The sequence below is a fragment of the Alosa pseudoharengus genome, unplaced genomic scaffold (genome assembly GCF_046254945.1).
Source record: "Alosa pseudoharengus isolate Yale_2024_CS ecotype anadromous, Long Island Sound unplaced genomic scaffold, YU_APseudo_1.1 YU_APseudo_1.1_scf_17, whole genome shotgun sequence".
NCBI classification, from domain to species: Eukaryota; Metazoa; Chordata; class Actinopteri; order Clupeiformes; family Clupeidae; genus Alosa; species Alosa pseudoharengus.
This window is the reverse complement of record NW_027468640.1, coordinates 21,643,496-21,758,907: the sequence shown is the minus strand read 5'-3', so window position 1 is coordinate 21,758,907 and position 115,412 is coordinate 21,643,496. Positions and strand designations below refer to the sequence as shown.

At 40.7% G+C, this 115,412-nt stretch overlaps 4 protein-coding genes across 5 annotated transcripts in view; 2 read left to right on the top strand and 2 right to left on the bottom strand.

Annotated features, from left to right (window-relative positions):
* Positions 1-7,642: 7,642 nt before the first annotated feature.
* On the top strand, positions 7,643-70,453 carry LOC143127422 (uncharacterized). The gene is made up of 13 exons (XM_076288918.1): positions 7,643-7,697; positions 8,723-8,845; positions 36,452-36,532; positions 36,782-36,832; positions 36,958-37,134; positions 37,303-37,329; positions 37,764-37,847; positions 38,185-38,268; positions 38,416-38,499; positions 41,644-41,727; positions 41,972-42,111; positions 68,076-68,176; positions 68,376-70,453. Exons 3-13 carry the CDS (start codon positions 36,454-36,456, stop codon positions 68,527-68,529), a joined length of 1,065 nt encoding a protein of 354 aa, XP_076145033.1. The 5' UTR covers positions 7,643-7,697; positions 8,723-8,845; positions 36,452-36,453; the 3' UTR covers positions 68,530-70,453.
* A 12,537-nt stretch (positions 70,454-82,990) lies between these two features.
* On the top strand, positions 82,991-96,686 carry LOC143127424 (CD209 antigen-like protein C). Its single transcript, XM_076288923.1, has 9 exons — positions 82,991-83,360; positions 89,631-89,681; positions 89,985-90,125; positions 90,419-90,445; positions 90,938-91,021; positions 91,321-91,404; positions 94,554-94,708; positions 94,792-94,910; positions 95,031-96,686. The coding sequence occupies exons 1-9, from the start codon at positions 83,297-83,299 to the stop codon at positions 95,209-95,211; spliced, it is 906 nt and encodes a 301-aa protein (XP_076145038.1). The 5' UTR covers positions 82,991-83,296; the 3' UTR covers positions 95,212-96,686.
* Positions 96,687-97,109: 423 nt separating this feature from the next.
* On the bottom strand, positions 97,110-110,515 carry LOC143127421 (uncharacterized). Of its 2 annotated transcripts, XM_076288916.1 has the most exons (11): positions 110,372-110,515; positions 109,511-109,591; positions 109,135-109,179; positions 108,648-108,806; positions 108,265-108,324; positions 107,548-107,589; positions 107,282-107,365; positions 107,109-107,192; positions 106,772-106,932; positions 106,563-106,660; positions 97,110-98,226 (listed from the first exon to the last, which is right to left on the bottom strand). In XM_076288916.1, the coding sequence occupies exons 1-11, from the start codon at positions 110,439-110,441 to the stop codon at positions 98,097-98,099; spliced, it is 1,014 nt and encodes a 337-aa protein (XP_076145031.1). In that variant the 5' UTR covers positions 110,442-110,515; the 3' UTR covers positions 97,110-98,096. The 2 variants fall into 2 exon arrangements, with proteins under 2 accessions (XP_076145031.1, XP_076145032.1); XM_076288917.1 differs by lacking the exon at positions 108,648-108,806.
* A 1,997-nt stretch (positions 110,516-112,512) lies between these two features.
* The window catches only part of LOC143128025 (perlucin-like protein), a 2,922-nt gene continuing 22 nt past the window's right edge, over positions 112,513-115,412 (bottom strand). Inside the window, exons 1-6 of the mRNA XM_076289705.1 lie at positions 115,330-115,412; positions 114,438-114,521; positions 113,927-114,010; positions 113,583-113,743; positions 113,331-113,434; positions 112,513-112,889 (exon numbers count right to left, since the gene is read on the bottom strand). The exon at positions 115,330-115,412 is cut by the window's right edge and continues 22 nt beyond it. Coding sequence (XP_076145820.1) covers positions 112,730-112,889; positions 113,331-113,434; positions 113,583-113,743; positions 113,927-114,010; positions 114,438-114,521; positions 115,330-115,405 — 669 coding nt within the window. The 5' untranslated portion in view covers positions 115,406-115,412 and the 3' untranslated portion in view covers positions 112,513-112,729. The remainder of the gene's footprint in view (positions 112,890-113,330; positions 113,435-113,582; positions 113,744-113,926; positions 114,011-114,437; positions 114,522-115,329) is intronic.

The following is a 115,412-nucleotide window of genomic DNA, read 5'->3' as shown; positions in this document are numbered from 1 at the left end:
GATCACTATATGTAGCCTGTGATGTGGATAGGATATCCCTCATCTTTTTGAACCTAAAACCATGACTTCTGTTTTATCTGAGTTCACAAGCAGGAAATTATTCATCATCCATGTCTTTATAGCTCTTATGCATGTGTCAAGTTTGGCTAACGGGGTTAATTCATTAGGTTTTATGGAGAGGTATAGTTATGTATCATCTGCTAAACAACAAGGGGCCCCAGTACTGAGCCTTGAGGCACTCCATATTTTACCATAATCTGGGTAGATGGTTTATTATGGACCTGTACAAATTGTTGACGGTTAGGAAGGTATGATCTAAACCAAGCGAGTGCTGAGTCTTTGATGACTATCAAATTTTCAAGCCTAAGTAGTATGTCATGGTCTATGCTGTCAAAGGCAGCGCTGAGGTCCAGGAGGACCAGTATAGATACAAGGCTAGGTTTTTTGAGGGAGAGCTTAATAACAGATGTCTTAAACGACTGTGGTACATGCCCTGACAGAATTATTTATAATCTAGAGCAAAACATTATCCAGGAAGGGGAGACCAGTCTTAAGAAGGTGAGTACAAATAGGGTTTAGTTGTAGATTTTGATGAGGACATTGTGGAGGTGAGATCTAATATGTTGTGTATATGTAAATGAATTAAATGTTGTTTGAGGTCTCATCTGTGATTCAGTGATTTTGCTATCTTTCAGCAATGGAGTATGTGTATTTGGTGAAACTGATTGGTTATTGATCTTATCTCTAATTGTTTGACATACAATCATAATACTGACATACAATCATTCTGTTGAAAATAATAAAATAACTGTTTTGTGAACTTTATTCAACATAGCCAGTGATCAATATTTATGGTGTTAATTATAGTGAAATATACAATTTCACAAAAATAGGGTTAAAACAGGTAAAAAAAATGGAGACATCATTTTTCTCCATGTTCAATGACCTCTAAAGACAGTCCAACCACTCTCCAAAAATTAACATTTCAATCCCACAGAAACCACATAGGCCCCCTGACTAATTGGGACGTGTTGTGTAACACGTTTCCTTGTATAACAACCTTGGATAACAGTTTTCAGCCAAACCTTTTGACCTTTTGAAAAATATCAAAGAAGCAATTCTCGTGCCTGAAATCTAGTTCAACACCTTGCCCAAAGTCTTAATTCATGATGAATCAGATGAAACATGCAACCCATGTTTCATCTGATTCATCATGAATTAAGACTTTGGGCAAGGTGTTGAACTAGATTTCAGGCACGAGAATTGCTTCTTTGATATTTTTCAAAAGGTCAAAAGGTTTGGCTGAAATCTGTTATCCAAGAATTCATATTCTTCACTGTTTATACTATTATACTACCCTGGAAATCCAGAGTTCTCGCGAGAGCACAATTTGAATTGTGCCCGCAAGATACTCTGGCCACGAGCAATGATCCAAATTTCTTCTACCTCTCGAGCGAGAGGGACCAATCAAATCGGTGTAGGCGGGACAAAGGCGAGCTGCACTGATGACGACGGTGCTGCGACGTCCGGAATCATCTAGAAAACATTGCAAGATAGCTACCGATGAATACCAGTTGTTTGAAACGGCTTTGGCCGCTACAATAAAGGATTTAGATTTGGCTTTTCAACTAAAAGAGGAGCAGAAAATCGCCCTCAAATCGTTCCTTTGCAAGAACTGGATACGTCACACCGTGAATTGTTGTGATTGGTCGTAGCGTTATCCAACTGCGTGCAGTGAGAGTTTCAAATGCATGCTTGGTGCCGCCCCTCGAATTGGGCCATTTTCATTACTCGTGGCCAGACCCTTAACCTGAAAGATTCCAGGGTCTGGTTTACCAGGCTACTATTTCACTCATGCCATCTTAGAATGTGTGTCATTTCCAGAACACTTTCTGTTAATGTACTTGTCATGTTTGGATTTTAAATATTTTTATTCACAGCCTTACAAATGTAAATGAAACTGGAATTAACCTTGCAGGGTTTTTTGCAAAGATAGTTCTTGACTTGCTGCCTATAAGAACTTGTCCTGCTGTTCTTTACTGTTTTAAATTTCATCTGTTACTATATTGTCAAGGCACTGTCTAGATAATACACAAATTGATGTTAAAATCTCTGTCAGTTGTACCCTTTTGCTTGCCCATAGAATATGCATAATGTATGGGACAATATATGAATACAGCGGATTTGATTTAATAATTTGTTTGTTTGTTTGTTTATGCTCACAAATAACCAAAGTCTCAGCTTTGGTGGGGACACATCCCCAACTCCTGTTGACACGATACCACCAATTATTGTTTCAATACCAATAGCAAGTGAAGAATCTCAATTTTGATACTTTTGCGATTTTTAAAAATTTGATTTGGTTTGTGTGATTTGTGTGATCATTAACATGGCAATCATATAATTTGATTGACCCTCCACACACACACACACATAGAAAGTGATGGTTATTGATGGTTTGTTGTTGGATACGTTTCTAGCCTACTGTATTTCATATTTTGGAATTCATATAAACTTTATATTGCCAATTATTAGGGCCCGAGCACCGAAGGGCGCAAGGCCCTATTGTTTTTGTAAGGATTATTATTATTATTATTATTATTATTTTAACTTTGTCTCAGAGCATTTTCCTTTTTTGAGGTGGTTAACATGGTCGAAAACGCTTGAAATTTGGCACACATATCAGGTGTCACGCAAAGCAGTTAGGTACAAGAGCTTGGCCCTGGGCGTGGCCAAGGGACTCAGTAGCGCCCCCTTAGGTGATTGAGGCAGTGGTTGGCACATACTTTCAGCTAGACGCATCAAATTCGGTAGGTATGTGTATCTCCCCAAGATGAACAACTTTCGTATGTACAATGCATTAGCCACGCCCAACAGGAAGTGAGGTATTTGGGATTTTGTGCGGACTAAAATGTGATGAATTGTGATGCCAGAAGACGTTCTTCCCATAGGTGAAAACTCATGAAATTTGGCACACACGTCAAGAGGTACCATGAATACACAGGGGAAAAGCCTTGGCACTGGGCTTGGCCCAGGAACTCCATAGCGCCCCCTTATGTCACTTTGACTTGTGGTTGGAATATAGTTTTAGATACACACACCAAATTTGGTGGGTGTGTGTAACTCCCAAAAACAATCAACTTTTGTATTAACATGCCATTAGCCACGCCCACAGGAAGTGAGGTAATTGGGATTTTGTGCATTGTGGACATGATCAATTTTAATGTACTCCTCCTAGACGATTGATCCGATTCATGTGAAAGTTGGTATACATGATGCCAATATGCTTCTGATTCTAAATTGTGAAGCTTTTTTTGATATGTTGTAATTTGACGAAATGGCGAAACTATGAATTTTAATACCCTTCCACGTTAACAATAAATGTGTCTTAATTCACCATGCATGGCTTGAAATGTTTTAAATTTCACAGGTCTTTGAATACCATGGTAGTGATGATATTCACATGCCCATAATGTATATTTGGCATAGCGCCACCACCTGGCAACAGAAAGAATGGCAATTACATTGATGTTACATGATCAATTTTAACATACTCCTCCTAGACGGTTTGCCGGATTCATGTGAAATTTGGCTAACATTATGCCAAGATGTTGCTGATGTTAAATTGCGAAGGGATTTTTGATATGTTGTAATATGTCATGATTTTAATATCTCACCATATAAACTGGAAATGTGTCATATAATCACAGTGCATTGAATGAATGGTCTGAAACTTCTCAGGTTAATAGATATTATGATTATGCTGATATCCAGACACCCAATGGGCCTGCCTGACATAGCGCCACCACCTGGCCAAGTAGGAAATGTGCCAGAAATGGACAATGCCTTAAGTGATTGATCTGAAACTTTATAAAATATTGGATATCATTATTGTGATGATATTCACACATATAATTCACATGCCTAGCATAGCGCCACCATCTGGCCAAACAGGAAATATGCCAGAAATGCTCTATGCTTTCAGTGAATGGTCTGAAACTTCTCAGGTTAATAGATATTATAATTATGATGATATCCAGACACCCTATGGGCCTGCCTGGCATAGCGCCACCACCTGGCCAAGCAGGAAAATGTGCCAGAAATTGGTAATGCCTTTATTGGTTGATCTGAAACTTTATAAAATATTGGATATCATTATTGTGATGATATTCACATGTGTAATTCACATGCCTAATATAGCGCCACCATCTGGCCAAAAAGTGTATAAAAAATGTTCTTTGCTTAAAATGAATAATCTGAAATTTCTCAGGTTAATATATATTATGATTATGATGACACACAATGGGCCTGCCTTGCATATTGCCCCACCTGGCCAAGCAAGTAAATGTGCCAGAAAATAACATGCAAAAACAAATAACACACATATCAAATATGTACATTTTACAAATGCACCACGTCGGTGCTTTGTTGGATTCTGAAATGTCATGGGTTGCGGCCCGCAGGTGCTCGGGCCCGCCATTGCCGCTTGCGGCTATATTTTATAGTATTTTTATGATCTGCATAATTACTAACAGCTAAACATATTTAGTAATTTGAATACATCATATTGATATTTAAATTATTAGGCCACACTTGTCTTTAATATCATCACATTTGTGGTGTGTAGGCCTAAATCTAATTAAGTGCCTGTCACTTAAGGACAATTTCGGTATTTTACACTTAAAGCCCTGTTTTCAGATTGTTTCTGATGAAATAGAACGGTTAAGATTGAAATTTGGACATATGCTGCTGGTCTGAGAGTTTTCGGTTTCTGTGGTAGCGCCCCCCGCCCACCTCCACAATGGCTGCATAGGTGCACTGGAACAATCCTTCCTAAAACACTTTAAACTTTCGTTTACAAAGACGTAAAACTCACCGAGTGGTCAGGGGTGTTCACTGATATGCTCACACAAAAATTGCTGCAAAAGATGCTTTCCAACAGGTGTTTTACCATTCGTTGTAAAACTGTGGAGCTGTTTTTCCAAATGCCTCACACCCGTACATTCTTCTGTTGAGAGCTTGAATAATAGACACTCCCGCCCAGTTGGTGGCGATGATGCACCTTTGCATACACTTGCCAATTACAAGCAAACCACTGGCAGAAGATCACTGTCTTAATTATAAGCATTTGAAGTATTTTGCAACAGACAGCCAATAAAGGGGCGATTTTGTGCAGTTCCGAATTGCGGGAAAATTCGTGGCAAAAAAAGTTGTCACAGACTTCCTTTCAACGATCCAGAAAGGCTAAAGTTGTGGCTGGAATTTCTGGTGTTGGATGTGAGCACATCTGTTGAGGATCTGCAGAAAGCGGATCACAGTGTCTGTGGTCTGCATTTTACTAATGAGGACTTTGCTGGAGGTCGAAAGAAATCGCCCAAAAAGCTCTTTCGCCTGAGAAATACAGCGATTCCCACATTACGTCCTGGGATGACAGAGTTGGAAGAACTTGGGGTAAGCTTGACATTTTGTAACGTAATGTTTGTAACAGGGGGAAAATTAACTTATTTGTTATGTCCATAACCTGTCATGTTCATAACATTATAAGCCTAACACCCTAGCCTACATGAATAATTTGGCTTGATTTTGTGCGTTTACTATTTGTTTGGCTGTGGAACTTTCATGATGAAAACTCATATACATTGTGGCGCTAACTTTGATCTTTTAAACATATATGGATAGCGTGTAGCCTATGATACCACGACTGCATAAGACTACAGAAAGAATACAAACAACCCCATATCCGTTTCCGGCGTAACTCACAGCACATCCAATACAAGTCAATGGAGTTGCACATAAACTACGAAAAAACCTGTTGGAAATCATCTTTTGCAGCGATTTTTCTGTTAGCATATCAGTGAACACCCCTGACCACTCGGTGAGTTTCACGTCTTTGTAAACAAAAGTTTAATGGATTTTAGGAAGGATTGTTCCAGTGCACCTATGCAGCCATAGTGGAGGTAGGGGGGCGCCACAGAAACCGAAAACTCTCAGACCAGCAGCATATGTCCAAATTTCAATCTTAACCATTCTATTTCATCAGAAACAATCTGAAAACAGGGTTTGTCCTTTAATCAACCTTAATCTATGCACAGGTCAAACGTATGGCATTTATAAGGGGGGGAAGTAAAGGGTTTTTTCTTGTAGTGAACACCACTTGCAGTGGTGAAAGGTTACATACATGCTAACTTGTGTCTTTGCTCATTTCATTGCAATGTTATTCTGTCAAAGCTGAATAGTAGGTGTCTTTATCTCTCTTTCACCTGATTATATATCGATTCTTTATGAATCTGAAGATGTTACCAATTGAAGAAAAGAAAATTGTAGATTTCTAATCAGTATTTTTTTTCTTTTATCAATAGGCCTAAGTTCTATAAATCACCCATTGAGTCAGCCAACTTACTAGCCAGCCTACTGCTGACGTGTTTTTGAAATATATTTGTCAAAAATGATCAAATGGAACAAACCATGCCCTTTTGTTGGACCTTCAGTGGATGTAATTACTGACACATTTATATAGAGGGTAGCAGATAGAGTTGACAATAGGAGATGATGGACAAAATGGTAACAAAGAAATGGAAATTATTAATAACAGCAAAACAGAACATGAGTGTTCAGCATGTGTGTTACTCTCACTGCACCATTTTGCTGTACATGTGACACACAGCTGCCAGTCTGAAAATGAAGTCCTCTGTGGTCATGTGTTAACATTGTTTTTCTTTTTTTTTAAGGGAACACACATTGGTTACTTCCTTAACACCTTCACAAACATCCTCTTCTGCTAATCTTGCTGTTTATTGATGCTATTAGGCATGGGAACTAACTAAACTAAACTAACTAACTAAACTAACTAATTGATGTTTTTACTAGTCAAGTTTATTTATATAGCGCATTTCATACACAGGTCACTCAATGTGCTTTACATAAACAAAAGCAAACAGTAATAGCAAATAAAAGCATAATTTAAAAGGTAAAGATCATAATAAAAAAAGAAAACATAAAACGCACAAGGTAAAATTATTTAAAAATAAAGAATGATTAAAAACACAAAATGAAAACAGACACAAGGTAGAATAATTTACAGGCAGATTCAGAATTTGTAACTCAGTGCAGCAGATAGCCTGGTCCTACCAGACTCGTACATTTCCATTGCCAAGCATTAACTTACTTGAAGGTGAGTACTCTGTTGAAGTTTAAAACTATTGGATCTGCCCAGAGCCACTCTGGATCTGCCATAACCAATCTCTATTTCAATTCAATTCAATTAAAAAAACTTTATTTATCCCCGAGGGGCAATTTTCTCTATGCAGGCATAGTGACATATAAGACATAACACAACATATAAGACAGGACAGACAAAGAAAGAATAGGACAGACAGGAGTGTGGGGGGGGGTTAGTCCCAGGAGATGGGGGAGGGGGGGGGGGGCTTGGATTCAAGTTCAAAAGGCGAATAGCCTCAAAAGTAAAGGTGGCCTTCCTCCTGTTAGTCCTAGCCAGAGGACAGCCATTCAAAAACCCTGTGTAGGACATGGGTAGAGTCTTCTAGGATGCAGTTGGGTTTCCTTAATGTTGCCTTGTCGTGCAGTGATGTCAGAGACTGAAGAGGGTGGCCAATGATTTTAGAACATGGTTCACAATGCTCTGGAGGTGTTTCTTATTTTTGATTGAGAGGGAGTGAAACCAGCACATGGATGAAAAGGTCAGTATACTTTCAATAAAGGAGGTGTAAAACATGCTAAGAATCTTCCTGTTCACTCCAAAAGAAGTAAAGCTTCCTCAAGAAATACTGCCTCTGTTGACATTTTTTCATAATCACCTCTGTATTAGAGTCAAAACGCAGTTTGTCATCAATGATAATGCCCAGGTATTTATATTCATGTACAACTTCCACTGGTTCCCCATGGATTGTAGTTGCAGTCCTGCTTCCTCCACGCTTAGTGAAGTCAATGAACATCTCCTTGGTCTTTGTAACATTTAGCTCCAAAAATGAGCTATCACACCATTCCAACTACTGCCATATTGGCATTACGAACTAACCCCATGCATTTCTATGGAGGATTCTTTGAGTGCTCTCTCTTCATTAGAGAGTCTCTGTATTAATTTCTTTGATCATGCTTCATCTATACCCTGAACTCAGAATACCTACACACACACTAACAACAATGGGCATAAGGTGGATGTAAAATATGGCAAACCTACTGTACATCTTGTCCTTTCTCATTTTGAATGACCGTTCACATATTTATTCAGAGGCAGTTACAAGGTTGAAAATTACAGATATAGGGAAAGGTTTCAGTGCATACATTTGTAATAATGCACAAAACCAACTTGATATTGATCAACATGATATTTGAGGTTTAGAAAGAAGAAACATTATTGTAAGAGTACAGATGGACACAACATTCTGTCTATAAAAGCCACACACATACAAATAGTCTACTGTGTACCTTGTAAAGATTTTCTGGAGGTTTTGGGTAGACTAACATATCAGATAAAACCCCTGGTAGTGTTCTCATAGAATGTAGAAATAGTGGTTTAACAACTTTCAGACACAGTTAGGCCCATATGCAATATCTACAGGAAATGTCTAAAGAGAAGTGGCTGAGCCATTTACTGCTCTAAAAAAAATTTAGTTCCATTTGAGGAACTTCCATCACTTCTGCTGGCATGTGAGCATATGAGAGAGGCAACTCTCACACATATGCAAATCATTTTCTTTGACAGCTGAACTTCCTATGTTAAAGAGGCCGGAGAAAACAACAGCTTACAGTTACCTCTAGAAAGAAGACAAAACCGTCTCAAATTCAGTCCATTGAAGTAGACCCTCCACAGGTAACTTAAAACCAGGTGAGCTATATCTGTATTTGAATTCAGTCTTTCAAACATTTGTATTAGATAGTGTGAGAAATAGATTTTTATAGATTATGCATTACGGTTTGTAAGCAGGCACTAACCATATTTAACATCTTGTTTCTTTATCTGCTTATTTTTTTGTAGTTGTTTTGTTTAGTTGTGTTTTCATTTAATCTTTATACCTATCTGTTATTTTACTTGAGCACGACCATTAGCTTCTGCTTCTGAAAAAAATGTATTGCCTTTGAAGTGTATATACCGTAAAACTCCTAATAATAGCCCGGGCTTTTATTTTCCCAAATCGCCAAACTGCACCAGCTAGTATTAGAGACAGGCGTCTATATGAGACAGGCCTTTAATTCCCTTTACACAAAACTTTTCCTCTGCAAAGATGGAAAATATTATCGAATTCATTATTTCAAACACACTGAATGTCTACCTATATGACTAGGCTATCTGATGACAATTACGGATCATCATTCATTTAGTGTTGAGATGTTGTTCATTGAGTGAGATACAGTAAGATCCAAATGGGATAGCCAGAACAGATGAAACACGTTTTAATTACGTAATTTACAAAGAGATCGTATCATACTGAAAGCTCATATTTTGTCACTAGCAAATAGCCTATATCGGTCTTTTGTCAAATACAGTTGCATTATCAGCCCTGACCAAAACCGTTCAGGAATTATTTATGCAAAAGTGGAACGTGCTTAATGTTTAATTCTCCCTCCTTTTCGGCACGAATGAAACAGCATGAGAGAGCATGAACCATATTGTTTCTCCCGTTTTGTATTTGCCAAATTTGATAACAGTCTACATTCAAATCATAGCCTACTTCCAGGCGCGCGGGAACATATTTTTGACCAGGGGTGCTGAATAACAAAATAATCATGGATGTCCGACGATTTCTCCCCCAGCATATGATTCGAATTTAGACAGCTAAATACGCCATTTCACCGCCATGTAAGAGTAGGTCTAAGAGTGAGAAGTTTTATAATGCCCTGGGCAGCCACATTCCACAGCAACTATGCGCAGCACTTGCCACTCCGACTCATCAATAAAAACTGTGCGTGCACACACCAGTCCCATAGAAGCGCACTTGACTTTACATCAGCGGCGCCGGAACGAGTTTGAAAGTGGGGGTGCAAAAAAAAAAAAAAAAGCTGGTTTCGGGCTGGGTTCCCCGAGACAATTTAGAAAATTCCAGACAACTATTCACGCAGGTTTTCACGTGGGATATTACGATATAAGATAGTCTAATAATAATTTTAAAAAAGTCTAACAAAAAAACTGTCATTATGTTAGGTGTGTGGTGCTGTGTAGTGATTTCGGGTGGTTTCATTCAAGCTGATTGGACTGCAAGTAGCGTCTTTTTACGCACAGAGTGATTTAGTCTAGGCTACAAGTTCTAAATGAATAATCTGTTAAAATAAACTGCGCCTGATATTGACACACAGACACACCAGCATAACCTGAATGTCCATTCAAGGAATAAAGGAGGTAGTCTATAGCCAATAACAATGATCACAATCTCCATTTTCTGTCCTGTGCACGCAGCCAAGTTCATTCCCATTCTCCACGCAGTGCCAAGATGCACATAATTTGGCCTGTGAATCACTGACATATTTTACAAGAGCCCTATAACATCGAAACGATCAAAAACATTGAAACAATCTCTGTAGTCCTCCACACAAGTTCCAAGAACAAATACAACTGAAGGTAGCGTAGAGCAGTAATGCACAGCGATTTGTAAGTGTGCTGGTGACGATAACTGAACTGAGCTTCAGTATCATCGTAGCCTCGCTGGTCGCATTGATACGGTTGGTGCATATTAGTGTTGCGTGGGTCAACCCGTTACCGTGGGTGCGGGTAAGCTTGATCGGAAAATATCGCGGGTGCGTCGAAATAGGTTAAATCCTGGAACGGTGGATTCCATTCTTTTTTTACACAGTGCAGCCAAACAGCTAACCTAAATCAAACAGGATCGTACAAATGCATTTTTGTTAAGTTCGTGGATGCATGTTATAGGCCTAATGATAATTTCAACTTTCTTTCATTAGACAGATGCAGTTTTGTTAAGTTCGTGGATGCATGCTATAATGATAATTTTCAGGTTCAGTTCATAAAAATGTAAAGTTTAGGCAACAGACAGATATCAAGGGTTTAAACCGATTGAACACATCTGTGTCAATGTGTGTGTGTTTGTGCTCGCGCCAGTGGCGTAACAAGCCAATGGTGGGCCCAGGTGCGAGAGCGCTACATGGGCCCCATATCAACGAATTTCGGCCCAAGATGAATTAGCTCTGATACATGCAATACACATTAAGGGTGACTTCAATTGTTTATGCAAAGGGCCTGAGGCACCGAAGTAGTTTAGTAGTTACAGATTACAATTTCAAATAAAAAACACACGACTACATATCCATTACATGTCAAAACATTAAAAAAAATATTTTATTAACAGCCTGCAGGCCAGGGTAATCTAATATTACTGCATTAACATCAACTCGCATGGAATTATGGGAACACTCAATGCGCCTCTTCAACCCTCTGCTGAAACTGCAAGCGTAGATTGCTTGCTTATAAACTCGCACTGCGCAGAAACAAAACTTAATGTAGCCTAACTTATTTAACCGTCCAGAAACCAAATAAAATTATTCATATGCATACAATCCCCAATATGCGTGAATTAGGCCATTAGAAGAAGGCCATCTTACGAGCCTTTCGTTGTGCAAAATCGTCAACGATGTTCCCAATATTTAATGCTCTGGCTCTCGTATTTTCAATGGACAGGATAGCTAACCCACGGAGCCTCTCCTGCCCCATGCTGCTCCTTAGGTATAGATCTTAATAAATTTGAGTTTGGAAAAAGATCGCTTAGCTGTTGCCACAGTCACAGGCAATGTCAGAAACAACATGAGTAGGCTACACACTTCCCCGAATGTGGATGTTACACTGTCATAATCTACCACCAGCATTTTGGCAAGTTGAAAAATAGATGACATCTGTGAAATCTCTGCTTTAAAGCAAGACCTGAATGAGAGGAGTTGTGTTGGGAATGTCGGTGCAATGCCCCTGCTATAATGGTCTGACAAACGTCTTGCCTTTTCAAGCAGTTCATCATCACCTGCCAGTTGAAGGGTCGTACGTAAAGACTCAAACACATGACAAGTTTCCCGCATACTTGCAAATCTTTGGGAGAGCTGACTGATTATGATGTCCAGAGTTGCATAAAATACCTGCACTTTGACTCTCTGCATCGGTTAAGCGCTCATCTTCCGATAGATCGTCAAAGTGACGCTTCACTCTCCGTGCTCTAAAGTTCTAAAAAAAAAAAAAAAAAGGAGGCAGGGCGGGGGTAGCGACGGGCCCCGGGAGGTCACGGGCCCTGGTGCGACTGCACTTGCTGCACCTACTATAGTTACGCCACTGGCTCGCGCGCCCGCCCGCGGAGAGAGAGAGAGAGTTCATGTTAGGCTACATGATGTAGCCTATTACTTGTGTTTTACCTTTAAATGCATCAATAAAGAATTAAGGATCTTTCAGTTTGTTTATTTATTTAGTAGGCCTAGCCTATGTCCCTGAAGCTAGATTCAGATTCAATTAATCCAACATGATAGCGAGCCAAGCCTAGAGCAACAACTCTTTGTTGAAGCATATACTGTAGCCTACAGTGCAAATTCTTCTTGTTTCAGTGTTTAGTTAATAAGAAAGCATTGTCTCTACCTCAATATGAACTACGAAGGATATAGCCTAGGCTATAGGCACATTGTTTTTTTTTTGTCAGGTCGGGTCGGGTTCGGGTCGTTAATCAGCGCATATTTTTGAGGGTCGGGTGGGTGCGGATGTTAAAAAACCTTATCCCCGCAACACTAGTGCAGGGTTGCTCGTAGGATAACCCTTTTCCTGGACCAGTCACCTGGTTTGGAGGCCAGACTAGAGCAGAAGTAATTAAAGCTACAGCGCTGTAAATAGATCTACAGTGTAGATCAGCTTTTTTTTTTTACCCCCGAAAAGTGGGGGTGCGTTCGCACCCCCTGCACCGGTGCTTCCGGCGCGCTTGGAGGCCAGACTAGAGCAGAAGTAATTAAAGCTACAGTGCTGTAAATAGATCTACAGTGTAGATCAGGTTTTTTTTTTTACCCCCGAAAAGTGGGGGTGCGTTCGCACCCCCTGCACCGGTGCTTCCGGCGCGCTTGCTTTACATAATTAACCTATTTCAGTATATAGCCAGAGAATGTCCGTAGACGGGCTCTGATATAGCCTAGTCTAAGGTAAATTCCTTCTCTGTATCGCCATGGCATTTAGAATAAAGAATAACGTTCGCGAACCGTTCTGGTTTTGTTGCCAGCATGAAAACACGTTTACCATCGGCCTATCCGCAAATTTTAAACACAAGGGATGAATTGAACGATGACAAAGTCGGACATATAGGCATAGTTCATATTGAAAAAAAAAGCTATACAATTTGGAACTCTAGCTTTTCACCGCAGTCTTTTAATGCCATAATCATAACGTGTGCAGTCTGCGGCATACTCAAATCACACCCAAGATTCGCGACGAGATGAGCAGCAACTTGATGCAACATTCTAAAACCTTGCAACTGTGACCAGACAAGGTGAATGCTTTGCGACGGCTTGCAACGACGTGCAACATCTAATTCACACTGCTGTAACCTCCTTTCTGTTTCGTGTCATTGCGAATCTTTAAACAGACGATCTGACGGGTTTTAGAAGATTAAATACAACCCGAAACTAAAAAACAGACCAGGCCTCTACTGGAGACCGGCCTTTAACCCAAACCTGTAGCCACGCCAGGCGTTTAAAAGAGACAGGCGTCTCTTAAGGACTCGGCGATTATTTGAAGTTTTACGGTAACCCAATTATCTACCATGCTACCGTAACGGTTCTTACTTCCCCTTGATATCGATAGTGTTTTGTCAACTACAGTTCTGCTCATTTGGATTGTCTCATCATAGGCGGATTATGAACTTTCGGGCCCCTGGGCCCAAATGTATTAAGGGCCCCCCACTAATTGTTGTATATGTGGGAGGGGGGGTTTGGGGGTCCTCCCCCAGAACATTTTTGATTTGTTTGATGTGATTTCCTGTATTCTGGTGCATTTTGGGGATGGCCAATACTAAATTCAATCAGATTCATAGCCTACATCCTGATTTGCTGATATTGAGGCAGTGATTCCATGCAAAGGCTTGGGCTTCAGGGCCCCCTGACCCCTTGGGCCCCTGGGCCTGGGCCCGGTAGGCCTGTGCAGTAATCCATCCCTGATCATAGTAAGTTGAAACTTGTATACATCTCTAAAAAGATGACATGTTTGACCTTTGACAATCCTACACCACTCATGATATCACAATAAAGAGAAAGAAACTCATGGCCAGGGGCCTATTGCACAAAACTAGGATAAGGGATTAAGCCGGGATATCTTGGTTATCCTGGCTCAATTTATCCATGATCCAGTTGCACAAAAACGGGATAGGGGACAGCAGGATATGTTATGGTATAAATCACCATGGCGATTTATTCTGTGGAGCTAGCCTGCTCCAGACCAGGCTAAGTTCCAGGATCTATTTAATCTCATCCTTTATCTCAGTCAGCAGTCACCACAAACGGAAACCAATAGTTATTCCACTGCCCACTACACATTGTTATCACATATAACTAGACCCACTGTCATTATTTAAACGTTTGTGATCATTAATTAACTTTTACATATCGCCATTCCTGACCTGTCATGTGACAATATGACGTCACGGGAGTGCCTAACCATTTCGCGTGTGGTGGCACTAGTTGCAATATTGTCCTGAACAGAGGTGTTGCTGTTTGTTGCTGTTGTGAAAAGGCTATCGCTACCTACTTCACACCGTAGAAGAAGCAATGAAGCCGCTCTAGTTATGTCTAGTTGCCATGGTGAATCAGTGAATCTGTGATTGGTAGCGGGGTCTATTTGAGGGAGCCGTGAGCGCGCACTTATCCAGGATAGGTTTCACCTGGCTTGATGAATCCGTGTCTGCTCATCCTGGCTTGCTCGTTGTGCAACCAACTAAGCCTGTACGCTCTTGTTTTGGATTCATTGAGCGCAGCTCAGTAACTTATCCCGGATTTCTTAATTCTGCTTTTGTGCAACAGGCCCCAGGTGGTTTTATATTATGTCTGTGTGTTGTGAAGATCCGGGACATAGAGTAAATTATATTGCTTAATAGCGCCTCCTAAAGGCCTAGCGGGGTATAGCAACAGAATGTTCAAAGATTCAAAGCTCCAATGACACGGAGAGAAGTTAGTAACTGGTGGTGTTAGTTGAGAAGTGTTTGTCAGTTGCTGCAGTGTTTGAAAGTACTGTGTGCGTCCATGTAAATGTAAGTACCACAGTTAATGTTAATGTAAGGAAATACTGATGCTGAGTGTTGTTGTCTTTCAGTTATAATTTTAAGTTGTAGTTTGAATGTGAGTTGAATCAGAGACTTTCTAATAAGGAGACATAGAAATGCATGGGGCTAGTCCCACCCCTTCCTTGGCAAAACGTCGACATGTGAATACATTGAGCCAATCATGTGGTGTGATGTGAATACATTGAGCAAATCATATGGTGTGTTGTGAAGACATCGTGCCAATCATGTGTTGTGATCTCGCCGCTGGAGCAAGATTGGTGTCGTGAAGCCTTGCGCACGCGCAGTTCGACCCAAAGACTGTGCCCGATGAGTGCCCATAAAACGTTGGCATATGGCCGCCGAGTGGAGGGACTTGCCTAAAAGGACTTTGGTTGAATGGATATCCTGTGGGAAATATCTGTCATCAAGGAAGCTCTGTGCTAAAGACGCTAAGCTAAGCCAATGTTAGTTTGACCTTGATAGCATGCTAAGGCTACTCCAATGTATCAATGTGGCTGCTAGCAGCTTAGCTCAAATTATGCATAGCTTAGCCTTAAAGGTTAGGAGTAATATTGGACACATGCGGATGATGATGTTTATTATTTGGTAAGAAATAGTTACTGATACTGTTACATTCTCACTTGTCATATTGTCTTGTTAGTCCACATTAGTCTTGCTACTGCTTTGCTGGTAACTAGTGTTAGCTGTTATTGATAGTGAGCTGTTAAATGCTAAGTGCTTATAGCCACAGTGTTGTAATGTAAGAATAACTGGTTATGTACAGTGGGCATCGCTTTCAAATGGCCACTTCAGTCGCGCATTACGAGGCGTGAAGCTGCATGAAGCTTTAGTACCACTTTCAGCCACTGTGCGTCGCTCTGCCACTGTACATCACTCTGCCTGCCGCCCCTTCTGAAAAAGCTCGCTTTACCTCGATTTAGGCTACTTGGGTATGGCTTAAAGCCTGTGTTGCAGGTTAACCACCACTGTTGATTAATGGGTACATAAAGCACTCAATATATGTATATCATTTTTAAAAATGTCTCCAAATGGTGTTAAATGCCAGTTTTTGTTGTTTTTAGCATTAGCGGGTTTTTTGTACGCAATTCGGTGATGACGTCACTTTGGGGACTACTTGATCTGCGCTTCATTCATTTCAATGCATTTCAATGGACATCGCGGTTACACTTTCAACATAAAGTTTGTATATTTACACTTTGAATTTCGTCACAGCATTTATATCACAGCTACCCTATGATCTACCAATGGTAATAACGGTGCCTGATATCAATTTAGTAATTTCTCTGAATTTCGGGAGGTCTCGTTTTGGAGGGTATGTTTTACATTCATTCCTATGGGAAACGGTCGCGGTTACACTTTCAACATAAAGTTTGTATATTTACACTTCGAATTTCGTCACAGCATTTATATCACAGCTACCCTATGATCTACCAATGGTAATAACGGTGCCTGATATCAATTTAGTAATATTTCTGAATTTCGGGAGGTCTCGTTTTGGAGGGTATGTTTTACATTCATTCCTATGGGAAACGGTCGCGGTTACACTTTCAACATAAAGTTTGTATATTTACACTTCGAATTTCGTCACAGCATTTATATCACAGCTACCCTATGATCTACCAATGGTAATAACGGTGCCTGATATCAATTTAGTAATTTCTCTGAATTTCGGGAGGTCTCGTTTTGGAGGGTATGTTTTACATTAATTCCTATGGGAAACGGTCGCGGTTACACTTTCAACATAAAGTTTGTATATTTACACTTCGAATTTCGTCACAGCATTTATATCACAGCTACCCTATGATCTACCAATGGTAATAACGGTGCCTGATATCAATTTAGTAATATTTCTGAATTTCGGGAGGTCTCGTTTTGGAGGGTATGTTTTACATTCATTCCTATGGGAAACGGTCGCGGTTACACTTTCAACATAAAGTTTGTATATTTACACTTCGAATTTCGTCACAGCATTTATATCACAGCTACCCTATGATCTACCAATGGTAATAACGGTGCCTGATATCAATTTAGTAATTTTTCTGAATTTCGGGAGGTTGTTTGTAAATTTACACTTCGAATTTCGTTACAGCATTTATATGACAACGACCCTACCCAGACAGCATTTACATCTGTGCCAGATCCGTTTTTGAATCGGCAGATTCGCGCAGCAGTCGCACTCACTATGCAGATCTGCACCAACTTTGCGCCAGACTTGTCTGTAGCTTCTGACTGTGACAGTCCATCCAGCGGGTGCGGCGCCTATCCGGGGCAGCTTCGCAGACCAGACGCGCCACAACTGAATTGAGTCCGCCCGGCGGGTGTGGGCCAGATCCTCAGGAGCTGCGCAGACCTGACGCGCCACAACTAACGGACCACTTTTCCCCCACATAAACCTGCAACTGCAACTACGTTATGTGATTATGCAGTGGAAGACAGGCTGCGCCGTCTTTGTGATTATTGGTAAGTACATTATACAAGTATCATTTTAAATGTAAACTGGTGTTGATGTCATTTTAGTCTGCTAAATATTTAGGCCTGTTCTGTATTAAACATGAAAGTTTACAAACTTAGTTTACTCTGAAATTCTGACAACCTGAAACGTGCCAGACAAGCTGGGTAGTAGCTACGGTTATAGCTTGTAGTCTAGGTTCTTTTAAACATGCATCCACAACTATGTGAACATGAGCTTTAAGGCTAAATTGGTGAGCTTTGCTTATTATTCACCAAAATCGCTTAATATCGTGTCCTTGTGTGTTAGCTGCAAATTCGTAGCCATTTGTCTGTAGCTAGCCTTGCTGCTAGTAGCACTGCAGGTAGCTTTAGACGGCCAGCGTTTTTTAAGCCTGTTTAAAATGGATTTAGAGTGGAAAAACTGGGCTATAAAGCCTTTTATCGAAGGTCCACAAGAATTGTCGCTGTCCTCCAGTTTATCCGGTTTGGGATGCAATGCGTTGTTGGCATACTATAACGTTACTGTTATAAAATAAATAATCTTTGGATGTTGAATCTAATATTTACTCTTTGTTTCTTTGCTTTGTGTGCTTTTTGTACGTCTCACAGGAGCAGTGAGGAAGAATCGCAGGTTGATGCCTAACTTTAACGTTAGTCCATTGGGCTAGTTTTTGCCCTGGTCCTCTGACATCCATCCGTGAACAGCGCTGCTATTCACCGTCTGCTCGAAAATATTTCTCAGGACAGCTAGCCTCTGCGAGAGATCTGCCGCTGCCGCGACCAAGGAACTGCTGCTGACCTGCGAGCTGCCATGATGGCAGCCTGCCCTGCAGTCTGGATTGAGTAGCCTAGCTAACGTCGAAGAACTCTCACGAAACAACAAACTGTCGCTGTCAAAGTCCACCGACCTGCTGATCTGCAGGATCGCCCAACTGTTCTGTGCTTTCAGAGCTCCCCAGACGGCCAGTAATCTTCCTCCGACACAGCTGAGCGCCGTCGTCATCATCATCGGGACATCAGCCGGTTAGATGCAACGGACTATGTTAACATGACATTTTTTTTCAGTGCGTTTAGCGGAGTTTGTTTATCAACATAAGCCTTATATTTCACATATTGGTTTTTGTTATGTTGTAGGCTTAGGCTAGCGGACACAGTGTTCTCTTTTGCCTTTTTAAAATAAAAAACTATTTTGAAAATTACAAATTGTGTGGGTCTTAATTGTCTGATAGCTTAAATATGAATCACAGACCAGGGCCAGATGAGCCCCAGATGTAGAATATGAGTCTGGGCCAGATCCGCACCAAATGCCATGGCAATTAACTGTACTGGGCCAGTTCTGGCCCAGATCTGTCTCTGATCCGTAATTCCAACCTGTTCCGGTATTGGCCCGTTGAAAGAAATGACCCCGGGGCAGGTCCGTTTAGAGGATCTGCGCCAAATGCTAATGAAGATCTGGACCAAATCTGGCCCAAATATATTTTGCTGTCTGGGTATGGTCTAACAAAGATAACAATGTCTTCCGATTTTAGTTTAATGCAATTTTCTGAATTTGAGAGGCCTCATTATGAGGCTACATAATGCACCTATTCAGTTCAATATGCATTACGACACTTTTTTTGTTACTGTCAGTGGACAGCACCGAATGAAAGTCAACATTTTCTTTATATCTAGTGATAGTGATCATGTCGTTAGTTCAGATAAGTAGGCTACCGGGCAAACTTAGTCAGAAGATAGCTAGCTGGGCTAACTTTTTAGTCCCACCTGTGAGCCACCCCAGTTACTTAGCTTCTAGCCGCCGCCGATTAGACTGGTCGTGTCTTCAGCATGAATATTTTCGATAACTACTGCTCGTGATTGATTGCCATTGACATCGTCAGGGTACGGCTTACCAAAGAGGGAGATAATATGGGCAAGTCGCAGTTTTGCAGGTGCTTGTGTGGGCTGTGCCGTCCCGATGGACACTGTGGTGGAGAGCTGCAGTAAGGGAAGCAAGTGCATTTTGGCCGCTGGTCGAGGAGCTCTCCTGTGACCAGCATATGACATGATCTATCTAGCAATCTATCTACCTGTCTATATACATATCTAGGCTATCTATAGCCTATCTATTTATCTATAATCTGTGCTATCTACTGCTGAACAATCCCTTACTCGTCTCTCTTTACTCCTCTCTGGTTACTCTCAAGGGTCTCAAGGTGGGCTTTGGTCTGTAGTCTCCCCAAGGTGACGTAATGCAATGCATTGTGGGGGAAAGGAAAATCACTTCAAACGCTGTGAAATAGTACCTGCTTTTTCGTATTATATTCCGTTTTGTGATACCCAACAACATCAAATACAATGGATAACAGTTTAAATGTTTATTATCAACAAGCAAATTGTGCAAATTCGTTGGAAAATGAACCCTGCAACACGGCCTTTAAGGCTTGACTACACGAAAATCGAAATCGAAATTTGCTGTCTACATTATTGTCAGTGTTGGGGTAACGCAATTACGCAAATCAAAGCAGTGGTGTGATGTTGGATAATTGAGCCAGTAGAGAAATAACTGTTCAGAATTAATCTGTAGCCTTTGGTAGGCTTCTGCGACGTTTTTAACAGGCTACATTTTGGCTTGTGACCCCATTTTGACCTCACAATTTTTTGGCGACCCGATTGACATTATAATTTATATATATTTTTTAAATTAATGTTTGATGTTTTTATATGGTATACTGTGTTGGAAATACAGCGTAACCACAATTTAGTGCACAATTTTATTTTATTTAGTTCACATTTTATTTTCAATCAAATAGCCTATTAGGCAACATTTCAACAACAACAAAAATGACTTGACAAAGTGTCTCTCCACTCACCACATCTAATGAGATATCTGAGCCCTCACACTTCTCTGCAGCCTTTGACAGTCCGGTTCTGTGGTAGAGAAAGCGCATCTCATCTCTGACGTAACATCCAAGCGTGAACGGTACTTAGATTTCATACAGACAAGAGCACTAAATCCAGCTTCACAGAGGTAAGTGCTCTCGAAGGGAACCAATAGTTTCAAAGCAAGTGCGATCACAGTGCGATCTCGGGGTACTCCTCTCTGGCTCCAAACCAGAATTCCTCCACTGTCATGCGTGAATGTGCTTGCTGCTGCATTTTGTCACGAGACATGTCAATCAGCTGTTCAATCGCGGTGGCAGGAATATCCACTGCACGCACATCACAGTGAAACGGATTCCTCACCCAGTCGAACTTTGACATATCCACATCTGGGAAGTATGTGGCGAAGTGCTCCTCAAGACGTTCCAGGTGGCTGCACATCTCCTTTGTGGAACACTTGTCGATGCTGTTGGATCACTCATATGCATGACATTCGTATTTTTCCCCAGCATGCTTGTATTCAGTTCATTGAGTTTTCTGAAAGTGTCCGTGGCAGGGACGGATCATGGCTTGTGCCAAGTGTGCACGTGCACAGGGGCCCTCAGCCAATGGGGGCCTTTGGATTTAAAAAAAATTGCCATGAATTTAGGCTAGATTATGCCCGGTGCTTCTGTCTGTTAATTTGCGGCACAACTGAATGGTGTTATGGAACCGCGGACTGAAAAAAAAAAAAATGTTTTCCTGATCAATAAATACTTCTTAATTCATAAAATATAGAGGCATAACATTAGGTGGAAGTGGTAGGCTATGAGTGCTCATTCAATGTGTATGCGTGTTTGCGAAAGTGAAACTGACCCACTCGTGGGTAGGTGAATGAAGTGGATTCCTGCAATGTTCATGAAAACAGCATAGCGATTGGATAGCCTAATAAATCGCGACTTGTTGTAGGCTTAACAGTAGCTTATATCGTAGCAAATAGCCTATGGCGATGCCGATGACAGACACTTATTTCACTCGTCTCGCTGGAGTGAGCGCATAATGTGGGCTGTTGCGCAAATAAATTAATTAGGGAGATCTGCATCTCCATTTACCAAACGCTATAGTTTTGCTAGCATCTCCACTGTTAACGTGAAATATGTCTCCATGCAAGGTAGTGTCAAGCAGCAGTGAAGTGAAAACCTTATCATGCAGGTAGCCAATGTTCATGTCACCTGAGTCAGACAGAAAACGGGCCCTGCTTGCTCTGTTAAAGTTTGTATGCCCCTTCCAAACTGCGTTAAAAGGGTATATTTAACAGCCAGAATTTCAAAATTTCCCCCCAAAATACTATCAACGTCCCTGCTACCGCCCCGTCAGAAATATGACAACTGTTGTCCGGTCCGTTAAGTGAAAAATGTTGCTGTAGACTGTTTGGACAGCAAAGAGAGATTACAGCCTAATAATAAAAAACAGCTGCTGGAATTCATTTCTGTGTGGGCCTGAGTTATAATATATGACATAATGTACTACATTTTCATTGTGTGAGATTGTGCACCAGCCTGCACAGCGACAGCAAAGAGAGAAGCGCTGGCTGCACGCGGACGTCACTTGCACGCGCATGCGCAAACGCGCCCGTCGCGGTCAGGGGGAGGGAGGGCCTTTTTTGATATTGTGCACAGGGGCCCATATTTGTTTAATCCGTCCCAGGTCCGTGGCATATGCAAGGAGGCACATTTTCTGCTGGTCACACAGAAAGTCCACGAAATCAGTTTTTTTCGCGTCCTTTGAAAACGCCAGCAGTACGTTTCTCAGCTTGAAAAAACGCTCCAAAGTGTTGCCTCTCGACAACCAACGAGCATCTGTGTGAAAAACTAAATCTTCATATTCAGCGCCCATGTCAGCACATAACTGTGCGAACAGACGTGCTCGCAGGGGATGTGGCTTGATGTAGTTCACCATGGCTACAACTTTCTGCAGTATGTCTGCGATGGGCGCGCTCAGTTCTTTAGATGCCAGTTGTTCACGATGAATCATGCAATGATTCCAAAGCGCAGATGGTGCAAAATCCCACCATATTCTCCCATGGAATTCTGTGTGTGTCCATGTACTCCCCAAGAACATCGTACATTGCCTTAGCAGTCTCATGCTCAGGAAGAGGCAGGCAGTATAAAATGTCCTCCTGAATGGCAGTCTGTGCTAAGAAGCGAACAAATGTCAAAGCATGGGCATTCTTGCCTTCAGCGCTAACATCCATTTGAAGAGCATAGGCTGGGGAACTGCAAAGTTTCTCTGCTAGCGTGCTCTCCTGATCAGCGTCAATAGCATCGATTCTTCTCTTAACTGTATTATCAGACAGAGGTATCACATTTAATTTTTTGGCCTCTTCTTCCCCATACATCGCTTTTGCCATTTTCATAGCAGCGGGCATAATTAGTATCTCTCCAATTGTATGCGGGGTCTTGGTTTTAGCAATGAGGTAACTAACTTCAAAAGAAGCATTCAGTGCCGCATCACTCACTGTCGCAGCCTTTTTGAAGTACACTCGCTGCTTATTCAGCTCAGCACATTTCTTTTCAAAAAAACTTTTGGGTTTATCGACATGATCTTTATGTACTGTCTCAAAGTGCCTTTTGAGCTTGTTCGGTTTGAGACCCTTGGCAGACAGCACGTTCCCACACAGCAGACACTTTGGCTTTTCCTCGTTTCTTTCCATGACGCTTGTAAATCCATACTGAAGGAAACTATTGTCGTATCTCCGCTGTCTTTTTGGTGTCTGTTCATCGGGTATGGCTTGTCTGTTCTTTGAGGTGTCAGGCGGGCGAAGAAATCTTTCCATTTTGTGTCGTTTTCAGTTGTTACTGCACTCGCAAGGTAGATGTGATGTCAGCGGCCCTGTGTGTTGGTAGTGCAAGCTACCGTTCCATTTTGGTGCTAGACAAGCGCGTTATCCTTGTGGCATCATCGGTTTTATAAAACAAATTTATAAAAATCCTATCGATAATGTATGTTACTTATGGGTGTATGTGGTGCTTTAGTCATAATAATACTTTTGATAGCATTATAATTCTTTTTTTTCAAAACTATTTTTTCCTTCCACTTGGATATTTCAAGCGACCCCATTAAAATTTCAGGCAACCCAGGTGTTGAAAACTCCTGCTATAAAGGCTTAGACAACTACAGTATGACCCACGTTTTGGTTTCGTAAATTAATTTGCCCTACTTCTTGACTGCAATGTAGTCAATTGACTGTTTGACATGTCATTTTTATTTTTCTGTACAATAAACAAATACATCTGCTTTATGCCGCAGAATTACATTCATATTTGGAACTTACATAGTCCAATGCATCGTTACACTACGTTAGTGTTTTTAGTGTAGCAGAATTACGCACTTGGCCAGCCTATAGAACGGGCACATTTTGGAGAGAATAGAGAATGTACGCACGCAAGAATCTGGTGGCTGGTTACCAGCAAACAATGTTTAATGCATTAACTCAAGACGTCAAACATTTTCTAAACAATACAAACAGAAAGGATGCAGCAGGCAGCAAATGTAGAAGAGTCATTTCCAGTGGAAGAACAAAATGTAGTGATGGGCAAATGAAGCTTTGGTGAACCACTAAACCACAGCAGTGTGAAGCTAGCAACATTAATGAAAAAATCCAATATGGCTGCCACATGTAGATTTTTCAACATAAAAGTCCTTACCCAAACCAGTATATGTAACCAAAAATATTGGTTTGCTAAGGACTTTTATGTTGAAAAATGTATGTGTGGCGGCCATCTTTTTGCTTTTCAGCTAGTGTCGCTAGGTTCACACTGCTGTGGTTCAGTGGTTCACCAAAGCTTCATTTGCCCATCACTAACAAAATGCTGAATGAAGCCCAAAGATATGAAGGCATATCTGGCAAGTTGTTATTTTTTGAAGACGTAAATGGTTGGGCTATAGGCCTATTTTGCAAGAAGGAGACATAAAGCGTGAGCATGCCACACTATCCACAGCTGTGGTAGCGGGGTAGGAGGATTACTGTTAGCGCAGGATTTATATAAAATTCTTCAACAGAAGGCCTGCCTCGATTGCAGGCTTGCCCAAAAAAAAGGCCTGTGGTTTGCGCAGCCTACAGTAAGTAGGTCTTAGTGAGTTAGGAGTCCTCTAGACTTCTTTTAAGCTGTCTCAGAGGTGGAAAGTTGCGTTCGTTGGGGGCAGGACCGGATTAACAATTCATAGACCCTTGGGAACAAATGTCTGATGGCACCCCCTGCCCCCCAGCCAACGTGAATCGGGCGGTCAGTTAATAGGCCCATTCAAGGCACGAGTGCATCTGTGAGGCCAAGCCTCACCAAGTAGCCCGTTTGTTTACAACTAACATTACATTTAATTAAACTGCTTATAGGCTATGCCGAAATAGTTTCAACATTTTGAATATCAGTGTCGGGTGAATTAGGAAATGCCTTATGGCTGAAAGCTGCTTGGGATCCCCCCTGTCAAGCAATAACCATACAAAAAGTTAAAAACAGATGACATGATGCGCGTCACTGACATAATGCGCAAATAATATAGCCTAGATATTCCAATATATTCGAATACATGTGTTTATTTTAGAGGGGATATTCGAACGTCATTTTTGAGCAATTTTGACAGCCCTAGTCCACTGTAGGCTACGCCAATCGTCTATTAACACCTTCCACCTAACCCCGGTGAGTGGGGGTCGCTATAATGCGTGTGAAATAGCACCATTGAGTAGCCTATGCGAAATAGCCTTAAAATCGTTCCGGTGTTGTGTGTTTTCTGGTTTCTCCACCTACTGGTTTCCTTGCGCGTGCATGCGCTGCAGCAGTTGTCAGACATTCACAAACAAGTTGTTTTAGGCGGTTTGAAGTCGCTTTTCATACGCCATGAGCGCTCGGCTACATTACAGCCACTGAAAACTAGCATTAAACTGGATTCGATCCCGCAAAAGCAACACACGCGTGACTCTCTCCATCCTGATTCCCTACTCTTTGAGCCCACTAATATGTTACGCGAATCAATTAACTATTGTAGGCTACCATTAATTAATAACGTAGGCAACACCCAGGTAACATGTTGTCCAGGCTATGTGAAACAAGGGGTTGCCTCTCATCTACAACAACTGGTTACTTTGGGCTGCTACAGTCGTCAGTGCACTGTGCACAGTAGGCCTATGCTACTCTTTGTGGTTGATCAACTAAAAAAGATGTATTTGGTGATGACGTTATTGTAGGCCTAGTAGACCTAAATTCTGAGAAATGGTACGAGAAACGATCTACATAGCGCACCAGACCGCGATGTCTTCAAGGGTTGAATGAAGGGAGTTTGCAAAAATTAGTGTATTTTTCAAGTCAATAAACATTCTTAATTTTCGAATGTCTTTGTCAGGGAACATCTGACTTTTAAAAACCATAGGCCTGGTAGTCGCTCAGACAAGGAGTTATAAGATAAAGGCAATACCATTTGTGTCACCTAATGCAGCTCAGTGAATTAGCAAGATACCATCAGTAGCCTACAATCATAAAGCACCTGTGCGCGCGTGCTCTCTCTCCGCTGCGCATGAAGCTGTCTGCGTGTTGTAGGCTAGATTTGCGTGAGTTCTTTCTATCTGCTTTACTTTTGTGAGTTGCGACCACCTAGACTATGTTATAGACGTTCTATGAGGTACCAGTGTTTCGCTGTGTCACAAAACGATAAGCTTTGTCAGACTACTTTCAAAATGATATTCAGGGCTATATACATTTTAAACATTCGGGGCTGAAGACCCGACAAAGCCTTGCGTTAATTCTTCAGGTGGGAAGTGTCAGGAATTTTCATACGAGAGACGCTCTCATTGGTGGTTAGTGAGTAGGGAATTGACAGCAACATATCCAATCACATTATTAGAGATGCTAAATTTAACATAAACTGCGATTAAAACTGCTAAATTAATGTAAATTTAGCCGGGACTGTAAGCTGGCACACGTGGGTGCCCGATGTTTTCAGTGGGTGCCCACGGTATCGGCGCCTATGACAAGCGTATCTCGCGGTTGCATCCATTACAAACAAACATGCAATGTGAATGTCTGGGATTGGGGAGAGCACTCAATGCTCTTCTGAAGTCTGAAGTCAAGCCTTTAAATGAAAAACACTCTTTAATAATCAAAAAAATAAACACTAATGAAGTAAACTTGTGACCATCAAAAATCGTTTATCGCCTATAACTCCGTGATAACAGGACGGCTGAGCAACGGAGGTTAATATGCTCTATATTTTGTCCAAATGATGTCTGTCTATCATCGTTGCACTCAGAGAAAACCAAAATGTTTCATTTGTCCTGCGTTTCTTCTAGGGATCGACCGATATATCGGCCGGCCGATATTTGCGTTTTTTACGTGTATCGGCATCGGCAGACAAGTCGCTGCATTCGCCGATAGTTTTTTCCCCGCATTATTTACATACAGGCGTCCACAGGCAACTCTATGTTGCTGGAGACGCTGCAATTCACGTGCAGGCTGCCCCTCCCCCACGACCAGAGTGCTGAAAGCCTGCTCTTCAAGACAACAGTAAACTTTAAATTTTCAAAGCATCTTTTAACTGTTTGACTTAGCTGAAATATTGCCATACACTTTGAAGATGGAAGCAAGTTTGTGGGTCCAAATGGAAAACACGAATGATAGATAGGTAGGCTACTTTTTTTAATGCTTAATGATCATTTATAAAACTGCTTGCCATTGTATTTAGGGAGCTGCAAATAGCTAAGTTGTAGGCTATCCATATTCATGCGGTAGCTGTTACAAACACTGGTCATATGATTAAGTAGCCTAATGCCAACGTTGTTCCGTGGTATTTGTGGGAGTTTTATTCAGCGACCACCTGGCTGAGTGTTGGACGCATGTGGTGTGTGTGTGTGTGTGTCTCCCTCCCTGAATGCCTGTTCTATAAAACATGCTTGCCATTGTATTTAGGGAGCTGCAAATAGCTAAGTTGTAGGCTATCCGTATGCATGCGTTATCGGTAGCTGTTACGAACACTGGTCAATCATATGATTAAGTAATGCCGACGTTGTTCCGAGATATTTGTGGGAGTTTTATTCAGCGACCACCTGGTTGAGTTATGGACGCATGTGGTGTGTGCGTTTCCCTCCCCCTCTCCCTTCGAGCGGGGTGGAGTTGCCATCGCAGTCATATCAGAGCTTTAATAATGAGAGACGTGTAGTTTTTATTAATTAAATATTAATTCGTGTTAACGTTTATCATGTACCAGACATACCGTGTATGCCTTACTTGTTTAGAGCCGTTTGCTAACGTTATCATTATCAATCCAGTTCAATGGTGGTTCGTCAGCTACCAAACAGAAGTTTGTGTGTGCGTCTGGTCTGTCTCACTCAGTGGGACACACGCATCACAGCGATATAAGAGTGCTGCGCTACCTGAAGGAGAGATTTTAAAACTTTGAGAGATACGTTTTTATACCTTTTGACGTTGATGCTGTTTAGAACAGAAACATCTGACACCACGTTATTTCCACGTTATTTTCCTCTGCTGATTTTTGTTCTGTGGTTGACAAATCAGCTTTTTTTTAGAAAAATATAGACATAGAAAAATTGAAACCATGCAGTCTAAAATGACAAATCAAGCACTTTATTTCAATAGCTACTTTTCAGGCTTATTGTTTTCTTAAATTATTTAAATGTGTTGACAAAGGACATTTTGTGATGACTTGAATTATGCCTTATAATATGTCAGCAAGCAATGCATCATCAAGGCTGTGTTGTAAGATGTTGATGAAAGCATTTTGCACAGTTAACCATATCCAGTGCACCCATCCAAGTTCAATAAATGTTCATTTTTTAAATTGAGACTTATAACATTTGTTATCATCATTTGTAATTATGTGTCATTTGTATGATGTAAATTGAGGGAGCAAAATAAAAGCAGTATCGGCTCCAAATATCGGCTCAAGAAAATCGGCAGCCAGTATCGGTCATCGGCTAAGGCTGATGGAAAAATTGCCTATGAGTGAAGATTGCCTATGCTCCGTCAGAAGATGTGCGCCCACGCAGAGCTGTGCGCCCACCCACGCATTTTGAAGATTATGAGACTGACCTTCCACAATTAGCTCCACGCTCTCCTGATGCTAGGGAGAGAGCTGTCCAAAGCCGAGAGGGATTTGCTGAGATGACAACCCTCCAACCCCGCTTATTCACAGATTATCATCAGACTTCTTTGAGTACCTTCAGAATGGTAGTTTATCTTGGGTGCCTGCCAATGAGAATGAAGATGATGATTGGCCACCTCCACCACTAATTCCTGACTCTATGCCCGGCCACCCTCCTTTGTCACTAGGGCAACGGACTCGAAACCCAGCATTGGTGGAGGAGGTCAGAGAATTTCTCGAGAGACTGGAAGCCCGCCAGTCACCATGCCCATCCATGCATTCCCTTTATGAATCCTGTGGTGGTGATGATAAGTCCTACAATACTATTACCATTCCCGACCGGCAAGGCAGGCCTTACCCAGATCCATGGCCACCATGTCCCTCTCCACCCTCCTATTATGGTTCCTGTGATGAAGATGAAGAGCCTGCTGGTCCCATTCCTGACCAGCCAGGCAGGCCCAACATCAATCCCTGGTCGTCTGCCCCACAGAGACCAGGGGCCACCAATCCATTGCCAGGCAGGCCTAACCTCAATCCTTGGTTACCTGCCCCACAGAGACCAGGGGCCTCCAATCCATTGCCAAGCAGGCCCAACCTCAATCCCTGGGCACCTACTCCAGATAGACCAGTGGTCAATAACCAATTGCCAAGCAGGCCAGTCTTCAATCCTTGGTCACCCGCCCCACAGAGACCTGTAGCCACCAGCCATATACCAATCAGTCAAGAGAAGACCTACCGGGGTCCCAAGCCTTCGATCCCCAAGTTCACACGGGATGATCCACGGGAATTTGCAAGGCTCAAGATCGCACTGGAGAATATCCTCCCTGCTTATGCGACAGAAAGGTTCAAGTACGCTGACTCGTACGTCAATTCTTGGTGCCCCTACTCTGACACCATGGCATCACTTATCAAGCAGTACGGCCAGCCGCATCAGTTGGCCTTACGATGAATATCGACTATCTTAGATGATGGCTCTGAGAGGACAATATTGCTCCAGGACGCCGCTCAAAGGCTGAAGCTTCAAGGCCAGCCGGAGAACCTGACCCTACGGACAGTAAGGCATGATGTGAGAACATTGCAGGGCTCATCGGTGACGTTCTCGATCTCCCCTGTAAATCAGCCAGCAAGATCGTTTACCATAGAGAAGGCGTTCACCGTGGCAAAGCTGGGACTGGCTGAACATACTTATCCAGTGGAGAGCCTGAAGAGGAGGTTCAAGCACCTCAAGTCACTTCCTCTGGAGCCCTTCTCCAATGCCAAGCCACTCCTCCTGATTGGGTCGGATTTCCCTCACTTAATCACACCCATCAAGTCCCCCCGTGGCTGTGAAAACACGCCTGGGCTGGACCATGCGATCACGGAGAGACCAAGAGGCCATTAGCTGGAAACAAAGACCCAATGCATTGAGGGTTAATGGGGTTCATCGATACGCCACACCCCTGCTGCGGGTCAGGGATATGCCTACACTGAGAGCCCATCCAGAGGCTGTACTACCCCTCCTGAGGGCAACGGAGAGGCCTGCAAAGCAGAGCTCAAAAAGCTGGAAGACTCAGGCTATGCTGTCAAAGTTGACACTGAGACGGTGAAGAACAGCAAAGAGTCATGGTTCATTCCCCATCACTTAGTGACACACAGTGGGAAGAACCGAGTGGTGTTCAATTGTTCCTTTGGCTATAAGGATCAGAATGTGAATTAGCTCCTGTTTCCAGGCCCAACCTGGGATCATCTCTGCTTGGTGTCCTCCTAAGATTTAGGGAACACTCTACAGCAATCAGCAGTGACATAAAGGGAATGTTTCACCAGGTGCGATTGCTGCCTGAGGATCGTCCCCTTATGCGCTTCCTCTGGCGATATTGCGGAGCAATTCGCAGCACGACATCTTCGAGTGGCAAGTCCTTCCCTTTGGGACAACATGTTCACCCTGTTGTGCAATCTATGCCCTCCAGCGGCATGTCCGAGACCACAGCCATGAGGGGGAAGATGTCCGACAGTCAGTGGAAGGACATTTCTACGTTGACAACTGGCTTCAAAGTTTTCCCACAATGAAAGGGGCCAAAAGCATTGCCGATAAGACCAGGGGCCTCATGTACAAAGACTTGCGTGGATTTCATACTAAAACATTGCGTACGTGCAAACCTGAAAAGTAGCGTACGCACAAAAAAATCCTGATTTATGAAACTGTGCGTATGCAGCATTCCACGCAGCCTTTCTTTGTACATCCCAATTAACGTGAAATTAAGCGTACATGCACAAGCATTACACTCCACCCTCTCTCCTCCCAATCACACTCATTTTAATATGCTAACTAGAAGGCCTCTCGAGAGCGCAGACCTCCGCGAAGACAAAATAGCCTATCCTGCAATATTAATAACAATGAAAACTCATTGTGGATCCATTCATACTCGAACCTGCTCCAAAGTTTAATAATTGAAATCATCAAATTAATAAAAAAAAGTTTATGTCCAGCGAATGCGAGGTAGAAGTGTTTATCCGACGAGATGGCAAGAATCTTACGTCTTTATCATCTGTAATTAATAACAAAAAAAAAACAGTAGTGGCAGAGCGTAGCAGTGGCTAGCTATAGGGTCAGAGACCGTGGTAGAATTATTGGTCAGTCTGCAAGTAGGTGACAGGGTTCGCATAACTGGTTTGATGCATTGAACCATTACAACACAATTGCATTAATTAAAAAAAAACATTACATCAATCGTGTCCAAGTAGGCTACCACACATCGCGCACTCGAGGTGGAATAAACAAAGTTGACCCATGCCACATCGCCACAACATTACGATTTCTTGATCATATCTATATTTGCACACAAGTGTGACAACAATAATGCGAATGCTTAGTTGAGGAAAGTCAAAGTATCCTATGCAGTCAATCACACTAAGGGAAATAGCTTATATCCGCGCTTATTAGTCAGCCTATCTATTCTATCTATAGGCTATAGGTTTCACATTCCCTTTTAATTCGTATCCTCTAATAAGTCTACAGTTGTCATCACAGATAGGTTGTTGCATAACTTAGTAGAATTTGAGTATGTTGCATGTCCATTTATATAGAAACATAGGCCTACTTTCGAAGTGTTATGATTTTTAATAATCCACGTTTCACAATATACTGTGCAAATAAAGGCCTAGACTCGCGATCAACTAATGTTGTTGCGCTGCATTGCCTCTAAGTGTCGCCAACTGATGATACACATTGGAAATGTGCGTACGCCAGACATGAAGTTTGTGTGGAGGACCGCACATTCTCACGTTCAAGTCAGTCTACGTACATCCGGACGTGAGCGTGAGAAGTGGCGTACGCAGCATTTTTGTGCGTACGCAAGCTTTGTACATGAGGCCCCTGGGCACTGCTGAGTGAGGGCGGATTTGAATTGCGTCAATGGGAATGCAACCAGCCAGATGTTTTAAGTCACCTGCCCAAGGAGATCCGAACCACAGCAAAGTGGATCCCCAAGAGCCTGCGCTTGGGCTACGCTGGATGTGTCACACTGACATACTGCGATACAAGTCCCGATTGCTGAAGTCATCTCTCACCACGATGAGGAACATCTACAAGGTCTTGGCTAGCCAGTACGATCCCCTTGGATTCCTCACACCATTCACCACAAGGGCCAAGATTATCGTCCAACAGTTATGGAACAAGAAGAGGGAGTGGGATGACCCGAAGTTGCCTGAGGACCTACTGGCTGCCTGGCAAACCTGGGAGGATGAACTCCAGCACCTAGACTGTATCTGCTTACCCCGCTGCTATGTTAGCCTTGACTTAGATCATGAACACAGTAGGCGAGATGTGCACATATTCAGCGATGCCTCAGAACGAGCCTACGGCAGTGTGGCCTATCTTCGACCCGAGGACCCTCACGGACAAGTGGAGGTGGCCTTCATAGCTCGATCCAGAGTGGCCCCAAGACGCCAGCTCTCCATGCCACGCTTGGAGTTGTGTGCTGCCCTCACAGGTGCCCAGTTGGCAAAGCTGCTTCAACGAGAACTTATAGTGTCAGTGGGTAAAGTTATCATGTGGACAGATTCCACAACTGTGCTATCATGGATCAAGTCAGACTCCTGTCCCTTTAAGGTTTTCATGGGAACACATATAGCGGAGATACAGGAGTGGACAGACAACCAAGCCTGGCGATACGTACCTTCTGGGGACAATCCCGCAGATGACCTGACACGGGGGAAGAGTCTGCAGGATATATCAGGCAAGAGTCGGTGGGCATGTGGACTTAAAAATTGGTAAAATATGTCTTGTCTCCACCGTGGGATAGTGAGAAACGTAATTTCGATCTCTTTGTATGTCTGGAACATGTGAAGAAATTGACAATAAAGCTGACTTTGACTTTGACTTTGACTTTGATGTGGTCCCCTGTTCTTGGGCTTACCACCGGACAAATGGCCATCTGATGTCACCCTTCCCACTAATGACAACCCAGATGAGCTTAGGCGAGGTGCAGTCTGCCTGCTCACCAGTGTCACATCTGGTCTGGACTTACCTGATGCACAGCAGTTCAGCAGCTTCGGAGACTTGATTGCTGAGACAGCTCGACGCCTTCAGGGGGCAGCTGCAGTGTCAGGAGAAAGCCCAACTGTGGAACACTTCAAAGAAGCAGAGGTCAGCCTGCTGAGATCAGCCCAGCTAGCCAGCTTTCCAGAAGAATTTGAGTGCCTTTCAGCTGGGAAAGCCTTGCCTTCTACTAGTCGCCTGTTGACTCTGGCACCAGAGTTTGACCAGTCCCTGCAGCTGATCCATGTGGGTGGACGTCTGCGCAGATGCAATGAGCTTGAGAAAGACATCCATCCTGTGGTGTTGGACCCAAAGAATCCCGTAACCAAACTTATCATTCAGCAGACAGACCGGGAGTTAAAACATCCTGGGACAGAACGCCTTTTTGCCGAGCTGAGAAGGAAATACTGGATACTACGGGCTAGGGAGGCTATCAAAGGGCAGCAATGCCTCTGTGCTGAGTGCCAGAAGTGGAGGGCTCAGCCCATCATACCGAAGATGTCTGATTTGCCGCCTTCTCGCCTCAGACTGCATCAGCCAGCATTCTCCACTGGCATTGATTGTTTTGGCCCTCTCCAGGTGAAGACTGGCTGCCGTATGGAAAAATGCTGGGGTCTGCTGTTTAAGTGTTTAACAACTAGAGCAGTCCACATTGAAGTGCTCTCAAGTATAAACTCCGACTTTCCTCATGGCCCTAAGATTCATCTCCTGGAGGGGAAAGCCGATGGATCAGGGGACCAATTTCAAGGGAGGAGAAAGGGAGTTACAAGAAGCCTTTACTGCTCTGCATCCCTCACTGCAGGCTCAGCTTGCTGCACAGCAGATCAAGTTTTCCTTCAACCCGCCCTATGCCTCTCACTTCGGTGGGGCGTGGGAGCGAGAGATATGGTCGATCAAGGCCGCTCTTTATGCCAGCACAGGATCACAGTCAGTCACCTCTGAGGTCCTAAGCACCACCCTTTTAGAGATTGAGGGAATCTTAAACTCTAAGCCACTAGGATACGTGTCTTCGGACGTCGCTGACGTGGACCCAGTCACTCCAAACCTCCTGCTGATGGGGCGGCTGGATCCTTCGCTCCCTCAAGTTATGTACCATGACTCAGAGGCACTGAGTCGTAGGCCCTGGAGAGTGTGTCAAGTATTGGCGGATCGCTTCTGGACACAGTTCCTCCGACACTACCTACATACGCTGCAGATCCGGTCCAAATGGCAAGCCGACACGTCACCACTCCAGCCTGGTACAGTGGTCGACCCCCAGCTGCCCAGAGCATCTTGGCCTGTGGGTGAAATCACCAGAGTCCTCCCAGGAGCTGATGGACTGATACGCACCGCGGAGGTCCGTGTCAAGGACCGCACTTACATCAAACCCGTTAGTCGACTCATCAGGCTGCCGGCCATTCCCAAGGATGACGGTCAGGTGTGAAGAACTGCAAATCCGCCAGCGGATTTGGGGGCGGCTGTTGTGAAGATCGGGGACATGGAGTAAATTATATTGCTTAAAGGCACGCTATGCAGGTTTTTTAGCTTAATATGCAAGTTTTTTTGCGTAATTTACCTTCATTTAACAGCTTCAGAGTCATTGGAATGGTTATATGACTTTTTTTCGGGTTGAATGGTGGCCGTCTCGCTTCCCCATAGCGCCTGTGAGCGGAAAAACCACCCTTGCTGGCTGGCCGACGGCCTCAGTGTCAGGAAGTATAACGAGTGTAACAAATTGCTTTACTGCATTCAAATACACATACACGCCAGGCACCGGCAAGAAAAAAGTAGCGATGGAGTTTCTCAGACATTCGTCATGACAAAGCCAGCAAAAAAGAGGCAAAACCCGAGAAAACAGTAACGAAATTGCCAATACTGCATAGTTTACCTTTAATAGCGCCTCCTAAAGGCCTAGCGGGGTATAACAACAGAATGTTCAAAGATTCAAAGCTCCAACCACACAGAGAGAAGTTAATAACTGGTGGTGTTAGTTGAGAAGTGTTGTCAGTTGCTGCTGTGTTTGAAAGTACTGTGTGCGTCCATGTAAATGTAAGTACCACAGTTAATGTTTAAGGAAATACTAATGCAGAGTATTGTTGTCTTTCAGTTATAATTTTAAGTTGTAGTTTGAATGTGAGTTGAATGGATATCCTGTGGGAAATATCTGTCATCAAGGAAGCTCTGTTCTAAAGACACTAAGCTAAGCCAATGTTAGTTTGACCTTGATAGCATGCTAAGGCTACTCCAATGTGTCAATGTGGCTGCTAGCAGCTTAGCTCAAATTATGCATAGCTTAGCCTTAAAGGTTAGGAGTAATATTGGACACATGCTGATGATGATGTTTATTATTTGGTAAGAAATAGTTACTGATACTGTTACATTCTCACTTGTCATATTGTCTTGTTAGTCCACATTAGCCTTGCTACTGCTTTGCTGGTAGCTAGTGTTAGCTGTTATTGATAGTGAGCTGCTAAATGCTAAGTGCTTAAAGCCACAGTGTTGTAATGTAAGAATAACTGGTTATGGGCCCTGGCCGTGGCACAACTGGCTGGGGCACCTGCACCGTACGCCGGCGACCCGGGTTCGATTCCCGCCCCGTGGTCCTTTCCGGATCCCACCCCGACTCTCTCTCCCATTCACTTCCTGTCATTCTACACTATCCTATCCGCAATAAAGGCATAAAAAAGCCCAAAAAATATACTTAAAAAAAAAAAAAAAAAAAAGAATAACTGGTTATGTATGTGTAACTGATTTAAGCATTTCTGCTTGTTCGCAGAACCACACACACACACTCACACAAGCACGCACAGACACACACAGATGCCAATTGTGTTCCACGCACATCTTTGACTGAAAGAATAGTCAAATAGTCAGAAGTGATTTGAAGATATATGGCCTGCATTCTGACCGGTGCTCACTCAGTTTTAATATAGTAAAGCCAGCACTAATAGCCCACTCCAATACACTGTGTCATACTTAAAATGTCTTTAGATTAAATGTCAGTATGATGACCACGGGGCCTACTGTTTCTCCTTGATTCAGTCCATTGTCACAAGTTCCCAGACAGTTTGATCATGAACATATATGGTTTGATCTTATCACCAGTGCTGGTAGTAATTCACACTCAGCCTAACTCTGAGCTTGTGTCTGAGTACTTAATTACCCCACCTTGCTAGTAAGAACTGTGGCCATAAGCAATAGAAGAGATAGGCAATACAAAGTTGATTTGAAACTTCCCATTTGCATTTTTGGTTGATATCAGCCATGGAGACAGATGAGGTGACATACTCTGACATTACCATCATCAAAACAGAAAATGCCAACCAGAAGGGGAACAACAGTGGTGAGCAATCATCTGTATTAAAGGCAGTAGTTTGAGTAATGGAAACAGGGGTCTTATAAAGTTTACTATTCTTAATATGTTTAAGTATTACAGAATTTCTGAGAGGAAACATACCCTGTATGACCTATTTGTGTGAGCTTTATTTTGCTACAGTACATCAAGATATGTAGAACAAAAAATTGCTTTACTAAACCTAATTGCCAGTGATGGTATTCTCAACTCTCTGTTGACATGCATTCTGAACTGAAGATGAAGAGGGAGCAAATGTCATCTACTCGCAAGTCAATGTGCTGAAAGATGGTATGTATTAGACATAACACATACCCTGACACACATGCATTCAACCTACAACACATGCTGTATGAGAATTAACACCAAACCTGGATTTGAAAAAGAATGAAAATGTCTGTGTCTGTCATTTTGAGTCCCAGCAAATGATCTGGACCCTGCATCTGACTCCAAACATGACCTGACTGCTAACTCCTCCACAAAGTCATATTCAGAGAAAGAGAGCACTGCATGCACATCTCCTAGAAGCACAGTACTCTTACTGTCTATTTGTGTTCTCCTGCTGGCCGTTGCTGTTACGATGGGAGGGCTCTGTGAGTATGACAATCAAATCTTAGCTTTAACTTTTTAGCCTTAGCATTGAAATATGAACTATTTAACAAATCAAATGTAACAATTGAAACAAAAAAAATCAATGAGTTTATAAGTTTTTGAGGATAATATTTCCAATTAGTATGGTGCTGATCCTGTTCTTTTTGTAGATATTATGAAAGAGGAGAAGTACTCAGGTGAGTGAGCGTGAGAATGAGACACAGTATGTGAGTATGTGGGCAAGTGGAGGAGAGAGAATAGAGTGAATGTGGAATGGTGGACATCCCGGTTCCAGAAAGTAAAAGTCCTGCCATATTCTTTCTACCTGTGCACTTAACTTGAAACGTCTGCTCCTGCTCCCAAAATTAAATGGACAAACTCTTTCTGTAGACTTTGTATAAGTCTTTTTTTTTTAATTCAATTATTTCAGTGTGTGAACTACTCCTCTCTCTCTGGATCAAATACTTGGCAGGACTTTTACTTTCTGAACCCAGAATGTCCACCTCTTGTATCAACACAGGATCACATAATAGATACACTTGATATTAAATGATATTAAGCTACAAATACAATGTTTTCATGTAAAAACTGAGCAGATATTAACAACCATCTGGTCTGACTTCTGCAACAGGTATGAAACAAAATTTGGAAACACTAAATGTGCAATATAAAAATATTAGCAATGAGAAAAAGGATGTGGAGACACGACTTTCAGGTAAGAAACATGAACATTCATTAGACACTAATGGCGCAGAGTGCAAATCTAGAATTGTCTAGAAAACAGTATTTTGCCCTTTCCAACTTTCACATAACAATATTGGATAGACACTGTCTTTTGCCCTAGAAACTTTGAAAGAATAGGGGTGAGGCAGAGGTGTTTAGTTGGTTGCAGTATGAAATATCACCACTAGATGGCACTAAATCCTAACTAACCTTGACTAACCCCCAATAACATTTTCTAACATATTTCCCTTTAGTGATACAAGTAGAAAAGACAATTTGACACATCCCTTGTACTTTAACATATTTGACACATCCATTTACATTAACAGGTGTTAAAGAGCAGTTAGACACACTGAGGATGGAGCACACTAATGTAACTTTGGCTTTGAATGCTACTCAGGCAAACATGTCAGGTGGGGGAGAATACACATGCACTGCATTTCTATAGAAATGTTTATCATCGATTCTTTGCTTAAAAGATCATCTGAAAATTAAATTAGATAACCATAAATTAGATAATTTACCATCACTAAAAGATTTATTTTTGTATTTGCTTAAAGAAATTACAGAGATAATGGAAATGCTGCAGGTGCAGTATGTTAATGCCACTAGTATGACAAGCTCTTTGCAGGCTAACCTTACAGGTAGAGTCACACAATCTACAAAAAGTCAGTCACATACAGTAGCTGTATCAAACACTAATGATCAACCACCTATCATATTTACTGATCCTGACTAATGTTAAACTAACCAAGACTTACAGTATAAATCATAAACCAGTACTAAGCATAATCTCTCTCTCTCTCTCTCTCTCTCTCTGTGAATTGTCATTTAGTCCAGCGGTCCCCAACCACCGGTACCGGGCCGCAGGACATTCCTAACCGGGCCGTAGCCTACGATATGATTTTTAAAAAAATGCATGGAACTAAACTAAATTTAATTCGCAATAATGTCACGTTTTTACATGGCATAGGTCTATATGCAGTTGTTTGATTGCACGCATTTTTGCATTTTGCAAGGTCTATTTTCTCATGTCTGTCTGTCCCGCCTTCAACACTTTTACATATTGCCTTCAGCGCTGCGCAGCCTCAGGTCAGCTCACTTCACTTGATCAGTTCTTGGCGAACGGTAGTGTCACACGAAGTTAGCTAAACTGCTAGAATGAGCAACAAAAAACAAGCATCTTTAGCAGGTCACTGGCCAGAGTGTTTGAGTTGCGAGACCCGCTGCAGAGATTTCTTACAGAAAAAAAGTCACCGTTAGCTGCACATTTTAGTGATGAGGACTGGGTGTCAAAACTCGCTTACCTGTGTGACATATTCGGGTTGCTTAATGACCTCAACCTGTCACTCCAGGGGAGAATGACGACTGTCTTTAAACTGGCAGATAAAGTCACTGCATTTAAAGCAAGCTTGATTTGTGGGGACGACGAGTGGACTGGGGTGTATTTGATATGTTCTAAACAGTAGTGGGGGTTTTGGGAGAGACTGAGGCAGGGCCCTTTCTCTCGCAGCTGGTGCACGATCACCTTGTTGCGCTTTCAAATGAGTTTGAGCGTTACTTCCCATCCTCCAAAGATCCACGGCAAACCAATGAGTGGGTCCGCAACCCATTTGTCAATATCCCGAATAGTCCTAACTTGTCAGCGCAGGAGGAAGAGCAGTTGATCGAAATTGCAAATGACGGTGGTCTTAAGAGTGTGTATAAGGAAACCTCTCTGGCGGGTTTTTGGATCAAAACCAAAGCAGAATATCCCGAGATAGCCGTAAAAGCGCTGAAACCACGTATCTATGCGAGGCAGGGTTTTCGGCAATGACTGCAACTAAGACCAAATTGCGCAATCGACTGGACATTTCAAACACACTGATGGTGTCACTGTCTTCCATCACCCCCAGATGGAAGCTTCTTGTTGCAGGGAAACAAGCAGGGCTCACACTGATTATATTCGTAATGCACGTTTAGTTCCCATGCAGTGATGCCAGTAACGCGTTACTTAGTAACGCGTTAGTCTATTTTTACCACTTTTTTCAGTAACGAGTAATCTAACGCGCTACTATTTACAAACCAGTAATCAGATTAAAGTTACTTATCTAAGTTACTGTGCGTTACTATTTTTGTCATTTTCCTTAATAAAAAGATATATTCTTTGCTTTCTTCTTGTCTTGGGGATTAATGTCATGTAGGCTATGCTCACGTTTTCAGCATGAGGACAATTCACGTGCAGCGACACAAACGAAAACAACAATGGAGGGAGAGAGAGAGATGCACATTTCATCAGTCATTACTTTGAGTTTGTGTCAGCTAAACATGACAACATTAAGGTACATTGTACATTCTGTGCTGGCGACAAAGTGCTGTCTAGCTAGACATCCCAAGTCTCCCGAACTTTTGGGAGTCTCCCACATATTGATAGCGGCTTCCTGACGCTCGCAAATTACATAAAATCTCCCGGAACCTAGAGCGAACAAGAGCACGCAAGCCAGACCGGACTTCAAATCAAAGATAGAATCTTTGCTTCAAATCGCGTGTGCATAGCTTAATGCGCACACAAAGGAGAGGGGGAGAGAGAGGAGTGGTGCGTTTCTGACTGAAGCGCATCCAAGACAGAGAGCATCCTGGTCTGTTTTGCTAAATCAACCAATCCGTTTTCAGTGTAAGTGCTTATATCTCTTTTCTCCCAAACATAATTAATCAGTTCAGTCAGTGTATCTAGGAACAGAAGCGTCATGGCAGCGTCAGTGCCCCTCAAAAAGGAAGATTTAAGACCCATTTCACATCAGACTACACAAAAGTGCACCCAATTGTCTCAAAAGATTAAAACATAATGATAATCTTGCACACTGCACTGTTTGTAACAGCAACTTTAGCATTGCTCACGGCGGGTTAAATGATTGCAAAAGACTTGTTGAGGTGAGTTTAACAAGTGTAATTTCATTTGCATATTACTCAGGCCTATAGGCTACAAGATGGCTAGTTGCCAAGGCTACATGAAAAAAAATCTACATATTTTACTATAACAATTTCTATCAATAGGCCTTCCTTATTTGGTGTACTTAGACATTATTGAACAAACATCTGAATTTCAGTATGGTTAGGTTGGGATGTCTGCTATACATTGCTGTTAAAATGCACTTCCAGTATAGTGAGTATTGGCAAAACCGGTTATCATTTTTATGTTGAGGCGTTGGGGGTGTTGTCGGCAGCTGCTGAAAGTAACTAATAAGGTAACTTGTAATCTAACATAGTTACTTTTAAAATCAAGTAATCAGTAAAGTAACTAAGTTACTTTTTAAAGGAGTAATCAGTAATCAGTAATCAGATTACTTTTTCAAGGTAACTGTGGCAACACTGTTCCCATGTTTTGTTCCCATATTTTGTTAAGCATGTTCACACTTTAGCTTCAAGTTGTTCAATATTCATAGTTCATATTGTGCAATTTTCACTTCTTCAAGTTCACGTTTTTCACAAGAGATCGTTACCTTCACTGTTCATACATAACTGGAGCTAGTTCTTTTCAAGTAATGCATGCACAACACATATGGAACATGGAACCCCCGACCCCCCCCCGGTCCGTGAAAAAAAATAGGAATCAAACCGGTCCATGGTACATAAAAGGTTGGGGACCCCTGATTTAGTCATTTATGTTTTGGTTTGTATAAAGTAAGGACAAACCTCTCCCTTGACTGGAAAGTTCTGTTATTAGAATATTGAATATTTCTCATGCACATGGATTCATTCATCCTGGCCATCTTGTCAATGCAACACTGTTGATTTATTTTTCTCAACAGAAACTAAAAGGATCTTAGCTGATCAGAAAAACAAAAATGATAATCTCACCAAGGAAATCACAAAACTAATGGCTGAGCTTCAAGGTGAGATTTATTTGTGAGAAATATGTTTAATTTCAAGCTTTCTGTTTCTGATGCATAGTAAATGAATGAGCATTAGGTCTTTCTCTATTAGGATTTGACAATGCACCAAGAGGATACTTAATAAAACTACATTTCTTTCTGTCAAAATGACAAGATATAAAATAATTAAGACAAACAATATATGCGTTTTGATGGTCATTACTGAGTGGATAATGAACAAATATTTAAATTATTTCAAAACGAGTGAGGTGTGCAGATGCCTGGGAGTACCACAATGGATCATGTTACTACTTCTCCTCTGATATGAAGAACTGGGAAGACAGTAGAGATGCCTGTGTGACCATGGGGGGACACCTGGTCATCATAAACAGTGCAACAGAAATGGTATGAAAAATCACTTCCTCGAAAATGTTTTATGTCTCACTATACGACTTTGATAACCATTACATTAAAATGAATTATCTTCATTTAGCCGTAGAAATCAGTTGAGAAATTTGTAGCAATTTACAAAAAGCAATTTACAAAAGATGCACTGAACAAAAATGCTGATGTGGTACATGAAAATTTAGCTAAAAATGTGGAGAATGCAATGCAATCAAGCATTTTGGACGATATATTGTCACAAGCTGGCAGAATAGGCAACAGTCCGATGTGCCTTTTATTTGGAGACTGTTTTGCGAGACAGAGACTGAGTTTGCTGCTGATATTCTGGGGATAGGCTACAACATAGCCAATGTACGACTTTAGCCTTTTAATATATTTGCTGCATTGGATCAGTCTTTCTAGAACAGGCAAGGGCTTTCTAGCCTCACGTCAGCAGCGCTGCATCACCCATATAGGCCTACATTAAAACAACCAGCGGATGGTGGGCGGGTGCGGTTTTGAAAATTGGTCAAAAAACTTTGGTGCTGATGGATGATAAGTTTTGCCATGCAGTTATGGTTGAAATAATAGCCCATCAGCGCATCTCTAGTGTGTGTGCCTCTCTCGCTCAGAGGGGAGGGTGAGGCTGAGGGGTCGATCAAACATGGATTCTAAACTCTGTGGTGGATAGGATCTACAATTAGGTGTTAATTAATATTACTAAGCTAGGTCGAAGTACTCCCAGTGCTATTGCGCCACACATTGTAGTTCTCCTGTTTATTAGCTTGGAAAATCGCCACGTTTCATGTTGTGTGACCGTAGACATTTTTATCAACTACTCGTGCAACTGTAAGTCGGGAAAACGTGGATGTTTTTGATTACTTCTACGTCTGACTACGTCTGAGCCCGCTAGCATAGCAACATGCTAACACAGTCGCGCCACGCACCAGAGCGTTTGAGTGCACGTACCGACACGGGAGAGGTATGACTCAACTCGTGAAAGTTAAGGTAAGAACATATATTACTACTGACATTGGGTGGCGTGTTCCTTTAAAGGGACACCAGGCAAGCCTGATGCTTTTTCTCTACGAAACTCCCCCTCGCTCGGTCTGAAGCTCTTTTCCTTTTCTTTGCGTCTTCAGTCAAGGGTTTTCGCTGCTTCTTCGCCGGCTCTGCCATTATACACACGTTTGCAACAATCTCTAGCGTCTTGTTAGCCTGCCTCTGTGCTGTAAACTGATCCTGCTTCGGTCGGCGGGTAGGATACACCGAACTTGCAAGTGGGATATTCTTTCTACAGGCAGTAGGGGCGGGCGAGGGAGCCTTCATTCGCCCCGTAATGAGTCATTTAACCATATACCGACTTACGAAGATGATTAATTAACACGAAAACGTTGCCTGGTGTCCCTTTAAATTAGCCAGTTCATTAAAATACCTTTTGTTTGTGCAGATCAGTATTAATGCTTTTGCAGTGCACAGATAGCCAGCATATCATCTGTTTGTGATAAACAGAAGCAGCAACATTGAAAAAATGCAGAAATTTATAGCAAAGGTAGACCTACATAGATTGTTTCCTGACTGTTGATGCTGTTTATTGTCAGTTTGTAACATCTAGGCGAAGTAGGAAGTTACATTAGGAATCTCTGATCAGTGTAATTGGTAGGGCTGGACTAGTGATTTCAAAGTTAGTGCCCTTCACAATTAAAGTGTTGGAAACGTTTCCCAATTGAGAATCACCAGACTCTATTCACTTCGTGAATGAGTTAGGATTTTTCGGTAACACTTTACAGCTGGGATGGGCAACTTTGATGATAGGGAGGGCCACAAATAGTTCTCGTCGCTGTCAAATGGCCAAATGTGCACATCCACTACTGGCATAAGTAGGACGTCAGGAATCAGGAGAATGAAATATATATTATGTCTGTAAATTTATTTAACCAACATCCATTCATTTCATGTTTTCTATACTCAAATGCCGTTTTAATATTGCTTCTATTCATTAATGAACTTTTAACATAAACAAAAAATATCACACATTCATAACAAACCTTTTTTTCCACTGTAATGGGTAAAAGTGTCTCTGGTAAAAAGTCTTTGTTGTTGGTGTAGTTCCCACTCAAAGTCAAATGTAGGCTAAAATTCCATGACTTTTACCTCACCAAAATCCTGAATTTCCTTGACCATTTGGGAAATGAAAAGAAATGACCAAAAACAGGTAGGGCTAACCACAACCACTCAAGCATGTAGTGATGCAAAAAGATAATAACCCAATAAACACCAATGCTGCATGTAAATAAATACTAATGTATTTTGCAGATATCCCAAGTCTTCCGGAAATTCCGGGAGTCTCCCGCATATTGATAATAGCTCCCTGATACTCGCAAATTGAATTGACACAATTTCATAATGTACAGAGAGTCTGGCCACTTTCCATTGCCAAGCGTTAACTTCTTTGAAGGCTATTCAAGTTTAAAACTATTGGATCTGCCCAGAGCCACTCTGGATCTGCCATAACCAATCGCTAACGGTTATGACGTATGTCTGGCTCAAACTAGCGCACAACCTCAATGTCATCGTTCTCAGTAGGGTTGGGTATCGTTTGGGTTTTATTCGATACCGGTGCTAAATCGATACTGTCGAAAACGGTGCCTGTGCCGAAACGGTGCCTGAACCGGTACTTTGTTTTTAAATTAAAATGGTCTAAAGCATGAATTGCTTTTTTTTTTATTGATAAGACAAATTTGAACATGAAATTGAACTGTTATATTCAATTTACTATCAATATCTCATTGCTCCTACGCATAATACATTTAAATGTTAAAACAGCTTGCCATGGATGCACACACAATGGTCAGGCATGAAAACGGGTCAGGGGTGAAAAAGGTGAGAAGGGCGCGCAAAGAGGGAAATGGCCGTTTCATAGCAAAACAAGCGTGAGTGACATTGTTGCCAATAGTGCATAGTAGGGGTGTAACCGTTCATGTATTCGTATTGAACCGAAACGGTACGGGCGTCACGGTTCGGTGCATGAATTTACACGGAGAATACACGGTATAAAAAAACATAAAACTCGTGTGCGGATTAATTAATGTCATGCGCAATTACTGTTAAGTAGCGAGAGTTACGGGAGTTCTGAAGCTCTGATTGGCTCCTATGTTTTTTTTGTCAGGTCGTTGGTCGAGTCAGTCAGTCAGAGATGGTAGCACTAAGGTGGCGACACACATTAGAGGATCCGCTGGTCTCTTCGCAAGTTTGAGAACTTCAGTTACAGTAGTACAGGCGAGAGAGTGGTGGATAAGAAACTGTGTGTCGGCGTTATTCAGCAGTTGTTCGGTATGTGAGTGGAAATATATGCTACACATATTCGAAGCAATCACCCAGATGATGTAGGCTACCAATCACTGAAATGAGGGGGAAAAAACTTCCCCTGCGCTTCACCAGCCTTTGGATACACATACAAATAGAGCCAAAACCTATGGCTTAAATTAAATGATTTCGTAATGACAGAAAGCTATGTAAATTGCGTGGTAATTACCTTTATGTTGGGGTAACTTGTAACTTCTCACATGAGGAGCTGGTAGTGTTAAGTGCATAGACGGTAAGTGTCAACGCTAACCAGGCTAATTAACAAACCATGCTACGGTGAGTTAACGTCGAAGGGCAAAGTCATGTGACTTCTAGTTGTAGTCTGTTTATGAAATGAAAGGAGCAATTTCGTTTTTTAAAAGAAGGCAAAATAGTGTGATATTTTCACAGTTAGTAGGCTAGATTATTACTGTACACACACTGAAAAATATTGAGGCAAATTGTAGACCCTTCCATATACAACTAAACACAGATGTTGAAGGTCTTGCTTAAGTGGATTTTTAAAAATCATTATTCTATATAATTTGCACTTTCAGAAATAAGAGATGCTGTAGGCCTATTTTAAGTTTTATAGCTGATTGTCTTATTTTGTTTACAACTTACAGATGGAGTCTGGGTACTTATTGTACTGTTTAGCCTACATCTTACACACTTCAGGCTGTTGCAGATAGCTCAGGGAAGAGACTGTATGACACTAGGTGGTACACTGCAAAAACTGCTTATCTAACAAAATCTAACCAAGTGTTATTAATCTTATATCAAGATAAAAAAAACTAATTGGTATTGTTTTCAGTATAAAGAGACTTACCTAGTGCTTTCTTGTGAAATCATTTGACTTAATTAAAAAAAAAAAAGACTTATTTTAAGACATCTCATCTTGAAAACAAGCAAATTTGTCTGCCAGTGCGTTAAGCAAATTTGTCCTAAAAACAAGCAAATTTGTCTGCCAGTGCGTTGAGCAAATTTGTCTTGATAAGACTCCTTAAAATAAGTTAAAGTCTTCTTAAATTAAGTCAAAATTATCTTTTGAGAGGGCGCTAGGTAAGTCTTTTCATACTAAAAACAATACCAAATAGATTTTTTAATCTTAATATAAGATCAATAACACTTGGTTAGAATTCATTTTTTGCAGTGTACAGCCTGATACATGCACAATAAAAAAAAAATAGCTTTCTGCATTTTTGGTTTTGCTTTTCCCTCCATTGTACCGAACTCGTACCGAACCGTGATGTCCGAACCGAGGTATGAACCGAACCGTGACTTCTGTGTACCGTTACACCCCTAGTGCATAGCTTCCATGGAGTATGAAGTTACCTAAAACCAGAGATTTATAAGGAAAACAAACTACAAAATGACTAATTTTTACAAAAAAATACCTTTATTTCTTCTTTTTGGCTTGGGCCATTATTCACATTAGTCTTTGCTATACTGATAAAGTATGCCAATTTGCTTCACCTTTTGTCGACTAGATCAGTGTTTCTCAAAGTGTGGTCCGGGGACCACTGGTGGTCCGCAAGCTATCCCAAGTGGTCCGTGAGCAGACGTGGTAAAAAACAATATAGATGAGTTGTTTGCAATATTGAACCAACTTCCAAACAGTTCTGCAACACTGCCTATGTAAGCTATGCCAATTTAAATCATATGAATCCTCTAAAACAATAAGCAAGGTGCAAAGACAATTAGCAAGGTGGTTCAGTGAGTAGGCCTATTGTGTCTATTAGCTAGGTGGTCCATGAGTTTTGTTTTTACTGGTTAAGTGGTCCTTGGTCTGAAAAAGTTTGAGAAACACTGGACTAGATGGCTCAAACTGCACGTATTCTTCATCAAATGAACTCGCTATGTCTATATTTCTGTCCAATATTGCTAACTTTCACAGCCTATGCTACGTTGCTACACCAATCTCAACGTCTTTTTCTGACAAAAGTTGATAGTTTCAACTAGCCCACCTGTGACATCAATAAGCATCTCTCCTCGCCGGGCTCACATTCCAGCTGACATTTCAGATATCTGTAGTCACACAGAGAGGGAGGCTATTCCAGCGCAAGCGTTCTGTTCGCGTTTCATCCGTGGCAAAAAATTAGCTTCCAGAATGAATTTCATCAAGCCAGTACCTTTACAGAAATGTTGCCATCTTTGCCGCCACCTTGAGGGGAAAGTCCGTAGGAGTCTTATTGCTGAGTGTGTTGTAACACGCTCTGGAAATTCACAATTGCCGTCGCCGTTTTTAAAAAAAAAAAAAACATAGTCCAGTATTTCTTTCGAAATTGAAATGAAGTTGTATGGACTGGACTATGTTTTTTTTTTTTTAAACGGCGACGAAATTCTGAATTTCCAGAGCGTGTTACACAGCAATAAGACTCCTACGGACTTTCCCCTCAAGGTGGCGGCAAAGATGGCAACATTTCCGGAAAGGTACTGGCTTGATGAAATTCATTCTGGACTCTCTATTCGACCACATAAAGACCTCGGGATACATCGGTTTGGCTTTAGGGACCCTCTACTCACTACCACGTAAGTGTTATGTTGTTTGGAACTGTAGAAGAGGTATAAAAATAGCGTTTTGTAGCGGCGCAATTGAAATGCCCCGCTCACTTCCAGGCTACGAGTTGTGACTGAAAACGGTACAATCGAACTTTCTCAAAACACATCCGAATGACATAATTTTGATGTCAACTCAACGTATGTACCCCCAATCATCCGGAAATCGATCTAAAGTGCATTTTACTCCGGATAATTCCTTTAAGCCAACACTTGTTAAGTTCTAACGTTGCATAAATATTAACTGCAAACACACAGTGGAGAGTTGATTTGGTTTATACCAGACAATTTAAGTAGGCCTAACTAGGCTATTTGATCATGTACTGTAGTCTATGTTTGGATCATAGGCATGATGATTCATTCATGGCTTCATAAAATATCTAGCCTGGCTAGCACCACCACTTCTCAATGAGGCGTGGTCTGGAAACCAAACGTTAATTTTCTCGTATTTGAAAAAAATGCCCAGATCCGTTTATTGGGTGCCACGGATGTCTATCAAATGCGTCTGTGCATAGCTCATCATTGTCTTGCTTTCCCCCTTGTTCTGTGATTGGTCTCCTATCTCAGCCGAAAATTTGCTCCATGGTCTCCAGGCTTCCTTAGCAGCGTGAATCAAATTGCGCGCAAGGCAGCATGGGAACACCCAGGCTATAAAATATCAACATCCCATGTTGCTTTTTTCTACCATTGGCCAAAGTAGTGACCAGTATTCTACCATTGGCCCAAGTAGTGTGAAATAAATCTAAAAATAAAAAATAAAAGTAGAATTGCACATAGCAAGAAGCTGGTCTGAGGGCAGATCTGGCGTTGTGCTTATCTCACAGTTTTCACCATTTTTATCAAAAAATATTTTGAAAACAATCAATGGTATTAGCTTAATATTCTGGCAAGTTTAAAATATGATGGTCGAAAGTGGGCAGGAGGTGGCGATCCGATATCTGGAAATCTGATCTCTGATCTGATCTCACTATGGGTTTGTGTTCACAATTTGGTCCCCCTCACAAAATATCTCCTGCGCCCCTGCTTCTTCCTCTTCCCCCTCCTCATCCTCCTCTTGCTCCTCCTTGTCCTCTTCCTCTAACTTCACCTCCTTGTCCTTGTCGTCCTCTCCCTCTCGCTTCTTCACCTCTGCATCCTCTTCCTCCTACTTCTTCACCTCCACGTCCTCTTCCTAGGCCTCCTCTAATTCTCACTCTTACTCTTCCTGCTCCCTCCATTGTACTCCACACGGACAGCTTACCTGTGGCTTATTTACAGTGTGCCAGACAGTTGGCAAAATATTGTAAATTAGATGTACCGCATAGCGGTACAAAATATGACCGCCGCTCAGTCCTGTACATCCATTCCGCGAAAATAAATCATATTAATGAATTTGTCTCCATCTTCTACTCCATCCCCCACTCTTGAAACTTTTGTGTATGCTTGTTTGGAATGTGTGTTTGCACACATTCCACACACAAAGTAGCCTAATGGCGCTGCAAAGGTGAATAGATTTGTTTCTGGGCCAAAAAATTTGTAGCATTGTTATAAAACCTTTAAAATCTCTAAACAATCACAAGTAGGGCAGTTCATCACAGTCCATCCATTGCAACTGGACTGATGAAAGGTACACCTGTAGGCTACATTGTATTTGGGAAAAGCAGAAGGTAGCAGCATGATGTATTTATTTATTTATTATTAAACAAAACAATCCCTGTCAGTTCCATGCAGTTTTCAACAGCTATCAAGAAGAGAGGTCATGTCATGGATGTTTCTTCTACTACATATGCATAAGTTTAGTCATCTAGTTCAAATGATATTCAGCTTTATTGTCAATGCACAAATTAAATACCAGTAGTCTAAAACAAAATGCCGTTTTACCCAGTGGTGCAAATAACTGTCCAAATGTCCAAAAGGGCCTTCATGAAATGCGTTGCGAGACTGTTCATACACATTTTAACGGGCAAAGTTGAAGAGCTACTGTCCATTATTGTTTGTGCAAATAATATGCTGATTCATGTTCCCTTGCATTTTGCAACTATGAGGTCCATGGTTAAACTCAATCTTTTGACGCAATCTTTTGATTTTCACCCAGCCTAGTCCAATGTAGGCGCCCGATAGAAATATTGTTTAATGTTGCGATTGAGATATCCACGCACTGGCGCCCCCCCCCCCCTGCGACGTGTTCGCCCCCGGGTTTTAGAGCTATTCTAAATGCAAAAATGCATAGAGGGAGTTATGACAAAACCGTGACTGTTAACAAACTATAAGCTATATAAGGTAGGCCCTATGCTAGGCCTATTACACAACACAAATTGTCACTAGGCTATGCTGGCGACCCAAATAAAATCTCCTTTGGAACCAATGGCTTACACCTTACAGTATCAAGCTGCCACCTCTTGGCGAAAAGTTAATAGTTTTGCATATCAGTAGTAATACATTTTACGTAGCTGTGTGAATCACGGAAAGGGCGAATGAAGTGGACACTTCTAAATGGAACCCAACCCACTGTACAGTAGCTCAAGGTCTGTGGCTAAAGCAGCCATAATGAAAGCGTTATCATTGTTTGGATACTTCACACACATGTGTTTTTTAATCGCATAGACTACAACTACCAAGCTGGAATCAAAGCACATCGACTCCCCTCTCACACCCTAAACATGCACTTCGAACAAACAAAAAGCGCCTCAGTCTCACGGAATAGCCATAGGCAAAACTGTATCTGACCGGTGTAACGTTGGTACTAAATCATCCATCGCAAAGAATGATTTTTGTAGCACGTGCAACAAATATGTGTAGGTACAGCCCTGCCCTGAATACATCTCAACGTGCGCTCTAAAACATCTGGTTTAAATGGAGATGTAGATCATCACGGGTGCGTTAATAAATCTACATTGCGGCGAGTTGACACAAATTATTCACTTTGAAGAATTTATGTAGTTTCAGTTACTTTACTTTGAGCCATGCTCTTCCTTACTTGAATCACCTTTGAAAATAGAGGATTGAAGTAGCCTATATGGGTGTTTGGGAATGAACGTTGACTCAGATGCTTTTTGAGACCTTGAGCAGAAATGTCCCAGCCCGGTGTTTAGGATGCATCATAGACAGGTTATCTTTCAGGTAGCCTATATATTTTCCATTAAAAAAACATCACGTAGCGAACGTGTTGTGGCTAACTCACTTAGCTCCTGTTAGTAGCCTAGGTTATGGTCATAAGCAAATGAGATGACAGTCGAAAGATACAATTAGTGCTGTTATCGATTTGCTTGGTAGCCTAGAAACGCATTTATGGTTTTCTACAAATACATCAATAATCAAATTGGCCTCCATCACTCAAGCATGCTAACGGTAACATTATTTTACCTACGTTCTGCTATTGATAGGATTAACGTAGCCTACCTGCAGTAAAAAACAAGCATGTCCGATAAACATTCCCAGATTTATTTCGGCTTCAAGAGGAAATGGGAATTACATGTCATGCAGAAATCATCCTACTCTTAGACGTTCTCTGCGGTAAACTACTGTAGCCTACAGTCTTGTCCTTGTAGGAAGCGTAGTGTCTTTCCAACCCACTTTAGATTAACTTCCAACAAAATTACGTCTCACTGCAACGATGCGCCATCTAGTGGACAAACGACTACTTATCGCCAATACTGGAAATGCAGCCATGATGATGATGATGAATATTTATTTTGGCTTTCTTTTAATCCTACTGAATTTGTAATTATGTATCGGCCGTTCTAATACCGATAGTATGTGGGTGCCTGTGTGTGTGTGTGCATGTGTATATGTGTGCACCACCATCTACAGGGCAATGAGTGTACAGTCACTAAATGTACACATAACTTAATTTTTTAGACCCCCCATGGATGAAATTCTACGAAACTTGGCATACCCCCAGAGAATTTCAGGTTAATCATACACATAAAATGTGGTGCAGTTCTGAACGTCTTTACTGAAGAGAGGGGCGATTAAAGCAGAATGATATTGCATTTTCATTTTTTACCGGGGGGGTGCAAATCACAAATGAGTGATTATGGGCTAGGTTGATGTGGGCCCTTGAGACCAACATACCATAAAAATGTCTTCATCCTCGGTGCCACGGTTCAGGTAGTTATTTAGGAAAAACTGCATTTTTTGGGTTTCGGGGGGCCCAGCGCGGAGGGGGAGTGGCCCCCTGGGACCAAACTAAATTTTAGTCTAGTGGGGCTACATACCCACCAAATTTCATGTGCCCCGGTGTTTCGGTGCCCCGGGTATCGTTGACCAAAATTTCAGGAAGTAGATGACGGGAAAAAAAAAAAAAAAGAAGTTTGACAATCCCTATATGACCGCTTCGCGTTCATAATAATAGGCATACATGTGTATAGTTTTGTTAGGAGTGTGTTGATCATTTGGAAATTGAGTGTAAAGCATTGAGTTGTGTTCACAGTTCTGCAAAAATATTGCTGTGCAGTGGATTGTAACCTACCTACAGTTTTGCAAGGTATGTGTTACAAAATTGCAAACTGAGTGCAAAGCAGTGTTTGTGCTTTTAGTTTGGTGAGTGGTTTTGCTATACAAATTAATAGTTTTAGAAATTATGCTAGAAGAATCACGGTTAGGGTTTAAGCATTCAGAAAAAACTGTAAGACAATGTGGTGCCCCTGGGCACTATACCTCAAAGTGCACTATATTCAGATGTCTCAATTCAAAATGTTGAATTCGAAAAGCTACATAATATAGGCTTAAATGTCACTCGGACAGACCGACAGAATATTTCTTTATTTTATAAAAGTCATTGAAGATTAGAAGCTACATTAAAGCTACATAGCCTAAACGAATGCTATAGTTGTTTTTTCTAACTTGTAGCCTAGCCTAAGCTCGATTTTGAACTGCTTTGCTTGTGAATTAAGTTGTAGCCTACTTTCCTTTGTTCAATATGCTTGTTGAACGATGCTGGTAAGCATGTCCCTGAGATCATGTCATTGCTCTCCTCTCCTTTCACTAGTCGCTAGATGAACATTTTCTGTCGCTAGGGATTATCAAAAGTAAATCTAGAAAAATACAAAAAATCTGTCCATTTTGGATTCATTTTCTGTAGCCGTTAAACAAGTGATACATTTGTATACACACTATCATAATCTCACATACATCACTATATTCACACAATAATTAAGTGTGCTTGCAAGCACACTTATTGTTCTTCTTAAGTTTTATTATTAAGTGTGCTTGCAAGCACACTTATTGTTCTTCTTAAGTTTTATTATTAAGTGTGCTTGCTGCAAAGCAGCACACTTATTGTTCTTCTTAAGTTTTATTATTATTAAGTGTGCTTGCAAAGCAGCACACTTATTGTTCTTCTTAAGTTTTCTTATTAATATTATTAGTGGGTTTGATCCAGCAAGCCCACTATTGTTCTTCTTAAGTTTACTTATTATTATTAGTGGGTTTGATCCAGCAAGCCCACTATTGTTCTTCTTAAGTTTTCTTATTAGTGGGTTTGATCCAGCAAGCCCACTATTGTTCTTCTTAAGTTTTCTTATTAGTGGGTTTGATCCAGCAAGCCCACTATTGTTCTTCTTAAGTTTTCTTATCAGTGGGTTTGATCCAGCAAGACCACTATTGTTCTTCTTAAGTTTTCTTATTATTAGTGGGTTTGATCCAGCAAGACCACTATTGTTCTTCTTAAGTTTTCTTCTTATTATTAGTGGGTTTGATCCAGCAAGACCACAGCATGGGCTTGCGGAGCAAGCCCACTATTGTTCTTCTTAAGTTTACTTTATTTATTAGTGGGTTTGATCCAGCAAGACCACAGCATGGCACCACAGTGGGTTTGATCCAGCAAGACCACAGCAAGCCCACTATTGTTCTTCTTAAGTTTTCTTTATTTCTTTATTTCTTTATTTATTATTCCCGTTCACCCACTTTTTGGCCGAACTACTGCTCCTAGACCGTTTGAGCTATCGACGCGGTTCGAACTCCAAAAATTCAGGCCCGAACCGGTGTAACTTGCTTGTTGCTTTCGTGTCGCTGGCCCTTGTCGTTTTTGCGGTATTCCCGTTTTTCGGCGTTTTTGGGCCCCATTGAAATCAATGGCGGAATGCTGGGGCTTTATGACATCACAGCACCTCATTACTTGCACCTGGTAGAGCTCTGCTGCTAGAGTTGATTACTTGCACCTGGCAGAGTTCTAAGCCATCTGGCAGTGTCTAATGGGCTGGGCTGGGCTGTCTGTGTATATGAAGGTGTGTGCATGTAACTTTTGACCAGTATGTCCGATTTTCATGAATGAGGTACCGTTGGAATCCTTGAATGAAGCCCAGTTCAATGCCTTGCCAGCACTAAGTGTAAAGGTAATGTAAAAAAAGATGAGACAGCGCGAAGCGCTGTCTCATCTTTTTTTTAAAGCCAAACCATGTTGATACAGGTCATTAAAAAAAAATATATATATTTTCCAAATCCATTCAGCCCAGTTCAATGCCTTGCCAGCACTAAGTGTAAAGGTCATGTAAAAAAAGAGGAGACAGCGCTTCTTTTTTTTAAAGCCAAACCATGTTCATATAGGTCATTAAAAAAATAAATAAATAAAGTATTTCACCAATCCATTCAGCCCAGTCCTTTACCCAGCTAGCTCCATTTGAACTTAGTCATGTGTACAGTTGTATAGATTATTACATTGAGAAACACACTTTCATACAGATATCATGCATATCCACGCAGCATTACTAATCAAGTTACTCATCGTTGCCCAGCAAGAAGTCCACAATCAATTCAATTGTCTTGCCACGATCTGTGGAGCTTAAAGACAACGTTATATCACTATAGGTTCTGTATGCTATTTAAAGCCGACCTAACGCTGAGTCCCTTCTAGACGGTGTGTTGCAATGCATTCTGGGTGCTGTGCTGTGATTCGACGGCTCGTCACCTGACCCACCAAACAACAACTCTCTGGGATGTGGCAAATATCGCGTAAAAACCTTGTTGCCGGAACAACAGGGAAAAGGCAACAGGATAGCAGCACGAAAGATACACAGGATACACACGGAATTTTGATGGACGTCCTTATCAGTCTATGGTCTAACTTATAAACGTGTCGGGTCAACGTCAACGATAAGTAAGTTAGGCTAACGTAAACGTTAGCTATTTGCTGTTGTCATATGCTAGTGCTATATGCTTTAGGCTACGTGATGGCCATTTATCACACTCATTTTAGGTACTACTTTTACGAGGTCTGTAGTTCTGTCAAAATGTATCATATCGTTGAACAGACTACAAGGTTATCTTCCTTAGACTTCGTAGATGTAGTTACTACAATTTGGAAGCGAATTTCGAAGTGTAAATATGGTTTTAGTGTGTAAACAGACCAACCGCGATTTTGCAATGAAGTTAATGGAACCTTTTATGTAGGGCTTCTAGGCTACTTTCACGAAGTCTGTAGTTCTGTCAAAATGTATCTTATCTATGAACAGACTACATGATTATCTTCCTTAGACTTCGTAGATGTAGTTACTACAATTTGGAAGCGAATTTCGAAGTGTAAATATGGTTTTAGTGTGTAAACAGACCAACCGCGATTTTGCAATGAAGTGAATATGGAGCCTTTTATGTAGGACTACTAGGCTACTTTCACGAAGTCTGTAGTTCTGTCAAAATGTATCTTAACCATGTAGTATGTTTATAGATATCTTCCTTAGACTTCGTAGATGTAGTTACTACAATTTGGAAGCGAATTTCGAAGTGCAAATATGGTTTAAATGTGTAAACAAGACGCCTGATGTTTAATGTTAATGAATGTGTACAATGTATTATTGTGTACAGTAATGGGCTATCAGTAGTATGTAAACAGTTCATGTGTTATGTGATTTACATAAACTAGTAAACAACATAAATGTTAAAAGCTGGTATTGTGTTTCCTGAATTCTTACATTCAGGCATTCAAATGAAATGTAATTAAATAGCATATCAATCATGCAACAATGCAAAAACAATGAAACTAGTGTAGGCCTAATTATATTTTACATTAGTAAAGCAGTACTCTGATGTGCATGCTTTCACAAACTTTTGTGAACAATCTTAGCACTTTAAACATTGACTGTTTTGAAGTGCATGTATAGCAATATAGTATAAAAAAAATAATAATTGTGATGATATTACAATTTGATGGGGGGTGGGAGGAGGGGGTGGGTTCATGTAGGTGGGCCCTATGACCCCAAAGTATGCCTTGACTGGGCCTCAGGTCAAAGAAGTTTGAGAAAGGCTGATGTAGACGACAAAGCAGCAAGGAGGCGTCGTGTGATCATTTAAACAAGTTTTATGACAAGGTCGATGAGGGTGGGAAAAATCGTACATTTCTGTGCAAACTTTGCCCGCACTTCAGTCACATTGTCTTTTAAGAAAATGCAGTCCATTTTTCGGTTTCAGCAGTCAACAACCTCAGAACTGACCCTTCAGGCCTCTCAGGAGGCACTGGCCTTCTAACCTAGCGACCACCTGAGCAACCAGCATGATTGCCCTAGCAACCAGCATAGCAACCACGTTATTTATGCGTTTTAGCTTATTGGATGTTGCGTTGATGCAGATAACTTTTGATCCGTGTGCCCGATTTTCATAAATGAGGTACCGTTGGAATCCTTGGATGAGGCCGAGTTCCGTGCCCCAGCAAGCCCATTATCCAGCAAGCCCACTATTGTTCTTCTTAAGTTTTCTTATTATTATTATTAGTGGGTTTGATCCAGCAAGACCACAGCATGGCTGAACAGCATGGCCCACTATTGTTCTTCTTAAGTTTACTTTATTAGTGGGTTTGATCCAGCAAGACCACAGCATGGCGAAGCCATGCTGTGGGCTTGCGGAGCAAGCCCACTATTGTTCTTCTTAAGTTTACTTTATTTATTAGTGGGTTTGATCCAGCAAGACCACAGCATGGCTGAAAGCCATGCTGTGGGCTTGCGGAGCAAGCCCACTATTGTTCTTCTTAAGTTTTCTTATTAGTGGGTTTGATCCAGCAAGACCACAGCATGGCTTTGCCATGCTGTGGGCTTGCGGAGCAAGCCCACTATTGTTCTTCTTAAGTTTTCTTATTATTATTATTATATCTTCCTATTCACCCACTTTTTGGCCGAACTACTGCTCCTAGACCGTTTGAGCTATCGACGCGGTTCGAACTCCAAAAATTCAGGCCCGAACCGGTGTAACTTGCTTGTTGATTTCATGTCGCTGGCCCTTGTCGTTTTCGCGGTATTCCCGTTTTTCTGCGTTTTTTGGGCCCATTGAAATGAATGGCGGAATGTTCAGAATTCAAATTTCGATTGTGACATCACAGCTCTAATTGCTTAAGCTTGCACCTGGAAGAGTTCTAAGCCACCTGGCAGAGCTCTAATGGGCTGGGCTGGGCTGTCTGTGTATATGAAGGTGTGTGCATGTAACTTTTGACCCGTATGTCCGATTTTCATAAATGAGGTACCGTTGGAATCCTTGGATGAGGCCGAGTTCCATGCCCCTGATCAAACCCACTCTTGCAGTTCCTCGGAACCGCAATTCTAGTTATTATATCTTCCTATAAGCCCACTTTTTGGCCGAACTACTGCTCCTAGACCGTTTGAGCTATCGACGCGGTTCGAACTCCAAAAATTCAGGCCCGAACCGGTGTAACTTGCTTGTTGATTTCGTGTCGCTGGCCCTTGTCGTTTTCGCGGTATTCCCGTTTTTCTGCGTTTTTTGGGCCCATTGAAATGAATGGCGGAATGTTCAGAATTCAAATTTCGATTGTGACATCACAGCTCTAATTGCTTAAGCTTGCACCTGGAAGAGTTCTAAGCCACCTGGCAGAGCTATAATGGGCTGGGCTGGGCTGTCTGTGTATATGAAGGTGTGTGCATGTAACTTTTGACCCGTATGTCCGATTTTCATAAATGAGGTACCGTTGGAATCCTTGGATAAGGCCGAGTTCCATGCCCCTGATCAAACCCACTCTTGCAGTTCCTCGGAACCGCAATTCTAGTTTATTTATTATTCCTTTTCACCCACTTTTTGGCCGAACTACTGCTCCTAGACCGTTTGAGCTATCAACGCGGTTCGAACTCCAAAAATTCAGGCCCGAACCGGTGTAACTTGCTTGTTAATTTCGTGTCGCTGGCCCTTGTTGTTTTCGCGGTATTCCCGTTTTTCTGCGTTTTTTGGGCCCATTGAAATGAATGGCGGAATGTTTAGAATTCAAATTTCGATTGTGACATCACAGCTCTAATTGCTTAAGCTTGCACCTGGAAGAGTTCTAAGCCACCTGGCAGAGCTCTAATGGGCTGGGCTGGGCTGTCTGTGTATATGAAGGTGTGTGCATGTAACTTTTGACCCGTATGTCCGATTTTCATAAATGAGGTACCGTTGGAATCCTTGGATGAGGCCGAGTTCCATGCCCCTGATCAAACCCACTCTTGCAGTTCCTCGGAACCGCAATTCTAGTTATTAGTGGGTTTGATCCAGCAAGCCCACTATTGTTCTTCTTAAGTTTACTTATTATTATATCTTCCTATTCACCCACTTTTTGGCCGAACTACTGCTCCTAGACCGTTTGAGCTATCGACGCGGTTCGAACTCCAAAAATTCAGGCCCGAACCGGTGTAACTTGCTTGTTGATTTCGTGTCGCTGGCCCTTGTCGTTTTCGCGGTATTCCCGTTTTTCTGCGTTTTTTGGGCCCATTGAAATGAATGGCGGAATGTTCAGAATTCAAATTTCGATTGTGACATCACAGCTCTAATTGCTTAAGCTTGCACCTGGAAGAGTTCTAAGCCACCTGGCAGAGCTCTAATGGGCTGGGCTGGGCTGTCTGTGTATATGAAGGTGTGTGCATGTAACTTTTGACCGGTATGTCCGATTTTCATAAATGAGGTACCGTTGGAATCCTTGGATGAGGCCGAGTTCCATGCCCCTGATCAAACCCACTCTTGCAGTTCCTCGGAACCGCAATTCTAGTTATTATTATTATTATTATATCTTCCTATAAGCCCACTTTTTGGCCGAACTACTGCTCCTAGACCGTTTGAGCTATCGACGCGGTTCGAACTCCAAAAATTCAGGCCCGAACCGGTGTAACTTGCTTGTTGATTTCGTGTCGCTGGCCCTTGTCGTTTTCGTGGTATTCCCGTTTTTCTGCGTTTTTTGGGCCCATTGAAATGAATGGCGGAATGTTCAGAATTCAAATTTCGATTGTGACATCACAGCTCTAATTGCTTAAGCTTGCACCTGGAAGAGTTCTAAGCCACCTGGCAGAGCTATAATGGGCTGGGCTGGGCTGTCTGTGTATATGAAGGTGTGTGCATGTAACTTTTGACCCGTATGTCCGATTTTCATAAATGAGGTACCGTTGGAATCCTTGGATAAGGCCGAGTTCCATGCCCCTGATCAAACCCACTCTTGCAGTTCCTCGGAACCGCAATTCTAGTTAATATTTATTATTCCTGTTCACCCACTTTTTGGCCGAACTACTGCTCCTAGACCGTTTGAGCTATCGACGCGGTTCGAACTCCCAAAATTCAGGCCCGAACCGGTGTAACTTGCTTGTTGATTTCGTGTCGCTGGCCCTTGTCGTTTTCGCGGTATTCCCGTTTTTTTGCGTTTTTTGGGCCCATTGAAATGAATGGCGGAATGTTCAGAATTCAAATTTCGATTGTGACATCACAGCTCTAATTGCTTAAGCTTGCACCTGGAAGAGTTCTAAGCCATCTGGCAGAGCTATAATGGGCTGGGCTGGGCTGTCTGTATATGAAGGTGTGTGCATGTAACTTTTGACCCGTATGTCCGATTTTCATAAATGAGGTACCGTTGGAATCCTTGGATAAGGCCGAGTTCCATGCCCCTGATCAAACCCACTCTTGCAGTTCCTCGGAACCGCAATTCTAGTTATTATATCTTCCTATTCACCCACTTTTTGGCCGAACTACTGCTCCTAGACCGTTTGAGCTATCGACGCGGTTCGAACTCCAAAAATTCAGGCCCGAACCGGTGTAACTTGCTTGTTGATTTCGTGTCGCTGGCCCTTGTCGTTTTCGCGGTATTCACGTTTTTCTGCGTTTTTTGGTCCCATTGAAATGAATGGTGGAATGTTCAGAATTAAAATTTCGATTGTGACATCACAGCTCTAATTGCTTAAGCTTGCACCTGGAAGAGTTCTAAGCCACCTGGCAGAGCTCTAATGGGCTGGGCTGGGCTGTCTGTGTATATGAAGGTGTGTGCATGTAACTTTTGACCAGTATGTCCGATTTTCATGAATGAGGTACCGTTGGAATCCTTGAATGAAGCCCAGTTTAATGCCTTGCCAGCACTAAGTGTAAAGGTAATGTAAAAAAAGATGAGACAGCGCGAAGCGCTGTCTCATCTTTTTTTTAAAGCCAAACCATGTTGATACAGGTCATTAAAAAAAAAAAATATATATATTTTCCAAATCCATTCAGCCCAGTTCAATGCCTTGCCAGCACCAGTTTTTCGCGCTGTCTCATCTTTTTTTTAAAGCCAAACCATGTTCATATAGGTCATTAAAAAAAAAAATAAATAAATAAAGTATTTTACCAATCCATTCAGCCCAATCCTATGCCCAGCTAGCTCCATTCAAACTTAGTCATGTATGTGTACAGTTGTATAGATTATTACATTGAGAAACACACTTTCATACAGATATTATGCACATCCACACATTACACATTCATGTTAAGTTACTCATCATTGCCCGGCAAGAAGTCCACAATCAATTCAATTGTCTTGCCACGATCTGTGGAGCTTACAGACAACGTTATATTGCTATAGGTTCTGTATGCCATTTAAAGCCGACCTAACGATGAGTCCCTTTAAGACGGTGTGTTGCAATGCATTCTGGGTGCTGTGCTGTGATCCGACGGCTCGTCACCTGACCCACCAAACACAACGATGCTTGAACCAGAGCACTTGAACTAAACGTAGTAAAAATAAATAGCTACCAAGGCTCCAAATAGCAACACACTTACACCGTAGCATAATGAGGGTATCTACATGTAAACCGAAGCATTCAGAACTGTGTAAGTCTACAGGCAGTTTATTAAAAAGAACGTCAACGTCAACGGGTCAACGTCAACGATAAGTAAGTTAGGCTAACGTAAACGTTAGCTATTTGCTGTTGTCATATGCTAGTGCTATATGCTTTAGGCTACGTGATGGCCATTTATCACACTCATTTTAGGTACTACTTTTACGAGGTCTGTAGTTCTGTCAAAATGTATCTTATCGTTGAACAGACTACAAGGTTATCTTCCTTAGACTTCGTAGATGTAGTTACTACAATTTGGAAGCGAATTTCAAAGTGTAAATATGGTTTTACTGTGTAAACAGACCAACCGCGATTTTGCAATGAAGTGAATATGGAGCCTTTTATGTAGGGCTACTAGGCTACTTTCACGAAGTCTGTAGTTCAGTCAAAATTTATCTTATCTATGAACAGGCTACATGATTATCTTCCTTAGACTTCGTAGATGTAGTTACTACAATTTGGAAGCGAATTTCGAAGTGTAAATATGGTTTTAGTGTGTAAACAGACCAACCGCGATTTTGCAATGAAGTGAATATGGAGCCTTTTATGTAGGGCTACTAGGCTACTTTCACGAAGTCTGTAGTTCTGTCAAAATTTATCTTAACCATTTAGTCTGTTAATAGATATCTTCCTTAGACTTCGTAGATATAGTTACTACAATTTGGAAGCGAATTTCGAAGTGTAAATATGGTTTTAATGTGTAAACAGACCAACCGCGATTTTGCAATGAAGTGAATAGAGCCTTTTATGTAGGGCTACTAGGCTACTTTCACGAAGTCTGTAGTTCTGTCAAAATGTATCTTATCTATGAACAGACTACATGGTTATCTTCTTTAGACTTCGTAGATGTAGTTACTACAGTTTGGAAGCGAAATTCGAAGTGCAAATATGGTTTAAATGTGTAAACAAGACGCCTGATGTTTAATATATGTTAATGAATGGGCACAGTATTATTGTGTACAGTAATGGGCTATCAGTAGTATGTAAACAGTTCATGTGTTATGTGATTTACATAAACTAGTAAACAACAGAAATGTTAAAAGCTGGTATTGTGTTTCCTGAATTCTTACATTCAGGCATTCAAATGAAATGTAATTAAATAGCATATCAATCATGCAACAATGCAAAAACAATGAAACTAGTGTAGGCCTAATTATATTTTACATTAGTAAAGCAGTACTCTGATGTGCATGCTTTCACAAACTTTTGTGAACAATCTTAGCACTTTAAACATTGACTGTTTTGAAGTGCATGTATAGCAATATAGTATTAAAAAAAAAATAATTGTGATGATATTACAATTTGATGGGGGGTGGGAGGAGGGGCTAGGTTCATGTAGGTGGGCCCTATGACCCCAAAGTATGCCTTGACTGGGCCTCAGGTCAAAGAAGTTTGAGAAAGGCTGATGTAGACGACAAAGCAGCAAGGAGGCGTCGTGTGATCATTTAAACAAGTTTTATGACAAGGTCGATGAGGGTGGGAAAAATCGTACATTTCTGTGCAAACTTTGCCCGCACTTCAGTCACATTGTCTTTTAAGAAAATGCAGTCCATTTTTCGGTTTCAGCAGTCAACAACCTCAGAACTGACCCTTCAGGCCTCTCAGGAGGCACTGGCCTTCTAACCTAGCGACCACCTGAGCAACCAGCATGATTGCCCTAGCAACCAGCATAGCAACCACGTTATTTATGCGTTTTAGCTTATTGGATGTTGCGTTGATGCAGATAACTTTTGATCCGTGTGCCCGATTTTCATAAATGAGGTACCGTTGGAATCCTTGGATGAGGCCGAGTTCCGTGCCCCAGATCAAACCCACTCTTGCAGTTCCTCGGAACCGCAATTCTAGTTATTATTATTCCCGTCTCCCTAATTTTTTTCCAGCTCCTGTGCCTAGGCCCTTTGAGACAGAGACACCGTTCCAACTTTAAAACGTCCGGGCAGTACCGGTGTAACTTGCTCGAGAAGATGACGTCAAGTGGGCGTGTCGTTCGTCCGCCATATTGGATTGAATAGAAAGCGAAACAAAATTTTCACAGGTCACAAATTTGGTCCGAACGCCACGAAACTTGACGTACATTATCATTGGACCAAGCCTCACAAAAGTTACTAGAAGGATTTTTGATTTTCGAAAGCGTTTGCCCGTCACAGCCAAACGAAATCGGCGGCGAAGCTCCGAAACAGGAAGTCGTCCATATCTCAGGAACACTGTCACATATCGATACCAAATTTTGTATATGAACTGGAGACTCCAGTGTGAGAGTGCATAAGCTAAAAAAAAAAAAAATATTCCAAAAGTTTCCATGATTTGGCAAACCACCCACAGGTATTTGGTAACTCTCACCATTCACCTTTGCACCATTCACCTTCCATCACAACGCCTTCCAAGTATGCTCAATGTCTCTGGGTAGCCACAATGTCTCCGGGCAACCTTGCCCAATCATGAAATCCTTGCTCTGCCATGGGATAGCATACTATGGACTTACGAACTGAAATAGCAAGGAGAACAGTAGCTATATATAGCTTACATAATAGAGTTGTTTTCACATTGACGGTATTCAAATTAAATTTTTCATTATTGTTAAATATCATGATGGGAGAGTATTATTAAACATGTTACAAGTATGCAAATGCATATGTTTACGGGCATTTAGGTTTTACTGTGTTGTTTTGTTGTAAAGACATGCAAGGCATTCTGGGCCGTAATGAACAGTGGTCGGCAGCACTCCATAGGCTACGTATTAATATGAATAGGTGTTTCTGTAAACCTAGGGACAATAAACAGCTATCTCTGTTACAAAAACGAGCTGGTAATCGCTCATTGAAGAGGGAACTATGATAAAAAGATTGTTTTTCTAAAAGCATGGAGTTGACGAAAGAATAAGCAAGCAATGTCACTTTAATGTTAAATAGCCTAACGCTAGGTTGGCAACATTGTATTACATTTCACTGAATACGTGTGAGCTTCACAAGTAAGGAAGGTGCAAATATTAAGTAATTTATCATGGGAAACCTCCCAGGGCCCGTCGCTACCCCCGCAATGCAATTGCTGGAAAATTCTATACAGGTCCTTTCTGACTACCGGCGTGCCTTTGACCAGGCCAAGGCTACAGCGCAGACGCTCACAAATTAATTGGGGGTTCAGAGTACATTTGAAAATGTTAGAGCACGGAGAGTGAAGCGAACTATCGGAAGATGAGCGCTTAACCGATGCAGATAAATTCTTCAAAGTGCAGGTATTTAATGCAACTCTGGACATCATAATCAGTCAGCTCTCCCAACGATTTGCAAGTATGCGGGAAACTTGTCATGTGTTTACGTCCTATGACCCTTCAACTCGCAGGTGATAATGAACTGCTTGAAAAGGCAAGACGTTTGTCAGACCATTATAGCAGGGACATTGCACCGACATTCCCAACACAACTCCTCTCATTCAGGTCTTGCTTTAAAGCAGAGATTTCACAGAAGTCATCTATTTTTCAACTTGCCAAAATGCTGGTGGTAGATTATGACAGTGTAACATCCACATTCGGGTAAGTGTGTACTGCTCTCATGTTGTTTCTGACATTGCCTGTGTGTGGCAACAGCTGAGCGATCTTTTTCCAAACTCAAACTTATTAAGGAGCAGCATGGGGCAGGTGAGGCTCAGTGGGTTAGCTATCCTGTCCATTGAAAATACGAGAGCAAGAGCATTAAATATTGGGAACATCGTTAACGATTCAACGAAAGGCTCGTAAGATGGCCTTCTTCTAATGGCCTAATTCACGCATATTGGGGATTGTATGCATATGAATGATTTTATTTGGTTTCTGCACGGTTAAATAAGTTAGGCTACATTAAGTTTTGTTTCTGAGCAGTGTGAGTTTTTAAGCAAGCAACGCTTGCAGTTTCAGCAGAGGGTTGAAGAAGCGCATTGAGCGCATTGAGTGTTCCCATAATTCCATGCGAGTTGATGTTAATGCAGTAATATTAGATTACCATGGCCTGCAGGCTGTTAATAAAATTATTTTTAATGTTTTCACATGTAATGCATCCTATGTAGTCGTGTGTTTTTATTTGAAATTTGTAATTACTAAACTACTTCGGTGCCTCAGGCCCTTTGCATAAACAATTGAAGTCACCCTTAATGTGTATTGCATGTATCAGAGCTAATTCATCCTGGGCCAAATTATGTCGATATGGGCCCGTACAGTGCACTCGCACCTGGGCCCACCGTTGGTTTGTTACGCCACTGCGTAATGCCATGGTGATTTGATATGACATGCTTACACTCGTAACTTCGTCACATGTAAATTTTAGGACTGTTATTATTTATTACTAACAGTAATTCACAAAGCACTTTAGCCCTAAAAGTAGTACCTACTTCTGTTACAGTTTAAGGAAACTTGCATTGTAGGCATAACTAAGGGATGCAATAACACCACCAACAATTTTCAAATTAAAATGTTTTCTTTGCAAACGTAGGCATAGGCGTATGGTGACAGATTAATTTAATAATGCTGCTGTGTGAATCACGGTAAGCGTGAATGAAGTGGCCACTTCTTAATGGGACCCACTGTATGGAAGTGGGCTAAGTAAAATAGAGATGTTTTAAATAAGATAAAGTTAATCAGAATTCTACGATATGCCCGCTTGACAACGGCAGAGATAGAACTGGCCTTTGGCCATAGCAACCATCTATTTAGAACGACTGGCCTTCATAGCAACCAAAGATCTGAGCTGTGTTGCAATGTGAGGCAAAGTATAGAAAGGTGATGAAACATACAGAGACAGGTCAAGAAATATAGTGCAGTGTAGACAGTAGTATACAGTTGATTTACAGAACGTGGTTTAGAGTAATATGAATTAAATATAAATATGTACAGTGTATTAGCAGTTATCTCATACAATAAGTAGAATAATGTAGGCTATGTAGATGTAGCAGTAACATTATAATAGTAGAAATAATAATATAGATATATGCAGTGTATTAACAGAATATAATAAAACAGAATAAATATGGATATTCAATATGACAAATATATAACAGATATGTACATAACATACAGCTATGTACCATGTGGAAACAGTGTCATTGTAGTGCAGAAACAACATTATAAGAGTAGTAAGAATAAGTTAATGTGCAGGATGAATAGTATAAAGATCAGTAGAATAACTGTATAAATGTAATTACAGTAGGCCTATGTACATTTGTAAATAAATAGAAAACTATGGGTGAGAGGGATAAATTAATTTTATTTAATCGTAAAAGTAAATTGCATTCAATTAAATTGCCATTAAAAATCTTTCCAGTAGGCTTTAATGTCACACAAAAAGTACAACCAAAGCTGAGCTTGATCAACTAGAACGTCTAAAGAACCAGAACTTGAGTGTAGTTTTTTGCTGGGTCCCAGGCCATGTTGGTCTGAGGGGAAATGAGAAAGCGGACAGTGCTGCTAAGCAAGCCCTCAATGAAGAAGTCATAGAATGTCAAATCCCTGCCCCAGACCTTAAACCTATACTGAAGCAAGGAATGTGAATTTTGGCACATTTTCATGATCCACTGGGTCGTTATGGGCCACACAAAATACGGTGTTGCTAAAATTACTCCTATTGTGGCTATTAGAGACATGCGTTCATGAGTATCCAGCTACATTCAATGAGTTAAGTAAAATACATTCACACACAAAAAAAAACCCATCACTAATGTTGTGGACATTCCTTTATTCTGAGATACATCAATAGGCTCTCAAAACAATCCCAAACAGACATAAGGTCTTTATAGAGCAAATCCATATAGATTATTTGTCAAATAAACCAGTAAAACAGAATTAGGGGATGGAATATATAACATTCACACTCATAGCTCATATTTCTAAAATAAATCAGTGAAAAAGTATCCTGACAAACAAGCAGCATTTTAATGCCTTAGTCATATTTCATAATTTAAATTTTTTCTCTAGGTTACCTGATAGCCCAGTTTGAGAGGTGCAAGACGCGTGACATTATTTTTTTTTTGCAGCCAATCACTGCTGTTGTTTTATTTTATTGATTTGATTTTAGTCATAGAAGCTAAATTCGAAGGCAGGCCACAGGTAAAAGCCAACGAACCGCATTCACCCCGCAAGGCAATAGTTGAATAGAGCTTTTGAGGTATTGCCACTGCTCCAACACTGAAAGGCACTGTTAGAATGCTTGGATCAAGCCAGGTTCAGCATAGCGTATGTCACTGTCTGCTCACGTTGGTGACCGGACCAGGGCAAGCACACTTCCGCAGTTCCCGCCGGAAATGCAGTCTAGTTACTACTATACTCTGTTTACATGTGTGTGTGAGAGAGTATAGTAGTGTGTGTAAGAGATAATAGTTGTGTATGTAAGAGAGTTTAGTAGTGTGTGTGTGAGGGCATAGCTGGGTATGTGAGAGAGAAATAATACTAGTCTGTGTGTAAAAGTTGCTTGAAAGGGAAGATAGTTTACATTCTCAGTTCCTGATTGGTTGATGAAGAAGAAGCAGACATGTCAATGTCACTCTCTTGCTAGCCAAATAAAATCAAGGAAGAGGCAGAACCTACACTGTCAACAAGGTTAGTAGTGGCAGAGGAAAACTCAGATTCAGTCAGATTGTAAGACAGAAGATAAGACAGAATATGCACTTTTTGGGACCATTCGATGGCAACAGCTTCAGACTTTGTGGTCCCAGCTTTTGAAATATCTGCAGCAGGGCTTCACCGGCAGGGCAGGCTTGTCGCTGGTCAATGGACCGTTTGGGGTGAGGAAGGAAATTTGAAGAATGAAAGAGATTTGAGCAAGGAGCAGGGCATTTTTCTTATGTTTCTCACATTTATTTTGAAAATAAATGAGCAAATGTACACAGACAATTTACAAAATAAATATTGATATGTCATACACTATGCTGTTTTTTTATTATTATTTTTTATGATGTGTGTATTTCATGTATTGCCATTTTACCTCAGCATTTCGAGAGTTTTTTTTCTTAAATCCATATTGCCCTGATCAGATCATGATGGAATAGCCACTGTGTTTCCTCATTAAGTGTGAAGATAACTAATTAGACTGATATTTTTCACATCAGGATATCCTAAAGAATAAGGGAGATTATTGGATTGGTCTAAGTCAGGCTCAGCCAGGGGGGAGCTGGTATTGGGTGGACAACACAACCCTCATAACCCCAAGGTTGGTACAGTCAAAATGTTTACCCTTGTCTTTTGACTATTCATTGAAAGTGTAATTTAATTGGTTAGATTCTTACAGATGTATAAACAAAGTAACACACTTAATATCTGACATGATGACTCTTGTTTTGATATAGTAATATTACAGGCTATGATTTATCATGTTTATTAGCTCTCTGGACTGTTTTCTCTTCATCCAGATTTTGGTATAGAAACCAGCCAGATAACGGTGGAAAAGATCCTGGAGTTTATGGAGAAGAATGTGCCATGTTTTTTTCGTCAGGGGGATGGAATGATAACAGCTGTAGTACAACTTTGAAAAGAATTTGTGAAAGTAAAAGCTGTAGGGGCTGAATTGAAATTATTACAACCACATCCATTCATTCACTACATCAATACCGGTTTTAAAGGAAAATTCTGGCAATTTTTCACATAGATCTGTGTTTCGCGAGGTCATGAGTACTGTTGAGCTGAAACTCAGTTTTACCCCTGTACCGACAGTACTTGGTGACCTCGCGAAACAGATATCTGTGTGAAAAATTGCTGGAATTCTCCTTTAATTGTGTGGCGTGTAAAGTTAAAGATACCGGTATAAAGACATGTTAAAGATACGGTATGTGGATTATGTTAATGTTTTTTTTTTTTGGGGGGGGGGTGAGATGTATTTGCAGCTCTTTTGAGAAATAAGCAGAGAAATTAGGCCAATTGCAAAAGCTCTTCAGATTGACATGGAATTGATGAGCTCATTACTATTCATGAGCTCGCCCAGTTGAGACGTGCCCACAAAATTCGTTTAGCTCTGAACAATGCCACAGGCTTTGAAAAAAGGTTGCTGTTGAAGCCTGGATCAGTAGGCTACCATCACAGTCTACGACCAGTGCCTGTAAGTAAACCGTAATTCTCAACTCAAGGAAGTGCTATGTTATGCACATTTGGATAATGCTAGCACTCGCTAGCCAAGCTAAGTTCATGCCATGAAGATAAAATTAGTTGATAATGGCTGTCATGTCATGGACGAAACCTACTAGCTGTTAGCCAATCAGAGTCAAAGCAGCTTAGCTCGTTGAATATTAATGAGAATTGGCGCAAATCGAGCCAAGTCTTCATGCAGGCTTTCAATACCACGCTAGAATGGCTTGAAACAAAGTAACCAAGGCATGTTTTCCACAAAAAAAATGTTACATGGTAGAACTTCTGACATTACCACAAAGTAATGAAATACGTGTGGCAGGGCATCTTTAAAAGAATCTGTGACAATCTAAGATGAAGGGTCAGAGTATAATATCAGATGAGGTTGAAATGGTGGTAGGAGAGTCTACTGTACATGGGCTTGGGGATTCAGTGGCATTGACCTGATGTCTGGACACAAAAGGAATAATGACAGACATGAATTAAGACTTTGGGCAAGGTGGTGAACTAGACTTCCGGCACAAGAATTGCTTCTTTGATATCTTGTCTGTAGCGTAACTTTACAATGTGAAGATGTGATAATAATTAATAATCAAACTCATGATTTACTATTAAAAGATTTTTAGTCATATGACTGCTTAAATCCAGCTTGCTCTAAAACAAATAAAAATGTGCAAATGCTGCAAGATAATGATAGACAACCAGTGTGAAACAAGTTAGACTTATAATGTCTAACGTGTCAACTCTATTCTAAGTTTCTAAAGTCAACTTAGAAACTTAGAATTGAAGTGTGTTTTCTTAATTAAAAGCATAAATTGTTTTTTCTAGAATAACCTGTTATAATTTTGCAAAAAAATTAGAGAGTGTTTTTCTTAAACATAAAAGAAAGTTTGCTTATAAAACTTAAAGTGGTTTACTCAGACTTAAGGAATATTTACTTGAAACATAAAATGTGTTTGCTTAGATATAAAAAGGTTGTGTTAGATTTTTGTGTTAAGCTAAATGAAATGTGCTTTGAACAAAATGTAAAGACAGAATGTACAGTAAGAACATAATGCATTAGCTGTAAGAAAATGTTTGTCAGCAAAACAGAAAGCTGACTGGCAACTAAACAAACAAACAAACCAACAAAAAAAAGCAGAACCAATATTTCATGGCAAGACACAATACCAAATTTGGACATGTTCGGCCTGACCGAGAGGGGTATAAAAAGAGAACGGCCCCTTGTTCAGGGCTCTTTTTTCTTCTTTTTCATTTTTCTTCGGGTCGAGCCACAGAGACTTGAACGCATTTTTCTTTCTTTGTATTTTTTATTTCTATTTAATAAAAGTCAAAATCCTAACCTTTGGTTAGAGGTTTGTAAAAAGACCGTCTAGCGTTTTCTCATATTTTTCTGCCTCTCCTGTGTTGCTGAGAACCCCGGACGCCTTGCAACAGGGGCTCTGCCCCAAAAACCTTTGCTCCGGGTGAGTAAGCGTCTGTTTGAGGGCTACTTTCTAAGACACTGTATATGGGCAAAAAATATACTGCGCACGCACTGACATACACAGTAGTGAACTCAGCCAGGCATTTGGGAAGGAAAGTCCTATGCTCCAGGGCAGACAAAAAAAACAAAAAGGCTTTGTTAGCAAATTTATTTGGCGCGACAAATTGTTTCTGAAGCTAAAGTCTAGGACACGTTGTGGTCTAATTGCACATCACACACCCAAGCGAGGATACGGAAATCTGCCTGATAAATACAAGTGTATTTATAGATAGAATCTAAATTGTTATAGATCCGTTGTGGTCAATTGAAGTTCTTATATGTTACAAGAACTGTCATTTAAAAAGGAGCTTTAATTTAATTTTGACAAGAATCCCCAAATAATAGGGTAGTTGATTTTCTCTCAAATCTGGACGGCCACACGAACGTCCGTAGTGAGTTTCTAACCTCTCTCAGATTTTGATGACAAACAACTCTTGCAAATACAGCTCTGAATTTCTTCCTCTTTTAGTGAAGTTAACCATATTTTGAAGTACAAGTCGAAGAGAACAGGGAATAGCGATTAAGAGATAGAGAGAGACTCTGAAGTGATCTATTTTCCTTAGCCCCTAAACCCCAAATTAGGGATTTTGATTCAGATAGGGAGAGCCTCTCCATCAAGTCAATCCTCTTGTACAGCCTAAACCTGTCGAAAAGGGGCCCCCGCACCAGACACACACACTGAAAGATACTTCCTCTTTTACCCTGTGAAATCCTCACAGTCCGAAGACGAATGCACCCACACCTACAGGAGTAAGCGATCTCTACTGTGTTACGGGAGCCCCGTAGACACCAGAGTGGACACAAAACGCAACATGTCCCTTAAAGGTCCCATGATATGCTACTTTTTGGATGTTTTTATATAGGCCTTAGTGGTCCCCTAATACTGTATCTGAAGTCTCTTTCCCAAAATTCAGCCTTGGTGCAGAATTACAGCCACTATGAGCCAGTCCCACAATGAGCTTTCCTTAGGATGTGCCGTTTCTGTGTCTGTAGCTTTAAATGCAATGTCTAATGAGGAGGAGAGAGGCGGGGCAAGGTGGGGCGTGGGTGTGGGCAGGCCAAATTCTCTGGGTGGGCAAAGCAGAGAAAGGGGTGGTAACCTTTCCCCTTATGACGACATACGGGGAAAATTCCAGATTGGGCCATCTGGGCTTTCATCTTCTCAAAGGCGGAGCAGGATACCCAGGGCTTGGTTTTACATCGTCATTTCTAGCCACTGGGGGACCATAGGCAGGTTAGGGGAACTCATATTATTAATGTAAAAAAAAAACTCATAAAGTGAACATTTCATGCCATGGGACCTTTAAATGTGAAGTCAAAGCTTTGGCTGAAAACTGTCAAGAACTCATGCCAGCTTAGGTTTTGTGCCATTCCTAGGACATTTTCTCTCAATGCACTTCTCATATTTGGATTTGTTTTTATTTTTATTGACAGCCTTACAAATGTAAATAAAACTGGAATTATCTTTGCAGGGTTTTGCAAAGATAGCTATTGCCTTGCTGCCTATAATAACTTAAACCACTGTTATTTTATGTCCATCTAACTGCCTCTGTTCTTGTATTGTCCAAGGCATTGTCAAGATAATACACAAATTGATATTACAGTCTCTTTCAGTTGTATGGTTATGCTTGTCCATTTAATATGATGCAATAATGTATTGAGAAATATTTTGAATAAAGCTGTTTTGATTTAATTCCAAAATGCCCAAACTCCATATTTCAGTGGTGAATTAGCAGTATAAAGCTATATCTACATGCCCCCTCACATACATACATCTAATTAAATGAATGGAATCAATCTATTGCATCAGGGATACATACCAAATTGGCTCAGACAAATCCAATAGGCCTACATCTGAACTACCTACATTAAATACACTGGCAGGACAAATACTTATAGTCATATAGTTCACATTAAATTCTGAACTGAAACATAAACTTCACAAAGATGTCAGAAAACATAATCTATTCAAATTTAGTGTCAATGAACATATTGACAGAGACTACTACAGGTAACATGGTTTTGAATATAACCTCAGTTCTCTGAAGGAGAACACGTAAGGGATAACGGCCGCCGAGGTGTCCTGTTATACAGAATTAATGGACGAGGGCGAGAGGCACCTTGCCTTCGCCCAAGTCCATTAATTCCGTATTACAGGATATCTCGAAGGCCGTTATCCCGCTTATCACCCGGTTGCCACTATAGGCAATAGTCATGCCTTTAACACGCAAAGGAAACAAGCAGTTCCATTTAAAAAGAAGCAGACTTGTAGAACTTTCATGGACAGTTAGCTTGTTTACATTTGATTCTAGTTGTTGCTAAGCCTGCTTTTAGGCTCAACCGTCGTCCTAGTTACCATTCATAAGCATTGATATGGAACGGTGATTAAACTGTTTTACCAGATCTACTTCATAGGTGTTCTATTATTTATGACCGCCGCGCAGCGAAGCGGCGGTCATATAGGTTTAGTCAAATTTTTTTCTTTTTTTTTCTTTTTCGCATGCCCAAATTTCCGTCAAGGATTCCCGGGACACTGAAAGACCGGGGTACACGAAACTTGGTGGGCAAGTTTCTCCTAGGGTTTAGGAGGACCATTTTTTTTTTGTATGTTGATCTCAAGGGGCCATGTCAACCCATTCCATAACCACTCATTTCATGTATAGCGCCACCTAGTTAAACACAAAAAAGTAAAAATGAGGTGTTGTAATAACAGGTATCTGTGACCTAACATAGTCAAAACTGCAAGAAATTGGCAGTGTAGGATCATTATGACACCCTCTGTATGCACGCCAAGTTTTGTGGAATTCCGTTCATGGGAGGCCACACAATAAATTAATTTATGTTACACCAACTGGCCTGTAGGTGGCCGGAGACAGTTGTCTGAATATCTCGAGAACCGTAGGGCCTAGGAGGTCCACCTTTTTTATGTATGTTGGTCTTAAGGGGGCATGTCAACCCATCCCATTACCACTTATTTCATGTATAGCGCCACCTAGTTAAAAATTAAAAAGCAAAAAATTAGGTGTTTTCATCACAATATCTCTGGCTGAACGAACTGCACTGTAAGAAAACGCCTTATAAAATGATATATATATATATATATATATATATATATATATATATATATATATATATAACCTATAGCCTCAGAAACAGAGACGTCGAGCTATATCCTCACTTGAAGGAGCTTGTGTGGACAAGTAGGGTGAAGAGTTAAATGGCAATGATGTTATTACATACTCGTTGATCTGACTCCATTTGATTAATAATTTGTATCACCAATCAATTACCAAGTAACTAGTTTATCAGCTATGGAGGAGAATGGCATGGCACACTACGAGAATTGAAGTTATCCGATTGGTAGGCAAATTAACAATTTAATAGGCATTAAGTCTTAAAGGTAAATGTAACCAATATCACTTCAGTTGAATGTACAAGTAAACTCACATGGTCTACTGTAACAAAGTAGCAAATGGTAATAAAGGAAATTTAACCAATTCACAGAGGTAAACTTGACAAGTTAGAGATAACTGATACACCAGATAAAACAATACAAACCCAGAGATAGGAAAGGGGGAGAGAGAAAGAGGGAGAGAGAGAAAGGGGGAAAAGAGAGAGACCCAGAGAAGAGGTCCAAAATGAAAAGAGGAGAAGATGGGAAAAGAAGCCCCAAGATGGGAAAGAAGACAGAAGCAGAGAAGAGAAGAGAAGAGAAGACCCCTGGAGGACCAGAGCCTCCACTTTTATCATTCACTTGGGCCACCCCCGACTCATCAGAGCCTTTGTTGTCTGAGGTTGGGTGGGTGTGGCCCAGGTGGATATCATAACTTTATGCTACAGTTTAATTCTTAATCTAGAACTATGCACAGATACATTCAATTGTACCAAAACCATAATCAGACTGTTGCCCACATTACAAGTATTAATTCAAGACCAAACATGAATGTACTGTATTATTCACAACACATATTTACAGAGCAATACTGTATGATAATGAGGTTGGCCTATCTCACCAAAGGACATCAAGTAGGTCCAGGACTGAGTTATCTCTTATCACTTTATGCATGAGCGGGTGTTGGGGATCTTTGGCCATGGCCAGCTAAGACAATACAGATCAAACGCAGGCATCCACACATGTAAATTGACTGCAAAAGGAATTCTTTAGAAATGCATAAGTTTGGGCAAAAGACGGTCCTTACAGCACGAAATTAAAAGTGTAGGATCATTATGACACCCTCCGAATGCATGCCAAGTTTTGTGTACTTTTCTTCATGGGGGGCCTTACAATAAAATAATGTATGTGTACATTTAGTGACGTACACCAACAAGGATTCTCGGGACACTGAAAGACCGGGGTACACAAAACTTGGTGGGCCTGTAACCCCACATGGATAGCATGGAACCGTCGTTTTTCATTTTGATCAGTAGCCCCCCCGCTGGACTGGACCCCCCGAAAGGAGGGTAGGGCAGACACAGTTCTCTGTGAATATCTTGAGAACTGTAGGGATTAGGATGACCATTTTTTTCCGTATGTTTGCCTCCAGGGGTCATGTTAACCCATTTCATGTGCACACATGTGCACAAACAGATACACACACACACACACACACACACATACATTCACAGTAATCATACGTATGACACATACTCACACAGTAGACATATGTACGCTTCCATGCACAGGCACATACGCAGGCACACACACACACACACACATAACATAAACATGTACATGCACACATGCACACAATTCAAGTATTTCTCAGAATTATGAACAGGGGGGGGGCGCTAGTGAGCACTGAATGGAATAGACGTGTTTCTCAGGAGCTCCTCTCTAATATCTGAAATAATTCGGTCTTTACGTTAAAAATTGTCAGTTTTCTCGATCATTTGTGACTGTTGCCACTTATTGAAGGATTGAGGATGGGGAAAACACAGAAACCCAATGCTACAGCAAAGCCAGATCGTGGGGGACAGCCAGAAAAAGGTCCTGAAGCCGCAGTAGCTAACTCGGAGCTAGCTGCGCACGAGGCCTCACTGGATAAGGCTGATCCTTCAGACCCAGCAAAAATCCTTGTGGCCATTCAAAATATCAGCAAGACAATGACGGATCGCTTTGACGTGTTGGAGGCAACTTTAATGTCTACCCAGGCGTCCCTGCAAAGTCTCGGGAATCGTGTGACAGAAGTGGAAGATGCTACCTCTAACTTGGACGCCCGCCTCTCTCGTCTTGAGCAGATAGGCACTGAACTGAAAGCAGAGAATGAAAAACTCCGCATTAAAGTGGTAGATCTGGAAGCACGCTCAAGGCGCCAGAACATTAAAATCGTTGGTCTGCCCGAGAGGATTGAGACGACGTCCGTGTGAATTTTTGAGTTTTTGCCTAACCTGCTAGGGGCTAGCAATTTCCCTAAGCCAATCGTAGTGGACCGAGCTCACCGTCTTGGGAGCCTGCCCACTGATGAGAGCGAGAGGGCTGCAGCTCGATCCCGTGTGATGATTGCCCGGATTCACCACTATCAAACAAAAGAAAAGATTTTGCAGCTTGCACGTCAACAGTTTCCACTGAGCTACAAGGACAACGCGATTCACATCTTCCCCGACTTGCCAGTGGAGGTAATGAAGAAAAGGCAAGCATTCGACGATATCCGGGAGAAGCTCAAGGATGCTGGTGCGAGGGTTGGTTTTCTCTACCCAGCTCGGCTGCGGGTGGTGACGGTGAATGGAAAGGAGACGATATGCGCGACTCCACAAGAAGCAAGGGCGCTTGCAGGGACTATATCTTCCAATTAACTTCCACTGGGGATAATCAATGCTTGGTATGTGATCTTAACCGTTTGTTTGGGTTTGGACATTTTCATGACCGAAATGTTTGATTTTGAACTGTTGGAGAGGGACTTGGCGTAGCCTAGTTACCTTAGGTTTAGAACTTTCTTTGGTTCGGCTCCCTCTTTGTATGCTTGTAGGGATGAGACTCTCACTTTGTTTGGGAAAGTGGGAAGGGGGGTAGAGGGTTTTCTTAATGTTCCATCTTAAATGTTTTGTGTATTGTTTTCTTTTAGTTTTGCTGGGTGAGTCGTGTGCACAATTTATTATTCCGATTAGTGATGCATCATAATACTTTTCCACGAGGTGGCGGCATAACATTTGTCAGCTGGAATGTCCGTGGATTGGGTCATGTTCTTAAACGTGCCAAAGTTTTTTCACATTTAAAATCTTTAGCTGCAGATATCTTATTCTTACAGGAAACACACATTAGGCCCTCTGGAGCAAAATTGCTGAGGTGCAGTTGGGTTAACCAGATATTTCAGTCAACTTTTTCTAGTAATGCCAGGGGAGTGGCAATTTTGATCCGTAAAACAATACCATTCAGACATATTTCCACTTTATGTGACCCAAATGGCAGATATATACTGGTAACCGGCCATATATACTCATTTCATGTAACACTTTTGAATATATATGGTCCAAATTTTGATGACCCTGATTTTTTTTCTAAATTATTTAATTTGATCCCCAGTGTTTCTGATACACATCTAATTATAGGCGGTGATTTCAACTGTGTGCTTGATTATTTTTTGGATAGGTCGGCCCAGACAATTCAGCCTTCTTCAGCTGCATCTAAGGTCTTGCAGAGTCTAGCAACCTCCACAAACTTAGTAGATATATGGAGGCTGCAACACCCCACAGACAGGGACTATTCATGTTTTTCTCAGAGACATGCATCGTTCTCAAGAATTTATTATTTCTTATTAGATTCCAACCTAATAGCGAACGTGCTCTCCTCCAAATATCATAATATTCTCATTTCTGACCACGCTCCTGTTTCACTGGTTCTTAATCTCAATCATAAACAACAACACTGCAGATGGCGCTTTCACCCCTCACTGCTCTCTGATCCTTCATTTGAGGTGTTCACTCTTTCTAAAATTTCTGAATTCATGGACACCAATGATAATGCAGAAGTAACAGACTCTACTTTATGGGAGACGTTTAAGGTCGTACTCAGGGGACATATCATTTCTTGTGAATCCGCAACGAGAAGAGAAAAGCAAAAACGGCTTAAGGACATTGAAAGGGACGTAACACAACTGGAAGCCATCTATAAATCTGCCACTACTGACTCTTCCATTCTGCAAAAGATTCTTAAGCTTAAGTATGAATATAATAACATTTTATCTGATCAAGTTAAGGGCCAGTTGCTGAAACTGAAACAAAGATATTTTGAATTAGGAGATAAACCCCAAAGGCTTCTCGCCAGACAACTGAGGAGTTTACAGGCTGATAGGGCCATATATCAAATCAGATCAAAAACTGGGGAGACAATAACCGACCCTAAGAGCATAAATGAGTCCTTTATGGAATATTACAGAGAACTTTATGAATCAAAAGCCAAGGGGAACATCGCTGACTGGATGGCACGTTTAGACATTCCTAAATTGAACGATGAAGCAAGGTTGGCGATGGATGCTGACATTACCATTCAGGAGATTTTAGATGCTATAAAGTCATTCCCCAATGGTAAAAGTGCAGGCCCAGACGGGTATGGCATCAAATTGTATAAGAAATATCCAGGACAGTTTGCCCCCCTCTTGCTAAGAATGTTTAATCATTCATTTGAAGCTTAGAAATTCCCAAATTCTCTATATGAGGCCAATATCTCATTGTTATTAAAAGAAGGGAGCATTATTCAAAGAATAATTCGCATTATTAAACACAGACGTGAAGATTTTTACAAAAATCTTAGCAAGTAGGTTAAATAACTACATTACCACTATCATTCATGCGGATCAGACTGGATTTATCCCAGGTAGGTTTTCCTTTTTTAATGTAAGAAGGCTAATGAACATACTGTATCATAAATATGAGAAGGGCCAGGAAGTAGCTGTACTCTGTTTGGACGCACAACGTGCGTTCGACCAGGTGGAATATAAATATATGTGGAAAGTGCTGGAGCATTTTGGATTTGGCGACAAGTTATCTCATGGATTGAAATACTGTACGCCGCCCACCCTTCTTCATGTATCCTAACTAATCAAGATAAGTCCACTCCTTTCTTACTACATAGAGGGACACGACAGGGCTGTCCTCTGAGTCCCTTACTCTTTGCAATTGCAATTGAACCACTTGCTATTAGTATCAGGCAACACCCAGCTCTCAAACCAATACGCCTTGGGAATGTGGATCATCATCTTTCACTGTATGCAGATGATGTGGCCATTTTTATGTCCCAGCCTGTGCAGACCGTCCCTATTCTATTGGATCTTATTAAGTCCTTTGGTGAGGTTTCTGGCTATACAATTAATTGGCAGAAAAGTGAATTCATGCCATTGAATGAGGACCTGGATAGTAACTTTCTGCACAATTTACCATTTAAAATCACAGATAAATGTAAGTATCTTGGAGATGTTTTACCAAAAGACCCTAAATTAATCTTTAAATTAAATGTTCTTGTCAAGTTAGAAAAGATGAAGGAAGACATAGATAGGTGGCGCAATCTCCCCATCTCCATGATAGGTTGTGTAAATGCAATTAAAATGGTCTCCCTGCCGCGATTTTTATATCTTTTTCAATGTCTTCCTGTTTTTCTCACCAAGTCTTTTTTTAAAACCATAGATTCTATAATCATTCCTTTTATTTGGAATTTCAAATCCCACAGAATATCAAAAACTCATTTACATAAATAGAGAGAAGGGTGGGCTAGGTCTACCATGTTTTCTGCACTACTATTGGGCAGCTAATCTAAGAGCCTTGGTCTATTGGCAGTTTGATTATTCAGTGGAGGTCTCAGAGGATACTCCTGCTTGGGTTGCAATTGAAAAAAGTAGTGTTACAAATAGCTCTCTTCCAGCACTCCTCTGTTCTGCTCCCGGTCTCCCTAAAAGCACAAAGCTACACAACAGAATGTTGCTTAACAGTGTGAAAATTTGGCAGCAAATCAGGAAGAACTGTAAACTGCCCAATACCATCATATACACTCCAGTTCATATTACTTGGGATGAGGGCCTCAACAGGATCCAGGCATGTTCTGTTAATGCAAGACATCAGTTAATTCAATTTAAGGTAATACATAGGCTTCATTACTCAAAAACCAAGTTGCATAGAATTTATCCCACTATCTCTCCCTTATGTGATCGATGTCTGCTGAGGGCTCTCTTGCCCATCTGTTTTGGTCATGCCCTAACCTGTATAACTTCTGGTGTGAAATTTTCAAATGGCTCTCTGAAATATACGATAAGGAATTTAAACCTGATCCTAGACTTGCACTTTTTGGTTACTCTCTCTTACTACTGGACCAAAGCCTCTCTGTTCAAAACACTCTCATGTATGGTATGGTCATTGCTAAAAGATTAATATTAAGACTGTGGAAGTCAGAATCTGTTCCAACATTTAAGGATTGGCTGTCAGAACTGACAGGTGTATTACATCTGGAGAGACTCAGATATGACTTGTCAAACAGACTGAAAACATTCCATAGGATCTGGCAGCCCATCCTAGACCACCTTACCGAGGATGATAGTGACTGCAGTCAAGAATGAATGTACCGTTTACCTCTTTTTTTTGTGTGTGAATACCGATACCTTTGATGCACAACTGTACTGTTATTTTTCATACTCACCCAGCACTGTTTTGTTTTGTTATGTTTTGTTTTGTTCTGTGTATGTGTATTGCTTTTTTTTCTCTCTCTCTCTTTCTTTTGTATTGCTTTATCTTTTGCAAAAAATCTGAATAAATATATAATTGAAAAAAAGAATTATGAACAGGCAAAATGGAGGTGGGGTTGTATAAAATACATTTTCATGTAAAATCTATGAACTAATCATGTTTGGTACTTGTTGTCTAGCAGATACCAGTGAGAATTGAGTGTGGATAATGCAATTTAGTGAGACAGTTAGAATCATTTAGGCCTTTCAGCGTGATTTATTTATGCGGTCATATTTTGTACCGCTCTGCGGTACATCTAGTTAGAATTAATAGCCACACCAGCCAATCAGACATCATCGATCTGAACCAGTCTGCATTCACCCATCTCAGATTTTTTTTCGCGGGCTGCTTCCTATATAGACGCTATGCTAGAAACCAGTGGGAACACAGTGCATTACTGGATAAGCATTCACTGAGATCTCACTGCTGAGGTGCTGTGCACACACGGCTGATGGTCATAAAATAAGCCAACAACACAATACAAGCAGAGCAATGTTTTGCCAACTCCTAATGTCCAACTGAAGTATGGCACAGCATCACTAAGGCACCGGAGGGGTAGGCTACTCACAGGTATCCTTGATACTGGTTGGAGTATAGCATATGCTTTGATTGTGTTCAACCTCCTGTCTGGGCCCCACAACAATCAAACAGCAGCTCGGTGTTGTGCGATGGGTGCGTTTGTTCAGTGTTGTTATCAGCCAGGGACGTGCACAGGGCAGGGCTAAAGTTGCCTGGGCTGGGCAACTGCCCATCTGCCCTCTTTGACTGAGATGCCCCTTCCAAAAAAAAAAAAATTTTTCAGGGATTAAAGTTATCCGTTGCTTCGACAAATATCAGTCAAAATGTGCCTTATGCAAAAAATGAACTATCACTTTTATTCTGAAACTTGTCTTCACGGTTCTCCTGCCTCTGTCACTCACGCCATTCTCTTCAGGGGGGTTCACATTGTACGCTGCATACACTGCGCTTGCTGCTAAAATATTTTTGTTGTGGTTGCTGCTGGGCTCAGCTAGCCTAGAAATCTAGACGCGCCCCTAGCGGCAGCAGATTACATTTGCTGCCAGGGTTAGTCTAGCAACTCTCCGTTGGCTTGTGAGCTCCAGAAATCGAAGCTCAATCAGGCCAATGAAATCGTGTATAGAGTCGTTAGGTGGGCTTAACATAATGATTGATGGCAGAGTTGCAACGGTTTGGCTTGAATTCCCTGCTACTTGAAAACAAATAAAATGGATGTTGCTGTTGGCGAACAGTGTGACACGAGTTAAGCTTTTATTAAGTTGGCAAATGTTTGAACTAGCCAACTAGCTCCGCTGGTGGGAAACGCATGGGACTCATAGCGCTGCCGCTGTCCTATTGCGTGCAGAGGGAATTTGAAAGACAACTGATTATCCCGCCCCTTGGACTGAGCACTGTGAACGGTGAGTGCCCAGACCCTACATTTTAATGTGGATCTGGCTCGTCAGGCTAGGGCTCAGCGCAAAAGACCTATGATTTACAGCATGCCGCAGTCAAAGTTCAACATGGTTCAACTTTGACCACGGCACGCACAAGAGCAGCTAAGCGGCAAAATGCTGCTTGTGCTGCGCTTTGCTCAGTGCAGCGGCAGTCCAGTTCTTGCGTCTGCAAGCCATTGACAGTAATGGGTTTCATACCGCAGCACTGCGGCTTGCGTGTACAATGTGAAACCCCCCCCCCCCCCTTTAGAAAGCGATAGTAGCCTCTGCTATGCCAGAGGCAGATAGGTGCGTCCGAAATGTCGCCTGGAATAGTGATGTGAGTCAACGAGCAGAGATGTCTAGGGATGTGACAGGTGGGCTAGATGAAACTTTGAGAATTCAAAATTCAAACTCCGTTAGAAAAAAAAGATGACAAGCCTCTATTAGTGCAGCTATGTAGCCTAGTAGAATCTTCTTCCAATGTTGTTAACGTGAGCGATATTAGATCTATAGGCTATAACGAGTCTATTTGAAGTCAAGTTTGAATCATTAAGATGGGCAAAATGTGAATTAAATAGGCAGACTATCAGCTATCATTATAGTAGGTCTAATGAATCAAATAGGCAGACTAGGCAGCTATCATTATAGGACCTAGGCCTAACCTGAAGGCTAATGAATAACTTTAGACAACAGGTGATCCTGAACTGGCAGTATGGGGCGTTCAGAAACAAAAGCTATGATTGACATGATGCTGCTGCTGCTGTCTTAAAAAATAATAAATAAATAAAATAACTTTCTAAATAGCCTTATCTGGAGTATCCCTACAGGGCACAGTTAAACATGTAGGCTAATGTGAACACTGTTCCCAGAACATTAGCCTGTTTGTTTAGACATACTAAACATCAGCAAATGTACAGTATAACCTAAGGGTGCAGATTACTGTAACACATTTGAAATCCACTTTGCACATGCAAACCAAGTGTATGTTGAATTTAATAATGAAATTGTTTGAAATATTGTTTGTCTAAAACAAGTTTATTTATGGTTTGGTTTCAGGAAAGAGCAATGGCCCCTCAAAATGTCTGTGCGCGTCCCTGTTATCAGTACACCTGTCAACAAACACTTGCCACTTCAAAGAGTAGAGTAGAGAGACCATGTCAAAAGCACAATGTATTGCTCTGAAGAACTCCCTCTCTGAGTTAATCTCAACTTATCTCTGAGTTAATCTCAATTTATCCTTCTCCACATAGGCAGATCTGCATGTTGAACAATGTATTGTTACATCTGGTAAAAAGTAAGATATGCTGTATTACTAAAACTAATACCTAAGACCCATAGGGGGCAGTGATGAGGTGCCTTATTCAGCTCACAATCTAAGATTTTACTTGCATGAAGGCTGATGTTTCTTCCGATGAGGATATAAAAGAGCAATTGTAAGGCAGCTCTCACACAAAGGCAAATAACTGTTTGACAGCTGACAGCAATTCCTATGAGGGGACAGGAGACAGACTTCTCACAACCTCTTGAGTGAAACTTAGTCACAAGGATGCCAGAAGACAATATCTACTTTAATACAATGTCAAAGGGCTCATCAAAGGAGACTACTCCAGGTAACTGAAAACCATGTGACCTTTTACTTAATGTTCTTTCAATATTTTTAACAATCGTGTTGGAAGCTATGAGCAATATATTTTTATGCCTACACACATAACTCCTTTGTAAAAAAGAGATCTCAAATGATACTCACCTGGTTAAATAAATAAATAAATAAATAAATAAATAAATAACACGTGTATGTAAAATATCATGCTAGCAAATCCTAACTCAATACTTCCCTTTGATATTGATAACTTTTTAGAGATACATTAGTTCTGTTACATGTAACATGTTACAACCCGAATTCCGAAAAAGTTGGGACGCTATATTTAATTGAGTATAGTTCAAAGGCAACATATTAACTGTTGAAGGAAAGGATTTATTTTATTTTTTTGGGGGGGGGGGGTATTCACCACTTCTGTAAATATTTAGGAACTGAGGAGACCAGTTGCTAGAGTTTTGAAAATGACATGTGGTCCCATTACTTCCTGATTTCAGCTGCTCTGGGGACTTCTTAATCATGTTTTTCATTCCATGATGCACCCAATTAGACAGGTCTGGACTGCAGATAGCCCATTTTAGCACCTGAACTCTTTTTCTATGGCGAAATACTGTTTTTTAACATTTGAATCAACTGTTTTTAAACATTTAAAAATAGGTGCATAATTAATTTTGCCATTGTTTTCTTGAAATATTTGAGAATATTTCTGAAAAAAACATTATCTGGATGACAGTTTATGTTCCTCAAAACCTGTGTTCATCATTCAGAATTGATTGTGCCTTGCCAGATGTGCAGAATGCCCATGCCATAGGCACTGATGCACCTCCACACCATCATGGATTCTGGGTTTTGAACTGAACACTATAACAAGTTGGATACGTTGGATAGAATAGTCCCTTTCCTCTTTACCTCAGAGGAGTCCATGATTTCCAAAAAGAATTGCACATTTTGATTGGTCTAACCACAGGACCCTTTACATCAGTCCATTCTAAATGAGCTCAGGCTCAGATAAGATGGCAACATTTCTGTATCATGTCTATATGAGATGTCTTTTTCGCATTGATTTTCTTTACAGAAAAATGCTTGGTTTTAATGCATTGGCATCTGAGGTCCAAAAGACGACGGACATTTCGTATTTTTTTTCAGCCCTGATATTATGTTCTGTTTAGATGAAATCCTCAAATCCTTTGCAATGTCATGATGAGAAACATTATTTTTATATTATACATATATATATTGTTTCATAATTTGCCTGCACAGGTTTACACAGAGTGTTGAATACCTCCACGTTTTTACTCCTGAGAGACTCTCTGGGATGCTCTTTTTATCCCCAGTGTTATTCTAGTTCACCAGATTAGTTGTGAAATGTTCCTCCTTTTGTTGTATTGATCATTACACAACTTTTCCAGTCTTTTGTTGGCCCCATCCCAGCTTTTTTGAGATGTGTTGCTGGCATCAAATTCAAAATGTGCTTATATTTTCCATGAAATAGTAAAATTTCTCTCCTTCGACAGTTACAATGTTGTTTTTGAACTATTCTCAATTAAATATAGGGTTGACATCATAGTTCGAATTATGGGGGGTTGGGGGGTTTAACCCCCCTGATTAAGACCTGGACCCCCCAAAAGAGATAAAAACAACAGAGGGGATTGCACTATTCAATATATTATTATGTAACATACATTGTAATGTAATTGTAATGTAAATTGCATTTCTGTCCCTTCCTTTATTCCCATTTTACAAAGTCTCCCAACTTTTTCAGCATTCGGGTTGTAATATCTCCTAGTTGAAATGTGTGTGTCTATCTTAAAAATCACATTTCTGACATTGGATAGCCCCACACAGTTGGCTCACAATACCAAGAGGAAGAAACTGTAGATGTTCTTCTTATTTCATTTCTGCATTGATACTTGGATAGGTGATCTATGGGTTTACACTTTCTCTTTGGTTCAGTGCATTGTTAGTTCTTCCGCATCACCAGTGCGGTCTTCCTTTTTTGATTTAGTCAGTTGTTTTGCCAAAGTTCTCAGTACTTGTGTTTGGTGCTTATCTGTAAATGTGAATAGTAAATAAGTAAACACATCTGTTGACTTAACTATGTGGGTAGATTTTCACATTTTTCTAGAAAGTTTGAAGAAACATATCAATAGGATCTCATGCATGGGCGTAGGTTTAGGGTGGGACGCTAGTGACTAGTCCTAATCAAAATTTTCAGATGACAAAATTGTCCCCACCAATATTTTAGTGAACTCCTTTGTGCTATTTGGACTATTCCAACGGCAAGGACGACAATAAAAGAAACACTGTCATTTGATTGGCTGAAACCAAAGGGGGTTTATCTGACACACACAACAGAGTCAAAGCATAGCCTAGGCCTACTTTGTAGTGACACTGTCAGAAAAGCGAGCGAGTGTGTATGCTAAGTCAGTGTTTTTCAACCACTGTGCCGGGGCACACTAGTGTGCCGTGAGAGATCATCAGGTGTGCCGCAGAAAATTACCCAAATGTCACTCACTGGTCCAGAAAAGCAACTGTTGCATCAAAGAATTTATAACCACATGCTCACATTGATTGTATGATTGCACTATTTGTGGTATGCAGGCATTGTACAACGGGGGCCCCGTATCCAGTATTCACAGAATCATCACATATCCAGTTCATAACAACAATTAAATTAGATATAGTCACCTATAAATGAAACAGTGGGTGCTTGTTTTGTTGAGCAGGTCTTGCATAGAAGCCATAATAAGGCCATATCTGTGTATTATTTGAAATTTTAGGCTATGGTATGTTTATTTTTTCTTCACACAGGATGTTAGTGTGCCGTGGGACATTTTAAGTGTCAAAAGTGTGCCGTGGCACAAAAAAGGTTGAAAAACACTGTGCTAAGTTATCGAGCGAGTGAGTGTGTATGCTACATTATCAGGGATGTGTACCAATACATAACCCAAAAGAGGCCTTTGTAAAACATTGTAATATTCCCTTTGCCCTTCAGCATGCACATTTTGCCTGTTTTTGCGCTTTGTAGATCAGCTATGCCGCCAAAGAAGAAAAGGAACATTCGAAGCGTTTTCACTATGCTGAATCTAATTAGGCAAAGTTCTACAGACTGTGGCAACTGGTGACAAGGTTTTCAAATGCGGATTTTACTAAGTAAAATAGCATTAACTGTTAGGATATTACCCAGGATATTGTTACAGTTAACCTAGCTTCTGTAATCTTTCAACCAAGGTTAGTAGTCATCAGAGCCGGACAGTAACGGAGTACATTTACTTGAGTACAGTACTTGAGTACAGTTTTGAGGGATCTGTACTTTACTCGAGTATCATTTTTGGGGAGTACTCATGACTTTACTCAAGTACATTTAAGAGGCAAATATTATACTCTTTACTAGGGGTGTAAATATTAATCGATTCGTATCGATGCATCGATTATGCAGCCGGCGATTCAATGCATCGATTCTGCCGCAAGAGTATCGATTAATGTGTTTATTTTGCCGCCTGTTTGTTTGCCTATCTATTTTCAGCATCAGCTCCGACCTTTCTTTTTCTGTCTATGGCTCCGATGTAAGCGCACTACCTACTCCTAAGCTGCAGGTGTTTTTTTTTTTATATATGCAAAGACATGAGGCTGTATAACGAAGGCTTTAGATACCTGCTCCTACATTCCGAACTTTTGTTGATTTATTTGAAACTTCATAGATATCATGTAAAAATATTGAGTATTGAATCGTATCGAATCGTATCGTGGGGAATTCTGAAGTATCGAAAATAATCTAATCATTGGCTTAAGAAATCAATATTGTATCGAATCGTCATGAAGACTCCGATTTACACCCCTACTCTTTACTCCACTACATTTCTATCCATAACCATGAGTACCCGTTACTTCTTCTTCTAAAAAAGGAAAAAATAAAAATCTCAGAAAAACCCTCAATTTGTTGTTTCCCTCTCAAACGTGATTGGATTGTGCAGGCGCCACTGATTGGGACAGCCTATCAGCAATCACCTTCAGCTTTCCGCCAAAGTCAACTCCATGGTTAGATTTAGATAAGAGACGAAACCATGGACGAAACAATGGATGAAGACGCAGCAGGTCCATCCCGGGAATGTGCCAACCTGTGGCCCCACCTCGCCAGACTATTTCAATTTTCTGAACAAGTTAATGATAGTTTTCGCTTCAAGTGTTTCAATTACAAAATAGTATTTTGTATTTGAAATACATATTTTAAATACATGTATTAGAAATACTGCCCATCCCTAGCAACATGGTAAAAAGATGAAAATGACTTGATTTTACTTTCAATTCCTTTTACATTCTCCAAGGTATTAACATTAACATTTTTTATAACTCCATGTAGGATGTTTCTGTACATAAATGTAAGCACTGTGGCAGTAGTAATGCAATATTTAGAAAATGTACTCTTGATACTCAAGTACTTTTAAAAACAAGTACTTCAGTACTTTTACTTAAGTAGACATCTGACTGTTGTACTTTTACTTGTACTTGAGTAAAATTTAGCAAAGGGTATCTGTACTTTTACTCAAGTAATGAAGCTGTGTACTCTGTCCGCCTCTGGTAGTCATGTTGAATAGGGGTGTGCCGCACAGACAGTCGCATATAGCACAGAATAGAAGTCACCATCACTGACTGTTAATCGGGCTACCAATCTTGCAGTCGCAATAAACAATGGATCCGAGACATTTTCCTGTTCCTATATTCTGTTCATGTAGGCTAATGTATTTGTGAATGTAGCCTGCACAATGCAAAGAAATAAAAGACAAACTATGGTGAATTTACATACTTAGAAATGAAAGTTGCGAGACACTTACGTATCTCCTTTTATGATCTCATTCAAGAAAGATTTTCTTGACTTTTTTTTTTAACATTTATTTTATCTAATGACATAGCAAACATGATTAATTGAATCCACATATCCTTGCACTATGCAAAACTATTTTCCACTAGCCTAAAACCGTGAGTTTGAAAGATAATTGCGTTCACGTTCTCCTTAAAGTGACAGGCACACTATTAAACTTGCACACCACAAATGTGATGATATTGAAGACAAGTCTAGGCTAATAATTTAAATATCATTATGATGTATTCAAATGACCAGATATGTTTAGCTATTAGTAATTATGCAGATCATAAAATGCTATAAAAAAAATCGAGATTCTTCACTTGGTATTGGTATTGAAACAATAATGTTGGTATTGTGACAGCAGGAGTTGGGGATGTGTCCCCACCAAAGCTGAGACCAAACCTACGCCCTTGATCTCATGCACCTTCAAATACACACTATATTGCCAAGTATTGGGTCACTTGCCTTGACTCGCATATGAACTTAAGTGACATCCCATTCTTAATCCAGAGGGTTTAATATGACGTTGGTCCACCCTTCGCAGCTATAGCAGTTTCAACTCTTCTGGGAATGCTTTCCACAAGGTTTAGGGATGTGTTTATGGGAATTTTTGATCATTCATTTGTGAAGTCACACACTGATGTTGGACAAGAAGGCCTGGCTCTCAGTCTCCGCTCTAATTCATCCCAATGGTGTTCTATAGGGTTGAGGTCAGGACTCTGTGCAGGCCAGTCAAGTTCATTCACACCAAACTCTGCCATCCATGTCTTTATGGACCTTGCTTTGTGCACTGGAACATGAAGGGGCCATCCCCAAACTGTTCCCACAAAGTTGGGAGCATGGAATTGTCCAAGATGTCTTGGTATGCTGAAGCATTCAGAGTTCCTTTCACTGGAACTAAGGGGCCAAGCCCAGCTCTTGGAAAACAACCCCACACCATAATTCCCCATCCACCAAACTTTACACTTGGCACAATGCAGTCAGACAAGTACGGAAGGGTAGGAGTCTACCATTCCTAATGTTTATATCAATATAGGCTAAAAACTAAAATTCAAGCAAAACCAAAATTCAAGCAGATAACTGTTGTTAGATATTGATAACACTCAGACAGATTTGTCAATGTATGCATTAGAACTTTTTCTCTATTGTCTTCTCTGATATAGATAGATAGATAGATAGATAGATAGATAGATAGATAGATAGATAGATACTTTATTGATCCCCAAGGGTGATATTGCAGTGATTGAAAACTGGCCTGAATCATATACAAAATACCTCTTAAAGAAACCTATACAGAGTAACAGGAGGTCAGTATGTGTTCTTACTGTTTTATCCTTTTATTTTTTTATAATTTCCTACTATTATCAGCTTTGAATGACACCTTTCCATCTCTCATTGCTTCTCTGCTACCCTCTACAGGTATAGATGTGTCAGTAAAGATGTCTAGTGGAGATCAGGAAAAAGGGAACGGTAAGTTCCATATGCTTTAAAATTTGAGATTGTATTTTTTACGTTGTCAAATACATCACAGAAACACACCAACTATGATGATGCTTATAAGGATTAGTGGCAGATATGTTGCTAGCCAGAACATGAGGTGCACTTCATCTGCCCTTCACATGACTATTACACATACAAACATAGCTGTGGAAGTGTTCATTACTTGAAAGTTGTTGTTGCTTTGATCGTAGTGTCAGTCAAGTGCAACTGTTGTAGTTGATTTATACATACATTATATTGCAGGCCACTCATTCATTACAAACTCATTTATAGGTCTTCAGTCTCAGAGTTCCCAACATGCAAATGGATGCCAGTTAACTGTGGATGAGGTGGGTCTCCTTAAACTGAAGTTGACCATCCTGGCCGTCCTCTGTGTCATCCTTGGAACTTTTGTTGTTGCTTTTGAAGTGCAATGTAAGTGTGTTTTTTATGTTAGGGTTTAATCATTTAATTACATTTAATTACATGTTTACATGATTGTTCAAAGGTTTCTGCAGGTTTATTACTAACAAGTGATACAGTCTGTTCCAGGCTGGAAAATCACTAAATTATTAACAGATCAATAATATATGATTCCAACCACCATTACATCATACTAGCATTTTTTTGCATTTTGATTTCTGTAATTCTGTAAGATACAAAATAAAAATGCAGCTCCTTGTTTAAGTTATTTGAATAGAAGTTAACAGCTCTCATTCTTTTTCTAGATTTTTTGACTGTGGAGAAATGTGCAGGTGAGTGAGTTATTGTGTGGGAGAGAATAATGACAGTCAGAGTGATATACTATAACATAATAAGTTCATTAGACCAAGAAAATGTGATGTAAATCGTTTGGAGGCCTGCCAATAGTCCATAATAAAATATGAGGAGAAGCTGTAAAGAGTGCACACAGGTATTCAAATGATACAAAGTCTGAATGATGACTGATTGCACTGAAAAGACTATTCCCCCTTCTCTTGTATTTTTTCTTAATGACATTTGGGGCAGCTGATTCAGTGAGGGTAGTAACACTGCTTGATTGATTTAACCATAAAAGTTAGAATAATTGACTTGAGAATTTATGGGAACACAACAGATATAAATAAATTTAGAGTTCAGTGTTTGTATGTCAAGTCAAGTTTATTTATATAGCACATTTCATACACGGAGGTCATTCAATGTGCTTTACATAAACAAAAGCAAACAGTAATAACAAATAAAAATGAAGTTTTGTTTTCTTTCACAAGACATTGCACAGAACTTAGACATGATGCACCAGCAATATAATGATACCACTGCTATGACTAAGACGCTGGAGGCTAACCTTACAGGTAAAGAGTCACACATGTGATATTAACAATTAATTTTGAATTGTCCATTCAACAAACATCAGTATCATATCAAGCATCAGTAGCCCTCACTCTCAAATGCAGTACCTGTCAACTGTCCTCTAACGACTAACTTGATGCAAATCCTACTGTCTAACAAATCTACCACTAGGGAAGTCATATAATCAAAAAAATATCAAAATGGCTAAACATATACACACTTTTTAATTTTTTTTAAATCCATATAAGTATATTTGGAGGCCCTTGATTTGGAAACATTATCTTAAGTTCTGTTTTGACAGAAACAAATAAAAGGTTCGCCCAGCAAACAGCCATTAACATTCATTTATCAGAGGAAAACACAAAACTGAAGGCTGAAATTCGAGGTAAGAGACTACTTTTAAACAACTGCTTTAAGTCCAGGTTACAAGACAATACTGTACAAGAACTAAAGTGTTTTTTGTCTGTGTCAGGATAACATAATAAAACTACAACACTATAACAGCTGCTTTTGCACTTGAAATCGCATCATAAAATAATTAATTTGCTTTCTTTAAAAGCTATAAAGAAGTTTGTAATACCTGGAGTTATTCGTGTATTGCTTTAAAATAATATCATTTTGGTAACACATTTCGGTAAGGGTACATGAATTATTCCTTAATATCTCATGAATCATCACGAATTGACATGAGTTTAGTCATTTGTGACCTCATACATGAACAGCACATCACCTAAGCATTAGGTACGGTGCGCATATCATTATGAATTATGATTTATTCAGCATGATCATGATTATTTCTTTTTCTGCCAAAATGTGGTCATCACTGCACAAATTCTGATTTGAACACAACTTTGCTGTTAGTCTTAGTCATTGGCGGAGTGAGGGGGTGGCTCAAGCCCCGAATCTTTTTTCAAAAGCCCCGAATCTGTTTTTTTGTATGTGTTTTCAATTTCCAACGATTCTAATTTCTAATTTAACTTCCCCTTGGTTTCTCTATAAATGTTACAAAATGTAGGCTACTATTACTGAGCAAATAGGCTATCCCTTATTTACAAAGTCCAATATTGACAGATAATCTGATTTTCCACACGACGAGTTTAGGCAATGCCAGAGCCGAGATGTAGCGGTTTATGCCATAAACCTGGCAGGGAAGTTCAGAGCGGCACAGTCAGTTTAAACAGCAAGCCGGTAAGAAAAACTATTGTCAAGACATTAGGCAATTAGGCTACTGTACCCCAGAATACAAAAATAAACTTCAGAAAGTCTGTTGTACTGTATTCAGTACTCGTCTCAATGAACGAATCAATAGATTCACCTGTTGTCAGTTGAGTTCGTTCAATTTATTTATTGTAGGCTAGTAGCCTTGGCAAATATGAAACGGAGATGTAACGTGGCTACCGGCGGGATTTTGAACTTGCATGTTTCATGCATTTTAGGGCATTGATGTGTTCTCCATTTGAGGAACGTTATCAATTGCGGACGTGCACAGACAGCTCAGACACAGAGCGCATATAGGCCTAGGTTAGGCTACTTTCACTTTCTAGAGTGCGCATTAATTACGTAAAAGATGCTTCATACCAAAACAACGATCAAACATCATCAAATGTATCATGACGTATTGTCACAAAGACTTACTCCAATTAGAAAATCGAAACCAAAATCATGTAAGTGTAAGTGTTCTCTCATTGACGCCTGTAGGAAAATGCTATTTCAGTTTGTAAAATGTACCCCCCCCCAACTGAATTAGTCCCCCTAAGTACTGAAGGGGGGAATCCCCCCCCCCCCCCCCCATTTTGAAAAAGCCCTGGATTAAATTTAGCTTCATGTGTTCCACTGAACATTATAACAAGTGGGTTCACAATGTGTGGGGCTGTGCTAAACCTGACCATAAGGCTACTTTGGCCAGAGTTCAAAGTAAAAATGTATTGAGACAAGGTAGCATCCCATCAGGGTTATCTCAGCATAGTATACTAGCCTATAATATACAAACCATAACTCATAAAAAATGCTTAATTAACTAAGTGCCTACTGATCAGATAGGCTATACCTATAGACCCCTCTTGAAAGACCCAAAGTCAGATGTACCTTGAGTCTCACAGTTTACACAGAATTCACTAGAAGTAATTATTTAAAGGAGAATTCCGGTGTGATATTGATGTGTGTTGAAACATGATACCGAGTGTGAACGTATGTCTCATAGCCCATCTTGGCTTGTCCTCTGCACTCCAAAATCTGGCGCTAGTTAGCTGATATGGGGCGCCAAATGTAACATGCCTTATTTCGTGGACAGAATGACTTTCGTGTGACGAAATACATATATTCATTACGAAACCATGTTACATCGTAACGCCTTTTGTCCACGGAATGCACAAATTGGTTTGCATTGTGTCCACGAAACACTGAAGAGAGCACATCATTTCGTGGACGAAATTGACTGGTGGCCTTTTCCTTTCGTGGACATAATGCTGAATGCAGTATTCACTGTCGTAGACGAAATGTTTGGTCAAAAGTAATTCTGTCTACGTAAATACAGAACGCATCATTCTGTGCATCCTATTTCAATTTCGTCCACAGAAGTATTGTGTTGTGTTACAGAAGGCATTCCGTCCACGCAATAGTAACTTAACAACTTACGAAATGCATTCAGTGACATATGCTTTCATTCTGTGGACGAAATGCATAATAGAATCACGTACAATACATTTCGTGAGTCAGCAGTTTACGGAATTAATTATGTGTCACGATCATTTCATTACGTGGACGAAATGGATAACAGAATCACGAAATCAGTTTTGTGACCTGATGCAATACATTTCGTGAGTCAGCAGTTGGGTAGGAGTGACTAATTAATTCCGCAAACTGCTGACTCACGAAATGTATTTTAGCAGGTCACAAAACTGATTTCGTGATTCTATTATGCATTTCGTCCATGTAATGAAATTATCGTGACACATAATTCATTCCGTAAACTGCTGACTCACGAAATAAGGCATGTTACATTTGGCGCCCCATAAGCTGATGCTACCAACAGCTTTTTCAATGGGGTTGCTTCGGCATCGGCCTAGCCATGCAAATAAATCACTGTTTTACACCATTTACGAGGCTCAACGTATCTCCACGCTTCATTGGTAGACTTCCGAGGGCCCTGACATTTAAAACGAGACATTGAGAACTTTGAAAAAGCACTGGTAGTTTACTTACAAGACGATTTATACTGACAGTATCTTCACAAAGTTTAGCGTTTACAGCCATCTTGAATTTAGTAACTGGCTGCATGCCCCCGGACCCCCCCTAGCCTTCCTGTGTGTGACACTGGGCTAAGCCTCCAATGTTTCAAATGTCTGGCTCTGCCCCTGGCCTTAGTTGATATGTTGTTCATGTATGAGGTCATGAATGAGAGACCATGAACTCATGTTAATTCCTGATTCATACAGGAATGAAGTAATGCTTAAATCATGAATTAATTCATGCATGAATTCATTATAATTGTACCCTTACCATAAAGTGTTACCATCATTTTTAACTGCCTCCCAGTTCTGCAGCAAGCACAGTTGTGCACAGATGGATGGGAGTATTTCAGAGGGAGCTTCTACTACTTCGCCTCTGATAACACAAACTGGGATGAGGGCAGAACTGCCTGTGTGGCTATGGGCGGAGATCTGGTCATCATAGAGAGCGCAGAAGAAATGGTATGACACAATGACATTCCTAAATGTGCTTTGTCTGAGCTCCATATTATGTTTTTAAGCTAAGTCATAAGTCTCTAACATAGGATTTCCTAAGACTTCAATTAAGGATTTTAAAGAAGAATGAGTACTTTATTGGTCTAACTGATGGTCAAGTTGAGGGGAGCTGGTGGTGGATGGACAATACCACACTTATTGACCCAAAGTTAGTACAACCCAGACATTTTACTTTTTTTTTTAGTTATGTTAAGCATATCTCATACTTGTTAGGAGTATAAGTTGCCATATTTAATTTATTTACTTGACCACACTTGCTCCTTTTTAGATTCTGGGGACAAAACCAACCGGACAACTATGGAGGAGTAGAGGACTGTGATATAATCTTATATTATGTGTGGAATGACATTCCATGTGATCGAGTGTATAAACGCATCTGTGAGCGCAAGCTGTCGTGCACAAATGGCAGTATGGATAGTGAATACAGTGCAGGCAGGATGGATTACTGAAGAGGGGCTTTTTGCATCTGTGCCCAGGGTGCCAGTGACTCATAATCAGTCCATGAGTGCAGGGTTCTCTGCATCTTCTTAAATTTTTTAAAGGATTCGGCCCATTTTAATTCTAAGGACCCCATACAGATTGTTCTGAGACATAGATCAAGGTGAGTTACTGTTACAATACTGAGAATTGATTTACTGAATAGCAAATCACTGACAACAACTAAAAAGAGAAAAAAATATAATTGAGTTGTGTTACAGTGATGTCAGATTATTGTCTCTTGCCTTCCCTTAACACAAAAAATAAATTCATGCACTTTTAAGTATCCCTTATAAACCCTTGTTTTCCCCCACAAACATGCACGTGTTACATTAACTCATTGAATGCCAAGCTGTTTTCGGGAGCTTTGTCCTAGAGTGCCAGCAATCTAGACCATTGCTGATGATTTGTGTACAGCCACAGCATATTCTGTGTTATAGCTATGAACACGTACAATAGCTCGATTAAAAGGTGAAACTTTAAGCTCTCAGTGCGTGCAAATCGTGTATTTCTACACGCCTCCGTTCCTGAGAAATCCCAAGCTAAACAGTGGCTAGTTTTCATCAAAATCGCTGTTTTTTTCTAGAAATGGAGATAAACGTCTTTCATGAAATATGAAGTGTTGCCTGTTACTTACTCGTGTAAACATTCCGGGAAGTGATCAGTGAGACCTGGCGAGACTGCCACCTCGTGATAGACCCACGAAAATGGCCTGGTTTTGACCTGACGTGCATGCGTCACTGATTCGACCCAAAGCGGCAACCGAGTTATGATAAAATGTCCAGATAAAATGTCCAGATTCTCCGTTTTCATGAGTTTCACGATCGTCATATAGTTCATTTCTATTCATCACAGAGTTCCCAAAATCACATATAAGGTGTATTAGAGTGTCTAGTTTCGTAATTTTAAAAAAAAGCTAAAAACGTAATATTACGTTTTTGGCACTCAACGCATGGGAAGGAAAAACGTAATATTACGTTTTTTGGCACTCAATGAGTTAATAAATGATTGAGTGATTGATGTGTATGTGTGTCGAGGTGGATAGGTTGTAAACTTCTGGATTTTATTATTTTAGATCCCATTTTAAGTAGTAGCTGTCTATGTAGGCCTATTTCAGATTGCATTTCCGATGTACATGTCTTGTCCATTTACTTAATAGTAAACAGACTAAATAGATATATCCCACTGTTGATAAATGGCTGTGGTGGGATCATCATGGTTGTGTTAATACAGGCCAGTTTCAGGTTATTGTCTTAAAAGGAATCATTTCTGTAACATGCTTTATTTCACGTTAGTGTGTAATAGTTGAGTTATAATTATAAGGTTGATGATTGTATAATGACAGAGAAAGGAGAAAGACATATTATATTATTTTATTATTGTATTATTTCCTAAATTAAACTGTAGTAAGTATGTTAAAACAAGTTATATATTGTGTTTGCTTCTATCTGAGGTTTCAGCTTTCTGCGGAACGTGTCCCTGCATGAGAGTATTATCTCTGATGAAATCCTACCTCTAGTGTCAGGAATTGGTATTGCAGTCTAATACCCAATCCTGAGAAATTCATACAAAAGCTCAGGACATATTTTAAGTACAAATAAGGATTTTCTGACAGGGCTTTCCACGGCATAAGTGAAGAGAAAACATGCAGATTTAGAACATGCACTTCAAAATGTTGCTTATTGATAAATATTAATCAGAGCTTTAAATGACATCCATTTATATTGAATGTGTAAATGCATAAATTACATGCATCAATGACACACATTTAAATTATATTAAAGAACACCTATGAAACAAAACTAAATACTCAGTAATACACTTCACCAATTCACAAAACATTCACACTTAATTTACGTCACTTTTCTGTCATACTTTTTGATAACAGTCATATAATTTAGCCATCAGATGAACAGCTGTACTCTCACAGACTTATCCACATCTTGTTTGACAGATGGCAACAGTTTATTTTTGAATGGCAGGAAATTACAGATGTATTAGGAATCTGGGGAATATTGAAAAAGGGATGAAATACAGCCATCAATGTTTTTCTTACATTAATAAATTGTTAAGTCAGACTTAATAAAAAGTTAAGTCTGAGCCTCCTCTCAAAGGATATTTGGGTGATGTAATGCAGGATTCCTCCTTGACATTAGACTTGGGGCACATTCATTTATCCACATCCACCCCTTACTTGTTCTAACATACAGCCTGAACTTGTCAATGTCACAGAAAAGACACAGAAAACAATATCATGTCTGGTGACTTTTTAAGAATGTTTTCCCTTTTATTAATCACCAACAGTGGCTTAAACATCCACTGTAACCAGTATCTCCCCTTTCCAAATAGTAAGTACATTTCATTTAATAGCACATTTACATCCAAAGTGTTTCACAATAAAGGAAAGACAGAGTTTAAAAGGTGGTTCCAACACCAACAACAACTGATACCTCCAGACAAAGAACAAAAAGTACCTCCAGACAGACAGATATACAGACATAATACAACTAAGATCCCATCCACAGTTTTCCAGGCTCAATGGCTATTGAACGCAAGTCACGAGACGAGATGAGTTTTTAGCAAGGATTTAAAAATGGAAGATGCTGATTTGAGGTCATGTAGTAGACTGTTTCAAAGGCGTGGTGCATGGACACTGAAGGCACCATGAGGGACATTGAGCTTTGTAAGTTCCACAGATTCAAATTGCCAACAGCAAAAACAGGATTTCAAACTCATAAAAGTATGCATATCATCAAAACAACATTATATGATGATATTGTTGAATATGAATGGGACCTTCTTCCTCTCTGTGTGTCTTTTCTTTAATTCACAGAAGTCATCATTTCACCACAGTCTGTCAGGCTATAGCTTTACACTCACATATATGTCTGTTTTTATATTCACAGCGTGTGGTTAGCCAGGTGGAAAAACTAGTCTTCATACAGCTGTAATATGTGTTACTCTTCAATGTCCCTGGCTTCCAATATCTGCAAGTGTTCAAAATGATGCCACGTGAGAGATATTAACATGTGAAGGTTGTTGTAGTACTGAAGACAAAGATATTTGTGAGGTTTAACAAAACACATTATTTTACAGTTAGAATGATAATAATGAATTATGTAAACACAAGACAGTTTTCAGCAATTTCACTATCAGTGTTAGACTGCTGAAGTGCAGATTTGGACTTGAAACTTTCCACAGAATCCAAAAACATTCTTAATTTCAATGCGATGAGTAGACTGGGTAAACCCATCTATGCACCAAACCTATAACCAATAAGCATGTTGTTTCAGAAGTGAAAGAATGGCTTTTGTTGTGTATTTGCTTTTCACCTTGACACAAGGAGAAGTTACTCAGGAGTTCCATGGCGAGCTTGCAATGTTTTGGACTGTCTGCGCAGCTAATTGCATTTTAATATGCTACATCTATACACCAAATCTATAGTAGGCTATGCCTAGGCTACGCACAGAACATAGTTTTTCAGAAGTGAAAAAAGTAGGCCAGGGGGTCAAGAGCGTGCAGATTAGCTTCGGCATGTTAGCACGCCATTTTCAAGTATGGCGACGCAAGGAGCATTTGGAACCAGCTCGGTGCACAAAATTCTGTGTTGAGATACATTGCCCGAGGCACCTCCATCTAAAAACTGTTGGTAGCATTGACTAACTAGCGCCAGATTTCTGAGTGCAGGGGACAAGCCGAGATGAGCTATGAGACATACGTTCACACTCGGTATCATGTTTCAACACACTTTAGGTCAGTATCACACCGCAATTCTCCTTTAAGCACACTATGTGGATATTTGATTTAGTTTATATAATATTATATTTTAGTATCATGTTTATCTTCTACTCTCTATTGTACACTGGAGTTTTTTATATGTATATTACTTTTTCTGCTGTAAGTGCATGTTGTGTGTCATGTCTGTATGCTACTGAGACCTTGAATTTCCCCTTGGGGATCAATAAAGTATCTATCTATCTATCTATCTATCTTTTACAGAATGTCCAATAAAAATCGACATTGGTCCATGCGTCATTTCAAGCTTTGGAACTTGGCCCATGGTCGGAGCCGACTGGCGCCGGATCCGAGCCCCAGTGTTCAATATGGCGTTCAATATGGCGCAAAAAGTGGGTATGCGCTATATGCGGCGCATAGGGGCGCAGAACCATGGGGGCGCCAAAGCGATGGTAAAAATAATAATAATAATAATAATATATTTGGTGTATTCTATATGTAGCTACTGTTGTACGTTTCTAAATCATTTCTGCATTTCCTCAATGTTAAATAAAATTTTTGAGGACTAACAGGCTAGAGTAGGCGCCCTATCTCATAAGATTCTATCATAGAATTTTGACATAGAAGAGGGAGTGGGGGCGCCATGAGCGCTGGGTGAGCAGGTACGAGTAGTGAGTTTTCGTCTATGGAAAAAGATGGATAAAGCAAAAAAGCTGTCGGGGGCTAAAATAGAAAAAGAAAGGGAAAATGAGATGGCATGTCAAGGGATGTGACAGTAGTTAAATAAGTGGATGGTGAAAAGCAACAGGTAGGATTTAAAGTGTGACGTCTGTGATTGGAAGCACACGTTTCATGTTCATGTTATACATGTTACCAGACTAACTAGCATTTGCTAAGCATATGCCGAAACAGCCATTCCATTCAGATAGCTATGTGGCTGCTATGCTCATACTGCACTTTTAATGGCAAACTGCAAACAGAAATGTCACACTAGCAACAACTCATTACATGATACCATTTCCTAACAATGAAGACTCCTTGTAATAACGTAATATTGTGCTGTCAATGTGGCGCAAACAAAGGCTAGAGTTGGATCAGCCTTATCCTTTGTGAGCAACAGCTGGCAAAAGGACGTTATGAGAACCGTTTAGACTCTCTGACAATGAGAAAAGTGACAGTGAAACATTTAAGAAAGTGACAATGCCACATTTAACAATACTTCAAGTTCAAATCGGCAGAATTTCTTAAAAAATAATATGTAATACATTATTGGCCTTTTGTTTTACTTTAGTTGTTTGTTTGTTTTTTTTTTTGGGGGGGGGGGCTACGTGCAGAACGTTGTAGGCTATGTCATTTCAGAAGTGAAAGATTGGCTTTTGTTTTGGATAATGCTTTACTCGACTTCACTTGCTTTACAGATCCACTCATGAACGTAGCCGGCAGGCACGCTACTGACTGACTGACTCGAGCACTGAAGAGGTCATGAGTCCCATGGTGTGCAATGTTTCTGGCTCTGCGGGAAGTTAACCTGTTATCTCGAACTGTCTGCTCACTCAGTCGCTTGAGCTGACTTGGGGAGTTGTCGTTGCCTACGAAATTGTAAGTTACATTTTGTCTAGGACTAGTAGTGTAACGTGACTAATCTGAATCTTTTATTTTTAAATTTAGAGATTCAATTCTCTCTGGGGTGCCAGGCAGTATTTGCTGCCAATTCAAATTTAGTCACAGTTAGAGCGAAACTATCACACAAATCAAACAACACAAACACGTTTTGTAAGTTCCAAATCATATATTGTGATAGTTTTAAATTAAACCAAAATATTCATACACAACTTAAATAATCAATAACCCTCCATACAATCGAAAATAAAATGACATTTAAACAAAAACGGTATGTATGAAAGAGTATGAAAGAGTCCGAGTCACTGAAGGAAAGTGAGTTGTGGAATATGTTGAATTAGTTGCATAGGCTACTGGCGGAAGGGAAAAGTGAACTCGGAGATGAGTGTGGAGTTACCAGCGGGAGACTAGCCAGGGGAACTGCAGAGTATGCCTACGACTTGAACCAGGGATCTTCGCAACACCTCGACAAGAGAAAGGAAAACCTCTTGTCATGCGGCCGATCCATTCCGTCGTGCGCAACACAAAGTAGTTTGAGCCGGTCCTATTTTGCTCAGGATCCGCGCTGCTTCAAAGTAATTCCTCAAAGGGATTAATCCACAAGGGTACGATCCAAGGAATCCAATGTAACTTAACCAGTGTGAATGTTCTGTTTCAAAATGCTCCCGCCATGTCTCACATGCCCTCGGTAACTACTCTCTCCGATAGAGCTTCCTGTAATTAGCGCTCTCCTCCCGCAGGTTAGGCCAAGCAGCCTTTTATCGTCAGCTGACTGCGTGACGTTAACAACCCCAATTGCGTTAAAGCAACCAGGTTGGATAAGCCTAAAATAATACATTTTTATTATAAAGAATATGGAGCGGTCCGCTACAGTAGTAGCTAATGTTGCAAGAAGTTTGTGTGTGGCGCTGTTTATCGTTCTAAATTGAATTGTAGTAGGACTCAACTGATCTGAGTTAATGATACTAGAGACTCGCGATTCATAAGTTAATTTAGGGCGTTTTCACACCTCATTTGGTCCGGACCTTTGGACTTTTCAGTTTGGTCCAAACCAAAATTGTAGGTGAAAAAGGTGCCACGGACCACGGTCCGGATCAAAATACCAAAATTTGATCCAAACTAAAGAGGTGGTCTCGGTCCGGATCAAACTGAACCATGGTTCGGTTCGTTTGCATTATGAAAACACTTTTTGGATGGTTTGGACTTTCAGACCAATTACAGGAAGTTGAGGTAGCTAGCTATCAAATAATAGATAATAAATAGCCTAAAATGAGCTACGAATGCATACGGGGAGAGGAGGAGATCATATAGCCTAGCCCAGTGGTTTTCAAAGTGGGGGGCCGCGAGCGGGTGCCAGGGGGGCCTCAGCAAGTTGGAAGGAAAAATAAAAGAAACAAATAAATACATTTGAAAAATTTAAAATATACCTATTACTATGAGGGTTGTTATACAATGCCATTAGAATAATTTGTTGCATATCTGAACATTATATTTTTCATGATAATGACTGGGAATAATAGTAAAGTGATAGCTCTCATAAAGCAGAAAGCCCCAAAGGCAATTTTTACACACTGTGTGCTCCATCGCGAAGTGCTTGTGGCTAAAATAATTATTAGGATTAGCTTAATGTATTTTTACATTTGCTGTAGTATTGTCGATGGGTTTAATAACACATCAAGGGGGTCCTTGGCCAGAACCTAGTGGTATTTGGGGGGCCTTGTCGTGGAAAAGTTTGGGAACCCCTGGCCTAGCCTATTTAATTAGAATTTGAATTAGAAGTCTGACAGTTTGGTCTAAAAGTCAATTAGAAAAAAATTTGTTAAAATACCGACATCTACAACATTTTTGGAGAGGATGAGAGAGAGGGGACAGCAAAGCAATGCTATCTGAATTCTGAAGCTTAAAAAAAATCTGCGGCAACAGTATATAAGGTACGTGAAGCCATAAGAAAAAGCGGTGCTTTTAGGTAGGAAAACCCACTGAATTGACAACATCAACGTCAGACGCATGCCTGTAAACAAGTCAATCAAAGGGAGACGCAGCGCATGTAGGTGGTAACAACAGGATGCAGGAATGTCATGCAAAGTTCTTAAGTACGCTAGAAAAATTGCAATGTGAAACCATTAATTAACCGGATCAAACATATTCAATGTAACCAAACGGACCTTGGTCCGGACTTTCAGGTGTGAAGACGCCCTTAAAGACACGGGTGAAGAGTCACGACTTAAACAGGTTTAGTGTGTAATTGTAAGAGTAGAATAAGAGGGTATGTACAATGTGAGTGCAACCAGTGTAAAAGTGATGTTGAAGTTAAGTCTTTAAAGAAATATCCATCTCCGTTTGATCCAAGAATACAACAAATTGGCGAAGGAGGATGAGTATTTCAATGCTGAGTCCACCACAGTGCCTTCCTCAAAAGGGTGAGCCACCAATACCGTTTATTACATGGAGGAACATTTTCAACAACTATATGTTAGCCATACCTGTTACTGGAAATACGCGGCCAGATGCTAGGAAACGTGCAGTTTCACTTCATAGCCTGGGTCCGGAGGGACAAAGTATTTTCTACAGTCTGCTGGAGCAAGGTATGACATTTGACGAGGCTATGGCCGCTCTCGAAAAGCACTTTGTACCGAAAGTTAACATTGTTGCCTGTAGACACACATTCAGACAACATGTTCAACGAGCTGATTAAACCGCTTTTCAGTATGTACTGTAGCAGCTTTGAGAGCTTTAGCCATGCATTGTGATTTTGGACAAATGGAGAGTGAAATGATACGATGAAACTAATTTTGAATTTGATAATTTTGAATTTGCGTATCTCAGTGCTGTAAAAGACAAATTACTGCTGGAGAATAATATCACTCTGGAGAGGGCTCAGACAATTGCATGCCAGGTAGAGGAGGCAGTTAAAAACGCTAAACTGCTGTCTTCAGCCAAAATGTGTGATCCAACCGCGTCAGTGCAAATGGTCAGAGCCACGAATGCTCATTTTTGAGGGTAAAGAGGAGTGTGCCCAGCTAAGCCTAAAGCCTAAGTAAAGGTATTTGGTGTGGTGATTTTAATGCACACAGTACTCTTTGGGGGGATAGGGATGATTCTAATGGAAAAGTGATTGAGGAATATTTGGGTGAGAAGGGGCTAGTATGCTTGAATGATGGCTCAGGTACGAGAATAGATATAGCTAGGGGATATGAATCTGCAATAGATCTGACTTTGGCTACAAAGACAGTAGCTACAGATGCAAACCTTCAGATCAACTTTGACAAAAGTTCTTTTGGTCAAACCAGCATTCTCTTTTTGGGGCATGCAATCTCCAAAGAAGGGCTACGCCCAAGTCCAGATCATCTGACTGCCATTGCTGAAGCTCCAGCACCGAAAGACATGGCAGCACTACGCTCCTTCCTAGGACTAACTTCCTGTTTCAGAAAATTCTTGCCAAACTATGCTACACTAGTGGAGCTACTGTGAGAGCTGCTCAGACCTAACACACAGGCCGAGCTACAGTGGAATGATGCAGCAGACCAGAGATTCATGAAATTAAAAACGCTGCTTCTGTCAAGCCCTGCTCTGTCTGTCTATGACTCCAAGCTACCTACCTATGTTACTACAGATGCTTCAGATTATGGGTTAGGGGCTGTACTGACTCAGTTACACTCAGATAAACATGAACGCATTGTGGCCTTTGCTTCTCGCACGCTGTCAGCTGCCAAGAGGAAGTACTCGACTTTAGAAAAATAGGCCTTAGCCTGTGTATGGGCAGTGGAAAGATGGCGTACCTACCTGTGGGGACACAGATTCACACTCCGAACTGACCACCAAGCACTCACGACTCTCCTTAACACTAAAGGTATGAACAGAGCTGGCATGAGGATTGCAAGATGGTCAGCTAGACTCATGTGTTTCCAGTATGATATGCAGCACCGGCCTGGTAGTCAGAATGTGTTGGCTGACTGACTCTCACGTGTTCCCCTTACTGACTCCAACACTGAAGTGGAGTCTGAGGAAGACTTATACACAGAGATAGCTGAGATTTCTCCTCTTCTTACTGCACTGCCACTTTCAGATTTCAAAGCTTAATGTAAGGACTGTCCTGAACTCACACAGCTGCAACAGGTGATCCGTTCCGGGTGGCCTAAGGTGAAGAAAGCTCTCCCAAAGGACGTACAGCCATACTTCCTGGTGCGACATGAACTCACTGTTCAGTCGCCGCTTGTTTTCCGTGGAACACACCTACTGGTTCCCAAGTCTCTTCAGGAGAGAGTAGTACATCTGGCGCACGAAGGGCATCAGGGTGTAGTTCGCACAAAGCAACCCTTGAGAGAACTATTCTGGTGGCCACACATGGATGACCTGGCCCACAGTGTGCTGTTATCATGCTCAACCTGTCAGTCGTGTGACAAAACAGCCAAAGCCTCTCCAGCCCCTTTACAGCCTTTGGAGCTTCCAGAGGGCCCTTTTCAGCATTTGGCTATGGACATTGTGGGTCCATTTGAACGTGCTACCTATGACTGCAGATTCGCCATCACACTCGTGGACTACTTTAGTAAATGGCCTGAAGTAGCCTTCACTTCAACAGCAACTACTGCCACAGTTGTGACATTCCTGGCCACTGTCTTTGCACGTGAAGGAAACACCTGTGTCATTACAACAGATAATGGTCCGCAATTCACTTCTTCTGCCTTTGCTGATTTCCTGAAAGAAAGGGGAATTAAACACATCAGGAGGAGTGTCTACCACCCGGAAGCGAATGGGTGTGTTGAATGTTTTAATAGGGTGTTGAAAGACTGTGTTCAAGCTGCAGTGGTAGCTCATCGTCCATGGAAGACGGCAGTAACTGAAATGCTCCAGAGCTACCGTGCCGAGTCGTTCAACAGCAAGCCAAAAGCAAAAGATACACAGATTCCAAGAGAGGCGCGAAGCCTTCCAAAATCACCATTGGTGATAAAGTCCTTTTCATGTGGGAAAGGGAGAGAGACAGTACATTGACCCCATGACTGTAAAGAAACAGACTGGGCGGAACACCTTCATCCTAAGCGATGGGAAAAGGTGGCACGCAGCACGAACCTTTCTCGTTGAGGAGAATCCAAAGGAACTACCACAACATGGGACAGCAGAAAACACCAGTCCAGCAGAGACTCCATCAAAACCTGCACGCCATAGAGAGAGTCAACCACCAGCCTGGACAAAGGATTTTGTGATGACTTAAGTCTGAGACAAGAAGACATGTAAAGGGTGTAGGCGGGGTGTAGGATCGCTGCCCTATAAAAAAAAAGTACCGGTAATTATATTCTGGAATGTTTTTAGTTGAATGTTTTCCAGTTGCACTTACAGTACCTGACAATGCTTACCTTAATACCATGTTGAATTTGAGTTATTACAGAAGCCTTATATCTCATGCAATTATCACTGGCTATTATAGCTTACACAGACACTAAAGGCTGTTGGCTGATATTTTATCATACAAGTTAGACTGTTTAGCTGTATGTAATTAATGCACCTGGAAAGGTTTCATTATAGAAGAACAGTGAAATGTTAAATGTCTAATGACTTCGGTTCATGATGAGGTAGTAGCATTTGAGTAACGGGGGAGATGTTGTGTTTGCATACACCGACATTTATGCATATGCTCCACCACCAGTAGGTGGCACTGTGAGTGGTGTAATCATTGCAATGTGCGTAGTTGTAAGAGTAGAATGAGTGTGTACAACGGGAGTTTGAGAACTGCTACCAGTGTAAGTGATGCTGAATTTTAAGTAAAGTCTTTAAAGAAATATCCGTCTCCATTTGATCCAAGAACACAACAGTATGCTTATAGATTACTTTTAAGTAATTTTCTGATCAAATATCTGTACTTCTACTCATGTCTGGGTTCCAGATTTTATATACAACTCTGGGGTTGTGACAGTGACACCCCTGAAGATTTTTTTAATATTGCTGTTTAAAAAATGTAGAGTAGCCTACTTACTCTGGGTTTGTGAGCAGTGTGTTGTCCACCCACGTACAGCTTCCACCATAGCAATGTAGTCCTATCCAGTATTCATCTTTATATCCATTTAAAAATTGCTAAGAATTAAACAAAAAAATTATACAGATTTTGGCTGTCTTAATGAAGGTTAGCATTATGATTAATGTTATTTTTTTCCTTGTGTTAATACGGAGAATAGCACTCTATACCTGTTCCTCTTTACTTTCTATGATGACCAGGTGTCCTCCCATAGTAACACAACGTTGTCTACTGTCATCCCAGGTATTCTTGGAAGTGGAAAAGTAATACCATTTTCCACTGAAATACTTCCAGCCTTTTGCCAGCTTATCCCTTACTTCAGCCTTAAGACCTAGGATTTGGAAATTCATGATCACAACACAAGTTGCTATACACCATTAAAGTTGCACTGCTAAAGAACTAATCCACATAGTGATTATTGGAAACAAGCCAAAATAAACTAGATAGAGGCTTGGCTCATGCCATGGTTAAGATTCATGGTCTCTGGAGGAAGAAGAAATTACTCACTGTCAAGTTTAGCCAGGGTGTCTGTCTTTTCTCTGGAAAGAACTGTGTAATTCCTCAGAAGCCCTGTCAAGTTCATCTGTGTCTCTTTAGAAATAAACAGTACAATGAGTTGATATTACACAACCATGGATATCTGGCCAAATTGATTGTGGTTCACTGCCAATGAGACTTACCATTGAGCTGATGCCACAGCAATGCCTTCTCCTCAGAAAGACTGTTATGTTTACTCTGCAATTCTACTAGTTCATTCTTGATCTCTGTTAATTAGACACAAGTGCAATTCACTCTTTACAGTTGACAGGTTGTAGTAAGGCTGTAGTGTTTTTGTCACTTTTTAGTTCCAGTACAAAAAACACCACTTGTAGGGATTGTATGTAACTCTCAGAAATCTTTCTGTGATCTCTGCTCAACTGTGATCTCTAATGTGAATGTAATTTACCCATGAGTTCCTTCTGCAGGTTTCCAGAAGAATTCCATGCGTCTACAGTATAAAAATGTATTAGAAGTTGAGCATAGCAACGTGGCCATTTCATATTTTATGTTTACTGCTGTACCAAAATGATTGCCTTCTGTATAACAGCACTCATGGCCCTGTAATATCACTGGGCCTTAAGGGAAAATGTTATGAAAACTTCTCTTTTTCAGTGCTTTTAGTCTTTTCACATGTGTGTTGGGTATCTGAGATGGCTAAAACACTGAAACAGTAATACCCAGTTGTTTGTCTATTGACTGCCTAGGCCTGGAAACATTCAATGAGACGGGAATTAACTGTTCTTCCCTTCAGAACATCAATATTATTGAATAAAACCACCTCAAATGTACCTATTTGGACCAAGTCTCTGCTCACAACTTTAGAAAAAAATGTGAACGTTTGCTCTCATCTCACAAGCTCGGTACCTAATACCAAAATGTCAAAGTAAAGCCATTGAGTAATATCTGTATGTCAGTAAAGGAACAGGCACAGAAATGGGGTGCTCTAACCAGGGCTTTTCAGACAGGTGTGAAACCGGTGTTGTTTTGCTTTCCCTTTAGTAATGTGTCCAAAGATGGCACAGAACTAAAGAAACAATTTAAAATTGAAGGGGTAAAATATGTGAGCTATAATATCATCACAATTTATATATGTCTGTGGTATTTTTGTTACATCTTTACCTACCTGTATTGCTCTTCTGAAAATCATACAGTGTCTCTGCATATGAAATTTCACTTAAAGAATCTGTTGAAGACATCATTGAGCAAAAACCTCATTCACCATACCACCACACTACCATCACAAACGATATTAAATGCATACATTTACACAGTGTGTGATTTAAACTGCATTGTGAAGTCTTCATGAAACACACTGTGGTACACAAATGCAATGCCAGCCACTGGCTAAGAAGAGCTTACACAGTGATTTTGTAACCATTTTAACCTGATAGTATGTTGGGTAAGCATTCACAATTGCCCCTTATAAACATATGTCTTGACATGTGAAGAAATTGACAATAAAGCAGACTTTGACTTTGACTTTGACTTTGATATGTGTTTGCTTACAGAATGCACTGAGTGTAAAGATCACAATAATCAGGAGAGCGGAGAGGAAAAGCAGGAGGACTGTGGGTTTTAGAAGGACTCGCCAGAGGGACCTCTCCTCTGGTGCTGTCCTTGGAGAGGGGTCATCAGGGTCAGATGCCTCAGTGGGCTGAGCATCATCTGACCATGGTGCATAACATAAAGATAAACATTAAGGTGCTTGAAAATGAAGAAAACATGATAATGACTTCCTCCAATGCCCTGTTGTGCTAGTAAACTCAGATAGGTGATCTGGATTGACAGATCATTGGCATACAAGTGGCAAAATAATTGCAGACTAGCAACATATGTAGCCAACCAGAGGAGGCACCGCAGGACATCAATTCCTAATAACAAAGGGCACAGACCACTTAAAACATTATACCATTTTAGCATTATAATGCCAATCCAAGTTAATATTGTACCAATGACCAAGAAATGGTATAAAAACACAGACAAAACAACATACCCTGATTGGGGAGACTGACTTTGGTGTAGATAACACAGTCACTTCCTGCAGCATGAAATAATAATAATAAAAAAGTTAATACCAAGATAAACTGTAGCTGTAGCAGAAGCCTAATTTGACATCCTTTGATTTATTGTTAAATCCTTATACCCTTGAAACAAGAAACAAAAACTAATTGCAAAATGAATTGAACATAATTGCAACTAAAAATAAAATGCAGGCTACATCTGTGGCAGACATTTACAGGAACAGAGAGCAGACTTTCAAGTGAAGCATGCTAATGATTTCCTGGAGCTTGAGCTTCACGCCAAGTGAGCAGAGACATTTGAGGTGCCATTATGTCAAGACTTTTTTTTTACTGTCAAACTTAACACACCTCTATCTCCTTTCTGTAGGGCAGATCTTCCAGGTACAGAAATATGGATATTTGAGTAGGTAGCATCATCATCAGTGGTTTCTGGAGTAGAGTTTGTAAAATAGTAAGACACCTCAAAACTGTAGTTCAGATAGCATTGCTAAAGTATCTGCATAGCTATTTCAACCAATTTCTCAGTAAGTTATGAGTTATAATAGACACATGAAAGAGTCCTCAACCAGCTCTAAAACAAACTTTAGGAAGCATTGAAAGAAAAAAAAGTGAATGAATAAGACAAGAGTTACTACAAGACTGGCAGATGTACGTACATTTGCGAACGTAGCGTTATCAGAACCATAGACAAAAGCCCATGCAGAAAAATGATAGTGACCATGACGGCCCCCATGAAGTCTCATTCCAACAAATCTGGCCCATTGCCTAATGTGAGTTTGACACCCCTGAACAAGATAATGTAGTTGGCTTCCGGGCTGCTAGTATTATTAAAATAAAGTGTCCCACTCCAGCCCTGCACTGATGATACTGTTGATGACCATTACAACCACGTTTAGTGTTAACCATTACAACCACGTTTAGTGTTAACCATTAAAACCACGTTTAGTGATGACCATTACAACCACGTTGGGTGTTAACCATTAAAACCACGTTTAGTGTTGACCATTACAACCACGTTTAGTGTTAACCATTAAAACCACGTTTAGTGTTGACCATTACAACCACGTTTAGTGATGACCATTACAACCACGTTTAGTGATAACCATTACAAGGACATTTCAACACATACAATCTAAATAGGCAAATAGCAAGTCAAAACATTTATGCACGATAGCAACAATATGGCATACAATCTCGGAATACACTTACCTGAGCTTGTTTTACATGATGTGTGTTTTTGGTGGTGGTTTATAACCGCATAAAGTGGATGTTCGGACATCTTGATAAATAGACAACCTCTATTTTACAAGGGAAGAAATGGAAATGGACTATACTTCTCTTTCTCTGTCTCTCTCTTGCATCCACACCCTCCCCAACCACACGCTTGCGTGCACACGTACAATTGTATTGTACACCACCCACACATTTCCTGATGTTTCTGACACTAACAGGCTACTTTTTCTTGTCTCAAAGACACCTTACACTACAGCATCACCACTTCACCATCACACTTCACACTACAGCATCACCACTTCACCATCACACTTCACACTACAGCATCACCACTTCACCATCACACTACAGCATCACCACTTCACCATGACACCTTAGACTACAGCATCACCACTTCACCATGACACTTCACACTACAGCATCACCACTTCATCATCACACCTAACATTAGAGCATCACCACTTCACCATGGCACTTCACACTACAGCATCACCACTTCACAGCCACTTTTGACACCAGCTATTTTAGCCGGGACAGAGCCAGTAGATGTCTTTCTAGCTTGCCATCATTATTGACTAAGACTACGATTAAGAATAAGCATGAATAAGTAATACGCTTATTGTCTAGCTGTCCAAAGTTCTGGGATGACAACATGTTGCGCCTTAGCAATGTCCGCTGACACCCCCTATGGATTAAAGGAATTATCCGGAGTAAAATGCACTTTAGATCAATTTACGGATGATTGGGAGTACACACGTTGAGTTGACATCAAAATCATGTCATTCGGATGTGTTTTGAGAAAGTTCGATTTTACCGTTTTTAGTCAAAACTCATTAGTGTGGAAGTGAGAAGGGCATATTATTTCACCGCTACAAAACGCTATTTTTATACCTCTTCTACAGTTCCAAACAACATTACACTTACGTGGTAGTGAGTAGAGGGTCCCTAAAGCCAAACGGAAGTATCCCGAGGTCTTTATGTGGTCGGATAGAGAGTCCAGAATGAATTTCATCAAGCCAGTACCTTTCCGGAAATGTTGCCATCTTTGCTGCCATCTTTAGGGGAAAGTCCGTAGGAGTCGATTGCCAATAACACGCTCTGGAAATTCACAATTTCGTCGCCGTTTAAAAAAAAAAAAAAACATAGGCCAGTATTTCTTTTGAAATTGAAATGAAGTTGTATGGACTGGACTATGTTTTTTTTTTTTTTTTAAACGGCGATGAAATTGTGAATTTCGGCAATCGACTCCTACTGGAACTGTAGAAGAGGTATAAAAATAGCGTTTTGTAGCACCGAAATAATATGCTCTTACTTCCACGCTAACGAGTTTTGACTAAAAACGGTAAAATCGAACTTTCTCAAAACACATCTGAATGACATGATTTTGATGTCAACTCAACGTATGTACTCCCAATCATCCGTAAATTGATCTAAAGCGCATTTTACTCCGGATAATTCCTTTAAGGGTGATATGATTTTAGAGCAACTAATGAAATGGGGGAGAATAGGGAGGATATGGGAGGCTTTGCAACACTGGAGCGTGTGATGTGATGCTCAGTTAAGGAGGATATAAATCCCTTAGAAGCCAAAGAGGGGTGATTGATGGCTGTCAGTCATCTGGTGGTCTATATCTGAACTTTGTTTAGAAAACAAACATCATTCATATGTCTGTTGCAACTCTACACCTTAGCCCAGAAATGTATACTGGCTACAAAGCACCCAAGACACCTCAGTTCTCTCTCAGCTCGATTCAACTGGTAAGTAACACCCCAACAGGTGTGATAGATAATCACTCACCATCAGCAACTGTTTAGTTGACCACATACTGTACATTGTACAACAAACAAACAATCACAAGCAGGATATTGTTTGTTGCACTCTGAGTCTCCAGTTGGTTACTTTCAGTCAGATACTCTCAGAAAGTATATTATGCAGCTAAATGGTGAACCTTTGGTCTTTTTTTATAATGGCTGTACTCTGGATAAATAAATAATTGTAAGGCATTGAGTGACTCAATGTCTTTTTTTAAAAGCATGATTAGTTTCTCAGTGAGTGATGAGTGAAATCAGTTTACTTTGGTGAGAACTCTTCAGTATTATTTACAAAAGCTTGAACATATAAAAATGATGTACAGGTTACCAGAGGTAGGAAATGAATTACTTTTTGTACAAGTGACAGTGGATAAATAGAATGACAGTGGATAACACCAGAATGCATCAAAACTCCAACTTATGTTGCCCTCTGCCCTCTTCCCTTTAACATTCACAATGACCCATAATTCTGTGTAATACAAATTCCTATCGTCCATAGTCACTGAGTAATTTGCTCATACAATCAGTCTGCAGCTTTGCTTTCACAGACTCTTTTATACTGTTCTTTACACAAGACATCATCCCAGTTTTTATTGGTCCACGTCATGATAACACAGTCCTCTTCCTCATTCAATTTGTCATCAGAATCTTCATCATCCTCTGGCTGACTCTCTTCCCAGAATCTGTGTGTAAGAGAAGAGAGCACTGGTAAAAACCAAGGCCACCGTATGTGCACTTTTAATCTCTTTAAAGGTGCTATGTGAAGGTTTTTTGTTTAGTTTAAAGGGGTCAGAAATAAAAAATAAAACAATTAAAAAAGAACCTAGAAATAGCAACAGAATGGGAATAAATAACCGGTTTGACATGTCAAAAACGGCCCTTCTCTATATTGTCCAGATATCCACTGATATTAGCTTGCAAACCAGCTCTCTTGTAATACCACACTGTACCACTCTATTAAATGCAAGTCAATGCAGGAGTGGCTGCGTTCAAGAGAACTAAAATCCTAGATAAAATTCCACATAGCTCCTCCTGAGTCACCTGCATTCACATGCTTTTCCATGTTCAAGCAACATTTTTTATAATGTATTTTACATCAGAAGAATATGATATGTGACACTCACTTTGGGGTTCTGAGGGCTGTGTTGTCCATCCAGCGCCAATCACCCTCTTTTAAAGAGTAACTCAGGCCAATCCAGTAACCTCCACCAGCCTTACTCAAGAACACCTGATAGGCAAACAGATATACAGGCTTACATCTGATTTTGTGTGTGTGTGTGTGTGTGTGTGTGTGTGTGTGTGTGTGTGTGTGTGTGTTCATGTTACTGATCAAGGCATGTGTTCTAAACACAAATTGAGACTACACTGAGCTGTACCTGTTCCTCCTCGGTCTCTATGATGACCAGGTGTCCTCCCAAAGACACACATGCATCCCTGCTCTGAGTCCAGTTCAGCCAATCATAGGAGAAGAAGTAGCACTTCCCACTGAAATACTCCCAGCCATCTGCACAGCTTTTGTTCTTTTCAACCTGCAGAACTGGTAGTGGAGGTCAGAGTGTATACATTAACATCAAGTTAGTGTGACTTTAAAATGATTTTGATTTTCAAATGATTGTTATGTTAGCCAATAGTATGCCACTACAATATTGATTAAACTAAGCTCATAGTCTATATTAAAAGCAGTTTACAGAACTAAATTCAAATACATTTCAAGACTCACCGTGAAGTTCTGTCTGAATTTTGGACTTCTCTTTCTGGAGAGCCGAGTATAGGTTTTGTACATCCTCCCAGTTTGACTGGGTTACTGTCCATATAAATTAAATATTCATATATTAGAAATATTTTTGTATTTGCATTAGTTTTACTAAAGTGTGTGCCTATTCTACTAAATTTGGCACTTGTGTTATTAAATGGTGCTCTCGTTTGACTAGATTATGCTCAATTTAGGAAATTGCGTGCTTGAGCACACTAGTATGTGTATACACTAGCACAGATTAAATTATGCACACAATCTAGCAAAATTAGAGCATAATTTAGTAACATGAGCGTACAATTTAATAAAAATAAGCACATGATTTAGTAAAACGAGCTTGATGTTCTCTTAATGTACAAAAAAAAATCTTGCAATGACACCTCCTGGGCTCCATAGAAAGTCAGATACCTTTATGCATGTGTGAGTTTTATGGTGCCACGGTTTACCAAGGATTGTTACTCATCTATCTTGAACTTACAATTTAACTGATGCTCAAGTTCTGTCTTTTCTTCAGAGAGAGTTTCATGTTTACTCTTCAAGTCTTCCAACTCCTTCTCAGCCTCTGTTCAAGAAAGACAAATGTACTTGAAGCTGACTCTGTCACCATGTACTGTAAGTGAATTGACCTGTGAAATGCACAGGTGCTGTTGCATAATTCTTTCTCATTTCCTCTTTCTTTAAAAGGTTGATGGATGAGGAAATGAGGAAGATATTGTACTCTACTTTAGTGTAGTCCACCAAATGGTGGCTGATCCCCCTTGAGAACCAATGAAAAATATGCCATCTTGCGAGGTTAGATAGATAATCCTCTCAAGCCATTTATTGCAGTGATCTTTTTAAACCTTGACCAAAACTCCTAAAGCATCATTATCTTCAGTGCAATAGGTATAGGTCTATCACAGCTAAGGTACCTTTAAATAAAAGTTCTGTTTAACATATTATTGTATTGAACTACATTTACTTTATAACATAACCCAGAACTCAGCAGGGGTGGAGCCAACAGGGTGGCTGGAGGTGGCACATATGAACCCCCCATGGCCAGCCACCATGTGACACGCCACTGGGATGTGAGAGGTCGCTGGGATTGACAGTACTGAATGTCTGCAAGTGGAATTGTTTTCTTCACCAGAAGAAACAGTGCTTTTATATTTTATAATTATTTTCTTCATAGACTCTGATTTTCTGGCGCTCACCAGGATACCATAGGTGGTTGACAGCTAACCTCCAGTGTTGGTCTCATGGCCGTAACACCCCATTGTAAACTTCACCCCTGCTGACCAATGAGTGCCTTGTATAGATAGGAAATAACAATTCATTCCGTTTTCTTTCAGTAACAATATTCTAGTTGAATTAGAGGAAGACAAACTCACGATGGAGCTCAACCTGGATGTTTGTCTTTTCGTGAGAGACAGATGTGTATTCACTCTTCAAGTCCTCCCAGTCCATTCGAATC

What these genes read in the sequence shown, in the direction of transcription:
- LOC143127422 (XM_076288918.1), top strand. Translation starts at nt 36,454, where the DNA reads ATGGAGACAGATGAGGTGACATACTCTGACATTACCATCATCAAAACA. An exon ending in AGTCAATGTGCTGAAAGATG is followed by an intron (nt 36,833 to 36,957) that starts GTATGTATTAGA and finishes TGTCATTTTGAG; the next exon opens with TCCCAGCAAATGATCTGGAC. An exon ending in TGTTACGATGGGAGGGCTCT is followed by an intron (nt 37,135 to 37,302) that starts GTGAGTATGACA and finishes TTCTTTTTGTAG; the next exon opens with ATATTATGAAAGAGGAGAAG.
- LOC143127424 (XM_076288923.1), top strand. Translation starts at nt 83,297, where the DNA reads ATGCCAGAAGACAATATCTACTTTAATACAATGTCAAAGGGCTCATCA. An exon ending in ACTGAAGGCTGAAATTCGAG is followed by an intron (nt 91,405 to 94,553) that starts GTAAGAGACTAC and finishes ACTGCCTCCCAG; the next exon opens with TTCTGCAGCAAGCACAGTTG. An exon ending in TAGAGAGCGCAGAAGAAATG is followed by an intron (nt 94,709 to 94,791) that starts GTATGACACAAT and finishes TCTCTAACATAG; the next exon opens with GATTTCCTAAGACTTCAATT.
- LOC143127421 (XM_076288916.1), bottom strand. Translation starts at nt 110,441, where the DNA reads ATGTCCGAACATCCACTTTATGCGGTTATAAACCACCACCAAAAACAC. An exon ending in ATCATGTAAAACAAGCTCAG is followed by an intron (nt 109,592 to 110,371) that starts GTAAGTGTATTC and finishes ACTCTACTCCAG; the next exon opens with AAACCACTGATGATGATGCT. An exon ending in TTTTCAGAAGAGCAATACAG is followed by an intron (nt 107,590 to 108,264) that starts GTAGGTAAAGAT and finishes TTTATACTGTAG; the next exon opens with ACGCATGGAATTCTTCTGGA.